General features: G+C 40.0%; 10 protein-coding genes across 13 annotated transcripts; 7 read left to right on the plus strand and 3 right to left on the minus strand.

Moving 5' to 3' along the window:
* The first annotated feature begins 1,493 nt into the window (after positions 1–1,493).
* LOC106907187 (protein-tyrosine kinase 2-beta-like) lies at positions 1,494–17,790 on the plus strand. 2 transcript variants are annotated; one of them, XM_014972773.2, is made up of 29 exons: positions 1,494–1,750; positions 1,833–2,158; positions 4,481–4,659; positions 6,124–6,211; positions 6,356–6,435; positions 6,529–6,591; positions 6,722–6,776; positions 6,866–7,006; positions 7,222–7,293; positions 7,803–7,904; positions 8,597–8,714; positions 8,861–8,900; positions 9,153–9,184; positions 9,352–9,399; positions 9,949–10,043; positions 10,754–10,835; positions 12,371–12,471; positions 12,585–12,700; positions 12,990–13,090; positions 13,232–13,321; positions 14,516–14,720; positions 14,812–14,905; positions 15,169–15,207; positions 15,346–15,465; positions 15,590–15,622; positions 16,169–16,193; positions 16,752–16,927; positions 17,037–17,117; positions 17,270–17,790. In XM_014972773.2, the coding sequence occupies exons 2-29, from the start codon at positions 1,955–1,957 to the stop codon at positions 17,516–17,518; spliced, it is 2,829 nt and encodes a 942-aa protein (XP_014828259.2). In that variant the 5' UTR covers positions 1,494–1,750; positions 1,833–1,954; the 3' UTR covers positions 17,519–17,790. The 2 variants fall into 2 exon arrangements, with proteins under 2 accessions (XP_014828259.2, XP_014828260.2); XM_014972774.2 differs by having other exon boundaries at positions 1,494–1,737; positions 1,919–2,158.
* A 1,854-nt stretch (positions 17,791–19,644) lies between these two features.
* Positions 19,645–23,571, plus strand: LOC106907188 (nucleoside hydrolase-like). The gene is made up of 10 exons (XM_014972775.2): positions 19,645–19,703; positions 20,117–20,150; positions 20,373–20,455; positions 21,453–21,630; positions 21,710–21,895; positions 21,992–22,103; positions 22,195–22,331; positions 22,720–22,797; positions 22,871–22,987; positions 23,063–23,571. Exons 3-10 carry the CDS (start codon positions 20,373–20,375, stop codon positions 23,213–23,215), a joined length of 1,044 nt encoding a protein of 347 aa, XP_014828261.2. The 5' UTR covers positions 19,645–19,703; positions 20,117–20,150; the 3' UTR covers positions 23,216–23,571.
* Positions 23,572–24,384: 813 nt separating this feature from the next.
* unc50 (unc-50 homolog (C. elegans)) lies at positions 24,385–26,862 on the minus strand. Its single transcript, XM_015001549.2, has 6 exons — positions 26,732–26,862; positions 25,754–26,026; positions 25,555–25,675; positions 25,341–25,480; positions 25,129–25,236; positions 24,385–25,015 (listed from the first exon to the last, which is right to left on the minus strand). The coding sequence occupies exons 2-6, from the start codon at positions 26,019–26,021 to the stop codon at positions 24,879–24,881; spliced, it is 774 nt and encodes a 257-aa protein (XP_014857035.1). The 5' UTR covers positions 26,022–26,026; positions 26,732–26,862; the 3' UTR covers positions 24,385–24,878.
* Positions 26,863–27,702: 840 nt separating this feature from the next.
* ndufs1 (NADH:ubiquinone oxidoreductase core subunit S1) lies at positions 27,703–32,606 on the plus strand. The gene is made up of 19 exons (XM_015001544.2): positions 27,703–27,812; positions 28,675–28,751; positions 28,937–29,028; positions 29,213–29,320; positions 29,431–29,507; positions 29,604–29,685; positions 29,767–29,897; positions 29,978–30,163; positions 30,238–30,372; positions 30,451–30,565; positions 30,635–30,780; positions 30,859–30,987; positions 31,080–31,209; positions 31,296–31,456; positions 31,529–31,683; positions 31,761–31,936; positions 32,010–32,144; positions 32,215–32,287; positions 32,363–32,606. The coding sequence occupies exons 2-19, from the start codon at positions 28,679–28,681 to the stop codon at positions 32,452–32,454; spliced, it is 2,196 nt and encodes a 731-aa protein (XP_014857030.2). The 5' UTR covers positions 27,703–27,812; positions 28,675–28,678; the 3' UTR covers positions 32,455–32,606.
* A 1,104-nt stretch (positions 32,607–33,710) lies between these two features.
* On the plus strand, positions 33,711–37,607 carry LOC106926559 (ras-related and estrogen-regulated growth inhibitor). Its single transcript, XM_015001554.2, has 7 exons — positions 33,711–33,799; positions 34,604–34,660; positions 34,735–34,808; positions 35,271–35,406; positions 35,714–35,807; positions 35,902–35,973; positions 36,728–37,607. Exons 1-7 carry the CDS (start codon positions 33,748–33,750, stop codon positions 36,834–36,836), a joined length of 594 nt encoding a protein of 197 aa, XP_014857040.1. The 5' UTR covers positions 33,711–33,747; the 3' UTR covers positions 36,837–37,607.
* A 4,332-nt stretch (positions 37,608–41,939) lies between these two features.
* Positions 41,940–73,933, plus strand: creb3l1 (cAMP responsive element binding protein 3-like 1). Of its 2 annotated transcripts, XM_015001545.2 has the most exons (13): positions 41,942–42,426; positions 53,959–54,091; positions 55,650–55,736; positions 62,340–62,494; positions 62,608–62,689; positions 63,246–63,439; positions 63,755–63,901; positions 64,700–64,758; positions 66,651–66,719; positions 68,674–68,776; positions 69,033–69,192; positions 71,119–71,287; positions 71,374–73,933. In XM_015001545.2, the coding sequence occupies exons 1-13, from the start codon at positions 42,319–42,321 to the stop codon at positions 71,408–71,410; spliced, it is 1,503 nt and encodes a 500-aa protein (XP_014857031.2). In that variant the 5' UTR covers positions 41,942–42,318; the 3' UTR covers positions 71,411–73,933. The 2 variants fall into 2 exon arrangements, with proteins under 2 accessions (XP_014857032.2, XP_014857031.2); XM_015001546.2 differs by lacking the exon at positions 55,650–55,736 and having other exon boundaries at positions 41,940–42,426.
* A 312-nt stretch (positions 73,934–74,245) lies between these two features.
* Positions 74,246–77,213, minus strand: harbi1 (harbinger transposase derived 1). The gene is made up of 7 exons (XM_015001547.2): positions 77,144–77,213; positions 75,883–76,048; positions 75,577–75,779; positions 75,419–75,506; positions 74,802–75,006; positions 74,549–74,724; positions 74,246–74,479 (listed from the first exon to the last, which is right to left on the minus strand). The coding sequence occupies exons 2-7, from the start codon at positions 76,045–76,047 to the stop codon at positions 74,279–74,281; spliced, it is 1,038 nt and encodes a 345-aa protein (XP_014857033.2). The 5' UTR covers position 76,048; positions 77,144–77,213; the 3' UTR covers positions 74,246–74,278.
* A 272-nt stretch (positions 77,214–77,485) lies between these two features.
* atg13 (ATG13 autophagy related 13 homolog (S. cerevisiae)) lies at positions 77,486–83,784 on the plus strand. 2 transcript variants are annotated; one of them, XM_015001542.2, is made up of 18 exons: positions 77,486–77,720; positions 78,699–78,779; positions 78,942–79,022; positions 79,141–79,260; positions 79,359–79,405; positions 79,478–79,618; positions 79,704–79,744; positions 79,823–79,919; positions 79,998–80,105; positions 80,187–80,280; positions 80,398–80,496; positions 80,815–80,883; positions 81,220–81,317; positions 81,397–81,538; positions 81,639–81,716; positions 81,831–81,938; positions 82,130–82,258; positions 82,791–83,784. In XM_015001542.2, the coding sequence occupies exons 2-18, from the start codon at positions 78,711–78,713 to the stop codon at positions 82,866–82,868; spliced, it is 1,599 nt and encodes a 532-aa protein (XP_014857028.2). In that variant the 5' UTR covers positions 77,486–77,720; positions 78,699–78,710; the 3' UTR covers positions 82,869–83,784. The 2 variants fall into 2 exon arrangements, with proteins under 2 accessions (XP_014857028.2, XP_014857029.2); XM_015001543.2 differs by lacking the exon at positions 80,398–80,496 and having other exon boundaries at positions 77,488–77,720.
* Positions 83,785–85,388: 1,604 nt separating this feature from the next.
* ipo5 (importin 5) lies at positions 85,389–98,469 on the minus strand. The gene is made up of 26 exons (XM_015001541.2): positions 98,284–98,469; positions 95,699–95,779; positions 95,070–95,262; positions 94,852–94,954; positions 94,678–94,774; positions 94,493–94,597; positions 93,865–93,987; positions 93,661–93,781; positions 93,177–93,264; positions 92,988–93,094; positions 92,774–92,898; positions 92,050–92,139; positions 91,793–91,966; positions 91,498–91,716; positions 91,334–91,417; positions 91,131–91,263; positions 90,904–91,025; positions 90,688–90,784; positions 89,509–89,681; positions 88,261–88,372; positions 88,107–88,162; positions 87,886–88,008; positions 87,581–87,800; positions 87,276–87,504; positions 86,962–87,103; positions 85,389–86,354 (listed from the first exon to the last, which is right to left on the minus strand). The coding sequence occupies exons 1-26, from the start codon at positions 98,359–98,361 to the stop codon at positions 86,268–86,270; spliced, it is 3,282 nt and encodes a 1,093-aa protein (XP_014857027.2). The 5' UTR covers positions 98,362–98,469; the 3' UTR covers positions 85,389–86,267.
* A 12,017-nt stretch (positions 98,470–110,486) lies between these two features.
* On the plus strand, positions 110,487–121,023 carry LOC106926550 (semaphorin-5B-like). Its single transcript, XM_015001539.2, has 21 exons — positions 110,487–110,710; positions 111,287–111,386; positions 111,458–111,503; positions 111,857–111,919; positions 112,009–112,107; positions 112,228–112,441; positions 112,557–112,842; positions 112,981–113,116; positions 113,944–114,151; positions 114,240–114,447; positions 114,814–114,931; positions 115,013–115,197; positions 115,345–115,488; positions 115,587–115,734; positions 115,907–116,132; positions 116,661–116,882; positions 117,168–117,338; positions 118,016–118,165; positions 118,276–118,311; positions 118,701–118,912; positions 119,108–121,023. Exons 1-21 carry the CDS (start codon positions 110,566–110,568, stop codon positions 119,267–119,269), a joined length of 3,279 nt encoding a protein of 1,092 aa, XP_014857025.2. The 5' UTR covers positions 110,487–110,565; the 3' UTR covers positions 119,270–121,023.
* Positions 121,024–125,369: the final 4,346 nt, after the last annotated feature.

The following is a 125,369-nucleotide window of genomic DNA, read 5'->3' on the forward strand; positions in this document are numbered from 1 at the left end:
TGGACCCTCTTCTGGATCAAATTTACATAAATTACATTAAATAAATGTCAAAAAAGGATCAAAGTGGTCTAAAGTGATAAATAAACATTATTCCACATAAAGTTGCCCATAGCAATACTGAAACATGAGAGAAATATTTCAAACACAAACCCTACTTTAACTGCTGTGGTCTCACGATTATTAAACCGCCTAAACAGAACTCTTTAAAAGGCAAACGATAATGTTTCATCACATGTTAGAAATATGTCGAACTCAAAGAAACGCCTCAAAAGAGAGGGCGGATTAAAAAAAAAGATAGAAAAGGCAGAGAATATTCCCAGAAATGTGTCTGGAGGAATATTGTAGCTTAAAGCTAAAAGAGCAGAGGCTGCGCCACCTGGTGGCAGAAAGAGGAAGCTATCAACAGCTGCCATCAGGTTTTTGAGGTGGTCGAAAACCCTTGATTGACTACAACAAATTTGCAGGGAGATACATGAGACTACTAACCTAAAAGCACAAGAATAGCCAATTGAGAATTGCTAAAAGCAATATAAATAAGCTAAGGAAGTTTGGGATTCTGTTCAGTAGAAGAGTGGATCAAAACTAAATATGAAGACAGTGGTGGTCCTCTGAAACTGTAAAGCTGCAGTTTGTGAAGGGCAGGATGGATTCAGTCAAATATCAGGAAATCCTGGGAGAAAATGTCATGAAGAAGCCGAACCACACAACGGGGAAAATATCGCAAACGCTACCGAGGCTCGGATTCAGAAAAAAATCATGGGAAACGTTAAAGTGGCCATCAGTGTAGCCTTCCTTCGAGTGGAGCATTGATCTGAAAAAAAAATCAGGCTTTCAGGTTAAAACAACAAAAAGATGCTCTTAAGAATCCTAAAGAGTATTTTTTTTACTCTAAAGGTTATTATACTGAAAGGGTTCAACAATTTTGAGGGTGCAGAATTCAGTAAAAATTGTTTTTTTACAATTAATCTCCGGAAGTTACTTGAAATATAGATTGTGTTGAGACATTGAAACTATTTTTAATTTGTTTATTGCAACAGATTTTAAGTTTATTTCCACTAAACCTAATTAGCAGAGGTGGATGAATGACTTTTAAAGTGAAGCGGCCCACACACCATCAGTACTTTGAAGCAAAACCACAGAAATGGACGAGGAAACTAAAGTGGTTTTGCACATATTCATAACCGACTTACAAATTGAGTGCAAGTGAGAAGTTTCCAAGTCTGAAAACAGCTACTTATCTTTATTAAAGTCAAACAAGCTGAACAATGCTAGGCTTATATGCTTAGAAAACAATTAAGAGGCTTTAAGTTTGAATTTCACAAACTTCTAAGTCTGGATGTAATGAGAACAAATTAAACATTTTCAAAAGTTTTGCAAGCGGAAGTGAAAGTTAGATGGGCCGTGGCCAGAGTGCTGCTGTAGGTATGATGCTTGGCTCTGCCACTGCATAAGAAACAGGCAGTAACAGTCACAGAGGTTTCATCAGGCATGTCAGTTTTTTCTGTAGCTGCCCTTCCACTTCCTTATTCACCCCTCTGTGCGTTTCCTCTTTCAGCAACTGATATTATTCGCCTTCAGCTCTCTGCTTTGGGTGATTCTTTGCTTTCGAGCTGTAAAACTGAGCTGCTTGTCTGCTCTTATTCGAGTGATGTTGAGGTCGGTGTCGCTGAACTTAGTTGTGTTCGGTTTTAGAGATCTGGAAGGGGATTTCTGAGCCGTGGAAGGAGAAGACGACGGGTGAGAGCAACAGGTACGCAGCGCGAACAGAACAGTTTGCCGATCTGCTCTCTTAACTTGTTTTAACTGTGACCGACTCTCTTTGTGCTTTTCAGCTCCAATGCCGCCCTTTGGGTTTTCTTTATGAGGCAGAAGGAAGCATCAGAGTGAAACGGTGACAGTCATGTGCGTCTTTCTGCAGTAGTCTACGTGCCCTGCGTCCGCTTCCGTGCGAACAATGTCAGGCGACGTCAACACCTTGACCTGGAGGAGCATGTCTCCCACCAGCCCGACAGATTCCTCGGATATGTCTCCCACCACCCACGTGGGCAGGGATAGCATCTTCCCGGTGAAGATTATCAAAGTGTGCTTCCTCAGCAACAGCTCCAACCTGGGAAAGAACTTCAAGCTGGTCCGCTGTGAGGAGGGCTGGACGATCAAGGTATGCTCCTTTGCTCATTTCCAGCCCGTCTTTGATTACAGCAACACACTGTGAAAAGTCAGTCAAGACACAGGAAATAAACAGCCGAAAGGTTGTGTAATGCCGCACCATCAACCGACCTTTCAGGTTTCCATCCCTGAAGAGCTCTTCTGCTCATTTCAGCACGGTGGCTAAATATTATTTAGATGCTCTTCAAACTTAAAACATAAGAATCTCTCAAAGTGGTTGGGTCTTTGTCACAATCCAAGGCAAATTTATTCAAGTTCAAGTCATGTTGCCAAATGTACGGTGAATTTCTGTCAAAGAGAGACTAGTCTTCAATTAGCAATAATTCCCAGTGCTGAGCAAGCATGTGGCAACAGTGGAAAGGAACGACTCACTTTTAGCAGGAAGAGGAAGATGCCTCGTCCACATGAGAACGTTTTCATCCACACAGAAACTCAAAGAACAGACAAAAACGCAATTTTTGGCAAGCAACAAAGTCAAGCTTCTTTGTGTCACGTTGTATTATACAAATAATCAACTACAAGACGGCGAATATGTAATCCGGCACTGTTGTTGTTATGCAAGTTGAGGATTATATTTCAGGTTAGAGGCTGAGCTAATACATCAGTGTTTTTAGAAAACAGGTGTTTTTCACTGTCCACACAAATATCTGAGCAAAATTTTCACTCTGGAACCCCAAAAAACATGTTTCCCAATGTCGGAAGAAAAAAAAAGTTCCCATGTGTGCACTACGAAGAAAGTTTCATCAAATAGTGAAAATGTGAACACATTACGTAATTCTGTGTATTTTCAGAGTACAGAGGTTTAGAAGGGATGACGTTTTTTGATTATTCTCCAGCCAACGGCACATTCAATCTTAAATAGCAATTTGAATACCACAGGAAAAAGTTTGGTTATTTGATTACTCAACCTGTTAGGGTAGTGTGGTTACATTTCACACACAGCATCATAAAAATTAGCATGTTAAATTCTCTATGCAAGAAAGTACATATTTGGTAACTTCTTTTAAAAGTTTTTGACATTTGCAGCACAGTCATCATTGCTGGAGGAACCTTTACCATGGCGGCTGCTATATTTATCATCACTGTCAAAGCAACACTACTTACACTTCTATTAAGAACTACTGAGCATGCTCACTACAACATTTACTTGCTTAAATAGGTGTTATGTGACAGAAACAAATGGATCTTAAATTTATTTTGCTCTAAATTCCTGCTACAGATAGCTGCGCTGCACCGTTAATAGCAGCTTGTACGTAAGTGAGAGCTCTGTTTAACTTCATCTTTGCTCTGCATTATTTCTCTTCCCTTGTATATCAACAGCGCAGGTGAGAACATGAGTCTTTCCGTTTTTGAAACAAAACTCCATCATGAGCTGCAGATTGTTACTGAAGTGTGTGCAGTTTTCAGTTTAATTCAATTAAGTCAAATGAAATCTAATTCAATAAAATGTGATTTTTTTTTTTTTTTTTTTTTTCAAATTTTCTATGCTGACATGTCTGGTATAAATTCAATTGAATTGTCAAACTGCTCGTTTAGGTGTCGACTATTAGCAATATAAGCTCCAACGACGCATTTCTTAGAATTCTGTACATTTAAATCCTGTTATGCATTTGCCTGATTTAGTGAAACGCTAATGGCTAAAACTGAAAAAAATAAAAGAATAAGTATTAATGCGCTGTAGTGAAACCGGCTGTTGAAGTTGCTGACAGAATAAATAACTTTTCGAGTTTAAAATCGGATTTCAGGAGGCTTTCTTATTATTTTTTCTTAATCAAAAGTTGGTTATTGAAGCTTAGTTAGTTCCCTGCAGCCCCAGCTTACCTGAATTCATCATTTAGGATGAGTAGATACTGTCCTACGCTGCTGTCCTCTAAGCTTCACTCAGCTGTGTTATTAATTTGTCCCATAAACCTACATTTCCAGTGATCTCAGCATTATCTGGCTGTTTGTCCACTGCTTTTCTCAGCTTGTAAAAGGGAGTTACCTCAGTTCAGACTTGATGTTGACGCCTTGCAAAGCCCTCAGCACATCTTCTGCCATTTCTGCTTCAACTCAAAACGTTTACAGAGAACTGATAACATCGCTGCCTCGGTTGCGAGACTGTTTGCAACCAAGTCGCCTTGCTTGTTCGAGAGTTTGCTGTCAATAATGAGTCAATAATACGTTTCCAATTTGCACCATTAGCTGAGGAAAGTGTCAAAGTAAAAGCTTTGGGTTGAGAAAAAAGCCGACATGAGGATTTACTCAGCTTTTCTGGCAGCCATTATGAAAATGTCAAAGGATAATCACATGCTAACAATTGCTTCTCCTCTAGAACGTCATCCATACGGTGCTGTCCAGTGGCTGTGTGGGTCCAGACATAAAGCACAGGCTCTGTTACGGCCTTCTTCTCAAACACCTCAAGTCTTCAGAGATGCACTGGCTGCATCCGGATCTGACCGTGACCGAGCTGACACATCGCTATGAACAGCAGCACATCGAGGCCGAGTGGAGGTCAGTGACTGCTTCTATTCCTAGTTTTGATTGGTGGAGATAAACTGATATAAACTGCAGATTGTGACTCAAATTTCCTAACCTTAAACAAATTTTTTGTTCTGATGAATGTGAAATATTTCAGCTTTGATTAAAAATAAATTTCTAAATTTCAAACTTTTTCAGACTCAGTTTTATAGATTTTCAATCAATTTTTTATAATGACATTATGGATATAGCATGGTATAGCTCTCGTTTTACACAATTCATGTAAAAATTAAAGCTAGCTGCTGATTGACCAAATGTGCTATTATACCGTTTTTTTTTTTTCTTGTGTTTTTTTTTTCTGGACAAACTTAAATGAGATAAAATACATAATGCTGAAAAAATCTGGCATGGATCTGGTAAGAATCGAAAACAGATCCTTGAATTTGCAGTTTATGATCAGCAAGAATAATTTAACAAATTTCAAGAAAAAAGATTTCAAAGGCTTTGTTTGGCCTCTAAACTAAATCTAAAGTAAGACCCTTACAGTACACTTAAAAAAAAAAGAAAAACAGATACAAGTAAAGTGATCTAAAGGCTGAAAAACATTTTTTTAAAAGCTCCGTTTTTATTTTAGAATAATTATGTTATCTAACTCAAACATGACTAAATGAGAAAGAAAAACTAGCTTTGATGTGATAAACTACTACAAAAGTTAGTCATCTAAGTAGAAATCATTATAAAAAAACAGTTTTATCGAAACGTAAGCTTTTAACTTTTAGATAACATCTGTTTTATAATTTAAAGAAACCCTGACGATCTATAAAAGTGGAATAAAATCTTTTTTTTATTTACAACCATATTGTTTATAGTTATTTTAGAAATGTCTGTGCAGTGAATGCAAGTCAAATTTCTTGGTTGTGAGCAGAAACGTGACCAATAAAGCCGATTCTGATGCTGAAAAATGCAGATCTGGTAAATCAGTTTGGCTCAAAAACCAGTTGAAACATATCAGCTCTAAATTTAACTTTTTTCACTGGTTTCATGGAACTTCTTTTTTCTTATTTGCAACACCACTACTAAAGTTAGGTGTACGCATATTTTCACATTTAACTTCAGTTTTAAAGTATTTCACTTAAAACAAAAATGAAATCACTGCCTATAAATGCAGTGTTGACTTGTACGCGTTTAATCTATTGAACATAAGTTCTTATGTGTTGTCCAAGACAGGGAACTTACTGAAGAGTGTTTAAAGTGCTTCAGTGACATGAAATTTAAACTTTAAGTAAATGAATGAAATAAAGGAAATCCAAATCATAAGTGTATGTGCGATTTAAGTGAACATTTGACAAATTATTGTTTGTGCACATAGTTATATGCGCTCAGTTAGGCCTTAGCCCTTCATGATCTCTGATTGAGTTACACAACAATATGGGCTTGCACTCTAGAGTCCTGCATATTCTATTTCCGATTAGCTAATTATGATGTTTGTTTGTACAGATATGATCTGAGGATCAGATACATCCCGTCAGACTTCATGGAGACCTTTATGGATGACAGAACAACCATGCTCTACTTTTACCAACAGGTCAAATATCTATAGCTGTCCACCTTTTAAGAATTTCCAGATTACTTTTTCAGTGATAGGAAATTCATTGAACATCAGGGTTAAACTAAGATCCTGCTAAAAATGTTTGGTAAATATCAAAAAAAAGCTTTTTGTTTTCAACAGGTACGAAGTGATTACATGCAAAATTATGCCTCCAAAGTCAGCGATGGGATGGCCTTACAGCTTGGTTGTCTGGAGATCAGGTAAAGAACGGCTGATGTTTCATCGAGGCTTAAAGAAGAAGACGGACAAGTCGTGTTGGTACTGACAGCTAAATCCTGGTGTTGTTGCTGCAGGAGGTTCTACAAGGACATGAATCCAAATGGACTGGAGAAGAAGTCCAACTTTGAACTGCTGGAGTAAGTAAAGTCTTTACGGTCTTTCAGCAAAATAGTGTTCAAGCAGGCAGAGGCGCATCTGGAAGCCGTCTGATCGAAGCATAAAATTGTAGCTGTAAAAACACCAACATGTCTTCACTCCACTCTTTAGGAAAGATGTAGGGCTGGACCTGTTCTTTCCCAGAGAGCTCATAGACAGCATGAAGGTACAGTCACCTCCAGACCACGTGTCGTTTTGTTCTCGCCACTGATTCGTCAGCGAATGATGCCGTCTGTCTGTGTGGTCGCGTGCCAGCCCAAGCAGTTGCGCCGGCTGATCCAGCAGACCTTCCAGAGCTACTCGACGTTTCAGCAGGACCAGTGCATGGCGAAGTTCTTCACCACGTTGTCTCAGTGCTACAGCATCACCGAGGAGAGCTACGGCTGCCAGCTGGTGGTGAGCCGTCTTGTGACGTCATGCATTAATCAATCTGGACAACCTGGAACATCTAGGTGTCCCTCAAAATTGTAAACATAAGACATACTTTCTCAAAGCGATGAATGAGTTTTATGTTGCATATACTGAGAGATATGGAAGATGTATGCCTTTTAGAAAAAGCAGAAAAGTGCTATTTAACATGCAGAACCTTTCTGTGTTCTGCTTTTCTGTAGCACGGCTGGAATCTGGCTATAGACCTGGTCATAGGAGCCGCCGGGATCAGTCAACAAATGGATAACTCAAAAGTGAGTGGAAATCTTTTCATCGTCCAACTTATTAATCACACCAGTTGATTTCTTCAATTATTTTAGCAAAAATATTCTAAAAAGTGAAATATTTCTCCACTTGAGCTGTGGATCCCTGCAGCTCCTCCTGAGTATGTGATATTTGCTTTCATTTTTTTTCTCTAATCTACTTTACTTATAGTCTACAACAGGGAAATGTTGCTCAGACTTATTTTGGTTTGGTCAAGGGTCACAGTCAGAACAACATCTAAGAGGTAAAGGGTGGATTGTAAATTCTTAAAATGCATTTTGAGACTATTTATCTCCATAAATCATAAAAGAAAAAAAAAAGAAACTAACGAAAATAAAATTGATCATAATCTGTTAAGAAAATGGAAGTGGGTTGGGTTGCAATGGCAACACGCGGGTATGAAGTCGGAGTTTAATTAACTTTAGCTCTTCATTGCTTCAACTTAACCAGCAGTTCCAAAGTACATCAGTGTTAATCAGAAATACTGTCTGTTTCGCAGCCCGTCTGTCTGGCCAAGTTCTCTGACGTTCGCAGCATCTCCTGCACCGCTGAGCCTGACGGCCGCGCTCTCCTCACCGTGCACATAGAGGGATCCAAACAGGTAGCACTTCACTTTCCGACTCAGTAGTTTCACAGTTAGAGTAGCAGGAGAAAGTCGTGTGATGACGGGTATAAGGCAAAGCACTCACATCCTTCTCAGTGCTTTTGTGCATGCGACTTAATAAATGCATCTCTTTCTCTGGTTTGAGCCAGTTCCTCATTGTATTAGCATGCTTATCTAATGACTGCTCAGTAGCTAACCAGGAGACACTGACACAGTCAGTTAGCTGAACAAGCAAAACTTAAAGAAACAGGAGCTGAAACATACTTAGGATTGCTCAGTGTAGGGTTATTCTGAGATCCAAGAATCAGAAATAAAATATATCCTTCTGGCAAACTAGAAAAAACAAGTTTTATCTAAGAATAACAGGAACTTGAAGGGTTATTAACAGTCTTAAAGAGGTGTCAGTGGTACAACAATTGAGATTCACAAGTAATTTTGCCCAAGAACCTTTTTTTTTTAATGTCTAATTTGACCAAAAACACCCCAGCATGGTTCCACTTTTGGACCACTACCTACATCCTCCAGTCATATGAAAACTTTTACTGTTCTGGGAGTGCCAAGCCAAGCTTCTCCTTTTCTTCATATTTCCTTTGCATCCTGATGTGGCTTCTGAGTTGCACTATTTTTGTGACTTTCAAACCCCAACATGTTCACCTAAAGCAGATTATCTTGTGCTTTCAACTCCGCAGCCGCTTGCAGTGAACATTTCCTCCCTGACCGTAGCAGAGAACATGGCCGACCTGATCGATGGCTACTGCCGACTGGAAGGAAAAGCCGAGAAATCGCTCATGATCAGACCTAACAAAGGTACCATCACAGTATGTCGTAGGGCAAAATCACTGTGGTATAAAAATATAAAAAAGCAAAATGTACTTAAAAAAAAAAAAGAAGTCCCGCTTTACAACCTCGATGTCACTAAGTCATAATGAAAGTGCTGTATTTGGTCTTCACAGGAAGAGACACGAGGCTAAAGCTTCCCGACATACCTCAAAGGTGACTATTATGGGTCAAGTTTCAAAAATGTTCATGACACTCAAACATTTTTTTTTTTTTGGTAAACACGCCAAAAGCAAAAACTGTGTAGGTGTTGGGTTTATTTTTGTGCTTCCTCTTTTCCTCTGCATTTTAATTGACATTTTCTTTCATTTTCCTCTCTGTTTGAAAAAGAATGTTATTCAAGCATTACTTGCATGTTATTTCCATCTTTGAACACCAAAACAAGATTTTCTCTACATTTCATTCCAGAGCTGGTCCCTCTGGCCCAGACAGAGGTTCAAGTAAGTCAATATCTTCATTTATAAACTGAACAGACTCTCATGTCTTGAGTTTTTACTTGCATCTCACTATTCCAACTACATTTAGAAAGGTTTTAATTGAGTAATAAATGCTGAATGTAAGCGCTGTTTTAAAATGTTTTTTTTTTTTTTTTTCACTTAACTTTTAGGTTCGGATATTTATGCAGAGATCCCAGAACAGACCGCAAAGTATGATGGTGAGTAAAAATTCATCTTAAATTAGGCAAATAATGCAGCATTGTTCTCAGACAATCACAAAGTGCTTCATAATGTTCACAAATAAAAACAATAAAAAAAAGAAAGAAAATAAAGAAAATGCCATAATATAAAAACATCTTAAGGAAAATGATGTCAAGCAACGCTGGAGACCAACTGAGGTTTATCTGGTGGGGGGACGAAGCAAGAATAGGTGGAACAAAATTCTCAAAAGGTCGCTTGAGGTAAACAAGTCTCCATGACGACCATTAGACGCCATCTACAAGCGCGTCTTAATAAACTAGAGACACAAAACTATTTCTGTAATTCAAAGCGAGTAAAGCACAGCGGTCCAACCGTCTTCACACTGAGCCTGAAAGCAGCAGCCCGCTTCATGCATACCATCATATTATGCCAGTGTAATTCATTTGCTTTAGCTGTGGATGTTTTTTCAAGGGGCTCCAAGTGTGAAAGGCATTCGGTAGCACAGCTACATCTTATTGAATCCTCAGAAATTTCTTTCTTCCATATTTTTTTCTTTTTGTGCTTAGACAAACATCGGATCTCCAGAGATGACATCGTTGTAGGTCGGATCCTCGGCGAGGGATTTTTTGGTGAAGTCCAAGAGGGAGTTTACAAAAGTCCAGTGAGTTTGTCTCGGTTTAAGTTTCATTCATATGTTGCTATTAGGGCAGGGTGATAAATCAATTTTATTGATTAATTAAAATTTTGGTTTTTGAAGATTTAATTTTAGAAGATTTAATGCACTGCCATAGTTCATAGTGATGATGTCAGCATGTCAAAGGTCCACCATCTTGTTTGACAACTTCTATTTAGTTGGACTTTGAATTCGGGTAACTCTATGACGAAACGTAAAGGTCAGGCTATTTTTTTTTTTAGAAAAATAAAGTCATAATGTAACAATAAAGTCAAAATAATACAAAAAAGTTGTATTGTTAGGAGAATTAAGTATTGATTTAAAAAAAAAAAGAAAAAACAATAATTCCGCAACTTTTTTCTTATTTTGTTTTGTTACACTCATATAGCCTGATCCTAACATTAAATCATATAACTCAAAGAAGGAATGATGGAAGTAAAAGCCACTTTTTGAAAATATTTTCAGTCATTTGTAATTTCTATTTTTCTTTTTGTTTTTTAAGAAAGCAACACACAAAAAATCAGAGATTTTATCTTTAAGTCAAATCGCTCAGCCATAGTTGCCACTGTACGTACTTTTCTATCAGCACTAAACTCAACCTAATCTCCACACTGCCTTAACAGAACTGTAAGTCTTTCTAAAAAAAAAAAAAAAAAAAACACTGAATGAGTTGCTATTGCGATGACGTGTGTTTGCAGAGCGGAGAGAGAATCTGCGTGGCGATCAAAACGTGCAAAGACTGCTCGGCGGATGTGAAGGAGAAGTTTCTAAGTGAAGCTGGTGAGTGCATGGCTGCTGCAGTGATTGTTTCCTGCTCAGACCCATTCAGACAGCTTCTCCATTACTCACGTCTCGACCTTTCTTCGTGTCAACGCTGATGATGATGATGATGATGATGATGTGACCGAAACATTACCAACTTTCTTCCGTTGCTTTTAATAGAAAACACTTCAGGGAGGCGTTTATTTTGCGGAAACGTGATATTTAAAAGAAAAGGTGAAACATCGCCTTTCCCTTGTTTGGACGCTACGTGTTCTTGATCAGAGCGCCGTTTCTTCTGACTTCCTGTTGTCTGCTTGTGGCTTTGTGAAACAGGCTTAGATAGAAACCACAGCTCCAGTGGGGAAAATCTAAACTAAGCTTCTTTCAGGCTTTAATTTAGGCCAGTGTGTTTAAAAAAAATGATGGCAACACCTTATTTAATTTAGAGCAAACTGAATTTGATTCATGATGATTTGATACAAAATGTCATAAGGATCTTGAATTTTAATTGCAAAAAGTGTGACAGTTGTTTAACATTTCACAATTACGCCATGTATGGTACTTGGTTTTGATTCTATCGCATAAAATTCCAATGAAATACATTGTTGTGGCTGTAATATAGCAAAATGTGAAACATTTGAAGCAGTTTCAGTACTTTCACAGGAACCTCGAGTATAAGACTTTTATAGTTCTAGGTTAAAATCTATCGCCTGCTTCTCTTTTATTTTCTGGTTTTGGTTTCTAGCTGTGGTTGTGACCGCTAGCTGTGAGCCTCATCATGCTATAAACTGCCAAGTGTTACACCAACAACTAACACCGGGAACTTGTTGCTAAGTAGGTTAGCCAAACACACTGTCATATATGGCGTCCACCGAAACATTGGCTTTGAACTTGGTGGATAAACTGTTGTTGCCATGGGGTTTACGTTTCGGATTATAAAAAATGTTTTCACTATTGTGCTTGGCTGTATAGATGTTGTTCATTCAGTCAAATTCTGCATTTTTCTCAGCTAACGTGACAAGTTCAGCTTTACTCTGGGCTTTGGCTGACACTCCGCAAACACTAGATATAATGAACCATCAACTATGTGCAGTTCAGTATTTGCAGATTCACCCAGTCGGGTGAACCTTCTGTTGGAGGTACCTCCAAATTATTTGCAGAAAATTCGCCGACTCGCAGAACTTTTTCAAAGAGCTAAAATATTTTTTAAAAATGTAGTTTGGGAAGCTGAAATAACTAGGCATAATGCTGCTTGATATTCTATTAGCTGCTGTTTCCAAATCCAGCCAATTCAGGAGAACCATTTATTTTCCTTGGCACTGATTGGGTGCACCCTCAAATTCAATTTCAATAATATTTTATGGACGTCAAAGAGAAATTAAGAGTGGAAATAAGGAAGAGTGTTGATGTTAGCTTCTGTGGTAATGCTGAGATGTTCTCCACTATGTCAACGGTTAAAAAAAAACAATAAAAACACCGTAGGTAACATCTGTATTACAGATAATTTACAAATGTTATGTTTTTATTGATCTGTGTTGATTCCTTTATTGCAGATCTCATGAAAAACCTGGACCACCCTCACATTGTGCGTCTCATCGGGGTCATTGAGGTCGACCCGGTCTGGATCGTCATGGAGCTCTACGAACATGGAGAGGTGTGGTTCTGAGTTCAGACTGTAAAGTTGAGCAGCTTCTCGTGCATCTGGCCTGATTATCACAACCAGTACAGTTAGTCATTGTTATGCTCATGTGTGTGTTTATCTGCAAGCTGGGAAACTACCTTGTGGAGCAGCAGTACATCCTGACCACAGCAAAGCTAACGCAGTACTGTCTACAAATCTGCAAAGCCTTGGCTTACCTAGAGGGACTCAGCATGGTACACAGGTAACATCGCTAAAGTGAACAAACAAGCAACTCAGGCTTTTTTAAAATTTGTACCTTACTTTTCTATGTTGGTCAAAGTGCAGGGACTTTCAGTTAATCTCTTTAACAACCTCTTTAGTTCTGTATCTAAGATCATTCATGGAAAGTTAAGTGGAAAGATAAGGTACACCAGCAGCAGGGGTAACTGTTGCTTTCTGCTCTTTCCATTTAAGCAACTCCTGAAATCTTTAAGCCACTGCAATATTTCTGGAATTTCATTTTTATCTCTTATCACTGCTTGTGTTTGCAGAGATATCGCCGTTAGAAACGTCCTGGTTGCATCCGCTGAATGCGTTAAGCTCGGAGATTTTGGACTCTCTCGCTACGTTGATGAACAAGAATATTATAAAGGTACAGAAACGCAGCTGCCCTGTATCCATTTATCCTTTTTATTTATTTATTTATTTATTTATTTGGGTTTTATAAATGTCAGTAAAACACAATTTAACTTCCAGTGTATTTTTGGATCCTGTTCTCTTCCTCTGTGTGCAGCCTCTGTCAGTCGATTACCGATCAAATGGATGGCTCCTGAATCCATCAACTTTAGACGCTTCACCTCAGCCAGCGACGTCTGGATGTTTGGTAATGAGAAAACACACCTTCCTACTAACCAATAGACACTTCATGAAAAGTCTTTTTTACACTGTTCATTTTAATTTTTAAATCTATTTATGTAGACATGGTCTGTCAAAGGGAACTATGAAGCAAACCCTGAACGAAACCAAACCGAGTAAAATCAGCTCTAAATACTGAAACCATATGGGAGTCCATGTAATGCTCACTGAATCGAGCCTCTTTATGCTGACACATCATGTTAGGCTTCTCTTCATTTTTTTTTATGGTCAGAACAGTCTGTGTGAAGCTCACCGCAGTGACAAAAAATGCATACACGGATCATAGAGTTCCTCCTAACAACTCACCAGAAGAAGTCCTATTTTAGTTTTTTATCGTTTGTTAACACTCACCTAAAGTCTGCTCTCAAATCCTCCACAGAAAAGCTATGGGACTAGATTAGTGCTCATAGTCTCTAGCAACCTGGAACATTTCTAGATGAAGTTTCTTTATTTGTTTTTCCATAGTCAAACATTTGGTTACTGTTTTAGAAACTGCATGTAAATTATAAAGGATGGAAATCTGACAGCTACTGAGAAAATGGCTCCCAACAGAATTAGTGCGTCAACTTTCACAAAAGAAAAACGTGCTCCAGTTTAAGAGGGAAAAAAGGGCCAGCTCCTAAGAAAAAGTATTCAAACCTCTTAAAAAATGTAAGTTTTTATAAGAGCATATTTGTAAAGTAGAAGGAAAACAGTACAATTTTCAGAATCTTGGCAAGTAAAAATTGAAAAGTGTGGCGCACATTCAGACCGAGACTCTCTTTCTACAACAAGATCATTTCAGAATACTTTGGTTCTGTGCATCACTATCTAAAAATAGAATGGCACAACCACAAACCCAGCAACACATAGGTAGGTTTGTGGGGAACAAGAGCATTTTTAGTGAAGCGGCCAAGAGGCCTGAGGCAATTCTGGGGGAGTTACCGGCCCCCAAAGCTCCAGAAGCAGATGGATAAAGATGAACAGAGTGACCAGAACTGAAGCAACATTTCTTTGAGATACGGACTAAAATCAAAAGTCAGAGATGATTACTTGGTAAAGCTGATGCTCTTATTGAAAAATGTTCAAACCAAATATTTTTAGCCCATCGCCTGCTTTATGTCTTTCGATAATATACCAGATTTATCACCGACAAAGTCAACCATGGGTGTGTCTTCAACAGGTGTGTGTGTTTGGGAGATCTTCTCGATGGCCCAGCAGCCTTTTTACTGGCTGGAAAACGGGCAGGTGATCAACCAGCTGGAGTCCGGAGTCCGGCTCCACAAACCCCAGCAGTGCCCTCCCCCCATCTACGGCCTGCTCACCCGCTGCTGGGCCTACGAGCCCCACAGCCGCCCCACCTTCAGGGAGCTCGTCTTCTCCTTCAGGTGCACACACACACACACACGCACTCCTCCAAATGTCGGGCTTTTACTCCAGTAGCAGTTGGATTGCTTACACATGCTTGTTATTTGACAGTGAGATCCACAAGATGGAGTTGGAGCAGGAAACAGATGTTACAAGAGTAAGGTCTCAGTCTTTCTCCTCCACGCGCACAGACCCCCCACCAAAGGTTAGTTAAGCCAAAGTTCACTTCTGATTCTGAATAGCTAACAACTTTTCACACCTTGGTGCTGACAGCTTTAGAAAGAAATAGATGAAAAGTGACTGCGCTGCCTAGATGGTGCGACTTCAATTTTCCTCTGAGTCTTTGTTTATTGTCAGAATTTGTTCCGATTGTTGTTGTATTAATACTCTAATTTTCTTCTGTTCATATTAAATTAACTATGAAATACTCAGCATTAATTTTCTCTTTTTCTGCTCCTCCATCATCAGCCATCCAGAGCTCAAGGCAACACCCTCGCACGCATAAAGGTAACCAAAAAGCAGAACATTGATCTAAGAGTTGTGTGGCAAAAACCACAGTTAGACTGAAAATAACCCAGATTTTAAGAAATACAAAAAGAGAAATAGCAATGCCAGTAGTTTCATTTGCGTCCGTGTGCTTTTTAGGCTCCGGAGAAAGACAGCAGGATGTTGTGGGAGAAAGAGAGAGTGGAGGACACTTTACAGAGACAGAGGCGAGAGATGCTGATGGACAAACAGTGGCTGGAGCAGGAAGAGAGACAACTGGTGAGACATGTCGCTCGCTCGCACCAAAACACGTACACCCTAACCTGAACTACTACCGACAAACTGGGCACCACACTGCTGCATTCACTGACGCAGAACCATGTTGGTTTTCTTTGGCTCATAGGATCCTGTGGTGAGACAAGATTCACTAACCAAGGTATTTTTTTTTCCACCACTGGAAATTTCTCTGACGAATTTAAGTGCATATGTTAAATAATAGCAACCCAATTCTGCTCATATATTTACATGCACTCATCAGGAAATGTAATATTAATGGTAAATTTGGACCTTTTTTAGCAGTTCATAAAACAGAACCAGATAAAAAGGTGTGGAAGTTCGAATTCATTCTGGATTTTCTACACAATGTGTATTTTTATAAGTTATAAGTTTATAAGGGGGTAAAAAATGTGGACCATGAGTATTTTGAACTTGGGCAATTTGACCCGAATGGTCAAACTGACCTATAGGTTCATATATATTCATATAAAGTTTAACCAAATATTAGTCAGGGTGTAGTATGATTTTATTTGACCTTGTGTGAATAAGACAGTCCTAAAATAAGTTGGGTCGTCTTTGTGTGGGTAAAAGTTGGTCTGGCTGCACCAACAAACAACTTTTTACCTCAAAAGATTTTTTTTTTTATTACAGAAATATAACTCATCAAATTTCCTGCTTTTCTATTTTTATTTTTTTTTATCTACAGCTTCCTGAAAAAAGCCCAGCAAATGGTGAGTCCTGGTCATCGGTTTTATTTGGTTTTATTTCCTGATGTCATCAGCCGTATTAAGGAATAAGGCTGTTGCATCTTCATTTATTGAGAGAACAGAAAATGACCAAGCTGCTTCTCTCCATTGTTAATTTAACCAGGACTGGTTTTTGGTCACACAAGGGTTCCGCTCTCAGAAAAGAGAGTCTCGATCATACGGTCCTTACGGGTTTTTACACAAGTAATGACGTCAAAGCTCAATGACCAGGTCATCTGACCTCTTGCTCGTCCTGCGACTCCCTCTCAGAAAATTTCATAATTAGTCATTTAGTTATTGACGTGTAGAGCCAAAGGTTTCCAAAGTTCTCTCTGTGTGTTACTCAGACGAGTTGCTATACTCCCCCACAAGTATTAGACCAGCATTCATCACTTCTAAATCAAACGAATGGCTCATTAACCAGCTTACAACCAAACACATGCACTCAAGCGACAATGGAACGGCTTAAATCAAAGCTGCATCGAACGTTTTATTAAATATTTTAAAGAGTCTTGAGTTAACTTTTGATTTTTTTTGACTCAGGTCCCCCGGAGAAATCCTCAATGCCTCCCACCGCCTCACAGACTCGGCCCACAGCCGAGCTGGACCGGTCCGGAGACGAGGTCTACACCGGCGTCATGGCGATGGTGAAGCAGGTGGTGCAGCTGAAGAACGAAGTCAACACGCTGCCCGCCTCGGAGTATCCCACCGCTGTCAAGGTACACTCATCTCTTGGAGTCTTGGTGACTCCATGCTCCTCATCGTTGGTTGTAAGTGAAAACACCAGGAGAGGGCGCTCTTCACTCTTTCTCACTTTGCTGTCTGCAGGCTGTAGGAATCACTCTCCGGAGTCTGATTCAAAGTGTTGATGAAATTCTGCCGTCTCTGCACAGCTCAGTCACCACAGAGGTAAACTTTAGATGTTTATGCCTCATCTATGGGTTTAAAGCTTAATCACGATATTTTTCTGTCACTCGAACAATGGATAAGATAGATGAAAAAAGGCTTTGAGATGATCTTCAGAGTGATAAGACTATCGCTTGACTTCCTCCCCATCTCAGATCGAAGGCACCAAGAAACTCCTGAACAAGGATCTGGGCGAGCTCATCAACAAGATGCGGCTCGCCCAGCAGAACTCTGTAACCTCGCTGAAGGAGGAGTGTCAGAAACAGATGCTGGCCGCTGCCCACACGCTAGCGCTGGACTCCAAAAACCTGCTGGACGCCGTGGACCAGGCTCGGGTCAGGGCCAACCTGGCCAAGCCCAAACCCAGCTCCCAAGATGCAGGAGGAGGCGAGCCGGATGAGTAAAGGAAAATGCGTTCCCGGCTTTGTAAATAAAGATTGATGTTTGAAGTTAAACTGAAATAATTATCAGGATACATGGAACTTTAAAAGCAGCGATTTTGTACTGCTTATTCTTTATTTTCGATGTTAGAACACTGTGTTAATAAGCACTTCCTGTTCCTCACTCGACGGCAAAATATTTCTGTGATGTTGATGCATCACAGCAAGTATTTTTCTGCAGGCAGAGTTCTGAGTTGGAGCATTTTGTAAATGCTTGAATTAAAAATGTATGCAAACACTGTCTCCTCTTATCAGTTACACTTATTTGACTTCAGGAGGACGATGAGAGACTTAAGACCCACCAACTGCTATCAAGGCAATCGGTGTTTCCTGAACACCTCAGCAAAACCACAGGCTGGCTGCCTCCTTATCACACCACATAGAGGCAGTAATTCATGCAGAAGGAGCCCCACCCAAGTATAGTGTGCATAGACATAGACGTACATAGCAAGGGAGGAATTCTGCTAAATGACAATTTTCAGGCCGAAAGCTTCATTTGTGTTTGAGAATTTACCCATTCCTGATTTGAGGTATGGGTATATAAAAAGGTCACAGTACATAAACGTTGTTTGAAGAGGGCAGCGCAAAAACTTTATGCATATCACAAAGTTATCACTTAGGAGATATACTCTGTGTGTGGATATGTTTATGTCTGTATTTCAACGTTGCACCTTTCTGGTACAGGTCCGAGCAGGTTTTGTAAAGCCACAAAACAGGTTCACATATACATGCCACGATTATTAGTAAAGCATTTCAACTAAAATAAAACAGGACTGCAACCTCTCCACTGTGGGAAAGACCAAACGGTTGTTTAAGGACTTCGGGGACAAAATTGTAGACCTTCATGAGGTTAGACTGGGCTGCAGGACAATAGGCAAACATTTTAGTAAGATTCAAAGTCTACTGGTGCAATTGTTAGCAAATGGAAGACACTCATGACGACTGTCAATCTTCTTCTAGCCTTGTGGAGTATCAATGATCATGAGAAAAACGAGGGATCAACCCAAAACTACACAGAAGGGCTTGTTCAATGACATAGGACCACAATCTCAAGGGTTGCCATAGTTACATGCTGTGTTGTCATGGATTAAAATCTCCAAGCACATCTCAAAGTCTCTCTGAAGTTTAGGCAATGACCATGTGGATGGTCCAGGAGAGGCAAGAGAGAAAGTCTTATTTTTCCCTCTTGCTTTCCAGAGGGATAAACATGGAAGAGAGTATACTCCGTTTTAATTAGACAGGAATGTTCTTCGTTGCCAATTCTGTCTTGTCTCCCTTCACCTTTGCAAAATTTGTATGTCCATGCAAAGATTTATAGAGCTCCAGGTATTTATAAATGGCAGATGTGTTAAATAATTAACTTAAGTTAAAAAAGAGAGTTGCACCTGCTCTCATTTTTGGCTCATTGTTTTGTTTTTTTCCTTACCAACAAAGATGCTCTGCAATTTTTAAGAAAAAATTCTTACGTGTGAATCCTGCTGCATTTTCAGCAGTAAATAAAGAAGGTGTCTCTACATGTCTGACAGAGGAATGTGTCCTTGCAGGATTCTTGGGCAAAAACAATGTAACATCAATTTAAAACCCAATTTGAATCTACAGCGCTGCAGTATTTCCCCATTCAGATTTTTTCTTTTGATTTTTTTTTTATTCTTTCAGATCAAATACATCATAATGTCAGGAAAAATAGCCTGGGGAGACAAAAAGAAAGTGTTTCAAATAGTAATTTCAATGAATTTTATATATACTACATATTTTATATATACTGTATACTATATACACACATGGTGATGCCAGTGTGATGATGTGGGGCTGCTTTACTGCTTTACCCTTCACAAATGAAGCAACTTGTTAATTATATTTTCTATTTCCTCAGGTTATCTTTGACATTAAAGCTGATTCAATTTAAGTGTAACTATGATTAAAAACAGGAAATCTGTAAAGGGGCAAATACTTTTTTTCACATTATTCAACATGATGAAAGCAACTTAAAGGCCAGACAATGTTTCCTGACGTAAGAAGAATAAATAAGGGTGGAGTTTGCCTCCTTCTCACATGTTCTCAAGGTTGGGCTGTTCTTTATAAAAGCGACACTCAGTCGCTTTCCAAGCCATTCCTCATTCTTCGTCTTTTTGGTCCTTTCACTCAGCAGGTGAGACTTTTATTTTGATCATTTCAGGGCATCTTAAAACAACTCGGCTTGGAGTGATCAGGTAGCAGAAATTATTTATGACAGTAAAATGTTCCTGTATCCACACCACTATTGGTGTATTTAAATTGTTTTTTTTTTTTTTACATGTTTAGGATGATAGCAACAGCTAAAAAAAATGTGGGGGAAAAAAAGCTATAAATAATGTAATTAGTTTTAATAGTGCAAAACCGATGCAATGCCTCACCTTTTAAGGGTTGGGGACATTCACCCTAGTGCGCGATTTGGGGGCTTTATTTTAGAGGAGCTGTGACATTATACCTGTGCTGCTCTGCAGCCAGAGGGAATTGTGTAGCACATTCCAACCTAAACGTAGGGTGGAAAAGAAAAAATATTTCTCTCTCCTTGTATTTCAGTCGGAGGGAGGGGATCGTCTTCCAGGTCAGCAAGGTTAGTGCCGACTGGTTCTGCCTCTGTTCTGAGCAAAAGAAGCAGTTTGAGTCATTTTAGTTGACAAGATCTAGATTAGAGTGGCATATTGCATCCTGCCTTTACATCATTTACTGTTTATTGGTAATTTTATATAGATTTACTGTGCAGGATAATTTGTAACTTTCATATTGGATGCCATCCCACTGAAAATATATGACGTTTTTTTTCTCACAATTTCAGATGCATAAAAATGCATGTTACCAGCAACTAATGGAGCATCCAAAAGGAGATGGTGCTTTAAAACAAGAATGCCACAATAATGGGTAGGAGGCTTTCTTCAAGGTCTAAATGACTTTCTCTTAATATCCAGATTTGAACCCAATATTTGACTTGGGTCAAATATTATAACCTCCCACAAGGTTCTCACTATTGTTTGCTGGAGTTTTGGCCAATTCATCCTGACAGAACTGGTATAACTGGGTAATGGTTGGGTTTGGTCAACAACACCCATTTCAAACAGCAACGAAATTTATAAGAAAATGGATTACCTTACAAGCTTGTAATGTATAATTACTGCATGGTTCTTTGACAGTTTTTAAACATTACTTTCTTACACTTAAAATGTAAAATCAATGCTTGTTCTTTTACTGAAACCTCCAAAACAAAACCAAGTGATTTAAAGCAATAAAGAACGCACCCTGAACTAAAACAAGAAGAATTTATCTCAATTTTATCCAGTTCATCCAGCTGCTTTGCACGCTACCACAGCAGTCCAAGTTATTTATGATGCAAGTCTGCCTTACTTAGTGAGTTTTCCGCAATCTGCGTAAACATGGCGACCTGATTGCTTACACCTGTGAATCAGACGTCGCTGCAGACAAAGTTATACGCAGCAGAATTGATATGCATTTCCAATAATACATATTGATGTTTAAACCCATCTTTGCCCAGATATAAGATATAAAGCAGGTTTCAATTTCAATCTAAATACAATTCGAATTAATTATCAGATATAAATTGAAATGCAAAACTGAATTTTAACTCAACACTTGAATGATAATGAAACTTTATCTCAAATTTTAATTACATATGGAACCTGATTTACATCATCAGATCAGTTGTGCTTCTAAATGCTTCAAATCTCATTAGTGTTATGCACTCATGTTAAAATGCATTAAAATGGCCGTTTTCAAATCTCTTGTCAAAATACTTATGCAAACTTTGCATTTAAATATGTCAAATCAAATTTTCTGTAAAAATTGTGAAGTCCTATCGGCACTTTTCAAAAAGGACTATAATATACACACACATTTACTGTAGAATGAAGAAGCTGATCCTTGATGTTGACACTGGAGTCGATGATGCTCAGGCCATCATGATCGCCCTCACTGCTCCAGATGTGGAGGTTTTGGGGATCACCTGCACCCATGGCAACACTCTTCTGGAGAACGTCCTCACAAACACCCTGCGAGTCCTGAAAGTCTGCAACAGGCTGGACGTACGTCGACACAGAGGTTTCGTTAGTCTGGTTTGTTCACTTTGCTGGATGTTTTACAATTACACGCTCTGTCCAACAGATTCCAGTTTATGAGGGTTTCTCGAAGCCTCTGCTGGACAGAAAGCAGCATGCGTCGGATTATCATGGGAAAGACGGACTGGGGGACGTCCCAGACCCAGACCCAGACGCTCCAGGTGTGGAGCTGCTGCAGAAGGAGACAGCTGCGCAGGCGATGCTTAAAATTGCAAGGGAAAATTCAGGAGAGGTGGGAAAATCACGCTTTTTTTGTCACCACAGACGCAAAACCGCCTTCGGCACGGTCCGCCTCAAGCTCCAAATTTATATTTATCGTGGCTTGCAGGTGATCCTTGTGGCTACTGGACCCCTGACTAACCTTGCAGTCGCTGTGCAGCTGGACCCTTCCTTCCCCAAAAATCTGAAAGCGCTCTACATCATGGGAGGAAACACCGAATGTGGGCAAACTTTTTTTTTATTTATTTTTTTATAGAAATTCAACCCCTGGAGACTCTTTTATTTACCCACCTGCTTTATCCACGCTTACAGCTCGGGGTAACACCACTTCGTGTGGTGAGTTCAACTTTGTGGCCGACCCTGAAGCGGCTTTCATCGTTTTGGACCGCTACACCTGTCCCACCTACATCGCTGCGTGGGAGTTCAGCTGCAGGAACAGCCTCCCATGGGTGAGACCTAAAACACAAACGCAATGAATAAGAAGATTTACTGCTTTAATTCTTGTTTAATTATTTAATTATTTTACTTACATAAGGTTTGAGAGAAGGAAAATGGAACAAAAGAAATTCTACCCGCCTTGATGCATCACGTTCTCTCAAAAATTAGAACAAAGGACATAAATTATTCTATGTAGTCTAAAAGGCATTTGGAAAACTGGAAGAAAAAAAAAAATCTGTAAAAATGCCATTTGCATCACTAAAATCAAAGATAGGCAAGAATACAATTCAAATAAGAACGCAGGAGAGTTTTAAATGTGTGACAAATGTCATGTGGGCTTTAATAAAAAGATGGAAACAATTGAATGCAACTAAATATTTACTTAAATTATTTTTCTAGTCTTTCTGGGACGAGTGGCTGTCCGTAAAGACAGAGAAGGCTGCCTTCATCAGGAAGATATCAGAGCTTTCAATGAAGGTAAGTTCAGTATAACGCAATTTCTTTGCGATTGTTTGCAGCAGCTGCATTGTCTTGCTCAATGTGTGCGCAGAAAGCTCGTTCAGATGAGTATCAAAAAGAAGTAATAGCTGGGCAAGGCTTTAATCCCTGCGACGTGTTCGCGCTTGCCGCTGCGGTCGACGACGGCTTCATAACGGAGAGTGAGAAGGTCAGCCTCCGTCGCTGTCGTTACTTTTTTTTTTTTTTTAAATCCCAGCTTGGTTAAAAGTGATTCCTCCGGCAGGTGGCAGTGACAGTGGAGCTGAATGGGAAACACACCCGGGGTATGATGGTGCTGGACTACATAGAGTGCCTGAAGAAGGAGCACAAGGCCGTCATCATGAAAACAGTTGACCTGGAGAAGCTGAAGAAAATGCTGTACGACGCCGTAAAGTAGAAACATCACCATGAAACACGAGGAGAACCTGAAACGAGCTTTTGGGTTTAGAGCAAACATTTTTCAGAATCCTTCAGCCTGCATTAATCTGCATAAAGAGGAAAAAAAAACTTTGCAACGTTAACAACTGATTGGGTCTTTTTTTTTTTGTCTTTCTATAACTTTAAAATTTAACCCTGTCAATTGGTTGCTCTGGATTATATTTTAACATTAAGACAGTACAACGGTGTGAATGTTTCTTTTTTTTTTCTCCTCTACCGACAGATTTTTGTGATTCATTCTTTTTAATGAACAGAAACGAATGGATGGAGGATGCAGAACTATAGTTGCAAAATAAACCTCTGCTTTCATATAAAGATGTTTTTTGTGTTTTTATGAATACACCAACTCCCTTGACCGTCACCTTTTCTGTGATTGTAAGATCTAAAAAAAAATCTAATCAAAGCTTTTATTCTCTGGCTTCTAGTAATGAGGTAAATTTTGATCAATTTTGAAATAAATTGCACTCGCACTTCGTGGCAACCTAAAATCATTTCAAGCTGCAACCACTGAAACTGAAGCAGCCTGTTGAAACAGGTTTTCTGTCAGTTCCAACTTTTTGGCCAATACTTTTCGTTATGATCATAATTAAGATTTCCTTCATCTGTGTGGGTTTTATAACGTTAATTGAATCTGGCATTAAAAGTATAAATTAGTTCATATTTAGCAAGTGAGCTGGGGTTTTTTTTTTGTTTATTTTCTTGCATGAACTTGTCATGTTATGATGCTACAGTGCATTTGCAAAGTATTCCCAGGATCTCAATTTTTGGACATTTTATGTTAGACTCCAGTTCTAAAATGCATCAAATTTCTTTTGTTTTTGCTTTAAAATCCTGTACATGATCCTCCATAATGCAAAAGTGAGATAATTTATTACAAACAATTTAAGTAAAAACCCTTCAGGCGAAGATTCAATGATAACTAAGGAAGTCAGAAGAGACTTGAACCTCAATCAATTCTTAAGGTTTAAATCAGTGCTGATACATTGACATTCCAGAGATTTGATGGGAACTCCAATGAATATCACAAGAAAACTGTTTTTAAAAATCCCCAGTAGAAAGAAGGCTTACACATGTTGAAGAACTACAGGGAGATGTGGGTTTCTCCTCCAAGCACCCAAACTGAGGTAGTTTAAGTTAATAAAACCCTTTATTGAAAGTGCTTTGGAATGTACAACTTAAGGAAAAAAGAAAAAAAACGTCTGCATCCCATGTGTCTCCACTTCATCAAGCAGAATTATCTGTTTGTTTTTTTTGAACACAACTAAAAACCAACATTTTTTTTTCTTCAAAATGACACCTTTCGGCTTATATTACAACAATTCAGCAGTCACACAAGGAGGACATTGATGAAGGTCTGGTTTGTCCAGTTGGTTTTTTTTTGTCTGGAGAAAGTACAAACACGTCGCCGTTTACTGGAGTTCAACAGAAGAGCTGACACAACCAAAAGGAGCCAGCTCAGCCTCAATCAAGCCAGAGTCTCAGTTCTCCAAGAGTCAGCCAGAAGTCTCTCTCAGTAACATCCAGCTAGAAACAGAAAGTCGGAGACTTTTTCTCTTTTTCTTTTTGTTTGTTTTGAGTTCATCTGGAACCAGCTTGCATCCGATTAGAAATTGAAAAGGTTCCTACTGGACTCGGTACTTGTAAAACCAGCAGAGACCTTGGGTGAAGTTCCAGCCCAGAGATATAGAGAGGAGGTAGAGGAGGCCGAGCAGAGCAAAGGGGTAGAGGAGCACCACAGTGTTCGACAGGAAGGGCAGAGCTGTAAGAAAGAAACCGTTAAAAACACACCTTCACCTAAATTCTACCCTGTGGCAGAAAAAGACATTTTTGTTTCTTGCAAGGCAGAATCAATTTGATATGCATAAGTCTCACCGTTGTAGCCCAAGAAGGTGATGTAGAGATAGTAACCGATGGCGATGAGCCACAAAGTGTTCCCAACAAAGTAACCCAGGAACCAGTCTGAGTTTATTACCACGAGATCTGTGAAAAACAAAAACAAAAAAAACCCCCCAACAGATCCACATAAAGAGTATGTCTGCAGATCCACACAGTGCAACACAGCAAGAAGGAAACAACATACTCACGGTTGATAAAGAAAAGCTGCAGAAAATGCAGAATGACTAGAAGTGGGTAGAAAGCATTTAGATGGACATCAAATGAGTAACCCCACTCAACGTCAAAGCTTCTGCTCGGGTGTTTCAGCAGATATTTGTTGCTGATAAACCTGGAAAAGAAAATTACATTTTAGCGTGTCTATCAGCGATCGCTTTGGTATTTTTAATCACCACGGTAACTCACCACATAAGGGTTGATATGAGCAGACCAACACCTATGCAGTCGACAAAGACCACCCACAGCAGCAGCTTCAAAGTCTCCACGACTCCCATTTCCAGAACAAGACCAAAACCGATCGTTGATACTGCAAAAACAAAGAAATGTGAATTGCGCTAATTTAAATGTTTAATTTATTAATCAAATGCAACAAGTTCAGGTTTACCACACAGCCAGATGCTGAGAAGGACCAGAAATGCGGGATCATCCCTTGCCCACTGGTCCTTTGTCTGTTTCCTGTAGTGGAAGTTGCGGTAGACCCTCTGTGGCGACGTGAACAGGTAGAGCATCTGCCACAAGGCGAACTCAAAGTCCATCTGTCTGAAATGGAGAAGTCGCCGTAGGTATTTGTAGCGCTTGGCACCTGCTGTGTGACGGGCAGCATCCCTGGAGCTGGGGTCGCCGTTACTCTGTGGCGAGGTAGTCGGCAGCATGGTGCCTGAACACAAATCAGAAAACGGCAGGTTTAGAAAGGCAGCAATCAAAAATCTGAGTTAACAACTCTCTCATGCGGGATTCCTCCATTTTCACGTCACTTTTGTCTTGCCATACTACTTGCATACCAGTTGCACTGTAAATGTAATGAACATGTATTGTTATCACATACATTAAGTTTAAAAGCAGCTTACATAAATCTTGTAGAACATTTATCTGCAGTATAGTTGTATCATGTTTTACAAACCTTCTCCAACAGTACAATATCATAATACATAACCAGCTACATGCATTATACATGTCTACACTCGCATTGTGACTCAGACACAACTCAAATAATGATACTTATATCAAATAGAAACCATTAATAAGGAGCTAAAAACTAAATGAGAGAGGTAGCACGAGCTCCAACTGCTATATATACAATGCTTAATCAAAACCTACGAATTATGCATCTCTTATAATATATATACCAGTAATATATACCAGTAAATCCCTTCTTGACTGTACTGGATCAAAATATACTCATTCACAAGCCATAAAATATTATACATCGTTTTTATTTCACGTTGTTTGCTAACAAACACCAGCTACCTAGCTTGTTGCTAACAAGTCTGAGAATTAGAGAGGGCCTGTCTAGTTCTATCTAAAACCGGCACCTGGCTGATATTTTAATTAACAAAAAATCATTTGGCAAATGAATAATTACCTAATTTTGGTTTAATCCTCCTCGAAAACAAACAATTACCCTTCTAGACTCTGTAGCTGCTTGGAAAACGTTTCCTGGACTGTCGCGAAAGTGCACACGTAGTTACTTCCGGTAAATTCTCCCTGTTCATCATGGGAAATGTAGTCTGTGATTTCCAGTCGTTCTACAACCCCTTTTCCCGTAGAGTTATCAGTGAAACCTGATGCGTGCTAGTAAAAAAATGTGTGTTAAAAACTTACAAGGCTTCATTACAGAGGAACTGTTGCGTCAAGCTGAAAATCTAGGAAAAACAAAGAGTTTCGGACACAATTTAGGAGATTTCAGTGCAATATAGTAGATCTCAAAAGCCTACATATCTAAACATGTTTTGTTATTTTAAAAAGTACGATGAGAAATAATTTAAGAACTTTTCCATAATTCATACTTCATAACACACACGTTTCCAAAAAAGGTAATGCAGATCAATCAATGTTGCGCAGGATCAGAACTCACTTTCTGGAGGAACATGTCGGTTTAAGGTGATTCTGCTAAGTAGCCAAATCAAGTCAAAATTCTGAGATTAAAATCAGAATTCTGCAAATAATAAATAGGCAAATTAAATAAATTTTAAAAAATCTATGCGGACAGCCTGCGTGGCTGTCTTGGTATAAAAAATGTGATGGACCCTGCAAAGCTTAACTTTAATAGGAAAGCCATTCATTCAACTCACTACTTACATTACACACACTCTAAACCAGAACGTTGAGAATAAAGTTAGAATAGATTTTTAAAATCCTCTTTCGTGAAACACATAGAGAAAAATATTTTAAAAATCATTAATAATAATAATAATAATAATAATAATAATAATAATAATAATAATAATAATAATAATTGTCCAATAAGCATAAAACTTATTAAACATAATTCAGATAGTGTCAGTCTTGAATAAAAAAGTTAATAGGTAAAGAAACTTTTATTGTGAAAATTCAGGATGCATAGCGGAAGTGAACCACAGCGTTTCCGTTGACGCCATAGTCGCTTCTCCGGTGAAATAACTAACATCACCGCTGTTCTGGTCGAGAAGGCCAAATAGCAAAAGGTGAGAACCAACAACACATTTTACATGTATGCAGGTGCAGACAAACATGTTAAGCAAGCAGAAGACGGATGAAAAAAATATATTTTGAAGCGCGTTTATTTTGGTTCCGTGTAACAACCCTCACTGTCAGTGTCCTTGAGTATGTTAGCTAACGTTATTAGCTCCCTGGGAGATTCATGTAACCACATCATGTTCTATTAAATAAAGCCCGTTATTCATTAAGTAGCATTTTAAAAACTTAGAATAACATTAAGTCCGTCCTTACCCCTGCAAATTTCGGAGAAACGTCAGGTAATTTACTTTGGGCGCAAAGACACTTGTTATTGTTGACAGGAGCTAACTATTGATTCAGACTAATAATGTTTCTCTGTTACCAGCTTCATTAGTCAGTATTACTTCTTCTATTACTTATTTTTACAGCACATGCTGCAGTTGTCAGAGACATTTTTAAGCACCTTTCGCCTTTCTCTGCTTTGTTCTGCTTTTATCATTTTACAAGAGCTTCTTCTTGTCATTGATTACTAATGAATACAATTTCAAGTCTTAACACGTTTACAATAATATTTTGGAACAAAGAATGACTAAAAAGTATCCCTCTCAATTTTCTTGTTAACCAGCTTAATCTTCCTGTTTTTAGTTTGATAGTAACACCTGACTTCTGTCAAGCATTAATGTTTTATATTCAGATGTCTACAATGTTTTAGCAACTTCATGCATTTGAGTCAGGAACAGTCTGAAACCTAGGAAAATGACTTGAATCTCTGGAAATTTAATAAACAAATCTTCTCTTTATTTTTTTTCACTTCTTAATGCAGTGTATTCTGTTGCATGTCACAATAAACCTCAGTATTTTGCCTTGCAGCGTCATGTTGCGACTGCCAGCAGTTGGTCGAGCTCTTGCCGGGGCTGCAAAGGGCAGCCTGGCTCCTTCCAATCCCAGTAAGATCCAACAACACTTACTATTTAAGTTTTATTGCCAAACATCACATCTTTTTATCTTATTGCTGCAAAAAATTGATTACTTTTTTGCAGCATAGTAGTAAATGTCAAATATTTTGTTTCTGTAATTGCTGATCAAGTGAAGCAGTTTTAGCTAATCGTTCATTTTCTTTGTGCATCTTTAGTGCGCTCTGCTGTGCGTGCTGCCAGCAACATGGTGGAAGTGTTTGTGGATGGGAAACCAGTGGAGGTGGAGCCTGGGACCACAGTCCTGCAAGTAAGAATCCTCAGACGGGTTTGATGCAAACTAAAAGAGTTGTGTGTCGTGATTCATTTGAAAGTATTTACTAAATGTAATAACTGATGATTATTTTGATCAGCTGAAAGAGACATTATGATCAGGCCAATACAGATATCAGCTCTTTCTTGAGGTCTGAATGGCTGATTGGTTTTCTTTTCAGGCTTGTGAGAAAGCAGGGATTCAGATCCCGAGGTTCTGCTACCACGAGCGTCTCTCAGTTGCAGGAAATTGCCGGATGTGTCTTGTGGAGATCGAGAAAGCCCCGAAGGTATTTTTACATTGGGCTGAATGTGAAGTAGTATTAAACTTACTTGGCATCACCTTGAGATGGTTTATGACAACGTTTATAACAGATGTGGGTATGCTTGTGCTCTCCAGCCAGTGGCAGCCTGTGCCATGCCCGTCATGAAAGGTTGGAATATCCTCACAAACTCGGAAAAGACACGCAAAGCCAGGTACAGGATTTAATGACCACTGTGTGATTTTCACAGTACAATGCTTTTAGGATTTAGAAGATGGCAAATAAACTTTGTGAACGTGTCACCCATTAGAGAGGGTGTGATGGAGTTCTTGCTGGCAAACCACCCACTGGACTGCCCCATTTGTGATCAGGGTGGAGAGTGTGACCTGCAGGTAAAGTTTGCCTCTGTCCACAAGAAAGACTTTATCAGGATCTTAAGCCGTAGATGCTAGGAAAGTGAAATCTGTTTTCAGGACCAGTCCATGCAGTTCGGCTCAGACCGCAGCCGTTTCACAGAAGGGAAGAGAGCAGTTGAGGACAAAAATATCGGACCGCTCATCAAGACCATCATGACCCGCTGCATCCAGTGCACACGCTGCGTCCGGTGAGTCAACCATACATCCGTCTGACCAGGTCAGCTGATCGGCAAGGATTCAATCATTGTTTTTCTGAATTGTTTCCCAGTTTTGCCAGCGAGATCGCCGGAGTGGAAGACCTGGGAACAACGGGAAGAGGAAACGAGCTGCAGATCGGGACATACGTGGAGAAGATGTTCATGTCAGAGCTGTCCGGGAACGTCATAGACGTCTGTCCTGTCGGGGCTCTGACCTCCAAACCCTACGCTTTCACCGCCAGACCATGGGAGACGAGGTAGAACAGGGTTTAGTGCTCCTCTATGACCATGCAAAACGGTACATTTCTGTTCATTTCCATCGTTCTTGCAGGAAAACTGAGTCAATCGACGTGTTGGACGCTGTGGGCTGCAACATCGTGGTGAGCACAAGAGGAGGTGAGGTGATGAGGGTGATGCCCAGGCTGCATGAAGACATTAATGAAGAATGGATCTCTGATAAAACCAGGTGATGCACCAATACACCAAAACAGGAACTTGTCCCCCTCCCACAGATGTTTAATCAATTAATTAAATGTGTTCACAGGTTTGCTTACGATGGGCTGAAGAGGCAGAGGCTGACCCAACCCATGGTGAAGGACAAATCAGGTCAGCTGACGCCAACCACATGGGAGGATGCTCTCACTCGTGTTGCAGGAGCTGTAAGTTTTCTTTACTCTACTGGTTTCTGTTTAGCTACATGCTCTAATTTGATGTGATTACCTGCACAGCTCCAGAGCGCTCAGGGCAGCGAGGTCGCGGCTATCGCAGGAGGGATGGCGGACGCCGAAGCTCTGGTTTCCCTCAAAGATCTCCTCAACAGACTCGACTCTGAGAGCCTCTGCACCGAGGAGGTCTTCCCCATGGCAGGAGCAGGGTGAGGAAGGCTCCACTTCCCTTTCACTTCACATTGTTCCTAAAATCGAACGGCGCTGAATCATTGCTCTCTCTTCAGCACCGACTTGCGCTCCAATTACCTGCTGAACTCTCGCATCGCCGGCATCGAAGAGTGTGATGTCCTGCTGCTTGTGGGAACAAACCCTCGCTATGAGGCTCCGCTGTTCAACGCCAGGATCCGCAAGAGGTAAGTGATTAATTTCTGTCTAAAGTCCTTGAAAGTGCTTGACATAATACTTTTTCAAGGCCTTGCATGACTTTCTTCTTTCTTGTATGCAGCTGGCTTCACAATGAGCTGCGTGTTGCCTTGGTGGGCCACCAGGTTGATCTGACTTATACATATGAGCACCTGGGAGAGAAGAGTTCAGTCCTGAAGGAGCTGGCCAATGGCACGCATCCGTTCAGTCAGGTGACTGACACACAAACTCGCTCGGATCATTGTGGACATCTCATATCCCTGGTCTATATAGGTTCTCCTTTCCTCATCGTCTGCAGGTCCTCGCAGCCGCAACACATCCGGTGGTGGTTGTGGGAAGCAGTGCACTGCAGAGAGAAGACGGTGCTGCGATCCTGAGCGCCGTCTCCACAATCGCTCAGAACGCCAGGACCAGCAGCGGGGTGGATAACGGCTGGAAGGTCCTCAACGTCCTGCACAGGTACGGCTTTGCAAGGCTGTAGATCAATGTGGAATGACAAACATGAGGTTGTAAGTGTTGCTTTGTGCGCAGAGTGGCCAGTCAGGTGGCTGCCTTAGATCTAGGCTACAAGGCCGGTGTTGACACAATAAGGAAGAATCCACCCAAAGTCCTGTTCCTGCTCGGAGCCGATGCTGGCTGCATCACCAGAGCCGACCTGCCAAAGGACTGCCTCATCATCTACCAGGGTATGCACACAAGAAAGCACACACGGCAAATATTTCAGCCATTCCGGGATTTTTAAGATGAATTTTCACCCCTCCAGGCCATCATGGGGACGTGGGAGCTCCTATGGCAGACATCATCCTACCTGGTGCTGCGTACACAGAGAAAAATGGTACCTATGTCAACACTGAGGGCCGCAGCCAGCACACCAAGCTGGCTGTCACTCCGCCTGGCATGGCCAGAGACGACTGGAAAATTATCAGAGCTATTTCTGAGGTCAGAGTCAGTCCACTATCTATACTCAGAAGTTCTTTAGCGACATTTTTATGAGCGTTTGTTGTGATTGCAGTTGGCGGGTGTGACGTTGCCCTACGATTCACTGGAAGAGGTCCGATCCAGGCTGGCAGAGGTCTCTCCCAACCTGGTCCGTTATGATGATGTAGAGGAGGCGAACTACTTCAAACAGGCCAATGAACTCTCAAAGGTTGGAAACGATTCTTCCTCTTCTTGCTCTCGGACACAAACGTTTTCCTAATTTTTCTCTTTATTCCCAGACTGTAAATCAGGACCTCATTGCAGCTCCTCTGGTGCCACCTCAGATCACCGCTAAGGACTTCTATATGACCGGTAATCTCAATGAATTAATAAAACCCTACAAAATGAAAACATGTGCCAAACCAAACGTTCTTCTTCTTTGTTCAGACTCCATCAGCAGAGCTTCCCAAACCATGGCCAAGTGTGTCAAAGCTCTCACAGAGGGAGCCGCTGCGGTCGACGAGCCATCCGTCTGCTGAACACCTCCATCTGACCTGAAACACAAGTCTCTGTTGTTCTATAATTTAAGCTTTTCCTTGTTGTATACATTACATTGTTTCCACTCTGTGAAGCAGCTTTATTCGATATTGCTGAGAAATATAAATAAAATCTTAAGGATGCCTTTATTCAATCTGCAGTGTTGTTCATTTATTATAATGTTTCTTCATAACCAATCAATCATTTATATGGCACTCTACACCACTACAGTGAAGAAGACCAAATTGCTTTACAGAGCCAGAAATAACATAAAACAGATAAATACAAAAAAAACGGCGCAGAACTAAATATGATTTGTCTCTTCATTACAGAATGCAGACTGGACACTGACCTTTAACGGCAATATGTGACCGACAAGAACCCGTCTTCCTGGGCATTTAATTGTCTAGAAACAAATATTGTAACCAGTTACAATCCAATCACTGGCTTAGCAAGTAGAGTTGTCGGTTGCGGTTCTGCCACCGGACAATTTGCCCCTGGGCAAGTCACTCAAACCTTTAAATGTATCTGTGTATGAAAGAGCGTTTTTGAGTGCGATGGGATGAATTTAGCTCTAGTGACTGTCGACTGACTGCGATGGTGTAGAAATCAAAGGTATCTGTTGATAGATATTGATATTTATCTACACAGTGGAGCCAAACCTGTATGCATCACATGCGATTCACTTGGATGTTGCTCTACAGCAGGTGCCAAAATGTTGGCTGAAACATGATGATCAATAACTGAAGCATGGCATTGATCAGATGCCCTCAGATATTTAAGTAATAATAATAATGAGATATAAGCATTTTCCTGTTGCTTGCGCATTCAAAACTACAAAAGCTCAATATTATATGAGACAATGTTCCTGCATGGTTCTAATTCACTGCAAAGGTATACATGTTTCTTTAATGGAGCCAAAATAAGATTTGTGTTTGGACTTGGACCCTGTTTCTCTGGATAAATTGCTCCTGTCATATCCTGTCCACAGAGAAAGACCTCTTAAAACCAAACACAAGTGGAGAGTCACACAGGCACCCTGCAGGAGAGAAGACAGTCGCATCTGTGTAGTGTCAGAGGCTGTGAGGCAAGCTGATTTCTGTTTTTCTTTTACTCCCCTAGATAGTTTGGTTATTTTTTGCTTTGATCTCTTGTAAGTTGATGCTACATAACATTAGTCTGCAAATATTGACTCAGTCATCCTGGGTTAACTTCTGAAAGGTAATGTGTAACTCCATTTTGCTTCCAATTTAGGGACTTTCTTGGATGGAAAGGGTGTGTACAAATAGCAAAGAATGGTTCCTGTTAAACTCCTCATTCTAGGAGCTCAGAACACTGGAAAAACAGGTAAAGTGGACAACTTAAGACTTCAAGGGGGAACGGAAAGCAGATTGGTTGTATGAATGTTCCTGAGCTAGCAAAAGAGAGGTTTCGGGATCAGTGCTGGTTCAAAAGACAGAAAAATGGAAACTTGGCATGGTTCTGAAGCTGACCCATAAATGTTTTGCTGTCAGATTAGTGTGAGCATGGACAGGTTACATGTTTTAGATGGCAGAGGTGTTTCTGATTTTTGCTTCAGTGGTAAAAATGTTTGCATTTCTGGATCTCTTGTCTTATAGTCTTTTGTGTCGCTGTGGTCGTGTTCCATAGTGCCTTTGAGATCAAACATTTCTTCCCCTTTGGAACCACAAACTTCAATGTGTTTTATGAGAGTAACGTCTGATTTTAATGTGGAAAGAAAATCAAGCGCCCTAAATGTTTACTGCAAACCTTTTATTATTTCCCTTCCACTGCACAATAATGCACTACTTTGTGTTGATACAAACAGAAAATACCAATAGATCAATTGTTAATCTCTAAATGTGTTTCTTTATGAGAACTTAAGTACATTTTTTTATGCTATCTTGCTCTCCTTTGCACTGCTTTACAATTTCTTACTCTCAATTTGTCGATTTATTGTTTGCAAGTGTTTTCTTTAGAGTTTGCAGGATTTTGCATCTCAGTTTAATGCTTTCTGTGTTCTTAAGGCTGCTTCAATCGGATTATCTCTCAGAAGCACTGTCTTATGTGTGAAATTTCTTTTGTAAGTCAACATGTGTTATGTCTCGGTTTGGGCACTGTGCAGTGATCATGTCTGTTTTGTATCTCCAGCGCTGTGTGTTCGGTTTATAACGAAGCGTTTTATTGGCGAATATGACCATAAGAAGGGTGAGATTCCAGTAAATATTATTCCATTTCTGACATGGAGCGTACAGTAATGAATGACTAAGGTATTTCTACAGAGGTGACATACAGATGTAGTCGGACGGTGGACCAGGAAACTGTTGATCTGGAGATCTTGGATTTACCTTTTAAGGTAGGTTTTAAAAGTTATTTGTTAAAAGTAACAATGCATCTATTGGAAAGTGGTACTGATTTAATGAGAAACCAAGCAAATTATTTCTACAACTATTCCTACCTTCTATACAAAGGCAGCATATTTAAGGTTTGGGTTAGCAAAAGATGCTATTTCCAAGTCAGTTTGGAGGCTAGTTTAGTGCTTAGCAAGTCTCCAAATGACAAAAAATGCAAACCTACTTTCACCAGCCTCTAAATATCATAATGGTAAAAAAAAAAAATAATACAGAAATGAGTGTGTGAATTTTATTTATAAATCTAGCTTCTTACTTCCTCTTAGCATTTGTGCGAAACTAAGCTAAGCACTTCAAACTTAGGATACAGCTCAGAGAGCTTTTTTTGACTATGTCTCTGAACTAAGGCTTACATATAATGCTACCAATGGTTTAATTGTAGTATTTTATGACACATTCTGCTCCAGAGCTCAGAGGCTTCTATTGAGTCCTCCATTCGCTGGGCCGATGGTTTCCTACTGCTCTACTCTATCACTCAGCGCTCCAGCTTCCTGGAAATCCCTCGACTTAAAACGCTCATCGACCAAACCAAACAAAGTCTCGGTAACAATCACCATCTTCACTACATGGAGTCGTTCAAGTTACCGTATTTGCCTTAATTTTAGATAAAGTCTCTTTAAGGATCCTTGAACACATGCAGCTGAACCTTTGACCTCTCTGTGTTCATTATGTTGCCCTCCAGAGACAGTTTGTTCTCTGGTGGACATCTGTCTTTTGTCACCTACACACATGAGCAGCTGGAGCTAACACATTCCATGTTTGGTAGTCCATCCTGTGCTCTGTAGGCAGACTGAATGCCAAGGCATCGTCCTGCTCACTGCTGTTTTATTACCATTTTATTGTGTGTCAGTTTTTCCTACAGTGCTGGTAGCCAATAAGGCAGATCTGGAAGTCGGCAGGAAGGTGACAACAGAGGAGGGACAGAAACTCGCCAAAGATTTAGGGTTTTGTATACTTATGTTTGTGCAACTGCTCTTTAGAAATGTAATATTTCAATTTGCTTCCCTGCTGATTTTCTGTCTGTCTTATTATGTGCAGATGTGGCTTCAGAGAGCTGTCAGTAGCTGAGGCAGTTTTATCAGTGGAAGCAGCAATTTTCCAACTCATCAGGTCTGTTTTTGCATTTATTTAGTTTTTAACACAAACTGCAAAAACATTTTAATTTTACACTTTACCAGTCATGCATATCATATGGTTAGATCAAAATACAACCCTGATGCTGAAATTTTATGCAGCCCTTGTGGTTTTTAGCTTTTTTAAAAATGTTATTTTGTATTTAAACAAAATAACATATATTTTGAATGTCACTTAAATGCTTGGTCTACATAAAAGTGTAGACGTTTTTGGTCTACACTTTATGTACTTGTCATTGACAGGAATTTATATATAGCTGGTCTATTTCTGTATGTCTTGTTTTATTTTCTTTAGCTTTGTTGTTTAGCTTTTTTTTTTTAGCATGGTATGTTTTTGTTTTACTTGTGTGTGGAAAAGATATAAATGACCGAAATACATAATTAAAATAAAAAAAATAAAAAAATTAAAATATATATATATATATATATATATATATATATATATATATATATATATATATATATATATATATATATATATATAATGAGGCTTGACCTTAAACCAGACACTTATGCTGTCAAATGTAAAAATCTTATTGCCAGACAGTGTTAGGTTTGGAATGTTTTTCCTTAATAAATAAACATACATTTATAATCCATATTATTTAGTTCTTTATTCTGTCTCAGACTTTAAAAACTTTTGTTGGTTTGGGGGAGCTAAGAAATAGTTTATTTTTCTTATGTCTCTAGCCTGCACTGGCGTTGCTCATATGTTGTTTCATGTGCGACAGGCTGACGTTGGATCAGCAGCGCCCCCTACCTGACAGGCGCTCCTACATGCTGACAGTCCGCCATGCTTTGACCAGGAAGCTGACACGCTCAAAGACCATGCAGTGGTGACAGCGGCAAGCTATTCAGCTAGGATTGAACTTTTAAGTGATTTTATCTGGAGGTATTTTATAAATAAAAGCTAAATTAGCAATGATAAATGTGTATTTATATAAGGTTAAAAGCGAAATTAACTACGTTTTTTCTGTTGGTGTCTTCTCTTTTAATAAAACTGAAGTATTTGCTTACATAGATTTACTTGTTGTGTTGTTATGTGATTGTTCCACCAATAGAGGGAAGCAAAGTCAACTTTTCTCCCCGTCTTACCTTGCAGATTTTGGCCAGACCCATGAACTCCTTTGGTGTGGAGGGAGTTGTCTGACCCGACTCTAACCCTATAAATACTTTTGCTTTGCAAAATGCAAGATTTTATGGAAATAACGCCAGACTTTAAAATCAGATAGCTAATTCTTGGAATTAAATGATGATGATCTTGCTCTATGATGCAATACCACTCATTTATAAAGAAGCACGAGAAACTCAAAACACATGCGGTGAACCTGTTGTGGGAGTTCAGCAGTGGGACTGTGAGGAAAACAGCTGCTTGAACAGTGCCGATGATGATGTAAGAGCATGTAAAGAATGAAGCTGGCTTTCATTACCGACCTGACACTGCTCGACAGCGTCCCTGCATTTCCCCCGCAAGCTTCTCGCCCTTCTTTGAACTTATGAACTTCACGATCACAGCGAGGCATCTGAAGGGCGAGACGAGAAAGGGGAAGACGATGGGTGGCAGAAAATGAGGCAAGTCCTGACGAGGAAACAAAAAAAAAAAAAAGAAAATCGGGGTTTCTTTGTCGAAGTTTGGTCTTTTTTTATTGGAACCACAATGAATGAGCAGTCTCTAACTATTTGTTATAGAAAATTGGAGGTGTGCTCACCCGCGGCTCTACAAATTTGTCCACCCTCATGGCCGTTTATTATACGTCAGTCACTCCACCCTATTACCACCAAGCCAACAAACCACAAGGCCCTTTGGTTGTATATATAAACACACATGTTAAAGCTATGCAGAAAGTTGCAGATTTCAACTTTCAGCTTGATTTTCTTTATAAAGATAGATCCATACAATGAAGCATATGAAATCTATACTTGGTCAGGACTCTTTTTGTGTGAACTACTAGGCACTCTATAACTTTAATCCAGTCACATTTTTTTTTCTTTCACTAAATTTTCTAATAAGTAAGCTCAGATACAGTCTTTCTATTTTTAATAGAAAATGAAGGAAAGCATCTGGTTTTGCTCGTCATGTGGCTTCTTTAAAGCTACATGACGAGCAGAGACAGGGGGCTGACTGTTCCTGTTGTAATCAGTTCTTTTATGATAACTGCAAATGTCAAAGCAGGAATTTACATTCAGTGCCATGAAAGGGTGTGACAGTGAATCTGCTAAAGCCAGTTAACAAGGTCAGTTGCATTAATGGTAATTGAGAGTGCGTCTCACAATCCGCGCATCCTCCGCCTCGGAGTAGTTTTAAGCTGGGGTGCAACGAACCCGAACGGATTAGAGGAGCAGTAAAACAAGCGAGAGGGAAGGGAAGGATGTTGATCAACAAGAGGTGATGACATCAGGGCAGTCACCAGGGAGACGAAAGGTCAGGACCCTCAAGTCAGCTATTTTTTGGCTCAGAATAGAAGATGAGTCATGCCCGCATCATCACACGGACAGCCAATCAGGAGCGGACTATCAGAGCAAGCGTCAGAAAATGAACAGCCAATCATTAATCGTTAGACTTAGATTCAAATAAAAGTCTTGAAACAGTGAATAAAGCAGGTAAAATAGGAATTGAACATTTATTTTAGCAAATATATTTCTAAAGCGGAAATTTAGATTGAATTCAAGCATTGAGCAGAAAGCTTAACATGTTGAACTGAACATTTTCATTTTAACATCTGTTTTAAGTGACTATTTCATTTTTTTGTAGTTGAATATTGTGCACCATGAGTTGTTGGAAATGAGCTATATAAATAAAGTTGTATATCACAAGCATCTTGTGTGACATAAACACAACATGCTTCAAAATTGTCTGGAAAAAAATTCTTTATGGAAAAAAATATTTAATTCACTAAAATGACAAAATTATACCTAAATATCTACGAAATATATGTATACATTTCAACTTCTGTGTATTTTCTCAAGTTATCTTTCTTTAAAGTGAAAATTTGTTTAAAGATCGAATAGTGTTCTGAAGTTCTTGACACAGATTCATGAGAAATTTGCTCAAAGGATGATTTAAAATGCTGCTGAAAGAATTCTGCAAACAGAAAAGCTCTAAGTGCCAGGTTTAGGTTTAAGCCCTTTCATCAGCCTCCTGTCACACATCTGGTTTCCGAAGAACAGCTGTAAAAACTCACCTCCAACCAGCACAAACGAAAATTTACTGCATAGATGATGAACAGCATTTATCAGCTGAACATACTTCAGAACAAGAATAAACTAGGAGATGATCCTGAAATCTCAGATATTTAGGTTCTTTTTTATTTTTATTCAGAGGATAACCAGAAATGGGACCCATTCAGGCATTATTAGGTCACGTTTCATGTGTTGGGGAAGGGTGAAAACTGTTTTCAATCAGTAAAAGACGACTTCAATGAACATCTTTTCTCGGAAGGATCAGAAAACCTGATAAAATGGTCATAATCTGAGAAGTATGTGGCTGAGAAAACTCATCTATGCCTGTTGTTACTCCATCATAACAACCTCAGGATTTATTAGGTTCTACTGCAGATTGCTAAAGGTCACTTCGGTTATACAACACCGAGGTGTGTGTGGGAAAAAAAAATAAGGACGCCTTGTCCCTTGGGCAGATACACCTTCGAAAGCTGATATGCAGATGGCGAAACTAGCCTGGGTAGAAGCGAAGAAGTGGGGAAATGGTTCACAAGATAAGAGTAGAAAGGAGGAAATGTGAGACTGAAACTGGAGAAGATAACCTGAAGAGAAAAAGCTAATTTTGAATCTCCTCTGACCCTTTTATGAACAATCTTGACAAGAATCATCTACTTGGATCTTGTCCTTGGTAAATCATCATAAACCAAATAAAACGCTAGCAGGCTTTGTTAGAAACTTAAAAGTGGGTAAAAATGTACCTTTCATGCCTCACAAATGTCACATTTTCAAGCTTCGTTACCACTTCTCATTTGGTTTTAGGCCTGTACTTTGACTGGTCCATATTAGCTTTTTGCCATAATAAGATTTAAACTTGTAGCTGGATGCTTAGGGCCATGTTATTGTAGGTTAAACTCTTCACCAGTGTCAAGTGTTTTTCAGCCTCTACCAGAAAACATTTTGGAGTTTTACCTCATTTATCCCTTCCCAGATGCATTGACCACATGACATTCATGGTTTGGCACATTATCTTATTGATCAAATTCATCTCATATGTAATCCAGAATGTATTTAGATGCACCTTTTCCTCCAGTAAGCAGCTCTGTATGTGCAGGAAACAGTAAGGTAAGAGTAACAGACAGCCAGCTCTTGCAATGATCAGAGCATGAACAGGAATATGTTGTTTCAGATTATTATTTGACCTTTTAAGACTCACAAGCAGGAGTGTTGCCAAGGTGGCGTTGCTCTGCTCATTTCCAGCTGGGATTTGTTATGTTAAGAACCGATTCAATATGGAGAGAAATCTGTTCCAATATTAATAAAGGACTGAAGTGGTGTAAAGTATTGTAGCTCCATCTATGATGAGGAAAGAAATACATTGTGATAACTTGGACCTCAAAGGTAACAATGTTGACAATCTTCAAGATTTATAGAGTATTTAAAATACAATGGGGATTTTTATAACCCATTGTTTGTACACTGCAAAAACACAATGTCTTACTAAGTAACTTTTCAGCAAGAAATATGAGTTTGTTTTAAGTCAATAATTCCTTAATACTGATGAAACAGTGCTTGGTCCATAGGCAGATTATTTCACTTTTAACTTTGGAAATGTCTTGTTATAAGTGAAATGATCGGCCAATGGAACAAGCACTTTTTTAATCAATATTAAGTAATTACTGACTAAAAACCAGCTATTACACCTAGCTAAAAAGTTACTTTTGAGTTAGTTTTGTCTTATTTCAAGTCTCTAAGATATTTGGACATGCAACCCAGACAAAAACGTAAGAATTTGTGTTTTTGCAGTAGGACAGAGACAAAGCTACAGCAAACAAGTTTTGCAAAACACATAACCTTTGCAGAACATGAATATCTAGAATTAAACCTTCATCTCTTCTGGGTGATTTAGCCTGTCATGCGGTTGAACTTTAGCTCTTACATAAGGTCAACTCTTTGCACTAAAAATCTGGTGGTTGAAGAGCACCTAATAGCAAAATCTAGCGATTAGGGAAGTACGCCTTTAACAACAGTATGAGGGATACAGAAAATCTTTCTATTAAGTCACTCAGGTAAGTCTGATTGCTTATGTCAAATGATAATTCACAAAATTACCATTTGTAAACTGAAATATGCTTAAAAAGCAGCGTAGAATATATTAAAACAAATCAAAGAAACATATTTTGACAGATGAGTTCATGCTTCGTCCTTTCTAATTGGCCCTTCAGCCCGTGTCAGTAAAGAACTCACTAGTCAAGTTTCCATCAAAGTTTTTTAAGTGGATTGCAAAGTATTGCATTAAAAACTGTTGATAGCTCATCTGGCCTATTTCTCAGTGCAACTCGGGTAAAACCGTTGTTAAAGCCTTAATAGAGGAGTGATGTTGTGCTCACTCCCCAAAGGTGGAAATTCAGAAAGAGCAGGAGTTTTTAGGGACAGAAGCCCAATTTCAAGGCATTAAATTGCAAAGTAAAATTTCTTTTAAGTCATATTTTATGTCTGTATAGCATTTTTATTACAACTGGATGTAACAGTTAATTAATTGTGCTATTAAATGCCACTGGAAAATGCATAATACTGCCACTTTAAATACACCCACAATTGTGCATGTTTAATTTAAGTGTTATATTATCTGTGCTTTCCTAAAATTTGAATAAAATTTTAAAATGATCTAGAATTCAAAATGTAAAGAAAGAAAAACGAAAAGATCTGCTGAATTTAGCATAGAGAAATAGTTTCGGTAATCCTAGCTTACTTAAAACTTCCTAAACTGACGCTACGGGGAGGGGTTACACTGAATAATCATTAGCGCACGCAAATAATTTGTAGGTGTGTTAAATATTTGACGTCAAGGGGCGGGGCTGTATTGAATATTCATCGGCGCGTGGCTGGGAGCGCACGCGAGCGGAGAGGAGGACAGATGACGACCGAGAGCGGCTCCGCTGCAGCGCAAGGAGGAGAGACGCGGAATGATGTGTAAATCATCACATTTTCACGTTTGACACCGAGACAAGTTGCTTCGGCTGGACTCAGCTCATCTCTCCGGCTGTAAATAAAGGAGGCTGGAGCCGTCTGAAAACAAACTGTTTTTATTTTTAATGAGTTGATTTGAAGACTTTTCCCTGTCCATCTGTCTTTTAAGAGCAGCAGACAGACACAGACAGTCATTATGGAGTCTATCTTAGACAGTTTAACAGAGGAGAAACTCTATTCCTCCGGAGGAACCAACCTGTTGGACCTGGAGGAACTCAGCGACGGTGATTTCCTCACTAACGTGGTGAGTTGTGGGTCTAATTAGCTGATTGTCTGTGTGTCTTCCTGCTACGTTTGAATTAACGCACCCCCCGCACCCACTGTTCCGCCCGGAACCGGACCTCATGAAGGGAGGCGGATTTATGAGATCCTGGCACACATCCGGGGTTCAGACCCGGTGCATATGTGTGTGTTTTATTGTGCAAACTAATAAGTGTGACTGGAAGCACCAGCTCAGGCAGGCGAGTTACTGGTTAACCTGCGTGTTCAACTGGCAGGTGCTGCTTTTTCCTGCAACAGTACACCTTTAACATAATACAACAGTTTCAATTGAAAATCTGTATTCAAAGTCACAGTCAACAAAATCATCCTGACTGTTCCTTCGACTTTAAGTGATTATAGGTACCTATAGACACTTTTGTGCATAATCATTTTTTTTACATATTTAATTTCATAACTGGAAATAATTAATACTTAATATATATTAATTAATATATTTATTATATATTATATATTTTATATTAATATATTTTTTGTTGTACAAAGAACATGGACGAATTTTGCAAAATCCGACCAGAATCAATGTTCCTTCCAATTGAAGATGTAGAAAGTGATTCAATCCTATTCTGCAAAAATAAATAAATACAAATTTATCAAAATAAATGTTGCTCCCCACTAAAAATCTCTAAGCAACAATCTGGGATACAAAAACAAATAAATGAAAAGAACAAAACAAATTTCTTCTTCTGTCACCAATTGATGAATGGATGTTCTCAGTAGTGATATCTACTGTTTAAAATGAGTACTGCCTAATGCAACAGTATAAAAGGCATCTCTGCTTCTGGTTTGTCAGTGGGCGGAGCTAATTGACCTGAAATGGGCTTTCTGTGCAAGTTAACCAATCAGATTAACCAAACCATAATTTTAAATTGTTTCGCAGTGTACGACAGGAAAGGATCCATGAAAAGTTCCTAAAAATCATTCCAATACTAATGAACGGGAGACACTTTAAGTCATCCGAAGACGTTGAAGGCTAACAGTTTCAGCTATAATCAACATTTAAACTGAAAACGGGAGACAAGACATTGAGCTGATCAATAATTATTCAGGTTTTTATTAATATTTCTTTTACAGTTTTCAGAACATCACAATTTAAGTTTATTTTATTTTTTTTTTTTACCAAAAGGTAACAGAGTTCACATTTATCACATAGCCAGTTCAGTGGCGCAAAAAGTGGATATGCAGCGCATCGGGGTGCTGCACCAGAAGGGGCATCAAAACCCCATCTGGAAGGGGCGGCGCGCCGATGATGCCTTCGCATACACTTCACTGCGCCTTTACGCTCCTTCACATGTAAATGTAGCGAGTTTTACCTTTCACGTGTCCGTGTCTTTGTCTCGGGGGGGGAGGGGAATAGAGGTATGTTTTCTAAGCTCCTTCACTCTTACGTACCTTCCTTGGGGGAAGGGGCGGAGGGGGGGGGGTTTAAGTTTTCGCATCCACCTGAATAAGATGTAGTTGCGCCCCTGAGCCAGTTTATAGATCAGAGCACGGTCTTAATGCGTCAATTTCTCCATTAACCCCAATGTAATAATCAAATCAGGTTTTCCAATAAGGTCCACAAGGGTCATCCCACACTGGACACTCATTTTGTTACTCTTCAGGAGAAATCTAGTAAGAATGTTTCAATTTTAATGTTTTATTTGTTACTATTAAATCATACCAGGATTTTTGGCTTTACGTCAGCCTTTTCTATTTACACATTAAATTATGTTTATCCTACCTTTTTAACTTATTAACTCTACATCTAAATATTGGATTAATAAATACAATATATTTTTAAAAAATTGGATTCTCTCTTTTTTTTTTTTTTGAAGTTTTAACAGTATAAATGATTATTAGACTATCACATTTGGGCGCCTGATACATGAACAGAAACGGTAATTTTGCACAAACAGGATGTGTTTTTACAAAATCATGCTTTTTAATCAGTACAATCTCCACACATGTTTGCTGATAATGAGAAAGCGCAGCTGTTTTTCTGCATGTACACACAGATTAAACTCAGATAATACCTCTAAACTGTGACACTGCAATTGATCCTTTCTCTACTTTGAACTGGTATAAAGTCATTACAAAAGTTTCACTAAGTTATGGTTTCAAAATCCCTAAAATTTAAAGTCCTTTTAATGAGATTTGAGGAAAAATACGATTATGGACAGATTTCTCTCTCTTTAAAGTAGGACATCATAAGTAAAAGTAACAACATGATTGTATGCATTTTTTTTACTCAATATTGTAATGTTTTGCTTCATTGATGATATCATGCTTTCAGAACATGCCATGCTTGGCCAAGCTTTGCAATCTTGATTAGTGACGTTAAGGTGGAAAGACTGAGAAGTGCTCCACACTGAGGGGTTAATGTCAGCAGGAATGTCTCGGTTTCCTATCCCTCACTCTCTCTTTTTCCACATTGTGTTCCCCAGACTTTTCTTTTTTTAAACAGAGCAAGTTTTTATTTTTTTTTAGGTAGTCCTCTATTCTAGTCAGTGAGTCAGCCATGCAGTCTGCTTGTGGTTTAAACCTCCCCTGCCTCCGTTCTAAATAAAGTTGTCCACTCTGCTGTGAAGCCACTAGGCTGGGCTGTACCACTGTGGAAATGGGAAACGATGGCTCACTATCAGTAATCCAGGACGACGTATTCCTGTCTGTCTCTTTGTGTTTGATAGTGGGAGACAAGGCTGTCCATCTGAGGACAATAATTAGTTCACTGCATATATACCATCAAATAAATGAATCCAAATACTGATAAATCAATTAGTTTAACTTTTCTGGATATTAAATGCTTAAAAACTAAGTTCATCAACTATTTTCTGGTCCATAGATGCATGCAAGGCTTTGATGCATCAATGAGGATACACTTGTAACTCCTCCAATCCAGGTGTGGAGGTATAGGGGGGGCTGGGGGGGCTGCTGCCCCCCAAACCGGGCCGGATGGGGGCCCAGGCCTGGAGGTGCCAGGGAGGGAGGAATGGTTTCAAGTCATTGAAATATGTGACTACAGACAGAGAAAGTGAGTCCTCGCCTGTTGAGAAGGGTGTATTTAATGTTAAATACAACCCCCCCCACCCCCGCTCAACAGTTTCAGTTTCACTCCACGTAAGGGGCCCGGTGATTCCTTAGGGGCCCGATGATTGGTTAGGGGCCCGGTAATTGGCCCTGCCCCCCGGCCCAACGCTGACTTGTTCCGCTAGTGCTCCAGTCCTTGTTGCATTCATAATACTAACAAGACACAGGCTGTTTTAAATTCTTTTTGATGTGTTATTGTCCAGAGGCAAAAACAGATAAATTTGCCAAAATTATCTGATAATTAGTATCGGCAAGAAAAAGGTCTACAACCATTTCCAAATAGACAGGTTCGATGACAGATAGAGGTTGATGGCTCAATATGAAAAACCAAAACTACCTAAAACATACATTTACCTTTTAGACAGCTCTGAATTTATTATAAATATATCATTAATATGATAAACTCTGTCTTCTTCCCACAGTAATAACTTCCACACTGAAGAGTGTTCTTGTTAGCACAGTCACTCATTGTTTAGCCTATTTCCATACATCATAACATGCCATGAAAATGTATTTGCCCCCTTTCAGATTGGCTCTTATGTCATCCTTAAATGTTTCAGAACAAAATTATTTTAATATCAGACAAACATTACCGAAATTTAGATAATCATACCAAAACAGCAAGGCCAACCAACTTTTCACAGTAAAGTGCACACTAGCATCTTAATTAGTTTGAAGTTGTTGTTCAGAATGTTTCATATAATTGATATGCCTAAAATTGAAAGTTAATATTTGTGCTTTTATACCAGTCTTGAGCCCATTTCTTAGACTGAAAGCGCCTCAGTTCAGGGGTTAATAAAGGTGTCCTGTGTGTTGAAGTGCAGCCTGGAGTCACAAACTTCCTGCTCTGTATTTTGCTTACCTTTTCCCAGTACAAGGTGTACCTGTGTGCCCAGAGGGAATACATATGCAGTAAGATGGAATTTATGGAGTTTAAATAAAAATAAAAAAAAGAAGCTTATTTATCTTATTTATGTCATAATCTCTCAAAAGATTTCAATGAAAGTTCTTCAGGGTTAAGAGGTTTTTTATTAAGTAAGTATGTGAATTCTAAGTTGGAAACATGTTAATGCCTTCATTAGTAGACATTTGATGTATTGTTTTGCATAGGCAAGAAATTGAGAAGAAAATAATCCTCAAAAATTTCCAGAACTTCCAGAAAATCCTCTTAATCCTCTTTCCTTTTGCAGAGTTATGCAGCATGCGCTCGCGTTCTGCGCAGATGACTCTTGAGAATAATTACTCTTTAGCTGGAAAATCATCTGTCTTTAGGTCATGATATACGTCTGATTTTAATCAGCTGGAGCCGCAGGAGATTCAAGCTGTCAAGCGGACACTCTGTTCTGCTCTCGCTCACTGTTGCATAGAAATACAGAGCCGGTTTTCTCCACCAGTTAGCCACAAACCCTTTTACACTTCATCCCTTTGACTTCATTAGTCTGCTCCATCTGCAAAATGTTCCTCTCATTTTCCATCTCTACTCTATTTTTACTCTATTTTATTTAATTCTACTCTCCATTCAGACCCTGCACTCCAGCTGTCAAGAGCCACGCCCTCCCCCGCTCATTTGCATGCCTGTATCTGATTGGCCGCTCAGCTGCCAGAAGGAATGTGTGCCGGCCTGCAGCACTGGTGTGTGAGAGAAGGAAAAATACCCTTCTGCTCTTTTATTGGGAGCTATAACTGTTCACTTCTGGGTCACATACACAGTTAGAGTGTGTAGCTTAAGTTGAAGCAAAAGCAGCCACATGCCACAACATGAGGCCTTTTTTGTCTTAAATCTGGCAGCCGGAAATACAGATAATGACATGATGTTTTCAGCATTCAAAGAGGTGTGATATTGTTGTAAACTGGCAGAAAGATCAACCAATCGTAGGCTTTTAAATACATATAAATTCCTTTGAGTACAGAAAGAAAATACAATATTATTCAAAGGATTTGGGTTGCGAAAAACATTTCAAGTTAGAGAATAACTGATTTTAAGTGACAAATACCCGGCGTTTGGAGTGCCCTTGTGGAACAACAACCAATATTAGTCGCTCTATTCGTGTTCAGAAATACTTTTATCTGTAAGAAAAAATGTTGAAAGAATGCAGGGAATGTTCCAAATGGTTTTCCAAAGCTTAAAATAATGACACAATCTAGGAGTAATTTTGGGGGGAAAAAATGCAGCTACACTGACTGAGCTATATTAGATTTCAAAAGAAAAGGTTTAAGTATGGTGACGGTGATGTTGTGGGCAGGAAGAATCTCCAGTAGCAGTCAGTCTTGCAACGAATCGGATGAGGCCTCTGACTAAAGACTGTTAGTGTATGATAGTGTGTATGATAGTGACTGTCATGACATGCGAACAGCTCTTTAGTCAGGTAGTCACAAATGATATTAAGAATCTCTTTTATCAATGGAGTCCTGGCAGCAGAGATATTCCACAGTAATTGTCCTGGATGTAAGCAAGCACTGATAATCCACCTCATTTGATTTTGCTGCACCTTTTTTTTATCTTGGCTTAAAAGCAAGCAAGACGTTGGAGTTGGGGATGTGATTCTTGCATGTCATAATCGATGGAAGACATTGATTGCTTTTCCTCCTTCGCTCTCGATACTTTGCCTCCTTTTCTTCGACTCTGGGATTTGGGGTCACAGTTTAGGCATTATTTGAGCTATTGAAATGCTAACTGACAACTGAATATTTCACATCAATGGAGCACACTTGAGAACAATGTGCAATTGTTCTCAAGTGTGATGATTAGATGAAATGACATATTGCTGAAACTGTGGCTCAGAGTGATTCTGCAGAAAGATATCAACGAAGAAAATGGTTCCACAGAAAAAGGAAGAATGCTTCATAATACTGTTGAGCAATCACTACTTTAGATGCCTCGAGTTCTGGATCTCGTGTTTCCAGGTTATATTTCAAGCTGAAGTCAGGAGGGGGGAGAAAAAAAAAAATCGGCCAATTTTTTTTACATAATCAGCAGGTCAAATCTAAAATATGGCTTTTTCATTTTTTCTGTAAAGGCATACATCCAAACCGACATCACTCCCTGTTTTTACCACTTCATCCTTTTAATATTACGACTTCAGTCTGGTAATGAGACTTTACTATTGTATTCCTATGACTGCATTATTGTAACATTTATTTTATTCTTGTAAAACTAAAAAAAAGTAATAGCCTGAGCCTTATATTTTTGGCATAGAGTTGAGCTGAATTCAAAGTCAAAAATAAATAGAAGCTGTAAAACACGCTTATCAAACAAGATGGCCACCCTGGGTATGCTGATATCACTCTGAACTACACATCTCTACTAATGTCTCAGTAATTTACTTTATTCCTGCTTTTCTTCATAAGAAAAATCTCATTTTCTGAAGTCTGGGCGCATATAAATCTGTTACTTCATGGGTACAGACATGCTGGAGGAACGCTTCACTCATTTCTGTTGGTCTCCATGGATTAAAACTCAACATATCTTTTCTTTTTCTTTACCTGAGCCAGTAAGAAGGAGCTAAATGAAAGGAGAGGGTTGAACACGGTTAATTACAGGCATAAAAGAGTCACTCTCTGCATTTATAATTACCTCGCGCATATATCTTCCCTAGCTCCCTTTGTGCGGTTTTACATTTCACATCCCTCATCTATAATGACACCCATGCTGAAGTAAGCTACAAAAAAAAATACACCATTCAACACCAATTTTCTCCCTCTCCTGTGGAGAGAGGAGGTGTTTCAGGTAACAGTGGGTCCAGTTTGAACTGCATCTGCTCACACTGACAGACTTCTCAGAATGGTTTACATTGTAGATAAGCAAACAGTTACAAGGAAGACACTGCAACATTATCTTCCTGTTGCATTTCCCAGCACTGAATGTAAAACAACCTTCTGCCTGTTGACCTTACAAGATAAATAATTTGAAGTTTTGACGCAATTCAGAAAGCAAGTCACTGAAGTGGTAAAAAATGACTTCCTAAAGAAAAATATTCACACTCGGTGTGATGTCTTTGGTAGTTGTGCAGACTGAAGCCCTTTTGCTGCTGCACTAATTATAAGATCTGAGGAATGTTGGGGTCATTTTTAACCGTTGCTTCACAACAGTGTGAAGGTGCATGTCTGCTTTACCGCAACGTGAACTGTAATCACATCTATCTGTGTTGCAGCTGGAGCCCGACACCCAGGACCTCACACGTACCTCATTTAGACCCCTTGAACTTGTTCGGATTTTCTCACAAGGTTCTCAGTTTGGATCTCACTGCACCTTCCATAATATTTTTAAATATATTGGAAGAAATGCATGTTTTAGCAAGTTTTTTTTTTCCCCGTGAAATAATTGCATTGGTTTTGCATAAGAGAATGTCACTCAAAGTACCAGCAGCGACATGTTTTTAAATCTATTTTTCTTGTCTGTATAGGTTAAAAACTGTCTCTTTAATATTTCCATTAAAAAAAAAGCTAAGGTTTTATGCTTTTCTTTATTTTAAAGTCCAAAAATATAAATAAAGTAGTTATTTAAGAATGCCAACACATTTCCACGAGTGAATGTTTGTCAAATATTAAGTTATGTTACATTTTCAGCTCTATACAAGATTTTATAAGCCTCACCTACCGTGAAAATGGCTCTTTGAATTGTGAATTGCTGGAAAAAAAATCAGCAAGGGAACAAACATCCCCTTGTTTGTTGTTAGGATCAATATCCTGCAGGAAGGAAAACATCTGACCTAGTGTTTGCTATTTTACAGGCATTATTCATTAATTGTTGAATGTTTTAGCACCTACACAGTATGGTGCTGCTTCCCCATCAGTAAATTATGTTTCCCTCCACCCAACAGCTATGCGCCATGTTTTTCTTTTTGTTTACCTGTCCCTTTAAATCGCAGTGAAACAGATTGAAGGTCTTAATGTGAAACATGTAAATAGTTTTGAAGGGTAACGCTCGCCTTGCACATGTCCAGGCCTGAGCGGGCGTAGCCTTCGCTGCAGGTGAACCTGAATATGACAACTCAGCAGATGGATCGCATGGACCTTTTGAACCCAGGTGAATTTAGCTAAAGCAGGAACTCCAAATGCTCCTGAGTGGCATTAATCTTCCTCTACAGCTACAAAGTTCAGTGCAGCCATTTGAGCTCTACACAGGGGCTGACACTGTTTGACTCATTCAGCCTTTTTAAGCTAATTTTAGACCAAATAATTGTTCCACTTATAGAAACCTACTCTGCCTTTTCTCCCTTTCTCTTATTATGGCCCCAATTAGGAAACTTTCCACTGTTTATTTTTGAGTCCATGCTGTCCTTAAGTGACCCACATCCCCAGAAGAGCACGGTTTAAGGTCGCACACCTTTTACTGCACATTTAGAGCAGCAGGATTACAAGGCAGCTCTGTCGGAATAAACGCACCACTCTTTTATGTGGGCGTTTGTTTATGAATGAGCGCGCTTTCGCGTCAGCAAAATGTGTAAATAGAAGCAGCTTAACGCAAACTAATTCCTCAGACTCACTTCTGAGCTCCTCAGTGACTCTCTGGGGTCACGTTTTGATTATTTAACTGAGCATCTGTGGCTTTTCTCCCCCGGTGTCTGAGCTGGCTCCGCATGTTTTCCAAAAGCAGCTGGACGTGTCCCAGAGTTTCACCACACACACCCACGACATGGTGGTACAAACACACTCACTCACACACACAATGTGATAATGTGTGAATGTTTTCAGGAAGGCCTTCCTGAAAAACACTGACACATGTTGGTGCAGCTTTAATAAATGTAGAGAGCTTTTATTGGTAGATGCACCAGTCAATCAGATCAGAAAGGAACCGTTTTCACTTGATTGGCTACAATCTATTATCAACAGGTCTAACATTTATTTTCCATTCATGAAATGCATCAAAACTAAAAAAAAAAAAAAAATCACGTAGTCATTTTCTGATTTTTGAAGATCTTAATTTAATACCACATTTACAAGTCTTTGCTTTTTTCTTCCTGACGACAAGTTATAGTTAATGGTCCAATAGACGAGTGAATACTGTACTTTATGAGAACTGAATGGTAAATTAATGCACATCTGGACAAACAAGTCTCTGTTTTGTTTAAGGAAACTGTCACTGAGTGTTAGAAAATATCGTAAATGTTTGCTTTTAGCCATGAAACATAATGGTTTTCTTGCAAATGTACAACTGTTCGACGTCAGCGACTATCTTTTTACTATAGACTATAAACTATTTTTCTATTAAATATATGAAATCTATCTATAAATGTGAATTTGTTTGCACTCCATTCCCACATTATTATTATTTTTTCTTTAATATGCAGTGGACCCAATACTCACATCATTGGAAACAAAAACTTTTAGATTAATTAGAAGTGAAAAAAAGAGTAAATTTGAGTCAGACTTAAAGGGTTTTTAAGTAAATGTAGCTAAATTGAATTTTGGGAGTGAAAGCCAGCAACAGAGCTTTCTGACTCTGGTTTGCTTGTGTGACAAAGCCCTTTAACTTTGCACATGCAGTAAAAACCACTAAACACACATCTGTATTTATTATCCCTGATTAAGTTTTATCATCGCCTCTGGAGAGATGCTCTCCTGCTCTGACACTTCTGGTTCTCCTTGGTGAAGAGATTAAGCTGTCTTCCAGGAAAGAAGCATGTTAATAATTTTTTTTTGTACATGCTGCTAATTAAATCAAGTTATTTTTGTCACTGTCTGTCTAAGGAGCCTCTAAGCAGAGGGTGTTTGGGTTCCGACCGACCCATGTGTCTGCTTTGGTTCTGCTTTCTGCATGTTTTCTGAAGAGCGGGGTGACTCATATTGTGTGTGTGCTGATCTGTGTGTGTGTGTGTGTGTGTGTGTGCGTGTGTGTGTGTGTGTAAACCAGAACACCATGTTGTCTTGAGCTTCCCGAGCACCATCTCCCAGCTCAGTGACTCATTCATCAGAACAGAGGATTAATCTGTTGATGCTGTTTTCGCCAATTGATTGACTCTTCATGGCTTCAACGACGTCTAGATTGTCATTTTTCTGGCACTTAGACATAAAATGTTACAGAACTGAGAATATGCGTTGATTTTTAAGTGCTGTTTTACCGATTGTGATGTTTTTCATTAAAAGATAGTAGATTTTGTCTTGTAGTTTTAAAAAGCAGACAAAATAAATATGTTTTCTGTAAATGTCAAATTGGTTAATTAAACCCAGACAATAACCAGAATAAGAACAAACACTAAAGATTGTCAATAAATATAACCTTTCAGAAGTTTAAGTAATGACGGGAATGAATTTAATATTATTTTAGGTTCTTTATTACTGTTTTCTAACTGATCTTTTGCCAAAAGATTAATGATCATGCAACAATAACAAATATTTTTGCCAGAATAAAAATGATTTATTTGACAGCCGTAAGTGGATTTAATATAGATCTAGGGAATTGTATATTCACACAAGCTGGGAAAGTCTTTTTGAGTCATTTCTAAACAATGTCAGCTCTGACAGCAGATTTGAAGTACAAGTTATTCAGCAGTGTTTCAAGTTGGGAAAGAAAACCGTAACCGTATCTGTCGGATGAGTAGAAATTGTGTTGCGGCGGGAGGTCAGGGTGGAGAGAAAGGTTGGAAACACCGAGGGTGAAGTCTGTCATATACTGGAAACTACTAGAACATCAATATTACAATCGTTTTGGTTAATGCTAAGAGCTCTACAAGTAGCATTTATACTCATGCTCTTATTTTGAAGTCGGTGAAGACTGTTTATGCTGCGGTTCCATTGCTAAGAAGTTACTGCAAGTAACTTTTTAGCTAGCAATGCCCACGGTTGATGTTTAGATTAAACAAGGTGTGGTATTCTAAGAGGTGGTAGCATCATGATGGGGGGATATTTAATTACCTGTAGTGATTAGATGGTTGAAATATAAGCAAAAATATATGTTCCATCAGGACAAAGTGGCAAGTGAGTGGCATGCATTCATTTTCCTTGATGCAGACTGGTTGAACCCCGAAGAGCATTGAAGATAAGGAAGGCTGTAGATGTTAGCTTCTGCCGTAGTGCTAAGACAACTTCCACTGTGTGTATTAATTCACATTAAGGTATAATTGGTGTTTTAAACTATTAAAATAGGTGGTAACAAGCATTTTAACTGTGGATCGCAAATATTTGCAGGCAGTTGTGGTCTCTAACCCTCGCGAATACCTGTGTAAAATAAGCTACAACAACATCTGACTTCAGTTTGGGATTATTTAAGTACTTTTGAACGAATACCGCAAAGGGATTTTCAACAGCCGTTGTTTTATTTGGCAGAAAACCATGTAGATGAACTGCTCAGATGAGATTAAATTTAACTTCTTGGGTCTATATGGAAAAAGCTTTGCGCCAGAAAACCAACACTGGGAGGATCATGCTGTGTTTTTGATATGTTGAGATAAAATCATCTGTACCAAACTTTGCCGTTTGTGTGTTCCAGCCTTTTTCAGGTGACCAAATGGACGACTTCAGCAGTGAATTATTTAACAGTTTCTTCGACGACCATCTGCTAGAGCGCCCCCTGTTGACAGATAGAACCTCGCCTCTAAATATCGACATGGACAGCAACCCAGGTGAGTTCAGTGTAATCAAAAATTTGCATATCACTACAACAAAAAAACCAAGTCAGATATTAAAATGTAGCGGCTTAATGACTCATGAATCTCCCCAGTGTATGTTGTAATCTGCTGAAAACACATCTTTGATTATTTTGGATAATGCAGCATCCAGTTGCCTCACATTACAGCCAACATTTTGTGTAAAATTCCACAATCATAATTTAAAAAAAAAAGCCACCTCTCTTAGGCAGATTTTGAAACTCTCAACCACATTCATTTCCTTTGTTACTGGTTTATCTGCTCAGTTATTGTACCACAGGTCCTCTCAGTTTGTCGAAACTGTCATCATCCCACTGGTCTGCAATCCAAGCTGATCATTTCAAATCAGTGTCCCTGTCAGGTGTTGCCATGGTCACAACAAGAGGGGGGGAAAAAAATGATAAAAATACCTGAAACAAATAAGATCACTGTAATATGTCTGAAAAAAATATAAAAACCTCACTGCAGGATCTGGAATCAAACACTGCCAGATGAGCATGAACGCTTCCGCAGATGAGATCAAATTTGCTCGGGCTGAATTTAAATGTGCATCCTGTCAAAAGTTCTGTGATGCATTCATCTAAAATGATTATCTTTCACGCCGGACGCATGGACGCATTTATGAATGTCAATGAAACATGCCTTACGTACAGCATGCTAGCAGCTATAGGAGTCTTGCTTTGGGGGGCTATAAAAGTGACACAGTAGGGTTATGAAGTGCCTTGCAAAAGTATTTATACCTCATCCACTTTCATATGCTAAAACATAATTGGATCTGATTGGGATTTTGTGTGCTGGGCCAGCAAAGCAGTGCATTAATGTGAATTAAAACCCTAAAAAGCGAGGAATATTGTCTCTGCTGCCTGAGTATTTAGTTGATAGCGTACAACCACAGTCTTCAGATTAGTTACTGCTACAGGAGATCCTTCTTTCTCTTTGAAAATACTTGGACGACATGAGTTATGACAACACTTAGTTTGCCTTTGGATGACAAAAGTATTTTTTAATTGAGCTGAATGAAATTTGGAGAATGTTTTTATCTAAAGTGACAGGCAAAAGTTTGCCTTCCAGACAGAAATAAGAATGTCTGAATTTGAAAATTGATGTTCGTAAATACTCTTTAGCTGTTTTGCAATTACACACAGCAAACATTTTAGCAAAATGTGGGTCTATAATGACAATTCTTGTGGTTTGCACAGATTTCTTTTTGTGAAAAATGCTCAAATCAAGCATAATTTTCCCTCAGATTCATAATTATGACCTTCTTCCAGTTGGTCTGTCACATTAAACCCTCATAAAACATGAAGGTTGAGGTTGCGATGTGACTACATGTGGAAAAGCTCCAGGTGTATGAATAATTTTGAAGGCTCCGTTTGTGCTGTGCGTCTGCTTCATTCTGGTTGGCCGTCATTAGTGGGTCCAACGTGAGCGCATAACGTCAGGGCTCCTGAATTAAATCTTCATTAATGTCAGTAGATGTACTGAACACTGTTCCATTTTCCATCCTTCTGAGAGGGCCTTTTTAATCTCACAGATATCCAAGCAGAGCACAGCTACTCTTTGAGTGAAGACTCCGCCCCCCAGAGTCCGGCCCTGTCAATCAAAATGGACCAAGAGTCTGGTGGGTCAATGACTTTGATATTTTCAGAATTTGTGCCTGTAGATTCAGATAAAGCTCCAAAGCTTCATGCTGATCCAGCTTATCTGGGTCCGACTTAGATCAAATTTAAAGCGATGCCTGCCGTTTTAAACGGGAAATCAAGAGAAACACACAGTAGATTCATCTTTGTAGGTGCTTCTTTCCCTTTTCTGAGTCATCTCCAACATCTCCTGCAGTCATCTTTTGTCTGTCTCTCAACCCACATGTCTTTGTCACCGTGTTTTTGTCTGTTTCTCCGTTTGTCCTGGGGATCCAGCTGTCTGAGCAGCACGATCCCAGACTGAGCAGCTCTCCTCCAGCTAAGCCCTGCCCACCTAACACACACACGCGCATAAACACACACAGACTGACACAATACTACGACAAGCATGTGGTTTTAAGTCTGCAGCTGTAGCTGTTGCCAAAGGAAACTCTCTTTCTCTCCTCTGTCAGGTTATCTCACTGTTTTCCAGCTCTTCTGGACTTCTTACTCACCCTTAATCCAACTAAATCCACGTTTTTGGTTCGAGTATCTGCTATCTGCTCAGCCAAAAAGACCACATTTAGCTACAAAACGGGTAGCTTGGTAAAACATCAGCTTTGTAGTTAAATATAAAAAAGATTTAAAGATAATATTTTGTATGTTTTTCTTTAGTTTAGTGCTCAAGTGTGCAGATGCATGACAGACGGCTCCACAAATCGCATAAAACAATATTTTAGTACCTCTTGACAGCAACTCCAAGGAATTTTATTTGGATTTTATATTGCCAATAAGAGAAAAAATGAAAACTTGTGCAAATAAAAATCTGAAAAGTGTGTATTTGTTTCCAGTCTCCCCGAGTCAATACTTCACTACATTATGCACTATTTAGAGGTGGTCCATGCAGTTGGTGTTTCCAAGGTTCCTAAGGGTATGATCACTTTGCAAGGCACTTAAACGTTTTTGTTAGATTTGTGATTTAAACCAACTACTGCATTGGCATCAAAAGCATTTTGCATCCTAAAATGAATAAGACATTCCTCTCCAGATTTGTGTCAGCCTGTAAACTTAACATGTACAAGTTGCTGCCAGTTTTGGAGAACTTAATCTCTTGAGAAGCTCGGTCCGAGCTCGAGAGGAGTTAAGGATCCTTGTCCTGTTTTTGTTGCCAGAGTACTAAAAGCAGGAGCTGCTGCTGCTTATTAGTGAGGATGAATCAGATTAATTAGACACCTACGGATGGTAGAAGATCTTGACCTTTCAGAAGCCCAGTCCGCTCTGAGCAAAAGGGATTCATTATGTATTGGAGATAAGAGAGATCTGACAGTGGGCTGTGGTGCTGTTTAACAAGGATTCAGTTTTGAGGGAAATAAGTTACCTTCCTCACACACGGACAAAACGGCAACAGATACAATTTGGCAAATTTGATTCGATTGTTAAATCCTTCCTGTTTGTATTTCACAAAATGATTCCAACATCACAGCATTTACTCTGGAGTGTTGGAAAGGATGTTCAGACCATTGATTCAGGAGGAGCCGTGTGGCTCATGGAAAATGCATCCAAATCTTTACCCAGTTGCTGAGGGAGTCATAGCACTTGTTGTTCAGTCCACATCTGTTTTGTAGATCTGCAGAAGGATTATGACCCTATCCCCGACAAGGCATTATGGGGGAGTATGGAGTATCTGGGATACTTTAAAGGTTATTCAGTCCTTGTTCAATTCAATTCAATAACACTTTATTCATCCCAAAGGAAAACTAAATGTTGTCATAACTCATATCATTCAAGTATCTTCAGAGACATAAGAATCTCTGTCTGGTCATATGGTTAGAAAGTCGGGCAGAAAGATGTTGGCGAAGGGGAATATCTTCACCAACATCCCGCCCATTATGATCTCTCTGGATCCATGTATCCTCCTTTTCAGCTCCTCTGGGATTTGGGGCTGTAGGTCAGGAATTATTTTAGCTTTTGATATGCTTATCAGCTGCTCCCAATTGGAAAAATACTACGGTTGTGCATCACAACAACTGTATGAAGTAAAAAAAAAAAAAAGAAAAAAGAAAAAATCTTTCCAATGGCACAACATCCAAAATCAACACCTCAACAAAAGAAATGATGAACAAAAGTCTAGAAAAAGAATAAATCAGAGCCAACCCGACTGAACTGCTTCAACATGCTGCTACTATGAGCAGCATTAATCTAGAAAGACTCTGAATGACCAAGCAAGAGCAAGAGTTGTATCCACATTCAAGGGATAAAGTCAAGCTTGTTCCCAATGTGCACTGGGCTTCATCATGGCTGAGGGTGTAGTTGTGGAGAGGAGGGTTTCTGGTACTTTTTCCAAATCATGCTTTTCTGGTGGCATCATCAGGAAATGTCCTGATGATGCCACCAGAAAAACATGACTCTCAGCATGCACTGAATATCATCCAAGTGGGAAGCGGCTAGGAGAGGAGTCTGAAGTCCTGGGTCCCAATCAGACAAACGTGGCTCAACTATCTTGGTGTCTTGTTCATGAGGATGGAGTAGGAGCTAGTTGGACTGGAGTCTTGTCTGTAGTAAACAAGCAGTTCCCAAGTCTAACAAGGATTGGTTTACTGGTCTGCCTAAATTCTGACCAATGACCATGAATTTTGGATCATAACCAAAAGCAAACAAGCAGCTGGAAAGAGGTTCCTCTCTAGGTTTACCAGGCTCATCCAGAGCGCTTCTTCGAGCTCTGGATAAGCTCAAAGAAAAGTTATTGCGTTTCCACATCAAAAGCAAGTAGTTAAGGTCATTTGATTAAACCTCCTCGTCGAAAGAGGCCCCTGGATAGATCCAGAACCATTCTGGAGAGACTGTATATCCCTTCTGGCCTTAAAACACCCTGGCATTCCCTGTAAAGAGCTGGAGTATTACAGGGTTGATAGATGTTTGGATTTACCTCTTAGAGATGGGATGGATAAATGGAAAGACCTTTCACCAATATAATATTGTGTGTTTGGTAGCATTGCTCTTCTCAGTGATATCCTATAATATTGATTATTTTTTTCTAATAGCTATTTTCTCCTCTCAGCTTTTAGTCGTAGTAGGCATTTCTCTCATCCAGTCAAGGAGACGCTGAGCTCCCACTGCGCTGATCCATCTAATGTTTTAATACTACAGTCTCCCAGCTGAGATCAAACAAAGTCACCACCTCTCCTCTATTAGCCCCCCGTGATGACTGCCTGGAGCTTTGCTTATTAACAGTTTTCTTACCTTTGCTTTCAGCTTTTTACCGGCACAAAAAGCTTCTTGTACCTACAAAGGAGTCCCATAAACTGGTTAGAGGGAAGTTTTTGCTGCAGTTTTAATCACCAGCAGCAACTTTTACAATCGCCCAACACTGGACAGAACTACTGAAACAGGAGGTGTTTATTTAAATACAATCTCTTCCTTCTCTAGTAGTAATCTTTTTGGTTTTAATCCAACTTCTTGACCTTAGTGATGGAAGTTGTTTCTTGTGCAATGGGAGCCTTGCATGGAAAATTAGTTTTCTTCTGCATGAAGCCTCTAGTACTCATTAAAAATGTCATAGTGAGTTTCCAATATGGCCCTGGCTTAACAAGGGCAGAGAGCTTAACAAGGCTGAGGCTAACAGCAGGACTGGCCTCATTAGCAAAAGCTTCTGTGGCGGCCTCTGATAAAGAGCACGCAGGCAGCAGGTAGTGGTGCACCGCCACCAAAAGAGAAATTCCTCTGAATGTCAAAAATTATTTTGCTTCCCATTGTATTACCTTTATAACAAATCAAAGAAGCTATTTGCTTAATAGCAAATTAAGATTAAGATTAAAATTTAGTTATTATCACTACAATATAGGGATCTGGTAAATACTAGCTTCTCAGACAGGGTTGAATTTTATCCCTACTAATTGGTTTCGGCCAAATTAATGAGGTCAAAATGTTGCCATATTAGAATCCTAACTAAGAAGAACCAGGTGCCTTCAAAACATTTTATATACATGTATTAAAAATGAAAATGGTATCGAGCATCAAGTGTTTTTCTTAGTAATAGCATCAACACTCAATAAGCTTCACATACATTGTGTGAAGACAATATAATGGCTCTAAAGACACCACAGACTTCATGGTCCTTGGTAGGTGAGGCGTCACTTACAAGGAGACATATAACATGTCTGACAGAGCACTAATTCTACTAACTCAACATTTCGTTCAGAATTTCCCTTCAGTCATGACCCAGTGGGTTTATGGACACAACGCCACAAATCTGATGAGTTGTTTTGATTTTAACTGTACATGACTTGTCATATTTGAGCCTGATGTTCTCAGTGTTTTTGCCTGAAATAAACAACAGATGTGGAATTAACGCAGCTGATGGTAATAAAACCCCTCAATTGTTTCCAGTATGCATCTCCGAAATCCAGTTATTGTTTTGGCAGGCTTGAGGACAGTGTTCCTTTCTGATACTGACACCACACATTGCAACGCTGAGCTCGCGGCTATTGACTTCATGTCAGCAGGAAGTATCCACAGGGACTCATTTTTAAGATGGATCCTCACATTGCTGATCCCTGCGGTAGTGATGGACAGCGTTAACGTTGACGCACGCCGCACACATGCACGCGTATACACAGAGCTTGTAAACTTGACAGCGTTTTACCAGCAAAACGTTGCTAGGAAACGAGGAGGCAATTAACGTGACGTTCAGGAACTGCTTGCACCTTCGGAGCTTGTTTGTTGTCTGCATGCGTGTGTGTGTGTGTGTGTGTGTGTGTGTGTGTGTGCGTGTGTGTGTGTGTGTGTGTGTGTGTGTGTGTGTGTGTATGTGTGTGTTTGCTGTTACAAACATCAAAGTATCTGTCCTGGTGTCTAAATGTTACAAGGATAAAACACTACTCCTTTTCTACCAGAAGTCACTTTTCACTCTTTACAGCTTATGTCACAGTTTCACTTTTAAAGGCAAAGTTTAAAATGTTTTATGTTGTTTTCCTAACAAGATTATTTTGGAGGCTCTCACCTTTAAAGAGGTTTGATTCAAGGCAGGTGCCATTTATGACTAAATTTCCTTGTGGTCAATACTATGTGTCCTTTTGTAAAGTACCATGCAACTTTTCCTAATCCTGTCACATTAAAACTAAAAAGGTATTCAGATTTTATGTGAAAGGCCAACAAAAAGTCTTAACCCTCGTGCGATCCTAACATTCTGTTTACTCAAAAATGACCCGCCCCAACAAAAGCCCCAAAATAGAGTAGCTTACTTGAATTTGAAATCCAAAATCTATTTTTCATGATGAAACAATCTGTTATTTATCAATTCAACTCAATTTAATTCATTTTTATCATGTAATTTTTTTTGTTGCACAACACAAAAAGACGATCAACAGGATTATACTTTTCTTTTTACAACAAACCAACTGTCATAAGTTTTCTTTCACATAGTAAAAGGACATCTGCAACTCCTTAATATGTCAGCAAGGAACGATGGTCAATTTCCATAATAAATACAGGGTAATGCTAAAACAAAATAACTGTTGATGCAGCTAAAGACTCGTGACTGGGATAAGGTTCACCTTATTATGCTACAAAGTGTGAAAAAGCTGGAGAAGTAATTTTAGTATAATCTCTTTAAAGGATAGTTACAATGGAAGAGACCTTCAAATCTTTTAACTTGCATGCTAAACCTCCTTATAGTCCTGTGATAACAGAGACAGATGATATAAGTTGGAAAATTGGCTGACCATAAAATTCTGCACATAACCAATCTGAGAGCATAGATGGGCAATTGTCTAATTGTCCAATCTTGTGCTACTTTGAAGCTACCCTGGTTATTTTCTCATAACTCATTACAGTTATTACAGTTTCTCTTTCTGCACTGACTTTCCTACATCCCTTTGGTGTTTGCTAGATGCTCTCGTTTAGGTGGCAGTTGTGGGATTTTGCCACAATTAGCCTCTTCCCCTTTCAGTTTTGTCTCCTCGGGAGATTGGATGTCTCTGGAGTGATGGAAAGCACCAACACTAAAATACCTCTTGCTATGTGGAGTAGACTAAACAGTGAAGTACCTGTGAGAGTCTCCTTAGCATTATACTCACAGCTTTGGTGGCCTTTGCCTGAACTGCACTGTAACCTTATAGTTGGTTCACTCAATTATGCATATTTTCTACAGTGTTTAAAGGCGGCAACTGTTTCTTTTTCCCATGAAGGATAATGAAGACGAGTTGCTGGTTCAGCCCATCTTTTATTTCAGGGTCAATACTCCTTCACGAGAAACAAATTATGCACCACAGTTGCCAAAGCAATGTTGTCCAGCAGTCTGTAATAAGCAGCCCCGACAGGAAGTGCTAGAATATTCTGGGGAAGCGCTCCCAAAGCAGGATTTAAAAGCTGCTTGTTATTTCCCATTGGCAGACCTACAGCAAAGCCTTGCTAAGGGGAAATGTGAGGATCTTTGCCTAGATTCCTTGTAGAATTTCAGTTTACTATATTGGAGGGACAGGACAATTTTCTTGGGTGAAAGTGAGGTTAAAACCTTCAAGGTAATTTAAGACTTGAGCAGCTCTAAACTACATATCAAACTATAAATTTGTCATAAAAAATCTGCTATTTCCTTGTGTTTTCTCTAGAATTTGACTGGAACTTCAGCCAGGACCTGTCCTCCATGCTGGTGAAACAGGAAGAGCCTGAGATCGGCCAAAGGTTAGATCCTCAGCCTCTCGAAAGCCCGCCTCTCATATTAAGCCCTGCCCCTCCCCGCACAGGGTCACCGTGGAAACGCACTGTAAGCATCCATCTGGTCAACATTTTCTGCAACTATATGAAATGCAAATAATTCTTTGTTTAAAATGTTCATAAGTGCTTTTTGCTACGATTATTTGTTTATGTTTCATCTAGGAGCGCCGTCTAGACGACGTGAAGCCAGTAGCTATAAAGGACGAACCCAGAGAAAATGGACAGTATCTCAGCCTGCCCAACGGTACTCAGAACAACTCTAATATAGATAAAACGAGATGCTTGTACACACTTTGTAAACAGACAACCTTTTTCCTCATCCTTGTGTGATGTTAAACCAGGCTAGAATTAAATAACTTCAACAAAATTCAACAACCAAAATCTCTTTCTTACTGTTTATTCAATGTCACATGCTGTTTTTATTTTGTTTTTAATTATGTAAAGCACCTTGAAATGCCTTGATGCTGAAATGTGCTATACAAATAAAATTTGATTGATTGATTGATTGATTGATTGAGAATTGGTGAAGCAGGACTTTAAAATAGGCAAATGCACACAACTACACATCATTTCCATGATAGCCAAACAATCAGAAATCAGTTCTTGGTTGTTGGAGAGGGGGTCTGAAGAGAATAACTTCTACCAAAAAAATAAAATAAACAGCCGCAGACATCCAAAACAGAAAAACTCACTGACTGCACATCGTGTTTGTGTTCTGCCCACCTTTAATATTAATAAATCTCCCATGATTAGTCATCCCCCAAGCAGAAGCATTCATGCAACCCTTTCCTCTCTTTTAGATGACGCTCTCCAGCTCCCGCCCACCCCACCCAGCAGTAACCATGGCGACAGTGACGGCTCACTACCGCCGTCCTCCCCACACCTCCCTCTCCCACCGTCCTCGCCCCAGCCACAACAGAGGCCAGGAGGTCGTGGGTCTTCCTCCTCTTCCTCGACAGCCATCTCCTCCTCACCTCTCCTCACGGCACCACACGTGAGTTCAGTCGCATCGTCTGCGCCCCATTACGTCTCCGTCGCTGTCTAGATGAAGAGCTACAACGTCGGATCGAGATTCGCTTCTGGGTTTCTGCCAGTACGGAGCGTGCTCAATAAGTCTGTCTGTCTATTGTCCAGCTCACCGGGCTGAATTTCTAAGATCAAATAAAATATATGTAGTGATTTAATGCCAGCAGACGTTCTTCACCCTGAGTGAAGCTGTAATAAAGGTTGGAAATTTGGATTGCCCTAAATATATAAAGGAACATTCGCTTTTGAAATGTTTACTATCTTTCTTGGCATAATTGTGCAGAAGCTGCAGGGCTCAGGACCCCTCATGCTGACAGAGGAAGAGAAGAGGACCCTGGTAGCAGAGGGTTACCCTGTGCCAAACAAACTTCCCCTCACCAAGAGTGAGGAGAAAGCACTGAAGAGAGTTCGACGGAAGATTAAAAACAAGGTGAGGTGAAATCTGTATTTTGGTGCTGAGTGAGCAGAAGGATGGGTGGGATAGAAATTTGTGGAAGTGTTGGATGAGCAGAATGACTAGGATATCCCAGTAAGTAAGAGGAAAATGAGTGGGGTGTAGAAAAGGAGGGGGAGGAGTGGGATAAAATGGAGCGGTAGGGAACGATAAGAAGGATAACTCAAACAACAGAAGTTGTAATGAGTGGATTAAAATTAGAATTGGGGAAAAGGAGAATGGAATGACGTTGGGAATAAAATGTGTAGTAAAGTGGACAAGAAGAATGAGTGGGACTGAGTTGAATAGTTGGATGAGTGGGTTGCAGATAAAGAATGATGAAAATTGGGGGAGTAATAAATGTCATTGAGTATGACGGGAATAAAAAGAAAAAAATTACTCTAATAAAAAAAGTTAAATAGATAAAAAAGGTAGTTGTGACGGATGAAAAGTATGTGGGGAGACGATAGTATTAAAGGATAAAAAGGGATGGAAAATAAGAATGACAGATTACAAGGTAATGGAGGATGAGTGGGATGAGTAGCTAAATGGAAGGTGGATTAAGGCTGATAATAAAAATATGTGGTAATGTTGGATGAGAGGAACAAAAAGGGAAGTTGTGAGGGATAAAAGAAAACAGGGATTGGTGATGAATGGCAAGATAAGGGGATAGACAGATGAGTGGGATGAGTGGAGATGACTCATGACTCAACACCTTTCATTTTGTTCAGACTTTTATAGCTTATCTGCTGTAACTGAGGTAGAAGATTAAAAGTATACTCTGTGTTTGTTTAGATTTCAGCTCAGGAGAGTCGGAGAAAGAAGAAAGAGTATGTGGAATGTCTGGAAAAGAAGTAAGACTTCCTTTTTCCATGATTTTTTTCCCTTTTAGTCCTCCTTTTTTTCATTATAGCTTACTTAAATTACATAACTTATAAATCATCCACTATAGCTGTCTAGAAAAGTGAGGCCAGCCCTCTTGCATTTTACACCCAAAAACATCCTGAAAAGGTCTTTGTAGCCAATGAGGCTTCAGAGAAGTGAATTCATAACCTTTCCTTCTGTCTTCAATCCAAAAGCCACTTTCTTTAGATATCGAGGTTTTCCCTCAGCTCACTCCACCCATGAGCCTTTTTATATTTACAAGCATTTGCTTGCTCTTGATGAGGGGGGGGAGGAAAAAAAATCCAACCCGACCAAAGAGAGAGCGAGTTGTGTAATGCTAAAGTGAACTTGGCAGCGATTGCTCAGACAGGAGCCAGCTTTTGTATTTAGAGGTTTTCCCAGCTGCTGTAAAGTGGAGCGGAGTGAGCGGACTAAACTGCAGGCAACCTCAGGTTCTCCTGAGGTCAACAATGTTACTTTTTGATACCCACGGAGTGGTTTAATCTACTTTGTGAATCATTAACAAAAGATAAAATATTAATCGGAACTTCCCAACGCAAATTTGCTGTACTTTTCTGTGGCCGGTCCTGATGATGGCCAGACTCCAGTAACCTGCTGAACACATGGCCCAGATTCACTCAATCTCCTGTCATGGAAAATAACAGAAAATATGGATTTGCTTTTATAACCCCTTCATCACAATATGGAACAATAATAACACTGAACAGTTGAAGCAGATGGTTGCAAAATGTCTTATTAATCCCATCAGAGTAAATGCAGACGTGGTATGAATCAGAGCGCTGCTTCGCTTTACTCAATCAGTTCAACTCTATTATCTTGCTACATTACAGTTTCTTCCTTGAGAGCTCTTTAGAATAATAATAATAATAGAAAAAGACCAGATGAAATCTGAGCGAATGAGTCAAACCAGGCATGGAGGATCAGGATTAGAAAGTGTAAGAGATGAAGATGTTAGGTTGATAATTCTGACCAATAGGATTAGGACGAGATCACAGCAAAGAGGCGATCAGGAAAAAACGGAGCGAGGAGTGATTCACGAATCTGTCAAGACTTGCTTAGGTCCGTTCTAATGTCCATTTGCAAATGCATATCAGTTCAATTAGATTTTTAAACTCCAGAATTCAGTTTTCAGATATTAGAATATGACATAAGGCCAATAATCCAAGGAATTTTTCAAACTGAAAACCACAAAATAAAGTTGTTGTTTTTTTTAGGGCTGTCAATCAATTAAACTATTTAATCACAATTATTCACAAAAATGTTTTTAATGTACTGTAGCAGAATATTTGTTTATGTTTCTATTATTCTTATAAGCATTGGGATGGACAAATATGTTTCTATTAAGCAAATGTATGTTTATTGTAATTGCAATGTCAGATATGACAAATATTATCAAGATTATTTCACAGAAACATTTATAAAAAGTTCTGCGTTCGCTGATAAATTTGTTAGAAAAACTATCACGCATACACAAGAGAACTGCAATTTATCGATCAAGGGAACCGGTTTAGCAGGGATTAAAGCGAGAAAACAAAGTACAGTGAATGAAATGTTATAATGTGCAATGAAATACAAAACTAAGTGCTGTTGGAATTAGGCTTATTTTTGTGCTGTTTTCACATGTTGCATTCGTTTGTACTCAAATATTCGCAGAATGATTCATGTATTCATTCAAAAGTTCAAATGTTCACTTTATTACTGCTTATTGCAAGTCTTGCAGTGATTTTAGTTCACCTTTTAGGATAACTGCAGCGCTAATAAATGACTGCATCTTTTAGGGCGACACCAAACAAAATACACGTGCAGAGATATTACAATAATCTGTCTGTGTGTCCATCAGGGTGGAGAATTACACGTCAGAAAACAGCGACCTGTGGAGAAAAGTAGAAAACCTGGAGACTGCCAACAGGTGAGCTTTTACACACTTTGGCTTGCAGATATTACAACTTATCAAGAGGTTTATGTGTGCTCCAAACAACTGTGACATGGGTTATCCATTTATGTAATGATGTTTGGATTACAATCAGCGACTGAGTGGCAGATAAAACAAGAGCTGGATGATGTTTTGCTGTAGGGATACATTAGCTATCTGCTAATAGCTAGCTTAGCTTGCTTGTGTTTTTGCCTCTGTATGGGTAAGTGCAAATTTATTGTTGGGTACCTGGACAACGTAGCAACAGTTAATCTCACAAGGATTACAATTACTTCCTCAATAGTTTTCCATGCTTACAAATATTTTCAGCACATTTTATAAATATGCAATTTCCTCTTCATGTCTGTCGTGATACAGATCTTAAATGTCATAAATAATGGTCTTAAAAATCCTTAAATGTGAGGTTGTGAATCCTGCAGAAAACCTTAATTACCGTCTCAGCAGAGTTTAGCAAACCCAAAACGTTTACGTTTTTGATAGTGGGACTGAAAAAGTTTTTTTTCTATACTTCCAAAACAACCCATTAACATTTAGATGGCATAATTATTTTTAAGGGGACTAGGCAGAGATACTTTTTACTTCAAGTCTAGAAATTTGAACTCTGGAGAGCTCAAATTTCCTCACTGCATATGGTAGCGGCTTATAGACATTTCCTGGTTCAGCAAATATCTCTGCGCACTTACTTTACTTTTCAAAGAAATAGGGCTCGTTTTCATGGATTACTCACTGAAGGTTCTCAAACACTTCAAATGCATCAGATAGGTTCATGTAGTAGGAATCAGGGCGTTGTAGATCATTTCAGATTTTATATTGAGAGTGTGACTGCAAGATTTAAAAGAGTATAAACTCAAATTGAGCTCAGATGTGCTAAACCAGCCTCTGCTGTGTCCTCTGTTATTATAACGATATGAAACCAGTCTACTTTTATCCTGGAGTGGGTGGTTAGTTGGGTGGGTGGGTGTGGAGGAGGTAGAGGGTCTGTCTCTGTCTGTCTGAGCGCCGAGTCTGTCATTAAAGCAGCTTTCATCATGGAAGGTACCCCCCACAGCCTCCGCCTCTTCCCACTATACACGCTGATGAATATGTTTAACAACCACACGGTGGAACAATGAGCTGGCACAAAGCGAGGAAACATGAGTCAGCACGCTCACTCTCATTAAAATCCAAACAGTGTGCAGCTCTAAAAAGAGGGTCTAAATGAGCAAACCTGATTCAAGCTAAAAACGTCCCAAAATGCACCCATTAGTGGTCATTTTCTTCCCATGTGCAATTTCTTTTGGTGCTTCACGTCAACTCTGGGTGCCGTCACTTTAATAGCGACAGAGAGAATGTGGCGCTTTCTCTATGAATCAAAAATGAAAGTTATTGTGTCTAGGACTGGGAAAAGATTGAGAAAAGTTCAGGAAACGTGTGGTTCAGCGTAGCACCGAGAGCTAAAACCAACCTAAGTAAACCAAAATTTGAGGTTGCCAAAGAAAGATTTACATCATGATGGTGGATATTTACTTTAAGAAGCAATAACTTTAGCTGTAAGTCGCAATGAAAAGACTTCAAAGTCCATTAAATTTGCATGTTACAGCTGACAATATGAAAATGTCACGTTTTAAATTTTGTCTCATTGTTTCAATTTTACACCTGAGTGAGTGCTTTGATTTTCTTTCTTTTTTTTTTTTTATGTATTTAAAGTCTCGTAATCCGGTTCTCTGTCTCCACCTAGTGGTTGGAGTGCGTCCTCACAACTGTGGATGATTGATACCATCAGAGCCCTGCTCTCCAGATTCATGCTCTCATGTCTTTTAGCTTAAAATAAAATGGACTGAAATGTACCACATAGACATAGCTATGACAACAAAGAACAAGTATAACTTTCTGTGTAAAATTTCCTTTCTTTCTACTTGTTTATATCCCTTTTTGTCTGTTTTATGCCCAGGTCTCTTCTACAGCAGCTGCAGAAGCTTCAGTCTCTGATTTCAGGGAAAGTCATCCCCCGTTCATGTAAAATGGCCTCAACTCAAACAGGAACGTGCCTCATGGTAAATGTTATTGCTGCTAACAAGTATTTAACAAGTGTTATCTTCGGGTTGTCTTCCTCAGATAAAACGAGTAATTAATAAAAAAGCAAAAACAAAAGAATTCGGCAAGGGGATAAATACTCATCTTAATTTTATCTTCATACAGGATAAAGCACTACAGTAGTTAGCATATCATTTGGTTGGAAATAGAGTCAGGTCTGATCAAGTTTTACTCATTATTTGTTAATGTAGGGGTTTTGGTTCTGTTTCTACGCAGATGATGGCGCTGTGTTTCGTCCTGGTGTTGGGCTCCTTCTCCCCTTGTGTCTCTCCTCTGTCTTTTTTCTCCCACTCCTCCTCTTTATCCTCATCATCCTCTCACTCCTCACCTTCTTCTCTTCCTTCACCATCGGCGGACCTCTACACGACCAGTCAGGGTAGGTAGATAAACATGCTCAACCGTTTCAGTCTACGGTCCTGCCAGAGGCCACTAGTTTACCAAGATAAACTCCCAAAGCATCATAGCGCCTCTACCGAACATTAAGCTGCTTTTCTACATCCAGTTAAAAGTCCCAACAGCATTTAGAAAATTCCACATTTATGTTTGCGATGATTGTACAAAAAAGGCTTTTCCGTGGCTTGAGTCCCATCAGCTGATTAGCATGTAGAAAGTCTCTAATGGTTGCTATGGTTACAGGATGGCAAATATTATCATAAGCACCAGTTTGTGATATTTGATTGTGACCTTTGGAGCAAAGGTTACATTACAATCCAACACAAGGCCCACAATCTAACAAAACAAACGAACCCCCCACCCCTCCCAAACGTTGACATTTTTAAAATATTAAGACACGATGATTACTCTTTTAAATACATCCTGGAAATGAAGTACTCTCAGATTACAGATTAAGGAAGTGAACCATATATTCACTTCCTTCTACCAATTGTAAATAGTTAAAGAATAATTTGACTAGTTCTATATTCAATTTAAGTTTTGTAGAAGTTTAATTAAAGCAAACAAGGACTTCCTGGTCCACAGGCAACTCAGAATTACTACTGTATTATATTCTATGTCATGGAAGAGCAAGTATGAAAAGAACATTCATACTGTGACGATTTTTAAGCATTTAAATTAACTATTGTTAAAGAAAATATGCTATTTTAATTTAAGAGCGCGCTATACGTCCCGAACGGTCTTATTTTGAAGGTCTAACGGAAGTCGGCTCAGCGTTTTCGCCAATATGACAATGACAATGTTGGCGAAAAATAAGACTTCTGTTTATTTTCTAGCTTATATTAATTAGGAAAGCAATTATAATTTCCTAATTAGATTTAGACCCTCAGCGAATACTCACAGTCCAAGCTAGCAACAAATTCAACAGAGAAACTGGAAGCTACCTTATCATTAGCTGGAAGGCGGCTGCTGGAGGCTGAAGTATCGTTTCTTCCGAGTTGAGCGAGGACAAAACACCTTCCTTGGCCAAATATAAAGTCTAAAACACACACATTTATATATGCGTTACTCTGTGCTATTTGGAGGTTGACAATTATCCGCTTTACCTTTACGGCTTTCTCCTTCTCGTCTGTTTCGACGCACCAGAGATGATGCGTTTAAGGGACTATTAGAAAAATGAATTTTTGAAAGCGTTGTAAGCGAATGCGATGGAAACGCATCAGGAACGGTGACAAAGAATAAAAAAGAATTTAGTTTAATCTCAGAATTCTGACTTTTTTTTTTTTTTTTTAAGAAAAATGTCCCAATTCTGACTTTTTCGGGAAAACAAAACAAATAAAAAAACAACGATGCCTAAAGGGTAAAAATTAAGACTAAAAGTCAAAATATTTTTTTAAGTGGTCCTAATCCTCTTCATTATGTTATAGATTTAATTTTAATTTTGAAACTGTAATCCTAAAAAAATATTTGTAATTTGATTTCTCCTTTTTTGGAATCTTAGAGAAGGTAACTAAACTTGTGCTTATGACCAAAAGCATTGAACTGCATTGAAAGCAATGTGCCTAATAAAGGATCCTACAATTAGCAGATTAATTCCTAACATTTATTATCGTTCCATTGCCCCACCCTTGTCGGAAGCCATTTAGAAGGTTTGCCATTGCGCCATCATCCTTCTGTACAACCTAATATTGTTCTAAGCTTTATTTGTGGGTATTAGAGTAAAAAAGGGTAAATAAATAAGCATATCCTTTTCCATTCAGCATACTTTGTGTTGCTCTGTCACATAAAACCCATTAAAATACATTAAAAGGGTTTAAATGGGAAATATAATGAGGCCAATACAATGAGGGATGTTTTAGAGGTCAAAGGTAACCCTCAGATTGAACTCCAGTGTGTTTGTGTGTCGCAGTCCGCTCCCGCAGCCTGCTCTTCTACGATGAACAGGCTCCCCTGGAGGAGAGTTTGGTACCATCAGAAGGAGAGGGGCTCCAGTCAGAGATCCACTCTGACATTCAGACCCGTCGGCATACAGCCGACGCCCACAGCAACCAGACAACTGGGCCCAAATTAGACCAAAGGTACAAACAAATCCCGAAAGCTGCAGTGATTCCACGCAGGCTCCGTGTCGGGTCTTAAACTACTGCTGCCCCTTCCGTCTCCTCAGAGAAAGCAAACCAGGCGGAGTCTCGGAGGTTTTCTGACTCTTACATCCTCTTCCTGCTCGAAGCGCTCCGCCCGCCGGTTCCAAACCAGCGACCGTCCTCCTGTTCCCACATCGCTCCGGCTACAAATCAGCCCGGCTTCAACACCCACGTCGAGCACCCTTCGTCTTTCTGTTGTACGTGAACACTCTGGATGTAAACATCAACTTTATTGTTGTTTTAATGCACTAAACGTCTAATTTAAAGTAAGCAACTCATTTCACTGAATCAGTTTACCTACACAATGCCGTGCAAAAGTACTTCTCCACATTTTGGCACATTATTATTTTATATGATAGGCCAGCACAAAGTTGTCTTGGTCAATCTATCTGGTTTGATGCTTTTTTTTTTTTTTTTTTACTAAAACATTCAGTTAAAAAAGCATAAGTCTCAAAATCCCATTTTTAAGAAGAATCACCTAATAAGAAAAGGCTCATTGTTCGCTTATCATGAGTCAATGCTTGATTTTAAAATTACTAGTAGCCAGTATTACAAAGCTGCAAAATACACTTTCAAATTTCAACTCAAAAAAGATCATTTTGAAATAATAAAACAAACAGAAAAATTGGCTAAAGTCTTGAAGGAACCAGGTTTATTTACCTAATGCTTCAGATATTGAAGCAGTGCCGTTTTAAAGTGCCTTCCTTGTTCTGCGGTCCAATGTGGCCCATTTGACCGCACACATGATGCAAAATATAACAACTATATATGATAAAGATGTGTAAAATGCCTTAAAATAAGTAGCTGCCATGGCAACCCCAGTTTGCCTTCCTAAGTGGCACGTTCTCGTCTTTCTCATTTTGAAGTGTCTAAGAGAAACTAGCCACTCCATCATGTCATATTTCTTCATACCCCAAGGTAACAGGAAGCCCAGGATTATTAAATAAAACATGATTTTACATGTAGATCATCTTAAAAAAGTTGAAATGTACTGAAAAATAAAATTTGGGATTTTTTTCTGAATAACATTTATTTATTTTAAGGCTTTTTACGTGTCTACCAGAGGTGCCAGTAAGTGTGGAGAACTGTAGCATGCATTTATGAAAAGGTCCTAGCACTTTTTTAGATTTTCAAAATAAAATACAAATTATAGGTTATTTCTGCAACTCCATCATTTAATAAGCATTTTTTTTTACTTCTAATTCTGACCAAATGTCTAATTTTTTCTTAGATTTTGGTATTTCTGGGGAAGCGTGTTCTTGTCTTTCATAAAACGGGGCCGTTCCGAGGATAGGAAGCAACACGTCAAAGTTTTTTTTTTTTTTTTTTGGAAAATATAAATTGTATATGTAATATATTTGCAGCATCAAAAAAATGCATATTTAATTTATGCGGAAAAAAAATACATGTACTGATTTTTTTTAAGTTAGTTTATCTTATTATTTTTTAAATAATAACAAAAAACACAAAAAGAAAACTTCTAATATATTACGAGCATTGAAAAATTAGCATATTTATTTTATGCAAAATAAAAAAGGAGATGATTTGGCATTTCAGAAGAGGTGAAGTTTTGTGGCGTAAAACTGCTGTCGCATGAATTGGCTGCTTCAGAATAAAAAAAAAAAGATTCTTTTCTACATTTCTAACTTTTATTTCTTGGCCACAAATTTAAAAAAAAAGTAAAAAAAAAAAAAAAAAAAAAAAGAAAAATATTTCACCAATTATCATGCAGCAGCAGTGTTTGTTGTATTTATTGATTGCTTGTAGAAAGTGTGTAAATATTGATGAAGCATTCCAGGAGAAAAAGCACCACTAGTTTCAGTTTGATTGAACACTATAATGAAATCTGAAGATTTCATCACCACTATCTGTAACAATGCTGTTCTGAAAACCCCAAACAAGTCATTTTAGTCCAAAAGCTGTGTATAACGCATTTCGCTTCATCACGGGTTTCCTCCTTTCTTTTCTTCCATCTAGTTAATTGATTTTGTCTCCATTTTGTCATCGGAAGTGAACAGAAACGCATTATGTGACTGCAGCCAGATCCACTCTCTCTCTCTCTCTCTCTCTCTTTTTCTCTTATTCATCTGGGACCAAATACCAAATGTACATAATTAATAACAACTTCCAGTGTAGTTGTTGTAAATAGTGGGCCTTGTTTTTGTACTGTCATAATCCCAGATTTTAGCCTGTGGAACATCATGTGGGGAAGAAAACAGAAGGGGGTGAGGGGCATCAAAATAAAATAAATGATGATTGAGGGGTTGGGGGGCGGGGGGTCAATTTGTAATTAACTGAGATGACACAGCAACTACACACAGTTTGATTAGTCCTAAAACCCCGGGAGGCGTTTGATTATTGCAGTTACCTGAATGTCCTGAGAAAGCAGTCAGGAGCCTCTAGGGGGCGCCAGGCTGTTTGAAATGCGTTTGGATGTGTTGTTGTCTCTGTTTGTTGTATAGCGTCCTGCATGTTCCTCCATATATATATACATATATATATATATATATATATATATCTATGTTATCATAGTGTAGTCAGTAGAGTAGAAATGAGCAAAATATTAAAAATCTGCATCAGCAACTCAGTGTCTGTGGACTTCATTCCTCCCTGTGTCTAACATAAAGGGATGGAGAGAGATCCATCCATCATTTGTCTGTTTTCCATCCATCCATCCATCCATCCATCCATCCATCCATCCATCCATCCATCCATCCATCCATCCATCCATCTATACATCCATCCATCTATTTTTCATGCATCTATCCATCATCCATCCATCCATCCATCCATCCATCCATCCATCCATCCATCCATCCATCCATCCATCCATCCATCCATCCATCCATCCATCCATCCATCCATCCATCCATCCATCCATCCATCCATCCAGTCTTTTTCTGGTCTCTGTCCTCTGTGGCTAAGTCTCTAGCTGAAGTGTTTCAGTATGATGCGTTTCCGGAGCTCCTCCGCCTCGCTGTCCCGCTCCTCCAGCATCTGCTCGGGGCCCTTGGGCTGCTCCAGTGGCTCCGTCCTCTCCAGAGTCCAGGCGTCCAGGCCGGAATGCAGCGAGGCGTTGTGCAGAACGCAGCAGGCCAGGAGGATGGATGAGCTCCTCTCAGGAGAATACTGATGATGGAGAGAAACCTTATGTCATTTTGCTTACGCAGGAATATGGAGGCTTTATTAAAACCATACCTGCAGGTTCCCTTTGATGCCGTCTAAACATCTGAATCTGGTCTGAATGGCCCTGAAAGTTCTGTCCACTATCTCGTGCGTCATGGTGTGGGCCAGGTTATACTGAAACTCTCCAGCCGTTCCTGGGCTCTCCACCGGCGTCATCAGCCACTTCTTCAAAGGATAACGTCCGTCGCCTTTCAAAGAGCAGACCCCCATTACCGTCGGACCTCTGAAAGTCAAACGCGTGACTGCTCCTGGGAGCGCGCCTCACCCAGCAGCCAGCCCTCCTCGTTGTCCTGCAGCTGTTTGAAAATGGCTGACCTCTGCAGAATCTTGGTGTCCTGCAGGCCGCCGGGCCACGTTTCAGCGCTGAGTAAAAGCCCCCGGGCGTTGCAGACCAGCTGGCAGGCTATGGAGTGAAAGCCCTTCTTGTTCACATAAGTGGAGGCATCGCTGTTCGGGGCTTTGATGGCCACCTGTTGAGGAAGGGTTAAGACAAACTTCCACCTACTTTATTCTGAATTTTGCATTGAGTGAAAACCCAGCTTCTTTAGCAATTATCTTTTTATGTTTGACCCTTCTTTCTGTGTCGTGAATCTATATAATATGTGAATTTCAATTTCTGAAATGAAAAAAAGAACAAAAATTGAATTTTTTCATACTGTAATTTTTTAGATGCATCCGTATATTGAGAATAACTGAATATAGAGCATAGCTCAGGTAGCTGAATATAAAAGGCAAATCACACTTAAACCATTCTAAAGCCTGCTCTCCTGCTGCTTTACAGTTATCCCCTACTTTGTGCCCATCTTTTCTATAAGACACAATTTTCCAGGCATTGCTATAAAAAAAAGTGAAGATGAGAGTCTTTTGTTTTGATCAGCTAACCTGGACACAGTCGAGAACGCCGAGGACTCCTGGAAATCCTGCCACCCTCTGAAACTCCTCGAAGGAGTACTCTCTGTTGGACGGGTCTCTGTTTGAACAGCATGTTTAAGATTTCCCATAAAGGTGGTGAGTGTTAAATCAATGTGTAACATATGTACCTGTTGAAAGTGATGAACTGTGGCGCTTTCTCCACCAGAGCTTTAGTCACATTGGTCACACATCTGGACATGGACGCCTGGCTGATCCCTATTATATCCCCCATGGACGTCTGGAACGAGCCAGACGTATAGAAGCCCAACGCTGCCAACACCTGAACCTCGGGACTGATTGCTCTGGATCTCAGGGTTCTCCTGGAAAGAGTCTGCCGAATGGAAATTACAAGAGGTGGTGCAATATGGGAACTGGAAACATCACTTCCTTTTAAGACGGAAATCTTTATAAAGTAATGATTACTAAGTGCACACCTCTCTGAGTAATTCCACCAGATACAGGATGAAGTCTCTTGGAAAGCCAAAGTTTGAGAGGAGAACGCTGTTTGAAACGGTGTCCAGGTCAAAGCGCTCCAGAGTCTTATGGCCTCGCCCGTGCAGAAGAAGATCACAGTCTAAGATGGCTATAGGGATGGCCATGCTGAGGGAAAAGAAGAAGAAGAAGCACCATGCAGAAAATGTTAATATTGTGCCAACTGAAATATCTTTGTGAAACATTGATGAGTCATTTTCAGTTCTCCTGCAGAAGAAACTAGTTTTAAGCATTTGTGTTACCATGCACTAACAGGTTACAAGGAAAGACAAAAAAAATCAACAATAATGAGTAAAATGAAAAGAAAAATGTATTTTTATAATTGAAATAAAAATGTCAAAAAGACAACATGTGACACAGATAAGGCCAAAACATAACTTTTTTGGGCAAAATGCAAAAAGCTGTGTGAGACAGTAAAGTAACACCGCACTGGTATCTTCGTCACACTGACCACAATGAAACACGGTGGTGGTAGCAGCATGCTGTGGGGCTGCCTTTCTTCAGCAGACACAGGGAAGGTGTCTGCTGAACAATGAAGCTAAACATGGTTTAAATCAAAGTATATACATGCATTAGAATGTCCTAGTAAAAGTCCAAGCCTAAATTCTGATAAAAATCTGTGAACATTGGGTCTCTAAACATAAAAAGACAGTTAAGACATAACTCAAAACACTTGCAAACTGAACACCAGGCATAATTTTTCTTCTGTTTTACAACTAGGCACTACTTTGTCTGGTCTACCACAGAAAATCCCCCCCAAAATCCTGCGAAGCTTGTGGCTCTAATGTGTCAAAATGTGAAGTTCAAAGAGTGTGAATACTTTTACAGGTGCTGTGTCTGGGTTAGCTATTTCTCTTCAGGATGCTCCATTAAGGCTTTCTCGTGATTCTACGTTGTTCAATACGCTTTAAATGTATGCATGACGCATATGCATTCATTTTGGTACAATACAGCATTAACAACGTGATATGTGCTTTTTAAACAGGCAAAGAAAAGCTTTGTTAAGCCTAAAGAGGCTTAACATAGCATAACATAAACACAAGTGCTAACCCAATTTTCTATCTAGTTTTTAGCTAGCTTCGTTCCATTGAGTCTAATCTCAGCTCAGTATGGTTCGCCTAACAACTCTGCAGACTCGGTGAAACTAGGTGACTTCAAATCAACCTCTAAGCCTTTTCAATACCTTTAAAAACCACAGTTTACCTTCAGATAAGCTAGCATCTGGCAACCAAAATAAGCCAAAGGAAACTTCGTTTGCGGTATCCAATCGCAGATTCGACACATCATCTGCGTGTGTTTGAAATGTGATATATTTAGATTTTTAACAGCCTAATTATTTATTTCCACATGTATTTATTTACAAAGACGTTTATATTTCTAAAGTAGTACTCAGTGCAATTTCTGCACACGGCACTTAATATAATATATATATATATATATATATATATATATATATATATATATATATATATATATATTTTTTTTTTTTTTTTTTTTTTTCTAGTTCACTAAAGGTGTCCTCAGAGTGATGCATAGTTTGCTTCAGCTGTTCAAGTGAATAAATATTACAGAAGACGGACGTAGCGAAAGTGCGAGTTGGAGATTGCTGCTACATAAACACGTCGACATGGAGAAGATAAACAGAAAAGTGGCACAGCAGCTGCTGACGTTATGTGTGTCCGAAAATGGCCTATGAATGTTTATAGAAAATACTAATTCTGTTATGTGCTTAAGCTCATGTCTATAATATTGAACACCCATCGCTAAGGAAACGGCTAATGTAAGTTTCGGTGTTTTTAACGCTTTACAAAGCCCTCGTTATTCAGCCAGTCAGCTAGCATTAGCAGCATGCTAACGCTGGTATAGCAGTGACTCACTATTCTGTCAGGAAAACAAGCAGTAATTATTCCAGAAATCTTCCTGTTATGTTTTCATTTTCATATAACAGACGCTGTAGATGATAAAATGTTGCAGTCAGTCTTTGTACTATGAATGACCTCTATATTTAATCAGGTTTATTTCTAATAAGCGTGGAGGGCCCCATTTGTTTTCCAGAACTAAGGATTGTGTAAGGTTTAAAAGCTGCCTTTGTAAACAACGGATGTCGCTGTTTTGTCAAACACTTTCTCTCTACATTCATTTAATTTAGAAATACAATAAATTAGTACGCAGCAAAATTAGCTTTAAGTCAACATTGTTTATGTAGGTCAAACTTTGGTTTGTGGCTTAAGTAGTTCAACATTTTTGGATGCTTTTTACAGCAAAAAGCTAAGTTTTGCACCTAATTTAGTTATTTTGATAATACTTATGATTAAGCATGATGAGCATAGAACAAATGGTGGAAAATCCAAAAATGTACATTTGGTTTTGCATTTCATTATCTGTGCATCTAGTTTTGTGTATTAAAAATGTAATAGATTTGTAATTACATGATTTGCTTTTTTACTGTTAACATTCTATTAATTTAGATTGGAATATTTTCAGCTTTTATTTTTGCAATACTTTTGTGTGTGTGTTTATCTTACTTTTCTATGTTTTCACCTTAACATTACTCGTATTTGACACTTGGTTGTAAAGTTTATGGGTTATGTAAAGGTCTTTGTGTTGTTTAAAGATTGATTTATGACTTTCTTTTCACATTATTTTTTAAGTATTTCACATTCTTATACATTTATATAAATAACTTCTTTTTTTTTTTTTTTTTTAATGAATGATGTAGAAAAATTTCCTAAGAGATTGTGTCTCCTGTGATCCGCAGGGTCGTGACAACATGGACGGTGACCTGAGTCCACAGGATAAGAAAGACTTGGACAAGTTCATCAAGTTTTTTGCCTTAAAGGTCAGAGGGCAGCCTAAGGCTTGCGTTTATGTTGTATCTAAAGGCTTTTTCACTTGTTCCAAAAGTTTTCCAGATTTTTTGTAGCATCCATTTAGACCTCCGCATCCCTATTTTCAGCAACTTTCTCCAGATTCATTCCCACACCTCTGTGTTTATCTGTAGACTGTTCAGGTGATCGTTCAGGCTCGCCTGGGGGAGAAGATCTGCACTCGCTCGTCTTCGTCGCCCACTGGCTCAGATTGGGTAAAAAACTAAAGCTCCGTTTTAGTTTTTTAGTTTTTTTATTTTTTATCATTTCATACCTCTTGTTGGTCTTCTGATGTGAAGCATTCCCCTTCCCCCCGTTCCACATTCTGTTTAGTTCAACTTGGCCATCAAAGACATCCCAGAGGTCACTCATGAGGCCAAGAAGGCGCTGGCCGGCCAGCTTCCAGGCATCGGCCGATCCATGTGTGTGGAGATCTCCCTAAAGACCTCAGAGGTAGAACTCAGAAAGTCTCTTTAGTTTCAGCTCCTCATAACCCAGGAGAATTTTTGTTGCTAAATTCATCCTGTTTTGTCTCCGTCTTCATTGCTCAGGGAGACTCCATGGAGTTAGAGACTTGGTGCCTGGAGATGAACGAGAAGTAAGCAGCGTTTCAGCTCCAGCTTAGCTACCTTTTCACGTTTAACCTGCGTGATTTCTGGCTCTCCTGCAGGTGCGATAAGGACATTAAAGTGTCGTACACTGTCTATAACCGGCTGTCTGTCCTCCTAAAATCTCTGCTGGCCATCACCAGAGTGACTCCAGCCTATAAGCTGTCCAGAAAGCAGGGCCACGACTACGTCATATTGTACAGGTGTCCTGATCAGCGCCGACGCCGATCTCTTGAATTCAGCCATATAAAAACTAAGATGTCCATCTAATTGTTGTCTCCTGTGTAGGATCTACTTTGGGGAAGTTCAGCTGGGTGGATTAGGAGAAGGTAACTTTAGTTCTGGTCTGTTTAATGTGTGATTATCCTTGGTCTGTCAATCAATGTTTGTTTGTTTTTTTAACCAAGGTTTCCAAACGGTGCGCGTCGGTGTTGTCGGCACCCCGGTTGGCACGGTAACGCTGTCATGTGCCTACCGCACCAACCTGGCGTTCATGTCCAGCAGGTGACCAGCACGTTGCCACTGCAGCTCAGTCCGTCCTTCAGCTCAGCAGGCTAACGACAGTCTGGATTTCCTCTGCAGGCAGTTTGAACGGTCTGCTCCCATCATGGGAATCATCGTGGATCACTTTGTGGACGCGCCCTGCGGCAATCAGCGTCCAATCACAATGGGGCAGCCCTGCAACTACAGGTAGGCCTTCATGGTTGCTTCTGAGTCGTCCTCTGGCTTCCTGCGCTTCGACGAATCCACTTCCTGTCTGTGCGTCTTCAGAGCCCCGGATGAGGACGACGGCGGAGCGTTTGCTGGAGTTCAGGACTCTCAGGAGGTCTGCACCACCTCCTTCTCCACCTCCCCTCCCTCTCAGGTGAGCCCACACTCCTCCTCTCTCTCTTTGTCGACTCTCACTCCTGATCATCACTTCACTCTCTTCTCTCGTTTTCTCGTCCGTTTCCTTTAACTTTTGTTGTTCACGTGGACTCAGTGTGTCTGCACTCTGAGTCCGTCCCCTTCCAAACTGTCCAAGCCCCTCCCGCTGGACAGTCTCCAGCTCCCATTGGCTCCAGGACTTGTCACTCACAATGTGAGTCTTTAGTGGTGTTTGACGGTGTGTTTTTTTGTGTGAGAAGTGCTGAAGCTCACCCTCCAGACTTCGCCTCTCTAGTTCTGTGTTCATCACAACCTTCTCCATCGCTTGACCTCTGGAATCCTTGCAGCTAGCTTAGAGCAGAGTTTTTGCATCCCCTTAGCTTAAGTTTGTTGTGGTTTGCTGTCACTTGTCGCAACGTAGTTGACTCATAATGCTTGACACACACCTTCTCACATCCCTTCGGCACCAACAGGAACCTTAGTGTTTGCTACTTGGTTATTATTTCCTGTTGTTTTTTTTTTGTCTCTGTAGCTCTATGCTTCCAGGTTGTCCTACCAGCCTGCACCTACAGGAGGAGCTGCTGAGTTCAACACAAACCAGGTACGTAGCACAAAGTACTACTTTCTATATTTAGCCAAGTTTAATAAATTAGACAAAACCTGACATGGGTGCAGTAATATAGATTTTTCAGTAGAAGTCTCTGGATAGACGAGGCCCTACTCGTTATAAGAGCCTGGTTGTAAAAAAAGATTTACATTTTGTGTTGTAATCAACACTTTCTATTGTCAGAAAATCACATCAGAAATCATTTTACCTTTATTCCAAATAAGCATCAATGGGTCAAATTCTGGAAACCCCAAACTTAAGCACAAACTCTCATTCTGGGGTCAGTGCTCGAGTCCCTCGGCTTCTGTTCAGTGAAGTTCTCTCTCCCAGGTGAAAGAAGGCGGGAACGTTCTGGTTCCGGCTCAGCCTCCTCATGGAGCGGATGTCCATCTGACCGTAGAAAACGCTCCAAACACACCGAGCAGCAGGTACGTTCCTTCACACCAGCATCTTCAGTTTCATTTGGAAGATATCGCTAAGAAAAACTCTTACGGTGCTGCCTAACAGTGGCGAAGAAGACGGCCTGCTGCAGAGTGGTGAGGGAAGAAGGGACGATGGGAGGAGGAGCGTCTCTCCCTCTGACCCGGTGGAGACCCTCAACGCGTTCACCAGGAAGGTCGGGGCTTTTGTGAATAAACCCAACACTCAGGTAATTAATGTGACACGACACCCGGTCTCCTCTCACCGTCCTCTCCATGAAAGTTGGTAAAAGTAAGGTTTTTTTTTTTTGTTTGTGTTTGCCTGTGTAGATCACAGCTGCCAGTCTGGATCTCCCATTCGCTGCGTTTGCTCCTCGTGGCCTGGACTCTGAGGAGAACGATCCCATGGTGACCTGATCTGGTTTTTAACACGTACCTCAGCATCTTTAGGCTCGTGCGTCCTGCTGCTGGGAGGTGACCGTTTGTGTGCGTGTGTGTGTGTGTGTGTTTTTTTGCGGTCAGGTGCGTCCTCCTGACTCTCCTCCCTCCCAGTCGCCCCTGCAGGCCAGCCTTCACTCTCAGGGCTCGGACGGATCGGGACCGCAGGACGACTTCGTCATGGTCGACTTTGTGAGTGGTTTCTGACTTCAAAACATAAAACACACAAACAACTGAGTGAAGTGACCAGTTTTAAATTAATATGTTGAATCCCATATTTTTATGTTATTCATTCGGCAGTAAAGATATAACATTGAAGGAGAAAGATGCTAATCATGGTCTGATTTTATTATTATTTTTTTTTAATCTGTCCCTGTGTGCAGCGTCCAGCTTTCTCTAAAGACGACCTTTTGCCGATGGATCTGGGCACTTTCTACCGAGAGTTTCAGAACCCTCCGCAGCTGGCCAGCCTCTCGCTGCACACCAGCTCCCAGTCGATGGCTGACGACCTGGTAAAGGCGTCCTCTTCCCCTTTCGTTTTGTCTGATGGCGTGTTGGGGCCATTGTAGATTGTTATGAAAAAACAATAAAGAAAAACAATAAAGTTTATTTCTACCAAAAAGCTGGACATTTTCTAGAAAAAAAACGTGGAAATTTGAGTTTCAATATTAAAAAAAAAAACACTGAAATCTTTTTTGACTCGTCTCAGAAATAAAAAAAAAAAAATAATAAAAAAACGGAAAATTTGAATGTGAAATATTTTGAGATCCCAGAAATTTTCTTGGGAAAAAGTCAAAATTTTGACTTTTGAAACTTTTATTTCTAGATCTACATCTCAGATTAATCTCAAAATGTCTTATTTTCTAGCAAACTTTTCGCTTTTGAAGTTCAAAAAAACGCCACCTTTTTTTTTTTTCTCGAAAAATTTCAGAGATGAACCTTTCTTCTAACTGCAGTGGCCCTGATACGCCATCATAATTTTGCGCTACATTTTTAGTTAAAGAACATTAAACAAAGGACTGATGTGAGCTGGTTCGTTTGCAGGACTCTCTGCCGGAGAAACTGCGCGTGTATGAGAAGAACATCGACGAATTTGACGCGTTTGTGGACATGCTTCAGTAGGATGAGTGAAGGAAAAGTCAACCTGCGACTAAAAGCTGAATTCATCAGAAGGGGCGGAGGTCTCTGTGTGTGTCGTGTGAGAATTGCTCAGAATACATCATGTTTAAAGGCTGTTTGTGTCTGAAAACTTCTTACCTGTTCACTTATAGTCTGCTTCACTGTAAATACTGTAATATCTGGTGACACTGGCTCACTTGCCATCGCCGTCTGGTGGCTGCGATCAAACCGACAGCTTTAATTTATGTGTTGCATAATTCTGCTCTTGTAGTCAAACGATCATGGGGCAGCCATGCAAATCCACGGACAGATTCTGGTAGTAATGCCCTCGTTATAAATCTTTTCTCTCTTTCTCTTAACCTTTAAATGTAAAAAAAAACAAAAAAAAAAACAGATTTTTAACATGTCTAAAAAGGGTTTTTTTTTTCTGGAGGTTGCTCATAACCCTGCAGAGCATCGTCTCACTGTGTTTTTCTTATAAATGAAAAGACTCATTCGTTGTGCAGAGCTTGGCGTTCCCAGCTGGTCTGAGGATTTAAACGGCCACTGTGAATTGTACCAGATGAACCCCAGACACATTTGACAGTGAAGAAGCTGCAGTTTCTCTGTGAGCAGAGCCCACATGTCAGACTGCAGCCGCAAAGCTCAACCTGTTCACTCAGAGATGGAAATAAACACCCAACAGGTACCCTGGAATCAGCTCGAACATAACCTCCCCGAAGCTCCGATTGGCCCCAGGCTGCTTGCATTGGGACTAAATTAAGAACCGTTCCAACACATTCATGTATATTGTGTGAAATATGTAAAAAGGATCAAGAATTCCCAGCTGCCCACAGCATTTATGGTCGAGTTGGTTGAAAGCTTTGATTTAAAGCATTCTGTTGACGTAGATGTCCTAATAAAGCATGGCTGCTCTGTTTACTGTGCATCTTTTCTTCCGTTTTAGCTCGAAATGAACTCAAATCCTTTTCTAATTAAACAGTGGATGATTACTACACAGGGGTAAAGTTACCATTTCTGACCGGACAAACAAAATTGCGCCAACACTTCTGAAGTAACTTGAACTCCAGAAGTAAATGTAGCATGTTTTTTTAAAGTCTATGCATACAAATTAAAAAGGTTCCATAAAATCTCTGGAAACTATTCAGGGAGCGGTAAATTTAAGCTACATGACCAATAAAATACTTGTTTCCTTCCACCTAACTTTCCAGCTAGACAATTTTATCTCTTATGCACCGAGACCCTATAGGCTTATTTACTGCCCGTTTTCTTTTTTTGTTTTCAAATATTCTTACCCTGTGATTATTTTTGCTTTTTAGGTTAAATCTATTCACAATTAAACGGAATTATTACATAAAACTGAAATAGAAAATACTATTTGCTTGGAGGTGCTCAGTCTCCTCCAGAATAAGTTATAGCACCACCTAGCGTAGATGCTTAGCTTAGCGTCAAAACATCTTTAACGCTAATGTTTTAACTAGCTGCACAGTTTTTGAAGAACAAAACGCCGTCTATGCTGAACCCCCTTGTTGAGAAGCGGTGGAAAGGTGACCCAGTTCTTTCACCAGGTGTCTGTGAAACAGACTGATGGACCTTCAGCTAATGCTCACACCACAGGTAAAGCATTAGCTTTACCAGCTACCGAGTGAAACGGTAGCTGGAAGTTGACTTACGGTACTTAACATTAGCTTCTTCTAAATGTAATGAGAGCAAAATATCTTCCAAAAGATTCATTGACCAAAATAAATAAATAAATAAGTCCAAACTAAGACATTTAAAACTTTGTGATAATTGGAGGTCAAGTTATCTTCGCTTTACTTCACTCCTTCCTCCGTCTGACATGATGCATTCAAGGAACAATAAAAAAAAAGTTTCTGAACGAGTAAGCGAATAAAGTTAGATAATTTTGTTTTGGAACAATACTTAATACTTTAACATCTTAACTGAAATCTTTAAGAGTTTTATCCCCGCTATGTAAATTATTTTGCTTAGCTTAGGTTGACCCTTAACCCTAAAATATTAATGCCCACTGTTCGGCCAATCACATTTCTCTGTTTATTAGTCATTAGTAAAATTCAAAGATTTCGAGTAACTGCATTTCAGGTATTAATCAGCTCAAGGTTCCAACATATTAGTAAAAGTGCCAGACTGACTTCATTCCGAGACCAATTTTAAATAAAAACTAAAGCTCACCATGCATTTACGGCAATTAAAATGTCTTAAAGCACCAAAGATTAAATGAAAGACACCAGAAAACAAAATAAAATTTAGAGGGGAATAATAGAAATAAACCAAATAAATGAGACATTTGAACATACAGAAGAATGGATAACTTGTAGGCAATTGAGTATTCTGGACTAAAAGTTTTCCGTAGTTATTTAAACCTGAAAAATGTTGAGATACAGCGTCTCGTTTCTCATAGTTACCTGTGTTTAAAAAAAACAATAAAAAAAACACTTAATATACACTAATTTCTTGCAGAGTATGTGCACACTAAGATTTTAAATAAAACAATCTCAGAAGTCCTCAATGTAATTTTATTTGTAGTTTCCATTTCACATCTGCAGGACTGCAAAGGGTCAAAACCAGAAGGTCGGGAGTTAAGGTCGCACTCTTTTTACAGTCAACTTGCTTCGAGGCGTCAACCAACTACAGAACGAGTCTCTGAAGAACCACCCCCGTCTTTCGTCTGCTACCCGAAGGATCCGGGAACCGTTCAAACTTCCAGTGAAGGCTATTAAGGAAAACCGCTTCCCAGACGTCAAATGATGCAAATAACCTAACCATTTGTATTTTCTTGAGCTAGCCACTTAACATGCCGTTTTCAAATACATCTGGTCAACCGTGGGAGACGGAGGCCATTCCTCCCCCACTTCAGCCGACTTTGAACACGGAACAAGAAAAAGAAATACAAAAAAATTTCACAGGACACAGGCAGTGGTTGCCCAGTGTGCATTTCCACCTCTTTGAGCAGCTCAGTCCAGAATAATGTCCTGCCACCCTCGTGTCTGCAGTCCAATGAGTTGGGTGACTTTGAGCCCCTTCTGGGTGGAGAAGCAAGACAAGTTGGGGAATGGCTCGAAAGGAAGCGTCCAGATAAGAGATGGGGCGACAGCTTAACTTTTAATCTCACTTTCTTGAGTAGAGGAAGAAAGTCTTTAAGGTTGGTGGCCAATGTCCTCCCATCGCAAAGATCTAACCTGCTCTCCCCCCCAACAGATAGCTGAGCTTCGGTTTTTTATGTTAGTCAGGCGAAGGTGAAGATGAGGGTGAATCTGGCATCCATACACTACAGAGCAGGAGGGAGGTCAGGGAGTGTATGGAAGAGATCCAGGAGCTCTACGTTTCTTCATGGGCTTTTTGGAGAACGGAAAGGAAGATGACAGGGTGACAGGTCCAGGTTCAGGCAGTGTTCAGGAGGTCCTGGATGGCTTTCTGCTGCGTCTCGTTCAGGGTGGAAACGCATTGCGTCCATAATCCTGCAGACACCTGGAGAGGAAAAAACAGAACTTCTGATTACATTTATACTCCCCGTTAGATGCGAACCGCACAAACATTTAGGAACGTAGGGCCAGGCAGTATTATCAGAATGACACTAGAAATAATATAAGAATGAAGTTTTAAGCTGTAACAATAGAACATCAAGATGAAAACTAAAAATTTAAGTTATACCTTGGGTTCTAGATAAGGAAGACAGATAAGGAAATATTTTATCTTTTAATGTACCAGCATCAAAATATTTTTAGTAACAGAACTTTGAAATAACTGTGCCAACAACTGAGAATTTCAAAGAACCAGCCAACCAACTAAGCTAGTTAACCTTACATAAACTTTTTTCTCATTAAATTGGTCATCTTGTAATTTTACGACAATCTTCAGGTAAAAGTGCATCTTCATTAATATGATGACTACACTCTTGTAATTAAACAATTTTGTAGCCTACATTACGACTCATGGAAAGGATGATGAAAGCCACTTTGTGAAAATATTATGTCATTTTCAATTAGTTTTCTTTTTTTGTCCAGAAAGGAAAGCAAAAAAAAAAAAAAAGAAAAAAAAACCTCTCAGATCTTATAGGGCCATTGCTCTTGCTTACCTGTACTTGACGGATGACGTTTGCGAGCCGTTTGGTGCAGGCATCTTCAGTTTTAACAGATTCGTTTGCGACGCCATCAGCTATGATGAGGAAAATTTTAGGGAGGTTGGAGTTTTCTGGCCCAAGGACAATTGGGTTGTTGCTGTGGAGAAGAGAAGTCCATAGGTTGACCTGATAACCTCAAAGTGTTCCAGAGTCATACTCCAAATGTTTCCAAACCCAAATTTTAAAAACCGTCTCTTCTAAGCCGTTTTAAAAGGTAACCTTGTGGATAACGGACACAGATGTGGAAGGATGATGGATAACAGGCCTACCTTTCAATGAGGTCACACAGGAAGTCAAACGTGTGAACTGCCTCTTCCTTGTCTTCTTTGAGCGGCAGCCAGCTGAGCCAATGAGGAAGAACCTCATTGACATTAATGCATTCCGGCCGGAACCTCATGAGCTTCCCGACCGCCGAGATACAATTCTCTGTGGCGTTTACGTTCTCCTTTGACCGAGAATCAGCCGCCTGGATGACGGCGACCAGCAGGGGGAGCGCCTCTGCAACAACAAGCCAAACGTTAAACTAAAAGCTGTAGAGGTGGTGACAAGTCGAGATTAGCTGGCATCTCCCTACCTGTGCAGAAAGGACGATAGCTGTCGCCGCCATACTGAGCCATCACCCCGACACCATAAGCAGCGGCCTGCCGAACCTCGGGACTCGTGTCGCAAAGCGACTGAAGCATCGGCCGCAGGAAATACTCGGCGTACTTGAAAGAGGAGGGGCTACAGTGCTCGATGACGTCGTCAAAGATGCACAGACCCCACTGCCTGTCGGCCCATGGCCTGTTGGGACACTGAAGTGATGCGAAACGTGTCGGTAGAGCCAATCAGCTGAGGTTTGGATCATTTAACACTCAACAGAAACAACAAAGGACTCACTATTAGCTGGACGATGAGCTGCAGCAGCTGCTCGAACCAAGGCAGAACCTTCTCCTTATAACTGCTGAACACAGAGTGCAGGATGTCCGACACTTTGGTCAGGATGTACACGTCGTTCTCATCCTGAAAATCAAGTGAAAAAACACTTAAGAGTCCAGAAGAAAATCTTTTACACTTTCTCACACACACAAAAAATAAAAAATTATAAATGTTATATTAACCTCATCCTGTAGGGTTTCCTCCACCTGCTCGTCGTAGTCTTCATCTTGTCTTTTGGCTGTGAGGCAAAAACATTTTCACATCACGTGTGGATACGGTGTTCGGAGCACACGCTACACTTTAACAGGAGACTGTATGTGGTTGGTTCAGCCTCACCTTGCCTGAGCTCCTGGTTTTTAAAGTGCTCTTCCAGCTTCCCTTTAAGGATACCGCCCAGCTCCTCAAAATGCTCGTTGTTCAAACAGCCGTCTCCCATCAACTCAACGCACTGGACAGACAAAATACCCATCAAAACAAAAACACACAGGCAACACCTCTGCATATTTGATCTTACAGAACTTTCCCCATAAAGCTGGTTGTATTTATTTCCACTCCAAGGCAAAAAGGAGGAATTAGTATGCGATTAAAAACCAGAATATTCATCCAAAAGAATATTATGTCAAACTCTGTTTTATTTAAAATCAATCAAGCAATCAATTTTAGCTATAAAGCACTCTATAGCTACCACAGGGAGGCAGTTCACTGGAAACGCATAATAAAGGGCATTTCTGAACTGGGTTTGAACCACCCAAGGTCACAGTCTGCAGGTGCAAATACCAGAGTTGTGAAGTGAAACTGGTGAGATCCTCCCTTTAGCTCCAATCTTTGTAAGAGGCTGGTGGATACTAAAAGTGATGTGCAGTCATATTTTCTTCACTTCCCTAGACTATCCAGGGGGGTCATTGCTATATTTTTTTGCTTAATTTCTTAATATAATATTCAAAATGCATTTTGGTTCATTCTTGATTGACTTTTTTATAACAGTTTAGGGCTTAAAAAGCCAAAATTTGTGGAAATGTGCAACTGGAAGGATTTCCAACAGCAGTTTATGTGGGAATGAGAGAAGAGAAATTCCAGCTGTAAAAGTAAAAGCAGTGATTTTCCAGAATAAAAACAATAAGCGAGCATCACGTTGCAGCGATTACACTTTAAAACTGGGGTTGGGACTTTAATGTGTAATGTGTCAATGCAATTCATCACAAATTTAGTTTTTACACATTTTTGTCTGGAACCTTTGTATTCCATTTTCAAATGTCACTTGTGCATCAGATCTAGGGGCGTGCCAGGAATGGATGACAAAGCACTCTTGGTTAATTTTGGTTTCAAACAGAACAGCTTTGTGGGATGCTGGAAAAGGTTATAATGTGGAGGAAAAAAAAAAAAAAAAAAAAAGTTGGCCCACTGAAACACTGGCGTCAATCTAACTGCTAAAAAAAAAAACAACACAACACATTGAAGAGAAATATCTTTCTTGTTGTTAAATTACTGGATAATTTAGCAGCAAAAACCTGCCCCTGCCCAGGTTGGTAAAGCCTGACTTGTTTCTTTGATACATGTTGGTGGAACAGAGGCGTTGAGACTCACCTTGGCGAAAGAATGCATGATTTCAGAAAGGACGTCCGAGTCAGGCTCCGTGCCGATGGCCTTGATGAGCGCGTCACACATGAAGTGCCACATCTGGGTGAGGTACTCTGGTCCCCGAACCCGGGCGCACTCCAGCAGCAGCGGCATGGACTCAGCCGCAGCCACTCTCACACGTTACACGGTTAAAGAAAAACATCTGCCATTTCTATGTTTTCAACAGTCCTGATCTCATTTTAGTCCCATTTTTTTAGCAAAGATATTTACTATTAACTTACTGCACTCAGTGTAACACACAAACAAAAATGGAGCATGGAATCAAGTTTTACAAGTCTAGTCACCTACTAAAACAACAAGTAAGAACATTACTGTATTTTCCGCACTATAAGGAGCACATAAAAACCTTTAATTTGCTCAAAAGCCGACAGTGCGCCTTATATATGGAACAATACTGAGCCACAACAGCTCTAGCAACTACGGTAAGCAGCCGCCAACTTTATTTTCGCCTGTAGAAGAAGAACCGCGCGTTGCATGCTGGGATAGTTGTCAGAACGCTGGTTTGTTAATAAAGTTTGGCTGACCTATCTACTCACCAACTGTCTAGAATCAGGTCGTCTGCAGGTCATTTAGCACCACGTTCTCCACCAACATGCTGTGCGCGAACGGAGAAGGGTGACCATCGTCCAGCCACGCCCCAACCCAGTGGCGGAAGGCTCTCCTCGCCAACCAGAGTCGGACTGTTTTGTTGACATTCTTTATGTCAACAAAGTGGCTTTAGACATTCATCCGGGGTGCTTCACTAGGGTTACCAAGGGACCAGCCCCTATACATTTAAAGCCAGGAGGGGGCGAGGGAAGAGAGACAGAGACTGCAGCGGCAGCATGTTGGTTGGTCTGTTACCCAGAAAGCAGTTGGGCAAAATATCGCAACACCGTGAGTGAAACAATGACTGGGGCAGCCTCCTATATAAAGTACTTGGGGACCACTTCTTTATTATTACACATCCATATTTATAGAGTACAGAACAAATCGCGTCCTGTAGGTTCAATACGGGACGGGTGGCAACCCTAACTGTAGTGTCTATTCTATGCGCCTTATATATGAAAAAAGTTTTGAAATAGGCCATTCATTGAAGGTGCGGAAAATACGGTACTTGAAATTTTAAAGGTTAAGAAAGGATATCATCGTGAAAGTAAAACTTGAGCAGAGGAACCATGAGCTTCACCACCTGCTCTGTGTACTCCACAAAACCCTCCTTCAGCTCTTTGGCATAACACACCTAGAAGAAGAAGAAGAAGCAGCAGCAGCTTATTAACAGAACTGAAAACCAGCAACAATCAGGCTGATCAAAACAACAATTTCTCATCACACATGAATCATAAATAGTTTTCTGCTCACCAGCATCTGGCAGGCAGTGGCCTTCTCCTCCAGGCCGGCTGTCTTTATTCCAAAACTCTGCTGGTCTCCCAGGTTCACAAACTCCCATCCCTCCTCCTCAGATATGTTTTCCATGTCCTGAGCTACAGTGAACGCATCGTCAGTCATGCATCTTCATTTTGGAAATGAAATTAGAAAACAGAACTCATCTCCAATGGGAACAAACAATATTTGTTTTGGTTGCTTACTGTCGAGGAGAGCCACTTCGGGTTTGATGGAGGCGGTTTTCATTAAGGGCCCCATCACCACAGGGAGGTACTGCTGAAACTCCTTCCCCAGGATCTTGCACATCCTGGCCCAGGCTGATATCATGTAGGAAATCTAAAGCACAAACAGATTCTGTCAGAATAGCTTAAAAAAAAAACAAACATTAATAATTGAACTCTCCCACCTGAGGATCGTCGTCTTCCAGGTCGTTAAAGTCCGTCTGGGTTTTAAGGAGCAGCTGCATCACTGCAGAGGCGTCCGGCATGAACTAGCAAAGCACAAACAAATGGGATTGTCTCAAGCTGTATGGAAAGCGGTTGGCTCACACATTCAGGCCCCAAAACATACCTTGTCCTTGCCAACAGCCAGACCGATCAGACTGATGCACTCTATCGTCTTCCCCCGCAGCAGCCGCAGCTCTTTCTGCACGGCGTTCTCCACAATGTGCTTGAGCGAGGGCATGAAGAGGTCATAGTACAGCACAAACTTCTCCTCGGCCGTGTCGGCCACCGAGGCGATGGACGTCACCACCTGCTCCAGGACCAGCTTGGTTCCTTTCTGGATCAGCTGGCAACGCGAAGAGAACCGACGTTAAGCTTTCAAACGGTTTGAACGGTCCTCACTCAGTGGGGGCGTTTACTACCTCCTGCAGCTTGGCCACCATGATGACGTGAAGGTGCTGCACCAGGCTGTCCAGGTATGGAATCAGCAGGGATTTGGGACAGTCCTCTGTGAAGTTGATGAGCGCAGCGGCGGCGTGCGCCTGGACCCGCGGGTTACTCTGATCCTCCATCGTCTGCAGCAGAGCTGAGATAACCTGCCACGAGTTACAGTCGTTAAGTTCACTTTTTATTCCTCCTGGAACAAACATTTGCAGAAGTTAATCGTCTTCCCTGGTACCTTATCGTGGAACTTCTTTTGAAAGGTTGGAGCAAAGTCTGTGGCCATCTGTCCAATGGCGTTGCAGGCAGCGTAACGGACTCTTGGGTGCTGAGAATGGAGAAAAGAGGACAAACTCAACAAGAAGCACAGACTGACTTTTTTAATTGGGCAAGATTTTTCAGACCAGTTGAAATGGAAAGTTTTAATTACACCAAGTATTTATCTCTGCAAAAGTCAGTATGCTTTTGAAGAGTGATGCAAATCCAATTCTTGTCAAAATTTCAAAACCAAAAACTAGAACAATGTGCGTTTTGATAAGACATTTGAACAAAATGAAAACACTGTGTGCTTATTTTACTGTAGGTGAAACAAAAAAAAAAAATCTAATTTGTGGTCAGTTTTTGCCTGCAAGCCAAAACGTTTGGTTGTGTGTATAGTTTGTATACAGTTCAAACTACTAAATGTAAAAAAATAAATAAATAAAAACCCAACTTGTACAGGTTAGACTCTAGATTTCCCTGAGCCTCTTGCCAAAAACAAAGTGTGCAGCAGTATTTTGCTTTAACAAAATCAGTTTGAAGTCAGAACAACTTAAGCCACCAATAAAAATTAAATGGACCATATTTGAGACAATATTTATCCTACATTATAACAGGAAACCCACAATGTAACCCCTAAAAGAAGCACCATTAACTTATCAATCTGCACATGGCGAACGTATGGAAACTTGAATGTTTCTTACTGGATCAGAGCAGAAGAGGAGGACGAAGCTGACTATCTCTTGGAGAATGGCCTCCATCTGCTGGTGGCAACCTTCACCGATCGCAGACAGAGCCATCAACCCAGCATGACGGTACTTCCAGTCAGCTGTTGACAGATGGAAACAAATAAAACTTAAGGCCAAGACTAAGATGTTAAATTTAAAAAATACATCTACATTGAGCACCTTTACTTACGGTTCTGCAGCATCTGCATGATGTGCTGCTTGATCATGGGCAAAATGATCTTCCCTCCCAAACCGCAGGCAATTCTGTCGAGGGCGCTCTCCCCAGCCACAGCGTTGCTGATGAGCAACAACAGACAGTCAGAAATGAGCCATTTACACTTCCTGCACTGCAGGTGAAGCAGGTGGCGCTGCAGCCTACCTGTCAAAGTCATCATCCTCTAGTTCGTCAGCCATGGCCCACTCATCGTCATCTTCGAGGTCCACCATCATGGTCAGCATCTGGGGAACTGGGATTAAAAGGTTTTAGCAACTAGAAAATGAGACCAATGCAACAAAAAACAGAAACTCTTACAAAGTGTTTTTGTCTAGTATCTTAGTACACAAAAATAACTTTCAAGTAACTTCTGAGCAAGAAGATGATTATTTTAAGTCAATAATTCCTTGACATTGATTAAAAAGTTCTAGTTCAACTGAAATTATTTTACTTCGAACAAAACATTTTAAACAAAAAAAAAAAATCTACATCAATATTAAGGAATAATTTGCTTAAAATATTCAGTTACTTGTTGAAGAGTTACTTAGTAAGTTAGTTTTGTCTTATTCCAAGTGTACAAAGGTATTTTCACTAGAAACTAGACAAAAAAATAAAAATACTGCTTCTAGACGACGAGCCGCATCCTCACCGCTCTGCGCTACGATAGCCGTGTGTTTCCTCAGCATGGCCGCCGCCGTCTCCGATAGCGTGACGATAACCTCCAAGGCCAACTGCCTCTGCATGTTGGTCAGGTTTGTGTCAGCACACAGCTGAGGGGACAGGACAGCAGGTTAAGCAAACGGGTCAGGGTTTGATGTGGTTTCTGACGTCAGGGCGACTAAACCGAACGCACCTTCAGGCAGAGCTGCAGCGTCGCCTCCAGGTTGGGTCTCAGGTACTTGGGGGCCGTATCTGCGATCTCCACCAAAGACTTCAGCACAGAGTCGTCTCCTTGGTAACATGACTCGTTCACCGCCTGACCATGAAAAGACAGATGCTAGTTTGAGCTTCATGCCATCAGGAAAATATTCAATAGTGAAATCATTGCATTGAAGCACCTGTCATTTTGACACGTTTTCACAGGTGGCAGCATTTCAGTTTGTTCTGATTTGCTCTTTTTGCAGATTTTAGCTCAGTTTCTTTGGTTGAGGCATTTAATGGTAAAATTACTGACTGGTTTAGGATGCTGTGCAGAAAGAAATTTAGTCTGATTCAACTTCAGTGAAAAAAAAAAATCTTATTCATCTTAAAATATCTGGTTACAACTGCAAATGTTCAGATTGCACTTCATTATAAAACTGTGCAGTTTGAATATCAACCACTTTCAAGGATTTCATACAGAAAAAAACAGTTTACAAACCTTGAAAACACCTTATTGAAATTCAAGCATTTCAAGGATTCTAGCAGTCCTGTACAAAGTTTGCAATATGAAATATTGTGGTGGGAAAAAAAATGCATCAACATGCAGTGTAGAATCCTACCTGCAGGATTCCAGGCAACAAGTCGGCAAAATGCTTCAGCAGAGCTGTGTTGCCTTCGTTGGACAGAACAAACGATGCCGCTGCCCGAGCTGCCAAGGTGCGAATCTGGAGGCATAAAACAAAAACTCGTATAATCTCTTGTTGGTAAAACTGAAAGGGCAGCAGACATGTTGCTGGGTTTTTACATGTGGGTTTGCTTGGTCCTGCATGCACTGAACAAGCATGCGCTTGATAACTTCCAGGTAGTGCTGCTGCTGGTTGCCAAAGATTCCTGGGAAGTTCCTAAAGCACAGGGAAGAGCATCAGACACTGGGACGTCTTTCTGAATGGACAGGCGGGTGAAGGCAGCTAGAGCTCACCAGAATATGTGAAGGGCGGCTTCTCGCAGACCAACGTTATCCGAGTTCACAGAGTCAAAGAGGAACTTCAGTACTTCTGGCCACTGGTTATTCCCATCATCATCTAGAGTTGAAAATTACCAAAAAGACAAAATATTTGATCAACAGACCACTGAGATGTACGACAACCTGGCTTGTGGAGTAAAATATTAAAAGGTTGTTGAAACGTCTGACTTTACCAATGAGGTTGCGGCAGAGCTCAGCTGCGATGTCGCAGACCTTCTTGCGAATGTTTGGCGACGCCTCCTGCTGGATGCTGGACAGCAGCTCCGTCTTGATGGCCGTCTGCATCGCCAGCGTCAAACCTGGATAGATTTCCTCAAAGGAAGACGACAGCAGCCGCCGCAGCAGCACCGCCGCCATCTGCCTGACCTGAGGAGAGAAAAACAAAGCTCAACCTAAAAAAAAAAAAAAAAAAAAACCCAATACATGCAACATAAAACGTCAAGGTTGAGAGAAGTTGCAACATCTTAAAAAGCAGAGTCACTCCCCCCAGCACCTCGCTGCCTGCTCCCGTTTCTAAAAAGTCTAAAAATATCAGCCTTGAGGTAAAGGAAAAGGGAGGAAGCACGAGGGGCCGAGCAGCTGGTGGAGTCACAGTCAACTTAACCAAATGGTAACACGATGAGTCATGAGGCGACAACGCTGTCAGGCTGTGGTGAGATCCCGCATGCGACAACTGGATTCTTCAGATGCCCTTAGTGCTCCCTGGACACTTTAATAACCGCATTTGGTTGTAGACAGCACCGGTTTGTCCTCACTGCTGCAGACTGAAACAACTCGACACATTTGGATTTAATGTACAAACCTCCTCTGCAGCTGATGCATCTCTGATGGCCTGCAGCAGGAATGTGATTTTGTTCTGGCCTGGGATATTGTCATAAGTTTCCTGCGAAGAAAAAGAAAAAAAAGAAGAAAGTGCACAGCGATAAGTCGGACATATTTCCTTTGAACTCTTTGGGGAAAGAAAAATCCAGTTTCTTTCATTACTTGGATGCCAGACGAAAGCGTCATCACTGGTGTTTTGATACAATGTAAGAAAAAAAAACAACAAAAAACAAGCTGTTTGACAACAGGAAAAAAGCAGACATGAAATTACTTAGATAACCAAATTCCACTTTACCGTATTTATTCATAATATAAACAACTGTAAGCCTCTTTTGCCTAATTTCTCCCTCAACTTAGTAGAGCTTTTTCTCTTTTGCACTAAAGGGATGTGACATTCTAAATATTTATAAGTCAGATCCTGAACTTTAAGAGCCATTTATATTTTTATTTTTTGTATTTGCATCATGTTTAGCTTGAACTTGAAGCAGTTAGCCTGGTTAAAAACAAATAGGAATTGCAGGCACACTGGAGGCTCTTTGGGGATGCAGCGGTACCTTGAATGTGTGCTTTGAAGATGCAGTTAAGATATGAGTGGAATATAAGGTAAATTCAATCAACTTTATCTGATAAGAGAACAAAAACACAAAAATGGGATTAACTCCTGGGTGCAGCAGAGTGAATATGTTTGCATTGCAAACAACAGGGAGAGGCACCAGTGTGACGACACTTTTGTGATGAAATCAGATTCCTTACTAAGCACATGGAATTTCAAACAGCAATGTTTTTGAGTTGAGTATCCATTACAGTCCGCATAAACAATGGGCAACGCCAGTAAAAGACATGATTTTTGGTTGCCTGACAAGTTGCAGTGTTACGAGGTACCAAAGAGTTTTCATGTCAAACTCATTTAATGTCTGCATTCTTGAAAAAGTGCAATCGACATTCAATGAGCTGCACAATGCCAGTGACTTCCCTTTGTTACAATTAAGCCTCTCACAATCAATTTTGCTTGATGATTAAGTGACCTGGTACTTACTGCGATTGTCTTGTGACCATTTTCAAGTGATACAATGATAAAAAAAGGCTTAATAATGTCAGGTCGCCCTCTCAAAGACTAAAGCTTTAAAATTAGTCTAAAAAAACAATCAATCCCATTAAAAAGTATTGAAAAAGTTAATTACTGCGCTCAATTTAAATTTAGCATGCTATTGATTAGTTTCTTATTGCATCAGCCTTAGTTACAAGTAGGACACATTTGGTTTTCTGTTAACATTCTTGCAGACTTTTTCACATTTTCCATAAATGATTAATTTGGGTTACACACCATTTCTTTGAATAACTCAACATGTCTGTATCGTCATTTTGATTTTTTTATTGGAAGGATTCATTTGTCTGGAGTAAAGGTCAAAACATGACACCAACTAAACTTTTGCATATCCTCTTAAAAAAAACAGGCTTCCTGACTAACCTCAGTCACACTCAGCAAACATGCTTAAATAAAAAAAATGAAAGGCACATTCAAAATCATTCAATTCCCATTCAGCTACAGGATTAAAACCTAAATATTAAGAAGTTATTTTACATCTATTAAAATAAGTTTTAGCATTTTGACATCTGGATCAATTCCCCATTATGGTGTGCAGGACAGAACGGGGAAGTTTCCATCCCGGATGAATACCAATGAGCTTAGTATTGCGACAGGCTGGCTGTGCTTTATAAAGGAAAGCGCTGACTCCCAGTGACGGGGGAGGGTGATAAGATTCAACTACCTCATCCAAAAGTCGGCTACCAGGGAGGGAAACATAACAATGCTTTGCCGCGGTAAAGAGGCTCATGGTGATGGTGTTTGTGTGTGGGGAGGGGGAAGAAAGGGAACAGGCCAGCTTAGTCACAAGCACAGCAAAATCCTCAGCCAAACTAATCTACCGGGTCTGGGTAGTAACAAAATGACTTCATGAGTAGCATTGCAATGAAGTGAAAAGCGACGATACGTCCTGAAACTTCAAGTTTTTAGTTAAAAACACCAAAGGCCGTTTACTTAATTAATGCCAGCATACGTCACCCTTTGAATAATCTGACTATTATCACGGCATCCATGTGTGGGTTTGTGGTGTATCATAATAGACCTATTGTAACCTATGGGGTCACACTAAGCTTTAATGTCCATGTTTAGCTTGTAAGTAGTGTGCTTGGAGCTAATCGAAGCTAGCAGAAGCGATGTGGTAGCCGCTTAGCTCCACACTACTTCCTGTCAGCTGGAGATTTGAGATTAGGAGGTAAGAAACGGGTTCCTTTCGCTTTCTACCAGCGCTCCTTAGCGCCACTAAGACAAACACTGACGCGTTTCCAACGCAGCATAAAATATCTAGCATCCCCACGACATGTTTGGGTTCACATTAACTACGCAACACGGTAGTAGTTAGCCATTAGCTGGCCGTTGCTCGGGTTCACATCACACGTGGGCTACCGAGTCTGCCGCGAGAGCTAGCAGCGCGCGGCCAAGCTCAACGGCTATCGGCAGTTAGCTTGTTTTCTACACTCTTCCAAAACCGTGTCTCGTCTTACCTCTGCCTGTTTCCTGACATTGTTGTCAGCGTTCATAAGGTTCCCCAGCAAGAGGTAGAACTGCTGCTGTTCCGCCATTGCGGTTAGATCCAAAAAAGACCAGCCGGGTGGAGAAGCGGCGAAATGAACCCGGCAGACGCAGCTTTGGCCGCACAATTTAGAGACCGCACCATTGGCTGGCTCTAGCAACTCTACCCACCGACTATTGGACCACGGACTTAGCAGCGGGCGCTCGCTATTGGCCAATAGGGACTCCATATCCTTATTGGCTAATGCGACACAGAAACGTGAATATATTGTTTGCATTGGCTACCAGTGAACTGTCAAAGCGCGGGAGTTTATTACGTCAATGCTAAGAGAATAAAAACATGAATGTAATGGTGCTATTATGATAATAACTTGGTTATTTGTCTCCAGGACTCCAATAGACCCACAGAAATCGCAACAAAATAGTAGAATCTGTGACTTCAATTAAAAATATAATTTTTTCATCCTAAAAGGAATTTAAAAGTTATCTAATTCATATCATCCAATTATTTTCAGTCATTGTGGGCAAGAAGGATCTCAGATAGAGGTCAGTCTTCCAGCATATCTGAAAAGGTCTCTGACTTTAGATTGTTGCTGTATGACCGCCTCATGACTGTAATAATACCAATAACACATTTTATTGTAGGGTGCGCCTTGCTAAAACCCAAGGCCACCTTACGAAGAACAAATAAACGAATTATCAACAAAACAGTTAATTTAAAAAAGCAACGATCTGACAACAGCTCAAATCCATGTGTAAAGTGAAAAATCAATTTTGAACAGGTGTGTTTTGAATAAAGGAAGATAATCTATAATCCTAATGACTGGAGGAAGTAGTAACTTTCTTAATGGCCTTATGTAACAATGCAATGTTTTGAAAAACTCAATTTTGGGTTAGACAATATTCTAATATATCTAATTTTACCTGTAGGGTTTTTGGAGACGTTATACATTTTTATCCACTAGATGGTAGCAAATCATGCTTCAAATATGTACCTGTAATTGCCTTTCAAAACCGATCGGTTGGTACAAGGAAAAAAAAAAAAAACTTACAAACTCCCTTCTTTAGTAAACATTCCAATAGATCTTAAATCTCTTAGTTTATTTAGGTGTCTAGGATATTTCTGATTTTGAAAATCATATGAGTAAAGCTTAACAGCATTTAACATTATCTACTGTCACTATGAGCATTTTAATCATCTCTAACAACAGAAAGGTGAAACATCAAAAGATCTGTGTCTACAAAATGTGTTATTTAACAATTCAGCCTCACTCCACAGCACCCTCTAGTGGTAGAGTCTAAAATCCACTGTCAGGGTTGCAGAGAGCAGTCATTATCAGTCATTTTGTCAGTCTGAAATATGAACCTTGCAGTATTTTATCAGAATTTTTAATCAATTAAACAAAATCTCAAAAGTGTGGCGTGCATTTTTATTTCGCATCATGAGTCAATCCTTCGTATCTTCCACAACAAATATAGATGTAAAGCGTCTGTGGAGATCAATTCTTAATCCGATTCAGGTCTAGGCTTTGACTAGAACATTCTAGATCTAAAGTATCCACTGCACCTCTGACTGGATAGAGGTTTGATCCCTGCTGAAGAAAAGCATCGTCACAGCATGATGCTGCAACTGCTGTGGTTCACCATAGGAATGATGTGTAATTATGCCACGTACAACACAATGATTCTAAAAACAAGAACTGAGTGAGCAGGTTTGAATTTATTGTGTTTTTTTTTCCCTGTAATCTTTTTGAGCTAAAAGTGTAAATATTACCTCAGATATGAACATATAACCCTGCAAGTATTTGCTTGAGAGTTGGTAAATAAATCAATAAAAGTTGAAATTAATCCATGGGGTTTATTTAACCTCCTGTTGAGTCCTGCCTGGGTGTTTGCAGAAACACAGCTGGGCGCTGGCATCACACCAAGCTGAAGTGAAAAAGCGGAAGCCTGAAGTTGTTTTTTGTAATTCACAGGAAGCTGAGCGTTTAGCCTTTCTAGCTCACTCAGGCCAAAACAAATAGGAGGCTCTAAGGGGGTGCTTGACCTTTATTTGTTTAACCAAACATGTTGAGACTTTTTCTTGTAAGTCTTGTAGGAAACAGAGTTTCGACGTCAGCATGTGAGCATAGAAATGAGTGTTTGGGAAGCAGCAGAAGGTGATGCAGGTATGATTCAAGAAATTCTCAGCACATTGAATCTGCATTCACCCCTTAAAAGGACACAAAATCTGCAGCACCTGTAAAATGACCAGAATAAAGAAATCTGGAGTGGCCTAGTAAAAATAAGAACCTTAAGAAGTTGTGGTATGAGGTTGAACAGATTGTTTGAAAATTTGTTTAATGATTTAAACATGTAAGTGTAGCAAGTCTCAATGTGTATCGCCGTTCATGACGTCTGTTCACTTAAATATACAATTTTTTTTTTAAATCTAATGATGTGCAGACTAAATGTAAGACTGCTTTCTCTGCAGCCTCTGAAACCTTTAAAGGGTTAATGGGCAGCAAGTGGAACTGCATGAGATCCCAACCAAAGTCAAAAAATAGCTCAAACTACCTGCTCTCGAAAACCACAGTTGCGCCATTTTGCATTTTTATTTCCAAACCAGAAGAAGAGCAACATATAAAATCTAAAAAGGACACACTGGCAGATGCAGAGCAGATGTTTTGTTTTGACGACTTCATGTGAAGGTCTTGGGCTTACTTCTCGTAACATTCTCCAGAATTTCATGTAGTTTTTATTTATGATTCACTGTGCATATTATTGTGCCGGTGGAAACCACCTGAATGTGTGAACGATTGTGGGTGTGTGTCTCTTGCTAGCTGGGTTTTTTACAGCTCCCACGGAAAGGTGGACCTCAGTGGCCGTAAGGGTTTCCAAAGATCAACACAGCCAGTCTTCGACGCGAAGTAAGCTGCATGTTTGAAGAATTAAAAGTCAATATTTCTCTGTGACACACAGATCTGCTTCACAGTGCAGCTCTATGTGCAGCACAAGGCGTCCATTGAAAGATGGGAGGTGAGGGGGGCTGACGCAGGGGGTTACGTGTTGTTGGGACGCCACTTCATGCCTCCAGTGCTGCCGATCATAGATTAATGAGGCTGTGCAAGATCGATGGGCTTTTTTCCATATAACAATGGATATTTCAGTATTTTAATGTATTTTTTACATCGTATAAAAAATGGCTTAAATTAAAAAAATCTGCAGCGTGCCAATATTTTTATTTGATTAATCATCAGAATAATCAACAGGTTAATTGATGACTTGTTCCAGCCCTATGGTCTCAAAAACCAGTAGAGGATTTGTGCTTGGATGGCCAGTTTCACTGAGGTACAAATATGACGCAGAGGACCATTTTCCTTGGCAGCTTTTCAACATAGGAAAGACATAAGAACATGTCAAATAAGGCAGATGTGCGTTGCTTCTTAAAAGTCAGGAAACAGCTACGATAAAATCCATTGAACATGTCCTTATTTACAGTCTGAGCAATAATTTAACAAACTACTGCTGTAGCTACGCAGCTCAGTCATCATGGATTTTGCTGTGGAACGTGACTCCATATTGAAAATTAGCCTATTTGCAGATCTTTCGTAGAAAATGTGGCTCGGGAAGCTAAAATCCCTAGGTAAAAAGCTACTTTACACGCCACTGACTGCCATTCATTTTCATTGGTGCTGATTGGTTGTATTCTAAAGAGCAGAGGTAAGGAAGACATTTGCAGTAGTGTTGAGATGGTTTCCACTGTGCGTATTAAGGCAGATTAAGTTATGTTTGGTGTTTGAACTATTAAAATATGCAATTACAAGTGTTTTAGAGGAGGTCTCAAGTATTCACAGATTTCACCTATTCATGGACAACTGTGGTTGCCCATGATTACTTTCACTCGCTTAACTGACAAACTGTCGGGTGAGAAGACGTGAGAAGTTTTGGTCAAAGCACAACTTTCGCTCACCCCTCACCATGCTTGTAATCCTTTAGCCTCTGTGGTGACAGGCGCGCCGTAAAAACACAGCCCAAGGAGGTCATCCTGAAGTTTACACAGAAACGAGCCATTCATCCTCAAAGGTGGGGGAGTGGAGGGCTGGGGGGCTGACTCTGCTGTGGCGAGGCTGAGGCTGAGAGAGATGGATGTCCACCCTGTGAAAGCGGAGGATGAGGCCGGGAAGTGTTATTTGTCTTTCATGCTCTACTGCGCACATGTTGAGCCAAACGAGCCTGCCACATGATTTATTGCTGTCATTAATTTCTGAACGGTAGGTCACCGCTGCCCCCTTATCAGATTGACAGCCAATTCTGCAGCCAGGCCCGACCGATGTCTCAGACAAAGTGTCATATTTTCTGCTTGTTGACACAGACGGGTTGGCGAATATGTCAACGTAAAGACGCGGTATTGCAAATCTAGCATGCAGTGCCCTGCAAAAGATGTCACATCCCTCAAATTGCTAAGTTGTGACATGCTACATTTAATTTAGCAGAGGTTTGTGTTCACTATGTCTAAAGCCTGATGAGGACAATTTGAAGTGACATGGTGAAAAGCATAGTTGTTGCAGGTGAAAGGTCAAATGTAAGGTTTGCACTGCACAAGAAAGCCAACTCAGAAATGAAAGCAGGGATTCAGCTTCCTGAATACAGAGCTTGGTATTTAGAATAAGAAAATAAATATGTTGTTCTGAAAACTAAAGCCTGAAACAGAGACATTTTACTCCAGCAGGAGGCAGCGGCTGCAGAGATTGTACATCTATAGATTAATTATCTTGATAAGTTCATGGAATCAGACATTATCAGTCTCCATTCATTCTTTCTCGGCATTTAGAAAACATTGCACATAATGATCTTATGTATGGATACATGTATGGATATGGGAAGTATGGATTTACACGAGAATCTGTTTTCTGCAAATCTCATGAATTCAGTTCTTTTTTAACACAAAATCTTCAACTAAATCTAAAACTGGTTGCTCAGTTTTTGGAGAAACTTTACAGTTTGTTGAGCATAAACAAAAATGCCCAGTCCTCCCTGTTGCCCCCTTCATCTCTCTCTCCTACACACACACACACACACACACACACACACACACACACCCACACACACACACTGCTGCCTCCCTCCACCTCCCTGCTCCCTCTCCGGTCAGCGTGCGGCTGTGTGTCGATGTGTACCGAGTTTCCCCTCGTGGTTTTCATACCTCTCTCTTTCCCTCCCGCCATGTGAGGCACCGGGATCTGCACTGCTTATCGTTTTTTTCCTGCAGACTCTGGATGTAATGGTGAGCAAGTAAGTGAGGGTTTTTTTAATTTATTTTTGTTATTATAAATATGCAGTGTCTAAGCAGGCACGTGGTCCATGAGAAGCTGGCTGTGTTGGTTCAAATGCTGTGTTTTTCTGTCCGTGCGTGTAATTCTCCTTGTTGTGCATGACCGCATTTCCTGCAAGCTCTTTGCCTTCAACTTATCGCCGTCTCCATGCGCTGCGTTCTGCATGGATACCCATTTGTTAAAGACATCAGGTGATGTGTGGTGGATGTTTCTGTTGCTCCCTTTCAGCCAAAGTTGTGTGAGAGAAGTGAGGCAGGAGGCATGTGGTTGATGAAATGAGGTCTAAGCTCTTGTTGTGATGCTAATATCGCCAACCTGAAAGAGTCCACAAAGTTTCCGTTTCCAATATGATCCTTGATATCAAAACATATTTGAAATATTGAAATGTTTCAGAGCATCAAACTAACTTTGTCAGAGAATTTCACCAAGTAAATGTGAAAGGCAGTTTTCAAACTGTTTGATCTACAAAGCAGATCTACCAAACTTGCCCTATGTGAAAACATTATTGTCTCCCTTGTTAACATATTAATTAATAGTAGTTAATCAATTTCACTAGCCAGACCCAGGCCTGATAACTGTCAGACTGAAGAAATATTAGAACCTGTCAACATGAAGTAGGAAAAAATATATTGCTATGATTAACAAATCTATACTTTGATTGGCGATAAAGACCAGAAAGTTATTTTCCTCCTCATAGGCAGTTAAATGAAACAGGTATTCAAAGTAGGTGTTTTTCTATCAACCAGCCATGACCAGGTGCTGTCTACAAGATTTTAGCAGAGGATTAAAAAACAAGAATCAGACATTTTAGAGAGGCCTGGTCTGCACAAGACTCCACTTCTGAAGAAAAAGGATGCTAAACTTGTTTAATGTTTGCTGCAAAACACCTGGTCAAATCAATAAAATACCAGTAGAACAGACTCTGGTCAGAAGAGGCCAGAGTTTGGGGCATTAGTTTGGGGCCATCTTTTAAGAACATGGTACTGGCAGGTTCAAATAAACTGAAAGAACGAAGAAAGGAGAAGTGTACTGAAACATTTTTGATGACAGAACCTTACAATTACTAAAGACTTCAGTGTTTTTGGGACAAGGATCCCAAACACACAGTCAAGTAAACTCTCAGTTGGCTTTAGAAAAAAGAAAAATAAAGTTGCCAGAAAGGATCCAGCCAGTTACTCTACTTGGACAGAATAGAAAATCTACTGAAACATCCGAACATCATAGCGCTGAGAAGGATAAAAATCACCAAACTAAACACAACTCTTCATTCTGGGGTTGGGAAGCAGCCGTCCACCTGTTTGCTTTCCCGTGGTCCTCCTGAATGGACGAAGTTTGCTCAGTTGTCATGTCTTGTCATGTGACCCAAACACTGGTCATGTGAGGTGGCTTTGAATGGATTATTCTGTCTTTTTTTCTGGCGCTCCTGAATGTTGTCGGTCCCTGCTCGGTGTTGGTGACGACAGTCCGGTATGTGAAGCAGCTGTGATTACAAACTAGCGAGGATCTATTTGAGCAACTCCAGCTGGTGATACTGTTACAAGGTAGGTTAATTTTTCAAAAGAAGACAGAAAATGCAACTATCCCCAATTTAAAGAATAACTGCCATCTCCAGGTCGAAACGATTGAAATTTACCCCATTGCAATCCAATAATATTATGAGAATCAGATCCAATTACATAAAGTTCATTTGAATCCAAATTATTAAGCAATACAGTCCAATCCAGCTGATCACTTAAATGTCAACTAGTACAAAGTTATCCAAGGAAACCCAAGCGTTACTGACTCTGCAGCATCCTGAGCAAGCATGTGGCAACAGTGGAGAGAAAATTGTGCACAAAGATGTCAATTTTGTTGACAAACACCTGTTAAAATAGACTAATTTCATGCTCCAAAGTGATTGAACAAAAATGTGACTGAACATAAATAATTCTGCCAAAATCCCTCTACAGTGATGTGACAGATTATTGCAAAGTTACTGCAAAGACTTTGAACTTTTTTTTTTTCTAAAACAAGTCGTTTTAAGATGTTCTGGGAATCATGCACAAAACTTGTAGAGATTTTCTCCAAGATGTATTCCCACAAAGTTGTGAGACACTTCTTCAACCATCCTGGCTGGACCGTTTCTTCCAGAAAATCAAAAGGAAAGGCGTTCACTGATAAGGCAGCAGGAGCAGAGACGAGATGATCTGTGCAGCTGTGCGCCTCTTTAGGATTCCTCCTCTTTACCTCCTCTCGCCGGGGCCAAGCCGCCATCATTAGGTTTGGCACACAACCCGAGCATCCATTGTTGGGGCAGCCATGGCATGTTAGTGTGTCTTTTTAACTGTGGCTAAACTCAGTCTATTCACTTGTAAAAGAGAGCAGCCATTGGCAGAAAGTTGGCAGGTTGCACAGAGAGGCCATTCACCCCACTAGGAAGGAGCTGAGAACACTGCCTCGGAAATGGTCCTCTCTGAATATTTTGATGGAGAGGCTTCGGGTGCCCTCTCAATATCCGTTTGCGCTAATTCGAAAATCTCCACAAAACGACTCCAGTGGTGATCAATACTACTGCTGGTTACGGTTGCGGGGTTGCTTGCTTTGAAAGAATTTCAGGAATCTGCTTTTAGGATTTCTTGTGAATCTTTTTTTTTTTTTTTTCAGATTAAGGAGGAATCTGGAGCAGGAATCCCAGGTTTTCTGGTAGTAAGGAGGAGTGGGTTGATTCACTGTTTCCTTTCAAGATATCTGGACTGAGTCCAAGTACTCGGTTGGTTTCAACAAGAGTCTGATATACGAGGGTCAGATGCGGGACCCCCAGCTTTTATTTTCGATGCTTGCAGGGAACAAATTACAGGGCAGCTGAATGAACAAATAATTACTTGTAATTAATTTCCCTGTCATACATCTCCACAATGAGAAGCATTTGGATTTGATTGAAGCACGCCTCAGCGTGTTCTCCCAGCGTCTCAGCAGGCTCGTTTTCTAGACCCCGCGATTGTCCGTCTGAAAATTGGTCCATCTTTTGTGGGCATCATGCGACATATATGATTATCTTTAATGGCGGTTCTGCAAGAAATGAGGGAAGAGGGCTAATTCATCCTGAGGAAAAAAAGAAAAAGAAAAAAAGAAGAATAGCGCCGACTTTGCATCAGTAGGTGCTTGTTTGATGTATTGAAGCTTGTCATCTAGTCACAAAAGAGGTTCATCCATGCCTTACTCTCCCCGCCTTCATTCATAATCAAGCAGTGGGCTGAAGGTATTCAAGTGAGACGCAATGAGGGAGGGCCATCCTTCTGGCTCATGAGAAGAGTGAAATGTTCTCTGCTACAGTTTCTTCTTAAGACAAAGGCAAGGGTGCTTGAATAGAAAGTTCTTGTGAGTAGATGAGACCGAGGCTCCAAAACACAAGAGTCGCTCCGGATCAATATGAACACTCAATTCACACCTATGGCTTACCGTTTTGCTCCTTGCCACTTCCATCAAATCATGGACTCCCCAACATAAAAATAACCAAACCCAAATAATAAAAGAAAAATGCACTAAGCGGCCGCCTTCTCGTGCATGGTATCTAAACCTGGGAGCCAGGTTTCCGTACAGTAAACTATGAGAAAGATATAGAAAAATGCTTGAAATTGTTGGTTGTTGATGTGAAATCCCTGATGTATCAGTAACTACTGCTACATCAGTAATTCTACTGCTACATCAGTAATTCCTATTTCACCTCGATGAGCATAAAGGGATTGCCACTATTTTCCGGTATTTCCACAGCTGGAAGACTTATCTAGCAAACTTCAAAAGTACAAGTCCTTTTGAAGCCTGGAGGTCTGGAAATGTGAACTTCTTTGTGATTTATCAGACTCTAGAGTGACTCTGTGTTACTGCTCAGCAAAACCAGGTTTTACGTTGCACACATGCACATCCTCCCAGATGAATGCTTTTTTTTGTAATGTAAATTAAAGTTAAAATATTGATCCAAGTATTTAATTTACAACGTAAAGACATCAACCTCTAAGGTTCATGAAAGGGTTGAGTCTTTTCTCCAAAGAGAGGTGAGTATTTAAAGAACTTATCCAAATCATGTGTCAGTAACAAATGTTAGAACAAAGGGATTGCCCATATATAGGCATTGGGTTTAAAGAGGAAGCAAGCAGAGCTGTTTCTGGTGTAGGAAACTGTTAACATCAGAGGAGATGATGGACAACAGACCTCAGCCTAATGACCTGCAGTCCACATTAGTTTTGGTCAACAGTGTGTATTTCACAATCCAGTTAAGCTTGTTCTCAGTCAGTGTAAAGTTCTACGACTGTCGATTGTTTTGGTCTGCTGAGCATTGATTTTATCAAAGCAGTGAGTGCTGACATTACTGCTTAATCTGGGTTTTGCTCTGTGTGATTTGAGTTTTAATCTCTCCCCGTGGAAATCCAGGTATTTAAGAAGCGAGATTAGCACGCATACAGAGCCGTATTAGATGCCGAAACATAGAGCTGTCTTTCACTGTGTTATTTACTGTACCTTACAGCAGCTGGTTCCTCAGTTAAGACCATGGCATGGTTTCTTGTACGAGGAGGTCACATGTTTTACTTTGAGGTCCTGTGGGATTTTTTTCCCCCCTCCTCAATGCAAACATAAAACAGGTCACATGAATTGAAGAGTCTGTATTTCTAATCTCCACACAAGCTGGTATGGCTTTGTGGTGTTTTTCCAACACGGGCGGCATCATAAATAAATCCTCTGACGGGCCGGTGGGTTTTGGAAACAGCACCGAGCCTGAATTTCTCCTGCAGTACTTCCTATTTCACCTCGACTCTGGCTGCGTGTTCAATCCAAAATAGCTCAAGGATGATTCAGGGCTGGCAGCAAAATGTGTTTTTTTGCTCCAAATATGCACAATGCAGTCTGATCAGATGGGCCATGTCGGATGGACATAGCACCAACTTTTGACAGTGATATCACTGTTTTGTTTTGGACGCTGCATTTTTGTTTCACAATAGCCTAAAAAGTTGCTGGTAGACATATTAGCATTACAAACAGCTTTCCAGATCACCAAGAACTTCAAAGTGTGAGAGTGATTGTTGGAGTCGAGAAGGGTTCTGGACAACCAAGAGGCTCCAGCCACCGTTGTCCAAGACAGACATCAAATACAGAGTTTCTGCAAGAATGGACAGCAGAAGTCTCATGCAATTTTAATTCATGGTTTCCCTACTTGTTTTGGTTAATTCTTCATGTATTTCTTTTCTTGTGCTCTTTCCTTTGCACCTTGTGTCCCTCTGTCTTTCTTTTTCATGTCATTCTTTAATTCCTTCCTTTATCCTTTCTGTCCTTCTTTCCTTAACATCCTTCCTTGAATCATTTCTTTCTGTATTTTTTGTTCAGTCCTTCCCTGTGCCTTTCTTTTCTTTCTGGCTCATAAAAAGGTCCTTATTCACTTCCCTCTTCCTCCATTTCTTTCCTTTCTTGTGTCCTTCATTTCCTCTTTCATCCAATCCTTCCTCATTTCTGGTTTTTCCAAACTCCAAATTCAAAGCCTCATTCTAAAATTGATACCAAAATTTCCACAGCGTTGAGTCCTCAAAAGTCTGCGATTTTTACATGAAAAATGTGTCGACCAGTCATTTACTTTCACCAGACACAGACTGATTGTCTGTATGAGTATGTTTCTGTGCAGCCCCGGAGAATCGGTGTGACACCTGCATTGTTCCCAAACAGACAAATCCCAGAACATCAGGCCTCTCTGTTGCTGGGCCGTGCACCGCCTCATTTGCAAAGCCGCAGCACAAAAGCGAGGCCAGCGGTGGAAGCTGCATTTCCCTCCCCACTTCATTGAGCAACAATGTAAGAACCAGCAGGTTCAAAAGCCTCTGCCTCCACACACACATGCAGTTCTCGCAGCGAGCAACAGACGAGCAGATCTTCACTGCCTTCGTTCCCACGGCTGGTGGCAAACTAAAGATGAAAACTGACAGCATGTTGCAAGCCATTTCTGCTGCCTTTATATCACAAGCGTCACCACAAATTTAGATACAACTAGGACAGTTCAATACTCTGAACTATTATAAGATACTTCTGGTCTCAATGTTTAGGGTGTTTGCTGTGCTTGTTTAGTCTCTCATGTTTTCCTCTATGACTGGTATTTCGACACAAATTAAATCGATATTTAATTGTCAGGCGTTTTTTTCTGGTGTCAATTGTTGTTTTTGTTGCATTTTCTCAGATTTAATTTGTGTAAATGTTTCACCTTTATTTGTGCTTTACACGTGAAATGATGCAATTTAGAGCCATTACAATTTCTGTTTGTTGAAGATGTGCACTTTCTTCAGAAATTTCTATCATGTCTACACATCTACATAGATGTTATGATTTCTTTGGATAAACTTCTGCATCCTAAACTATTCTTCCAGAAGCACACAAGCAAACATCCATGTAAAATATTCGGCCTTGCTGGTTTACCGCAGCTTTAAAACTCCTAAAGCTGTTTGTCGGCCCCAACAGGCACGACTGATACAAACCAGTCCCCTTGTGAGCCTTAAGTCATCATCAGTGAGCAGATTTGATGTGCATAAATGGATTTTGATAAGAGTTCACGCCCCCTGTTTGGCTGTGAGCCCAGACGAATCTCTCAGAGGAGGCCCTCAGTCAGAAATGGCACCTTCGGTTTTTAGAGGCGGCTTTAAAGAGATTGGCGGTTCTGGCCCTTTTGAGGTGAATTGGCCGTGACTGTGTCCTGCTGACAGTGAGAGGCCGGGCTGTCGGAGCAGACAAACAGAGGCAGCATGGGGACTCAGGGCTGATTTAGACGAATGCCGAATGGAGCAGAAAAAAATCCTGTAAGCTGCTTCATGATAGATGTTTTTTTATTATTATTATTTTACCATCTACATTTTTAGTTTTAATTCTTCATTTTCGTCTTCGGCAGGTGATTCTTGCAGACCTGAATTGGGACTGAATGTGGTTGTAACTATGGTAACGACAGGGTGGAGGGCATGGACCCTCTCCCCTTGTGGACTCATGCTGGTCATTGGTTGGTCTGTGAGTCTGTCCCAGCGCCAGAACGTCAGTCTTGCAGATTGCAGCAGGAAGGAGCATCCCGTTGTTTCCCATCAAGGTAAGTTCTTCCATTTACTCATTAAAAGTCCTCAAGCTTAGATTAGCTGACGAAATGCATTGTGCGCTTTTCTGCAAGGCATTGATGCATATGCGTCAAAGCAGCACAATCTGAATGTCTCGCATGTCTTGGCACCGCAGAGGTCAAAGTCCGAGGACTTAGAACAAGTCTGTGTCTGGAAAACAAATGACTTTCCTGTCTGAGCTGCAGGATTAGTGTTGTGAATGTGAGCGTGTGCTTGGACTCCGCATTTGGTTGCTTCGCAGCCAAGTTCACTAAAGCATTATGCGATCAACTCTCCTGAAAACTGGAAACTCTATCAGAGCAGTTCCGCAACTGATGGACACGATCTCATAAAAAGCTTTCACAGAAATCAAGAGTTGAGTTTAATAAATGATAATAAGGGGCTGTTTTTATTTTTGGAATAAAGGGAAACTGAGAATCAAATTGGATAATCTTTCTCTCCTGAAAAAAAAAATCCCCCAAAACTCCTTTCAATTATTTTATATTTTGATATATTTCTTTTTACTTAAACATGTCAGTCTTTACATCTAAGATATGTCTTCCGATTTCCAGATTTGAGGAAGAGGATGTTTGAGTTCTCCTATCCAGGAGTGAAGGATTTCTCCCAGCTGGCCATGGATATGAGCAGGAACCAGCTCATCGTAGGGGCACGGTCAGTACAACCGTTACACAGCTTCCCCACTGTTTGCAACCTGTTTTCTAATCAGAAGTTTCATTTTCCAGAAACTTCCTCTTCCGGCTGAGTTTAAGCAACACCTCCCTCATACAGGTAAGCTGGAGGTGCAGAATAATTCCTCTGTTTTAACCTTTTAGGTTTTATTCCATGGGATATATCAAATTTAGAAATCTCTGGGTTAAGATGAGGATCTACATTAGGACAGAAAAGACTATAGAAACTCATAGAAAATCTGAGAAAGAAATTCCAACATGGATTTTTTTGTACATGAATTAACTTTTAAAATTTAAAAAAGCCTCTAATTAAGGCTTGCCTGCTCTACTGTCCACCCATCATTCATAGTCTTGCTATTGAATATTTAAAATCTTAACTGCTAAAACTGCTCCATACACTGCAGCCAGCACTTATAATACACATACTCAAAATTGTCTGTTTTTTTTACTCAGGCAACCGAATGGTCTCCTGATGAAGACACAAAGCGCTCGTGTCAAAGCAAGGGGAAATCTGAGGTGATATGTTACAAAATCTGGCCAAGTCGATCATTTTCATTCAAAGAAACTCAAACATTACAAACTTTTTACTCTCCTATGACATGCAGGACGAATGTCAAAACTACATCCGGGTTTTGCTTACCAATGGGAGAATGCTCTTCACATGTGGAACAAATGCTTTCACACCCGTCTGTGTATCTAGGCAGGTTGGTACTCACGGCCTTTTCTGAACAGTTTCCCATATTTCATTTGATATCTAGGGTTTTTGTTTTTGTTTGTATATTTTTGTTTGTATATGTATAGAAATATTTATTCCATTCTGTTAGATTTCCAACATCAGTCAAGTTTTGGACACGGTGAACGGTGTCGCCCGCTGTCCCTATGACCCCCGCCACAACTCCACTGCCATGGTGACGCACAGCGGGGAACTGTACGCCGCCACGGTGATCGATTTCTCCGGACGCGACCCGGTCATCTACAGAAGCCTGGGGAACATGCCACCCCTTCGGACCGCCCAGTACAACTCCAAATGGCTCAATGGTTAGAACAGAACCACATGCATTTGACAATACTCTCTTTCAAGCTGCAACTAGATGACTCCTGTTCATTTACCAGCTTTGTTCGTTGTTTTTGTTGTTGTCTGATTTTTCACCAGAGCCTCATTTCGTGTCGGCCTACGAAATCGGCCGGTTTGCCTACTTCTTCCTGAGAGAGACTGCCGTGGAAAATGACTGTGGGAAGATGGTGTTCTCTCGGGTGGCGCGGGTCTGTAAGAACGACGTTGGGGGACGCTTCTTGCTGGAAGACACCTGGACCACCTTCATGAAGGCTCGCCTGAACTGCTCACGCTCAGGTGAAATCCCCTTCTACTTCAACGAGCTGCAGAGCACCTTCCACTTGCCGGAGCAAGACATCATTTATGGCATCTTTACCACAAATGTGTGAGGATTATTCTTTTTTTTTTAACATGTTTTACTTTGAGTCTGTGAATTTTGGACTCACATCTTGACTCTTTACCTTCTCTTTCTTGTCAAGCTGCTCAGATAAGACCATAATTAACACTTCCCTGTTTCCTTTAGGAACAGCATATCAGCTTCTGCTGTTTGTGCCTTCAATCTGAGCTCCATCACTTTGGCTTTCAATGGACCCTTTCGCTTCCAGGAGAACCCCCGCACTGCCTGGCTCTCTACTCCAAACCCTATTCCCAATTTCCAGGTATAATCCACAAAGAAAAAGATAATCTATTTCATGTTGAATCCAAATGACTGTTTGCTTCATCCTCCTCATTCCTACTAAACTAATTATTCCTCGTAAACAATTGTAGGAATTCCTGTCATTTTGTCCACATGTTAATACCTGAATCCTCATGAATATGTTTGACTAAAAAGCAACACATACACTCAGCTCATGGACAAAAAAAATAGATTACTTGTGATAAGCATGGGATTACAGGGATAAAACTGCTGACTTTTTTTGGTGTACAGTTAAAGAAAACAGTGAGTGTTTCTGAAAGTGACATATTCAACCAGTCACAGAAAACAACCAATCACAACCAGTTAGCTTGTACATACAAAGCCTCAGCTATGAGCAACTAAAACAATGGTCAATGGTCAGACAAACAGCTTTACCGTCGCTGGTATTTCATAATTGTTGAAATTGTCAAAGCAGTAAATCATAAAAGTAAATAAAATATTTCAGAAAAAATAGAAATGTAACAGTTTCCCAAAGTCTTAAAAAACAGATAGCAACATCATCTTTTACAGAAGAGGGGGAAAAAAACACCTCTTTGGTCTTTAGTTTTATACACACCTTTGCAGAAATGTTTGTTGTGAATTCATGATGAACTCTTGTATTTACAAGTACAGCTCAAAAATATTAATATTCTGAAAAAGTTCAATATTCATTCCAGAAAGGGAAGATCAAATATTATATAGACTCATTACACATGGAGCGAAATATAATAAGACTTAACTTTACAAATGGTAAGGTTGAGTGGAAGGAGAAAGTGTTCTTTGACCTGTTTGCATATTACTGGTCTTCAGTGCGGCACACTGGAGGAAGACGGCCCCGGCGGGAACCTAACGGAGCGTAGTCTTCAGGACGCACAGCGGCTCTTCCTCATGAGCGACGTCGTCCAGCCGATCACCACCGACCCCTTTCTCACCCAGGACAATGTCCGCTTCTCCAAGCTGGTGGTGGACATTGTGCAAGGCCAGAGCACTCTCTACCACGTCATGTACATTGGCACAGGTGACAAAGGGAGATTTATTCCTCAGTAAAATATGTGATAATTCTCTAGATTTCTCACTTTAAATTTGATGTGGCCTGATCCAATCAGAGTATGGCAGCATCCTGAAGGTTCTGGCCACAACCAACAAAAGCCTTCATGGCTGCTACCTTGAAGAGCTCCGGATCCTCCCAGAGGGGCAGAGGGGAACAATAAAGAGTCTGAAAATCCTACAGAAGGACAGGTCGCTGTTTGTGGGACTCGATGACAGACTGGTGAAGATCCCGTTGGAACGCTGCTCAAGTTATCCAACCGAACGGTACGAAGCTGATGTTAAGAAAATAAATTTAAAATATGCTAGTTTTAAAACTTAGCTACTCGTTACACTGACCACCTGCCTTCTGAATGAGAATCTGCTTTACCAGGTTGTAGAGTATCTTGGAAAAGTGTTACCAGCTGATAACATCTGCATACTGACTGACAATGAAATTTCAATTAGATTTGGGGCTAGACCACCTTTATCAACATGCTTTGAGCTAAACAAATCCATTGTAGGACTATCTGCATTGTGTAATGGTGTACTGAGATATCAACTTACACCAGAATTTAATCGCTTAAGTTCTCAGATTTAAAGAGAATGCTTGTGCAAACCACAAAACAAAGACAAGGCTTCCTTTCGCATTAGGAGCTGCTTGGAGGCTCGGGACCCTTACTGTGGATGGGATCTAGAGCAGAAACTCTGCACCACCATTGAAGGAAGCTCCAACATGAACCATTGGATCCAAAACATCACCGAATGCCCAGTAAGAACAAGTTCTAGATATTACAGTAACCCTGTACATTCCTGGATAATAGTGACTAAGACTCATGTGACTCCCTTGGAGATGAGGAACCTGACGCAAGACGGTGGGTTCGGTCCCTGGGCAGTGTGGCAGCCTTGTAACCATGACGATGGCGAGGGCACTTTCAGCAGCTGCAAGTGTCGGTCCCGCTCGTGTGATGGCCCGGTGGCCAGATGTGGAGGGGTCAAATGCAAAGGTCCAACCATCCAAGTGGCGAACTGCTCCAGGTAAAGTTGATTTCATGGAGATTTTTTTGGACTTCAACAATAATTTCTAAATATCCATTAAAACAACTTCAGGATTTAACCAAGATAGCCCACAAGATCAACTCCAATAAATCCGAAAATGCTTACATTAACCCAATCTTCACCTAGAAATGGTGGCTGGACTCCATGGTCTTCCTGGGGTCAATGTAGCAGCAGCTGTGGCATCGGATTTGAGGTGAGGCAGCGGTCTTGCAACAACCCCTCGCCACGCCACGGGGGTCGAATATGCGTCGGTCAGGGTCGAGAGGAGAGGTGAGGAACACGCCCTGCTGCGGCTGCTACAAACGTGTCAGCACTGACAGTGAAGACACCTCACGTTTTTGTGATTTTTTTTGTTTGTTTTTTTGCAGGCTGTGCAATGAGAAAAAGCTGTGTCCCCTGCCTGTGTTGTGGACAGCCTGGGGTCCCTGGGCTCACTGCAGTGCTGAATGCGGCGGAGGGGTCCAGTCCAGGACTAGAACCTGTGAGAATGGGAACACCTGCCCTGGATGTGCAATGGTACAGACGTGCTTTGAATAAAATCAAAAGTTCGTGAGAAGAAATCTGTAGAAAATCTATAAATACTTAAAAAAAAATCTTTTGAAAAATGCTGTTTCTTTTATGTTAGCTTTGTGTGGGGCGTGTGAAGTGTAACTAAATACTTCTGAGATTCCTTTATACTGATTTCCAGGAGTACAAAGTCTGCAACCTGGAGAGCTGCCCTGAGGTGCGCCGCAACACCCCGTGGACACCATGGATGCCGGTCAACGTCAGCCACGATGGGTCCCGCCAGGAGCAGAGATTCAGGTACACCTGCCGGGCGCCACTTCACGACCTCCAGCAGCTCCAGCTGGGCAAGAAGAAGCTGGAGACCCGCTTCTGCCCACATGACGGCTCCGGAGCTTGCCAGACTGACTGTGAGTACCGGACAAGACGGCACAACGATGCTGATGAAGCAGTAAAGTCCTTTATTTCTACACTTTTCCAGGTCTGGAAAAGTGTAGAAATAGATCAATTATGAAGACATATTTGTGAATCAAGACTTTTCCCTTTTCCTTTATTTCCTTCTCTTTCTGCATTTTTACATTGCCTAATCCGTTTTTTGTTGTTGTTGTTTTTACTTTGGCTGCAGCAAAGAAGTTAATTCAAATTTGAAACCCTGAAGGCTTTGGATTCATATGTAAATAATTTGTGATTATGGGTGTCTGGTCGTGTTTTCAGTTTGACCCATATTGCACCTCATTAATTAATGTTTCATAACACTCTGTCTGCCGAGTCTGCCAGGGAAAACACTGGCCCTTTATTTGAACTCATGGACCATTTCAATTTTCTGAACTCGTATGATGTTTGGACGCTGCTCATAACCAGAATTGAACTTGTTTTGTGGATTTAGAGCTCAGGAATTCAATTGACTGAAAGTAAAAGTACTTTCCCCGGATTTGCAGCTCTGGTTGAAGAGCTGGTGCGGACTAGTGGCAGAACTACGTCCCAGCCCCAAGGTGCCCGATGGGGACCATGGGAAATGTGGTCCAGCTGCTCCCAGCAGTGTTCCAGAGGTTTCCGGACCAGAAAACGCAGCTGCTCCACGTCAGAAGGAAGGGCCAACCTGGCGGCTTGTGCTGGATCTCCAGTGGAGTATCAGGACTGTAACGCTCACCCCTGCCCAGGTAACACTGCAGTTCAGTCACTGTTCACTAGTTTACTATATGTTTTAGCCAAAATGCCTCAAGTTCAAATTCACTAAAGAAATGCTATATTATTGAATTTTAGGCAATAAAATGTTTACTTTCTTTTATAACAACAGAAAGTGTTTTTAAATATTATATGTAAAAAGGCAAAGCGGTTGAATGAGAAATCTGCAGAATTTTCTTTATCCGATTAATCGACGGAATATTCGATTCCTAAAATGATCGATAGGTGTTACCCCACTTTTCCATACGCATGCTTTGCAGTGAGTGGAGCCTGGTCATGCTGGTCTGCCTGGACCCAGTGTTCATCCAGCTGTGGAGGGGGCCACTACCAGCGAACTCGGACGTGCAGCAGCCCGGCCCCTGCAAACGGAGGGGACATCTGCATCGGCCTGCACACAGAGGAAGCCCTCTGTAACATACACCCCTGTGAAGGTATCCACTGCATACGCAACGCAAAAGATGTACCTCAATGATCCTGCAGCCGGAATTCAAGACGAACATGGTTCGACAACATATTGAATCAAAGAGGTTGAAAACAAATGCACACCACACTTTTCAGATAAGATGCACTGAAGTTTGTTTTTACATGACAGAATGTGAAAACGACGAAGGGATATAAGTCAACTGAAAAGCTGTGAATGCTTTAAAAAACTTTAGCAAATTCATTTCTTTCAAATTGATTAGGTTCTTCAGTGAAGCTGCACATATAAAATTCATAAAATTCATCTTCATTGCCAAGTCAAATAAAAGCAAGTAATTTATCATCTTTGTTTTGTCAGTTTATTATTTCTTAAAATTATTTGCACATTAGTTCTTCCCTATAAGTACCTCCATTTATCTTTTCATTCAATTAAAACTGGAACTGCCATTGAGGAATTAATATGACCTTAAATAACCTAAGGTTTTTCACATTTTTCAGCATGTCATCAAAGGATATAATGAACACTGCTGGGAAATTCACCACAAACAGATCAATATTTGCAGTGAGAAGGAAAATAATTTGGGTGTGTGAGCCTGGACAAACACGGAGAGGGGAAAAGCAGATCTAGCACTGTATTTTGTGCAAAATAAAAGGAGGATTTTTATTGTTTCAATACTCTGCGTTGCAGGTTGGGGTGAATGGACGGACTGGGGCGAGTGTGACGACGAGGGTGTGCAGCATCGCAGCCGGCGCTGTGGGGAGGAGCAGGAGGCTGAGGCTGGCCTCTGCCAGGGAAACCTGACTCAGTCCAGGCCATGTCAGCCACATGAGGTCCCAGGTATGCAGGTGTTTCTATCAGGACACTGCTTTAGAAAGAGGGCACATTTCTGCAGAAACCCAATCAATGTGTTTCAAAGCGTTTCTTGCTTTAACTCTGTCTGTTTTCAGTGATTTTACCGGGGCAGGAGAACCAGAGCTGTGGAGGTAAGTTGGTTGTTTTTAATGCTCTGTTTTTTCTAAGGTCACGTATTTCTCAATATTTGACATATAATTTGAAAGAGATGTCTGTATATAAAAAAAAAAAAAAAAATTCTATGTGATAAAATGAAATGAGATAGGAAATAAGAAGTGAACAGGCTCACTGATATTTCTTTTATACTTCGTAGAAAAGAGTTGCTTTCTGTATTTAAATACAATCAGATTTAATTCATTTTCTTAACCTTCCATACATTTCGGCAACTTCTTTGCTTCCATGTCTTCTGTACTTATTTCTTGTGTCATTCCACATTTTTACACATCCTATATATTGTCTAAATAGCGTTGAAACGAGACATGAGATTTCACCCGCACTGGGCTACACGTTTCGTTTCCAGCTTTCACCTTGTTCCAGTTGGTGGCAGTGGGCCTAGCCAGCTTCTTTGCTGCAGCTCTCCTCTCGGGGTTGGCGTACTCGTACTGCCACCACCTGAACCAGCCGTCGGCAGAGTCCGCCGCCATCCACCCCAGCACACCCAACCACCTGACGTATAACAAGCAGGGCAATGTCGCGCCAAAGAACGAGAAGTACATCCCCATGGAGTTCAAGGTGGGCCTGCTGCTGTGATGCGATTAGGATTTCCCCCCACTCACAGATTCATTCTGCTTTGGAGCTTTTGTCACTTTTTGTGTCCGACAAATGTCTATTACTGTTCTTGAATTTCTTTAGATTAAGTCTTAATGTGTTCTGTATCCTATATGTTCATTTAGGGAATGTTTTTTAAACACTCTCTTTATGCTGCAGACGCTAAACAAGAACAACCTCCATGTGAACGACGAGACGTGCAACCACTTCTCCTCCCCGATGGCGTCCAGCAACATGTTCACCGCCACCTACTACCCTCCCTGTGTGAGCAAGTACGACTTCCACCCCGACTCGCCCTGCAGGTCCTACATCCACAGCTGAGAGGAGCCGTTTCCATGCCAATGCAACCGGAAAAACTTCCTGAAAGCTAAAAACATTTTCCTGGCCATTGGAATTTTTTTTTTTATTCAAGATGCAGTTTCACCCCAATCACCAGAAATGTCCTAATTAAGGACAAACATCCAAAAAGGTTTCAGTTAAAATCTACTGTTATGAATTATAAAGAAGATCAATGAAAATAAATGTTGTTTATTTCAGAAATTCAATTCAAAAAGTGGATATCTTGAGGCACCACTGAGACAGTAATACTTATTTCTTTTAAATTTGATAATACTGGATGTAATGAACACCTAAAAGTTTCGGAAAACTTGATTGTTACGCAAGACCAATAAAAACAGTTATTTCATAAGGATATGAAACAATTCCTATGAAACAAGGGAAATCTGGCTGCCTATTTGCTACATATTTCACCACATATTATTGGAAAGTTGAGTGGAAGGAAAATGTTCAGTTTAAAAAAAAGGCATAATAAATGGCAGTCATGAGAACATTGTGAGTTCTATTAAAGCAGTCTGGGCTTCCTGGACACCTCAGCAGTTTAAACTGCACTGATGTTGTAATTCATGCAAAAGGAGCCCTGACCAAATAGTATGTGGGAATACTTCTCAGTTGGGTGACATTTATGTATTTAAAAAAAAAAAACAGAAATGTTTAAGTCTACATAAAATATGAGTTTCACTTTTTGAATGGAATTCCTGAAGCAAACGTTTTGATATCCAAATTCGTAGAGATGCACCCACAGAAAGAAGAAGAAGAAGAAGAAGACCTTCCACTGGTCTCAGACACCATGTCAATCATAAACAAAGAGCTGCCTTTGGTCAGGTTGACCCATGAGCCACCCAGACCTCACTGCCAAAGGCTCACGGGAATCAAAACAAAAAATGTTGCAGCCTTGAACTCTTCAAGCGGGATGTGTTGTTTTATGAACTCTCTGAAAACTAAAAATGGCTCCTGACGTTCTGCACTGATGTTCTGTCGGAGTGACAGAGAGGTTTCAACTCTCCAACACGAGGGGACTGACTACATCGTAATAAGAACCATAAGGATTTCTTACACCCTGCTGAGCTACAGACTGGTTCACAAGGTATAACACATGGTAACAGACACGTGCTCTGAATGGATTTCTGCTTTGACGTGCGGATCTGTGGCTCACTTGCTTTAATTTTTGTGTCAAAACTACAATGAAAAGACAACGAAATGGAAAACTTAAATGTTGTTTATATCAGAAGAATGTATAAATTATCTCCCAGGTGTTCAGTGGTTGAATATTCGGGGATGTGAACATAAAATTCAACCAAGTTACATCTGAGGTATTTCCAGTTCTGGTCAGAAGTTTACATACTTCTTTGATTCAAGGTTTTAAAAATGGATTTAACATGTCCTTCTAGAATAGAGGGATTATGCAACAAATATCCTTAGTAAGGTTTGAATTTGTTGTGTTTTTAATCCACAGAGAATCAAACTTACAGGCTTAAATTTATACACAAGCAAAAGCAGTAGTGGTTTGTCTGCAGCTTGCTAAAGGAGACCAAATGTTAATGGTAAAATCTATAGTAAATTGAAAAGATTTTAAATACTGTTGCAGTTGAAGGTTTTATACTTATTTGCAAAACAATGGGTCAAATAAATCCGCATAAACCCCAAGTTATTGACATTTATTACAGTAAATAAACTTCTGAATGAAACTGTACTGTATATAGAATATTTATTTGGTTAAGGAAGTTTCCCCATCTGTGGTTCTGAGCAATATCTCTGATGATAAAGTAAAATTCAGACACATTCAAGACTTTATATACATACACATACATATATATATATATATATATATATATATATATATATATATATATATATATATATATATATATGAATCACACATTTTCTTAAATTACAAACAATTCAGCTTTTTTTTCTCAAACTGAGTAGATACAAATCAATATAATCAAGTCATAAATAAAAAAAACAATCAAGTTAATCTATCGTGTGTAAATATTGTTTTTATGTGCTGCCTTTTAATAGGTTTTTGGGCATAATGTTCAAACATTTGAAGCTATTTCTTAGAGCTCATTCACTGTTTGATTAATGAGAAACAAACACAAACAGATGTTAATTTAAAAAAAAGTTTTACATCCTTTGCATACAGTATTCTGAAAAAGTATTTGCCCCCATTCAGATTTTCTCTTTTTTTGCTTTTTCAGTGAAACTTATTTTAATGCTTAATTTCATTGTTTTTTGGAGAAAAGACAAAAGAATTTAGGCCATTTTCAAGTGATTAATTAGCAAATTAAGGAAATTATTTGCTAAGTATACTGACCACTCAAACTTTATATCAAACAGAATATAATATAATAGAAAAATCCTTTAACTTCCCAAATAAATTGAGGAGTACCGCCAGCAAATTAAAGGTAAATAGATCCATGCATATTCAGACTAAAGTTAAAAAAAATATGTAAATATAAAAACAGAGATGGTACAGTAAGGCCAAAATTACAGCATGAGAAAAGTGATACAGTAGAGCTACAAATAGTATTCTAGATTTAATTAGAAAGATGCAAAATATAATCCTTGGTATGTTGAGAATATGCATCAACAGGCATTAGTAGAAGATTTACCACAAAAGGTTAAAGTGCTGGAAGGTTTAAAGTATAAACAGAAGACATTTGAAAGGAGGTAAAAATGGTTTCAGTGCACTGTGCCTTACTTAAGGTTGTAACATTCAATTATCATATAATTTTTCTAAAGTATGAATTTATCCTAGGATTTCTGCGTTGGCACTCATTAAGCACAGATGTCATTAATAAAACCAGAGATATTCAAACTGGACATTTTTGCACTTTTAGCTGAAATTACACATTTTTCTCGGTATCTGGTGCCAAATTACAATGTTTCTTTGATGGATATCTTTTCTGAATATGTTAGAAATTATATGATATTTTAAAATAGCAAAAGGAATTGTACCTTTTTAAGTTGGTGACAAATTTGGTTCACTTCTTGCTGATGTAGCAAAACACCTATTTGTACTATACCTGACCTTAACTAAAAAAAAAGAAATATTTTTGTGTCCTTTATCTAAATCAAAAGGAGCAAAAAAAATTGTTCTTTTGTTGTTTCTGTGCCATGTTTATATTACTGTGTATGTCTAAATCACAAATCTGACTATAATGAGACACCCTCTCAGATATAGAGCCTTGCAAAAGTTTTCATCCCATAGTACTATTTCTCCAGAAGAAAAGTATAACCACAGCATGATGCTGCCACTACTATGTTTCAGAATTGAGCTCTTCCCAAGACCAATACAAGTGAACACTACTTTGTATTGGTCTTTCATGTAAACTGGAGTTTGTGGTTACAACCTCATAAATGTGAAAAAGGTTCAAGACGAGTGAATACTTTTGCAAGTGTTGAGATAAGAAGCAGAAAACGCCTAATTTGGATAGAGATCAGTTGAACACTTAATTCAGTATCCTCCTCAAACTTTGCTCAAAGAGCCCTCAAAGTAATTTTCTTGCCCTAAAAAACTTTCTTGATGTGAATTTGACTGAACACTGCCTGTTTTGGACACTGTAAACTTTTGGTACTCTGGTACTCTATATTTTTGTATTATGTATACTGTGAAAAAGAAAAAATCCAGGTGAATAAATGAATCATGATGCCAGTATTTTGTATTATTTGTGAGATTCAGAAAACTGTGATATCTCTTAGACAAACAGGTGGTATTTTGTGTTCTCCCCCTTCTAATGCCACCCTGGGCAACTCCCAATAATGGCCCATTTCAAAAACAGCCACTGATACAGCAATAACGCTATAAGGCTTTTAAAACAGCTATATCATTGGTATCACCAAGTAAAACTGGACAATATTTCCAAAGGTCAAAAGTAAGAAATGTGTGGATGAACATAAAAGAAACAAACTACTCAAATTTAGAGATCCATCTTCCTTCTTTTCCGTAAGCTGATGTCCTAAATATTTAATGCTGCATGTAAGAGACGAGAAACGCAGGTAGACATGGAGGTTTAGTTTGTTGGTTTTTGTCTTGTGCTGCATATTGACTGTGTTGCTATGTTTTACAGGAGCAGGTAAGAAGTGCTGAAGTGATGAATTATAAAAGGACTATTGAGTGGATTCCTCTTGAAGCCTTTATCCAAACATGAGGAATGTGAACATACACACAATGGACGCCATGAACGAGAATAGAGTTGTGGTAGCGGAAAAAAAAAAAAAAACCTGGGGAAATTCTTGTCAAAAGTCTTCATGGTCACTACACCCATTTTAATCCTGTTTGTATTTCACTGACAGTTCAGCCATTTAATCATGATGGTACCAACCGGTTCCCGCCTAAAGACCAACACTTGGTAGGCTCAAAACTTACCAGACAACTTTGTTAAATGAACTCTTCCTGGGCCTGGCCATCACTTCAATGCAACTTTTAGATCGTTTCAATAACTCCATGGATAGCAGTGGTCAGATTACGCCACATTTTTTGTACAGTTAGACCGCAGACTATCCCTTCCTCCCCAAACAATTCCCACATATTGCTTCAAACAGACAGCTCTGCAGAGTTTACAGCTCACAGTCCACCAAGCAGCGACACTCTATTGTCTGACAATTTAAAATGCCTGCAAATCCACCAACTTGCCAAAATAGACAAACGTATGTACACCTATTAATTTATATATTTATGCACGAAGGGAGTATATAAGGTAGTTTCATTTATTGTTTGTTTGCAATAGCATGAAAATCTTTACTTACTTAATCATTCCTGAATTTACGGTAACACAAACCAAACAATTCAACAGTTTCAATACAAAACAAGTTTTTATCCATCATTATTTATGCCAGCAATAAATTAGGTCAGTAAGACCTAATTATTGGACTAAGTTGCTCTTTCTGACCTGCTCCAAAAAGAGCAACTTAATCCTTCCAGTTTTAAGTTGCATAATCCACAATACACATTAGTTAGATTAGTCTGATCAAAGCGAGACCAAACATGTGCTGACATAAGTCTGAGAGATAAATTGGCTCCTTTTCACTTGTTCAGTGGATGATATGAGGTGCCCAGCCGCTAACATAACACGTGTTGCCGCTGGGACACTGTACATCACATGCTTCACCGGTACAAGCCAAAAATAAAGTTTGCACTTAGTTTTGTTATCTGTGCCACTGGACCAGCATGTTTACATCTTTGGGTCTTCCTAAATGGATTTGTGCAATGTTGAGTAACAGAGGAGTTTCTATGTGGTCCTTCGTGAAAACAGAGGTAGCTATTTAAAGCAAAGTGAACACACAGTTTGAAACCTGTGATATGTGACTGCAGTTTTGCTCAGGTGAGTGTATGCAGCAAGGTACTTTACCGAAATAGCAACTGGAGATAAGTGCCACTCAAAAATTTAGACGTTTGAGTAATGGAAGGGGCTTCCTGCTGGACTTTCTAAAGTTTTAAGGTCTAGTTTAAAACAGATTGTTAAACATCAAGTCCAAATTTTTACCAACTTTTTCCTATAGCATGAAGCCTACAACACTGTCCTCACACCGTCATCCTGAAAGATGAAAATAACATAATACATCTGTCAATATATCCTTTGTCCACTCATCTAATACTCGGATTGCAGAGATCACAAGTCCATGAGGAAAGTACAAACATCCCTCTTCCTGTACAAAGGAGTTCAAAAGGCCAGGAGGAAAATGGTCCCAGCCGAGAGTTCTGGGTAAACCCGAGAGTCTCCTCAAAATCTCAATGCACCAACAATCCTACTGTTCATGTACAATACATTATTAAAGTACTTAGAACAACTCAAGTGTTGTTTCTATGGAATAAAGAAGTTTGTTGACAAATGTGAAGCATTTCCAAAATGCAAACTGCCTCTAATTGTATATATATATATATACTGGTAAAGTCTGTTTCTACTCTATTGCTAACACTATTAGCACACAAAGTAAATTGTACTGAAAGTATTATAACAGGAACAAAACACTTAGTTAATCTCTTCTGTTGGTAACCAAATTATTGCATGTTTTAAAGCATAAATAATGTATGTGTAAATTGAGTATTACAATAAATTTTTCTGTTGTGTGAAGAATGTAC

Source organism: Poecilia mexicana, unplaced genomic scaffold, assembly GCF_051168715.1.
Source record: "Poecilia mexicana isolate PSO_F unplaced genomic scaffold, ASM5116871v1 scaffold_2, whole genome shotgun sequence".
NCBI lineage: Eukaryota > Metazoa > Chordata > Actinopteri > Cyprinodontiformes > Poeciliidae > Poecilia > Poecilia mexicana.

What these genes read in the sequence shown, in the direction of transcription:
- harbi1 (XM_015001547.2), bottom strand. Translation starts at nt 76,047, where the DNA reads ATGGCCATCCCTATAGCCATCTTAGACTGTGATCTTCTTCTGCACGGG. An exon ending in TGGTGGAATTACTCAGAGAG is followed by an intron (nt 75,780 to 75,882) that starts GTGTGCACTTAG and finishes TCCATTCGGCAG; the next exon opens with ACTCTTTCCAGGAGAACCCT. An exon ending in CGAGGAGGGCTGGCTGCTGG is followed by an intron (nt 74,725 to 74,801) that starts GTGAGGCGCGCT and finishes GCTCTTTGAAAG; the next exon opens with GCGACGGACGTTATCCTTTG.
- ipo5 (XM_015001541.2), bottom strand. Translation starts at nt 98,361, where the DNA reads ATGGCGGAACAGCAGCAGTTCTACCTCTTGCTGGGGAACCTTATGAAC. An exon ending in CTGTGTGACCTCATTGAAAG is followed by an intron (nt 87,104 to 87,275) that starts GTAGGCCTGTTA and finishes TCTTCTCCACAG; the next exon opens with CAACAACCCAATTGTCCTTG. An exon ending in ACGTCATCCGTCAAGTACAG is followed by an intron (nt 86,355 to 86,961) that starts GTAAGCAAGAGC and finishes TTTCCTCTCCAG; the next exon opens with GTGTCTGCAGGATTATGGAC.
- creb3l1 (XM_015001545.2), top strand. Translation starts at nt 42,319, where the DNA reads ATGGAGTCTATCTTAGACAGTTTAACAGAGGAGAAACTCTATTCCTCC. An exon ending in CAAAATGGACCAAGAGTCTG is followed by an intron (nt 55,737 to 62,339) that starts GTGGGTCAATGA and finishes TGTTTTCTCTAG; the next exon opens with AATTTGACTGGAACTTCAGC. An exon ending in GGTCACCGTGGAAACGCACT is followed by an intron (nt 62,495 to 62,607) that starts GTAAGCATCCAT and finishes TGTTTCATCTAG; the next exon opens with GAGCGCCGTCTAGACGACGT.
- atg13 (XM_015001542.2), top strand. Translation starts at nt 78,711, where the DNA reads ATGGACGGTGACCTGAGTCCACAGGATAAGAAAGACTTGGACAAGTTC. An exon ending in GACTACGTCATATTGTACAG is followed by an intron (nt 79,619 to 79,703) that starts GTGTCCTGATCA and finishes TCTCCTGTGTAG; the next exon opens with GATCTACTTTGGGGAAGTTC. An exon ending in GCTGGGTGGATTAGGAGAAG is followed by an intron (nt 79,745 to 79,822) that starts GTAACTTTAGTT and finishes TTTTTAACCAAG; the next exon opens with GTTTCCAAACGGTGCGCGTC.
- LOC106907188 (XM_014972775.2), top strand. Translation starts at nt 20,373, where the DNA reads ATGCATAAAAATGCATGTTACCAGCAACTAATGGAGCATCCAAAAGGA. An exon ending in TATCAGAGCTTTCAATGAAG is followed by an intron (nt 22,798 to 22,870) that starts GTAAGTTCAGTA and finishes ATGTGTGCGCAG; the next exon opens with AAAGCTCGTTCAGATGAGTA. An exon ending in TCATAACGGAGAGTGAGAAG is followed by an intron (nt 22,988 to 23,062) that starts GTCAGCCTCCGT and finishes TTCCTCCGGCAG; the next exon opens with GTGGCAGTGACAGTGGAGCT.
- ndufs1 (XM_015001544.2), top strand. Translation starts at nt 28,679, where the DNA reads ATGTTGCGACTGCCAGCAGTTGGTCGAGCTCTTGCCGGGGCTGCAAAG. An exon ending in GAAAAGACACGCAAAGCCAG is followed by an intron (nt 29,508 to 29,603) that starts GTACAGGATTTA and finishes GTCACCCATTAG; the next exon opens with AGAGGGTGTGATGGAGTTCT. An exon ending in AACGCCAGGATCCGCAAGAG is followed by an intron (nt 30,988 to 31,079) that starts GTAAGTGATTAA and finishes TCTTGTATGCAG; the next exon opens with CTGGCTTCACAATGAGCTGC.
- LOC106926559 (XM_015001554.2), top strand. Translation starts at nt 33,748, where the DNA reads ATGGTTCCTGTTAAACTCCTCATTCTAGGAGCTCAGAACACTGGAAAA. An exon ending in CCAAACCAAACAAAGTCTCG is followed by an intron (nt 35,407 to 35,713) that starts GTAACAATCACC and finishes ATTGTGTGTCAG; the next exon opens with TTTTTCCTACAGTGCTGGTA. An exon ending in GCAATTTTCCAACTCATCAG is followed by an intron (nt 35,974 to 36,727) that starts GTCTGTTTTTGC and finishes CATGTGCGACAG; the next exon opens with GCTGACGTTGGATCAGCAGC.
- unc50 (XM_015001549.2), bottom strand. Translation starts at nt 26,021, where the DNA reads ATGCTGCCGACTACCTCGCCACAGAGTAACGGCGACCCCAGCTCCAGG. An exon ending in CTCATATCAACCCTTATGTG is followed by an intron (nt 25,481 to 25,554) that starts GTGAGTTACCGT and finishes TTTCTTTTCCAG; the next exon opens with GTTTATCAGCAACAAATATC. An exon ending in CACCTTCTTGGGCTACAACG is followed by an intron (nt 25,016 to 25,128) that starts GTGAGACTTATG and finishes TCTTTCTTACAG; the next exon opens with CTCTGCCCTTCCTGTCGAAC.
- LOC106907187 (XM_014972773.2), top strand. Translation starts at nt 1,955, where the DNA reads ATGTCAGGCGACGTCAACACCTTGACCTGGAGGAGCATGTCTCCCACC. An exon ending in CTTCCCGACATACCTCAAAG is followed by an intron (nt 8,901 to 9,152) that starts GTGACTATTATG and finishes ATTTCATTCCAG; the next exon opens with AGCTGGTCCCTCTGGCCCAG. An exon ending in AGTATCCCACCGCTGTCAAG is followed by an intron (nt 16,928 to 17,036) that starts GTACACTCATCT and finishes TGCTGTCTGCAG; the next exon opens with GCTGTAGGAATCACTCTCCG.
- LOC106926550 (XM_015001539.2), top strand. Translation starts at nt 110,566, where the DNA reads ATGGTAACGACAGGGTGGAGGGCATGGACCCTCTCCCCTTGTGGACTC. An exon ending in AAAACATCACCGAATGCCCA is followed by an intron (nt 114,932 to 115,012) that starts GTAAGAACAAGT and finishes ACTCCCTTGGAG; the next exon opens with ATGAGGAACCTGACGCAAGA. An exon ending in GGAGAACCAGAGCTGTGGAG is followed by an intron (nt 118,312 to 118,700) that starts GTAAGTTGGTTG and finishes TTTCGTTTCCAG; the next exon opens with CTTTCACCTTGTTCCAGTTG.